The sequence below is a fragment of the Eulemur rufifrons genome, chromosome 17 (genome assembly GCF_041146395.1).
Source record: "Eulemur rufifrons isolate Redbay chromosome 17, OSU_ERuf_1, whole genome shotgun sequence".
Taxonomy (NCBI): domain Eukaryota; kingdom Metazoa; phylum Chordata; class Mammalia; order Primates; family Lemuridae; genus Eulemur; species Eulemur rufifrons.
Genome location: NC_090999.1, coordinates 67998884 through 68143062, shown reverse-complemented (window position 1 = coordinate 68143062; position 144179 = coordinate 67998884). Strand labels below are relative to the sequence as shown.

Sequence of the window (144179 nt, the reverse complement as noted above, 5' to 3'; positions counted from 1 at the left end):
ATAAAATGTTTAATATATCTTTACCTTTTTTTATGATTTACCAATTTTACTTGACTTTTTGATGTAAATCAAACAAAAATGAGTCATCTTTGGGTCCCAACTGCAAGGAGTAAGATGGCTTTTATTGAGTTTTTTTGATATTTGTAACCAAATGTATTTGTGAGTTGCTTTATGTAATTGTATTCTTTTATTTTCAAAGGAAAATAAATGGCATCATATTACTAGAGGATATTTTGTAGTACCTAGGAAATAACATATAGGTAATGAGAGTATAAGAAACATGTAAGCAGATGTGAGGGCGATCTGGCTGCGACATCTGTCACGCCATTGATCGCCAGGGTTGATTTGGCTGATCTGGCTGGTTAGGCGGGTGTTCCCTTCCTCCCTCACCGCTCCATGTGTGTCTGTTCCCAAACTCCACGCTGGGTCATAGAGGACGACCTTCCGCGATAGAGGACATTCTTCGTTCTTCTGTCAAGAGTATACGGTAGCTGCGCTCCCCTGCTAGAACCTCCAAACAAGCTCTCAAGAAATATGTAGGTGATGAAATAGCCTATTCAAGACACCAATAAACTATAACTTTCAAAATAGCCTTAAATAGCTCAATAAGATTTATTTCGAATGTTTTGCATTGTTACTTGAGTATTTTAATGTAATAAAATAATTTAATAATATTATACAACTATTTTACATTGAACCCAAACTTCAGTGATTCTCTGTAGGAATTAGTAAAAATAAAATTATTTTATATAAATTGAACTTACGATTTCTAGCACGACAAATTCATGCCATTATTAGAGTTCATCAAGGTTTTATCAGGGATGCAGTTCTCAGAGTTCCTTTCCATCTTTTTGCTGCAAATTATATTATTTAATTGTGAGTTTTTATAAAATACCTAATGAATGTATGATGCAGATGACTCAGCATACTCCAATTCTACTAGGAAAACTGTGGTTTTATAACAGTAGTTATTCATTCTCTCTTTAATGTCTCAACACATTTTAGAAACCAAAAGATGAAAAAGAGCAATGTTAAATTTAGTGTTCAAAATTAGGAGGTTTCACATTAATGCTATCAAATAACTTTTATTCATTTACTATTTATAAGCTTGATTTTTCATATATTGACTTTCTTATTAGGCATGACAAAACAACTTTTCAATCTCAATAACAAGTGACCAAGAGAAAAATTTTATGCCTAAGAAAAAATTGAATTCTATTTTTATTTAGTTAAATATCAACAGGAAAAAGAAGAAGTATAAGTAAAGTGCTGTCGTAACTTACCTATGTCCCATTAAAAAGCATCTTCTTTATCTCTTTTAATTTATATTGCCAGTAACAGAGATATATTTAACATTTCAGCAGAATGACTGATTAAAGTTTTAAATAAAATTCGATAACTCTTCTCATTAGAGCAGTTTTATGTGACAAATTGTGCCTCAAAAATTATGATAAAACTCCTCTTTACACTTAGAGAGATCCCAAAAGGATATAAAACATATTATGAGGCTGTGCAATGATAATTAATTATAACACTTAATCTGCTCTCTTAATGGCACATGTTTTTACATTGCCCTCTTTTTTTTTTTTAACAACCAAGGACATACACTTTTTAAATTATTACATATACCTCTTCATTTATAATGAATATGGGAATGAACTACTTTGCCTTAAGTGGTTAGAAATCTTTATTTCTTCATTTAAAAATATTTATTGAATGCTAATTATGCCTGACAATATTCTAGATACTAGAAATATAAGCAGTAAACAAAATAATCCTTATGAAGCCCATATTATAGCAAAGAAGGGCAAATAATAATAAAATTAATGTCATTGATAAGTAAACTTTTCAACTACTGATAAAAGCTATGAAAAATGAAGGAGGGAAGGTAGCTAGGGAGTTGGGAGGTTATGGGGAACACAGAAGACAATTTTAAATAGGATGGTGAAGACAGGCCTCCCTAAAAAGATAATTGGTAGAGTTTGTAGGCATTTGTAAAGACTTTGGCAAGCAAAAAGGGATGCCCTTAGACGTTTGGGGAGGAGAAATGACATGATCTGACTGACCCTTTAAAATGATCCCTAGCTTCTGTATTGAGCATAGACTAGAGGCAGAGAAAGGAAGAATGCAGGCGATGGTTTAAGAGGTTACTGTAATAACTGAGATAAGAGATTAAGATGGTTTAAAAATGGTGAAAAGTTTTTGGATTTGGGATATTTTTTGAAGGCGGCTTCTAAAAGAAATAGTAATGGAGTAAATGAGGGTATGAAAAAAGAAAAATCAACAATTACTCCAAATTATAAATTCCTTATTTTCTTCATTAGACTTTACAGCAGTCAAAGATGCTTCCACTGGTCTTTCATTCTTCCTGCCTGCCTGCCTATACCTTCTTCCCCTCTTCTGCTCTCTTCCTCATCCAGAATCAGACTTGCATTAAATTCTGGTTGCTTTTCCAGCCTTTCCCATCTCCCTTTCCATTTTTCTCTTGTAAGTGTTTACCCTAATACATTCCTGATTTTACAAATAGCATTCCAAAAAAAATGCAAGTCAGTCACATTTAAACGAGATCATCTTTGGAAGTAATAACAATAACAACAATAGAGCCGAGCATGGTGGCTCACACCTGTAATCCTAGCACTCAGGAAGGCCAAGGCAGGAGGATTGCTTGAGGCCAGGAGTTCAAGACCACCTTGAGCAAGAGTGAGACCACATATCTACCAAAAATAGAAAAATTAGCTGGGTGTGGTGGCCTTTACCTGTAGTCCCAGCTACTTGGAAGGCTGAGGCAGGAGGATTGTTTGATCCCAGGAGTTTGAGGTTGCAGTGAGCTATGATGACGCCACTGCCCACTGTGACATCACTACCCAGGGTGACAGAGTGAGACCCTATTTCAAAAAAAATAATAATAATGACAACAATAACAATAATAGCTGCTTTAGTCTCAACACTGAAAATTCATGGGAAAAGTCAATCTATAAAGTACCTAAGACAATGGCACTTAATTCCTTTTCTTGAGAGATCCTAGGAAAACTTACACTATGTTCAACTTTTGCATTCTTTCATCTAGCATTTAGGATTTTGTTCCATATGTTAAATCTTGGAAGCAGCTAGAAATTACCTATAACACAATAGACTCGTTATTTCTTTTTCTTTTTTCTTTCTTTCTTTTTTTTTTTTCTTTTTGACATAGTGTCACTGTGTCACCCCACACTCCAGCTAGAGTGCCCTGGTATCATCATAACTCACAGAAACTTCAAACTCCTGGGCTCAAGCGCTCCTCCTGCCTCAGCCTCCTGAGTAGCTGGGACTACAGGCACATACCACTCGCTAGCTAATTTATCTATTTTTAGTTAGAGGTGGTCTTGCTCTTGCTCATGTTAGTTTCAAACTCCTGACCTAAAGCGATCCTCCTACCTCAGCCTCCCATAGTGCTAGGATTACAAGCACAGGCCACCGTGCCCGGCCCTCATTATTTCTTGACTTTATTTTTGCTAGCTCCAGTTCCCTACTTGATTAGACTATTCTCTCTTCATTGCCTTCTGGGAAACCCCATGGCAGCATTGGTACCTCTTCACCCAGGCTGTAAAAGAAGGGATATTGCTGCAGGGAGTGAAACTTCATTCGTTCCTCTGACAGTCATCATCCCATTTCACCCCTTTCATCTGTCACTTTTTTCTCTTTGTTCATAAGATCACTTTCTTCCCCCAACCACCTCAAGTCTTCCAGTGACCTCTGTTGACTCAGTTTGAAGTCCAGTTCCAGTGCGTCCTTGAGTTATGGTCTCGCTACATTTAGAAATTGCTTTGGTGCTTCAGTGAAGTGGCTCAAGGGGCAAATGAATTCCTATCACAGGTAGAAACCAACATACTCCTTTAAAGTACACACCCCCTCTCCTGAGAAGAATTATAGCTCTTTTGCAGGAACCAGGAGAGTGATGACACTTAGCAGTCCATGAACAGAGGCCATTCGTAGGTTTTGATTACTGGTGTTGAAAGTGTCCTAGACCAGCAACACTCGCTGAGAAGGTTGGGAAAGAAAGAAACTACAGAATATGCAGCAGTGAGGGGCAAGATGGCGGATGAGAAAAACCGCCAGCCAGAGTGTCTCTGCAAGAAAGACAGATTTTAGAAGAAAGTGAAAAAAAATAAACAGGCAGACAAACATAGATCAGATGAGAGTCGGAAGGAAGGGTGCCTGAAACTACGGGAGTCTCCACACGAAGAAGCTGCGGAGGATAACTGGGAGGAGAAAGGCCCCCCAAGAGGCTTGGAGACCAGCGACAAGGGTAGGGGGAGCAGTTACATTCCCCCTCCCTTGCATTTTGGAGGGCGGGTGGGCTCCTGAGCGGAAAGACCTGTCCACTCCAGCACAGAGACGCCACCACCAGTGAGCCGTGACCCTCTTGCGGACAGGGCACCAGGCTCCCATCTCCCTCAGGGCACCTCCCGGTCTGCAGACCTGAGCTAATCGGCAGGTGCCATATTGCTTCATTCTTCCCTCCCCCTTCCCTACTGGTGGCTGCCGAGAGAGACAATTTAGCCACCACCCGGAGGCATCTGCAGGGAATGGGACCTTTCCTTTTGGGGACCTACAGCTGACTGAGGGGTACTCAGATTGTGAGCTCCCTACCCGCCAGTCCTCCCAGGTGCTGCTTGCCTGGTGACTCCAGGAGAGCGGGGCAAATCTAGAGGCGGAGAGACATCGATCCAGCTTGGGCACCCCATGGGTGACTTGAGACCAGCACTCCTCTCCCTGGAAGGGTCAGGGACTGATCTCTAGGGCTCAGGGGACAGGCCTGCAGACCAGATCCCGTACACCCAGGTCTTGATTGCATTGCCCTGGGGCACAGAAGGGATATTTGTGAATGACCCTACTGAATGTGTGTGCCTTCAGGGGCAGATCAGTGTGCTTGAGGGGCAACCCTCCTCTCACAGGAAGGCAGTGCGCACAGCCCAGGCTGCGATCCTGGGCAGGGAACCTCCTGGCCTGCATGACAGCCAGGGTAGATCCACTGGCTTGAGGTCCTGCCTGCTGGCAGAGGCCCTGGAGAAACTGTAGAATAGGGGAGGGTGGAAAGGAGCAAGGCCTGCTCTAGACTGTAGGTCTCAGACAGCCCCACCTCCACACGCAGACTTTCCTGCTGAGTGGGGCCATTCCAGCCCCTCCCTGGCAGCTTTACCCAGAGGCAAAGAACAGACCTTTGACCACTGCTAACAGCATTTATGGAGCTTGAGGGCAGGCTCACCCAACCCAGCTCTGCCCAGACTCACTCCCTGACCTGCCCCCACCAAGGTGGAGAATAAGGACACACCTGGAAGTCCCAGAGCCCCACCCACCCTGTGAGGCACTAGAGTGCCTCTCCAAAGGAACAAGAGCTGGTTTCAGGACCCAAAAACACTGCAGCGTGCTCCTCCCAGCAAGCGCCACCTACTGACAGGGAGGTCATTCTGTACACCCTTTTACTGCATCTACTGACTCATCATAAAGGTTGTGGTCGAATCTCACCCAGAAACACCATCTACTGGCTCAGAGACTAAACAGGGTGTGTCACTATCTAAACGAAAATCTAAAGGTAAGAAGCAACAGCTGATTCAGATGGGAAGGTGTCAGCGAAAGAACTCTGGAAGTATGAAGAATCAAATGGAAAGCACACCCCCAAAGAGGAACACCAGCTCTCCAGTAATGGACATTAACCAAATTCAGAACACTAAAATGACAAAAGAAGAATTTCAAACATGGATTGTAAGAAAACTCAATGATATGCAAGAAAAAATGGATAACCAACACACACACACAAAAAAAAAAAAAACACAAAAAAAATCCAGGACTTGGAAGAAAAATTCACTAAAGAAATTGAAATATTAAAGAAAAATCAAACCGAACTCCTGGAAATGAAGAATTTATTCAGGGAATTACAAAACACAGTGGAAACCCTCAAGAGCAGGGTAGATCCAACAGAAGAGAGAATCTCAGATATTGAAGATAACACCTTCCAATTTAATAAGTCAGTCACAGAGATAGAGCAAAGAAATAAGAGAAAAGATCAGAGTCTGCAGGAAATGTGGGATTATGTGAAGAAGCCTAACGTGAGAGTTATGGGCATTCCTGAGGGTGAAGAAGATAATATGCAAGGGTTGGATAAGCTATTTGAAGATATAATTGAGGAAAATTTCCCAGGCCTTGCTAAAAATCTGACTATACAGGTACAAGAAGCCCAAAGGACCCCTAGGAGATTCATTGCAAATAGGAAGACACCACGTCATACAGTCATCAGACTGACCAAAATATCCACTAAAGAGGCCCTTCTTCGAGCTGTAAGGTGACAGAAACAAGTAACATACAAAGGAAAGCCCATCGGAATAACACCAGATTTCTCAATTGAAACCCTACAAGCAAGAAGAGACTGGGGCCCCATTCTCACTCTTCTGAAACAGAAATGCCCAGCCTAGCATCTTGTATCCAGCAAAGCTAAGTTTTGTATACAAAGGAGAAATTAAGACATTCTCAGATAAACAAAGGCTGAGAGAATTCACCAAGACAAGACCAGCCCTCCAAGAAATACTCAAAACAGAGTTGCACATGGACCAGCACAAGAAACACTCACAAATGTAAAACTACTCAAAAGCTAAAGATCAAAGGCCAGATACCACAATGGCTCAAGAGAGAAAACAGCAATGAAGTTCTACCCAACAGGATGAACAGAAATCTGCCCCACCTATCAGTTCTCTCAATAAATGTGAATGGCTTGAACTCCCCACTCAAGAGACATAGGCTGGTCCAATGGTTAAAAAAATTCAAGCCAAGTATCTTCTGTCTCCAGGAAACTCATCTAATCTGCAAGGATGCATTTAGAGTGAAAATAAAGGGGGGAAATTGATATTTCAAGCAAATGGAAGCCAAAAGAAGGCTGGTGTGGCAGTTTTAATTTCAGATAACTTAGTTTTTAAATCAACAATAGTAATGAAAGAGAAAGATGGTCACTATTTAATGGTGAAGGGTACAGTTTAACAAGAAGACATAACTATACTTAATATGTATACACCCAACTAAGGTGCACCCAGATTCATAAAGCAAACCCTATGTAATCTAAACCAAATGATAAACGGCAACCATAATAGCCAGAGACTTCAACACTGTGCTGACAGCACAGGACAGATCCTCCAAACAGACAATAAACAAAGAAATAATGGACTTAAATAGAATGCTAGGACAAATGGGCCTGACTGACATTTACAGAACATTCTATCCCAAATCCACTGAATATATGTTCCTCTCATCATCTCATGGGACATTCTCTAAGATTGACTATATCCTAGGATACAAAGCATGTCTTAAAAAATTTTTAAAAATAGAAATTATACCATGCATCTTCTCAGATCACAGTGGAATAAAAGTAGAAATCAACCCTAACAGAAATTCTTATTTCTACTCATAGTCATGGAAGCTAAACAACCTTCTCCTGAATGATTATTTTATAAACAAGGAAATTGAGAGGGAAATCAAAAGATTCTTTGAACTAAATGACAAAGGAGACACAAGTTATCAAAATCTGTGGGACACAGCTAAAGCAGTCCAAAGAGGAAAGTTTATTTCCATAAATGCCTATATCCAAAAGACAGAAAATTTACAATAGACAACCTAATGAATAGACTCAAAGAGCTGGAGAAAGAAGAAAAGACTGACCCCAAACCCAGCAGAAGGAGTGAAATTAATAAGATCAAATCAGAACTAAATGAAATGGACAACAGGAAAACTATACGGGAGATTAATAAAACAAAAAGTTTGTTCTTTGAAAAGATAAAAAAAAAAATCGACATGTCTTTGGCTAGACTAACTAAGAGGAGAAAAGAAAAGTCTCTAATAAGCTCCATCAGAAACATGAAAGGAGAAATTACAACTGATGCCACAGATATACAAGATATCATCTATGAATTCTACAAAAACATTTATGCACACAAATTGGAAAATGTGGAGGAAATGGACAAATTCTTAGAAACACACAGCCTCCCTAGGCTCAAGCAGGAAGAAACAGAATTCCTGAACAGACCAATATCAAGAACTGAAATAGAAACAGCAATAAAAAACCTTCCCAAAAAGAAAAGCCCCGGACTAGATGGTTTCACACCCAAATTTTATCACACCTACAAAGAAGAACTGGTGCCTATCCTACAAAAGTTATTCCACAACATTGAGAAGGATGGAATTCTCCCCAACACATTTTATGAAGCCAACAGAACTCTGATACCAAAACCAGGAAAGGATGCAACAAAAAAAGAAAATTACAGACCAATATTCCTTATGAATATAGATGCAAAAATTTTCAATAAAATCCTAGCAAATCGAATCCAGGTGCTTATCAAGAAAATAATCCATCACGACCAAGTGGGTTTCATCCCAGAGATGCAGGGATGGTTCAAGATATGCAAATCTATAAATGTCATTCACCACATAAATAAAAGCAAAAACAAAGACCATATGATCCTCTCAATAGACACAGAAAAAGCACTTGACAAAATTCAACACCCTTTTAGGATAAGAACGCTTAACAACATAGGCATAGACGGGGCCTACCTAAAAATGATACAAGCCATATATAACAAACCCACAGCCAACATCATACTGAATGGGGAAAAATTGAAAGCACTCTCACTCAGAACTAGAACCAGCCACGGTTGTCCACTGTCCCCGCTGCTATTCAACATAGTGCTGGAAGTCCTTGCGAGAGCAATCAGGTAAGAGAGCAGAATCAAGGGTGTCCAAATGGGGACAGAAGAGATAAAACTCTCACTCTTTGCTGATGATATGATATTATATCTAGAAAACCCCAAAGATTCAACCAAGAGACTCCTGGAATTGATAGATGAATTCAGTAAAGTCTCAGGATACAATATCAAAACCCACAAATCAGAAGCATTCATATATGCCAATAACAGTCAAACTGAGAACCCAATCAAAGACTCAATACCCTTCACAATAGCAACAAAGAAAGTAAAGTATCTAGGAATATATTTAACTAAGGAGGTAAAAGACCTCTACAGGGAGAACTATGAAACACTGAAGAAGGAAATTGCAGAGCATGTAAACAGGTGGAAAACCATGCAATGCTCATGGATCAGAAGAATCAACATTGTTAAAATGTCTATACTACCCAAAGTGATCTACATATTCAGCGCAATCCCTATTAAATTACCAACATCATTTTTCACAGATATAGAAAAAATAATTTTACGCTTTGTATGGAACCAGAGAAGACCCTATTTAGCCGAAGCAATTTTAGGCAATAAGAACAAAATGGGAGGTATTAATTTACCAGACTTCAAACTATACTACAAGGCTGTGGTTATTAAATCAGCTTGGTATTGGCACAAGAACAGGGACACAGACCAGTGGAACAGAACTGAGAATCCAGATATAAAACCATCCTCATATAGCCATCTAATCTTTGACAAAGCAGACAAAAATATACACTGGGGAAAAGAATCCTTATTCAATAAATGGTGCTGGGAAAACTGGATAGCCACATGTAGAAGACCGAAACAGGACCTACATCTTTCACCTCTCACAAAAATCAAATCACGGTGGATAACAGACTTAAACCTGAGGTGTGAAACTATTAGAATTCTAGAAGAAAATGAGGGAAAAACTCTTTTAGACATTGGCCTAGGCAAAGAATTTATGAGGAAGACCCCAAAGGCAATCACAGCAATAACAAAAATAAATAAATGGGACCTGATTAAATCAAAAAGCTTCTGCACAGCCAAAGAAACTGTCATGAGAGCAAACAGACAACCTACAGAATGGGAAAAAATTTTCGCATGCTACATATTCAATAAAGGACTGACAGCTAGAATCTATTTAGAACTCGGGAAAACCAGCAAGAAAAAATCCAACAACCCTATCAAAAAGTGGGAAAAGGACATGAATAGAAATTTTTCAAAAGAAGACAGAAGAATAGCCAAGAAACATATGAAAAAAATGCTCAACATCTCTAATCATCAGGGAAATGCAAATCAAAACCACAATGAGATATCACTTAATTCCAGTGAGAATGGCCTTTATCAAAAGGTCCCAAAACAATGAATATTGGCGTGGATGCGGAGAGAGAGAAATACTCATACACTGCTGGTGGGACTGCAAACTAATGCAACCTCTGTGGAAAGCAATATGGAGATACCTTAAACAGATACAAGTAGACCTACCATTTTATCCAGCAATCCCATTATTGGGCATTTACCCAAAAGAACAAAAGACATTCTATAATACAGACATCTGCACTCAAATGTTTATAGCAGCACAATTCACAATTGCAAAGATGTGGAAACAACCCAAGTGCCCATCAATACATGAGTGGATTAATAAAATGTGATATATGTATACCATGGAGTACTACTTAGCTATAAGAAAGAATGGTGATATAGCACCTCTTGTATTTTCCTGGATAGAGCTGGAACCCATTCTACTAAGTGAAGTATCCCAAGAATGGAAAAATAAGCACCACATGTACTCACCATCAAATTGGTTTCACTGATCATCACCTAAGAGCACATTTAGGAATAACATTAATCGGGTGTCAGGCAGATGTGGCAGGGGGATGGGTGTAAACATACATAATAAGTGCGATGCACACTGTCTACGGGATGGACATGCTTGAAGCTCTGATTCGGTGGGGAGGGTGGGTAAGGACAATATATGTAACCTAAACTTTTGTACCCCCATAATGTGCTGAAATAAAAAAATTTATATATGTATAAAAAAAAGAAACTACAGAGCTGCCTGTGATCTATAAAACCTCTAGTGACATGTTCTCAACGGCTTCTACTGTGATTGGAGTGGCACTCAGCATGTCACAGTCTGGGCTTCTTATCCTATATCCTAAAACAGAGGTGACTTCTAATGCTTGGGGATCCACCATGACTTGGATCTATAAATGCTCTGGGGAGCCCAACTACTCCCAGATATGTACATGCAATAAGGGAATAGGTATTATGTCTGTCAGTTTCCACATCCTTTACTTGTGGATCAGAGCATACCCTAGGGTTGGAGGTAGGGTACTTAACTAAAGACATGCTCACATAAACAAGTCACAGCCCTCAGCAGAGTCCATGCTTAGGTATAAACATTTCATGAACTCTGTTCTTCCAACGTTTGTATATCAAGTTTCATGTCTTTGGAAGTTTCATGTCTGAAAAGATTAAGTAACAGGGTATCTAGGAAATAGCCTTACCCTAGGGTAAACTCCAACTGAAGGGCTAAGCAATTCTATAGCCTCCATCATGTTCATGAAAATTACTCACTGCCCATAAGCAGCTAACTTTTATACCTAGTAGAACTGAAAGAAATCCAGGGCACCTAATATGGCACCATGTGCAATGAGGACTCCTGTACCACATAGGATAGCAGTATATTCTAGAAGGCAACGACTGAATGTAGCTTTCCAAGTAGCAGTGGAAACTCATAAGGCAAATTATATGAGATTATAAATAACAGAAGTTCAAGGTGCTAATGTTCCAGATGAAGTTAAATTCCAAACATTTGTATAAGCATAAAAATAAGGTTCAATAGTCTCCTTCCAGATAAATAATACCTAGGAGTTTAACAGTTGGAACATTTGTTTCTATTAAATAGTTATTGTTATGTTCTATGATTTTGTCTTAGGGACTTTGTTTTTTGTTCTTTCTCCTGAGTATATCTTCCCCACTAATGCGTGCCTATCACCTTAAAACAAATACCCATATGTTCCATTGCTGAAACACTCTAGAATCAATTTTGATCATTGACAAGCCATGATTCTTCCAGAAGCATTTTTCCAACATTGGCTTTCTATATATCCACAATTTAAATATATAATTAATTTTGTATGTCACAAATATTTAGTCTGTATTTAGGTGTCTCAGTTTAGTGCTTAATAACATCAGTACCTTTACTTTGTGATTTGCTTGATGAAATATTGTTTTGGGGTAAATCTTCCCAGGCCACCTTAGGGTATTCTGCTATTAATTATATGTTCTATTATTTTTTTCTTTTTTTTTCCCAAGGAGTTCACATTTTACCTTAAAGGACTCATTGGTTCACTTCCACTGTGTAAAAATGTCTTTATACCTTATATTCTTATTGCTACAGTAAATGTTTATATTATAGCAGTTGATTTACAACAAAAAAATATATTAAGCAAATTGCACATTAGATGTTTTATTCAAATGTCAGAGTAAAACTGTCAGTTGAGCCGGGTGTGGTGGCCCATGCCTATAATCCTAGCATTTTGGGAGGTTGAGGTGGGAGGATTGTTTGAGCCCAGGCTGGTCTTGGACTCCTGGGAGACTCCGTCTCTACAAAATAGTTGAAGATCTCAATAGTGAGACCCCATCTCTACAAAAAATAAAAAATTAGCTGGGTGTGGTGGGGCACACCTGTAGTCCCAGATACTCCGGAGGCTAAGGTGGGAGGATTGCTTGAGCCCAGAAGTTGGAGGCTACAGTGAGCTATGATGATACCACTGCACTCTAGCCCATGCAACAAACCAAGACCCTGCCTCAAAAAGCAAACAAACAAACAAAAATAAAATATTGTCTTTTAAAGCAGCTCATAAAAATACCACTAATTTTCAAGTTGTCAAGTTGTTGTGTATTTTCAAGATTTATATCCCATTACGGAGCCAGTAATCTTTTAAACAGCCATGGAGCATCAAAATGGTTCTCTAATAATCGAAACATGTAGCCTTCTTGCTATGTGGCAACAGTTGGCACTTGATATTTTCCAGAATATATTTTCTTTTTTCCAAGATAGATCTTCTGACAAAAGTGTCAGATTCTCATCATCTTTTAAAAATTACAATCAAGATGTTTCATAAAACTTATGTTTAATGTTATTTAGAAATCCACTTGTTGAATTTATTTTATAATAGTGTGTTATATTTTGTTTGAATGTTTGAAATTGTTTTCAGCCAACTCCATTGGAAGCATATACAGTCATATTGATAAAAGATTGGTAGGTTTTTGTTTTCAGAATAAACAAATACAATTCCTGTGTGACTTCAAAATAGTGGCACATTTTATTGTTCTTTATACAATACAGAGAAATATATTCTAAAGCTTCTTCCTTCTTAATGTCTCATGTATTGTATCTCCCCCCCCCCCTTTTATTGACATATCCTACTGGGCCAGCTACTGATACTCTCTTTCTCTCTCTCTCTCTCTCTCTGAAATTAATGTATTTATTAGTTAAGGCATATATTGAGACAGTGTAGCATAATGGTACTGAACATAGGTTCTAGATCCAGAGTGCTTAGGTTCAAATCTCAGCTTTGCCATTAGCTGTAAAACTTTGGGCAAGACAATCATCTCTAGATTGTGGATGATAAATGTGGACCCTGCTTCTAAGGGTTATTGTGGAACTAAGTGATTGTGTGATTAATGAACACATAGTAATTGCTCAGTTGATATTATCTAGCCATATCTTAGTTCTACTTTCCTATGCATTATCTTCAGTCTCAAACAGGCTCTCCTCAGACAGGCTCTCCACATATGATAGCAAAATTGGATATGACAGAGAAATTACTCAAGATTTTTTAGGTTTAAATCTATCGTAAGGAGAGTTTTTCTGCTCCAACAATTCCAACACCTAGTTCAGAAATAAGTTTTGTGGCTTTGATTTGTCTGCTTTCTATTGTGCAGTTATCAGTCTGCAAATTCTATTCTAGTGAATTATGCTTTGGGCCTGTATAGTATGTGGAAGTGTAAATGATCCTCCAGGACACTGTTGGTGCAGTAATTGGTCTATGATGGTGGGTTGCTGACAAGTGCATACTGAGATGGAGAACTTTGAGCAGTGGCTGCTATAAGCTTGAGGAAAAAAGGGCTTAATAGTAAGGTATCAGTACTAGACTAGGCAGTTTTTCCTTTTTCTTTTTTTAAAAAATTATATTTTATTATGGTAAGAACACTTACCATGAGATCTGCTGCCTTAACAAATGTTTAAGTATACAGTACAGGATTGCTGACTAGAGATACAACGTTGTAGGGCAGATCTACAGAACTTACTCATCTTGCTTAAATGAAACTTTATGCCAATTGATTAGGAACACCCCATTTCTCCCTGTTATTCCTGAGAACCACCATACCCTCTTTGATTTTATGAATTTGACTATTTTAGATACCTCACATAATTGGAACCATGCAGTATTGGTTCTTCTGTGACTCGCTTGCTTCACTTAGCAGAATTTCCTCAATGTTCATTCATGTTGTTCCATTTTGCAGAATTTCTTTCTTTTTTAGGGCTGAATAATATTTTTTGTATGTATATTTCACATTTTTTAATTCATTCATCAGTCCGTGCACATTTAGGTTGTTTCCAAATCTTGGCTATTGTGAATAGTGCTGCAATGAATATAGGAGTGGTAATATCTCTTTCAGAGCTTGATTTCAATTATTTTGGATATATACCCAAAAGTGGGATTGCTGGATCATTTGGTAGTTCTATTTTTTTATTTTTTGAGGAAGTTCCATACTATTTTCCATGGAAGCTGCACAATTTTGTATTCTCACCAACAGTGTACAAGTGTTCCAATTTCTCCACATTTTTGCCAACATTTCTTGTCTTTTGTTTCCTTTGATAATAACCATCATGACAGGTGTGCCAAGACAGGGATATCTCATTGTGGTTTTAATTTGCAATTCTCAGATATTAGTGATGTTGAGCATTTTTCATATAGCTGTTGGCCATTTGTATGTCAAAAAAAACCTATTCAAGCCCCTAGACCATTTTTTAATACTGTTAATCTATTTTCTTACTATTGAGTTGTAGGAGTTCTTTACATATTTTGGAGATTAACCCCTTATCAGTATATGGTTTGAAAATATCTTCTCTCATGGTATAGGTTGCCTTTTCACTCTGTTGATTGCTTCCTTTGTTGTGCAGAAGCTTTATGTAGCTTGATGTAGTCTCACTTGTGTTTGTTTATTTGTTTGTTTTTATGCTTTTGGCATTATATCTATGAAATCATTGCCCAGACCAATGCCATGAAGCTTTTCCCCTATGATTTCTACTACAAACTACTACTATAAATGTTTCAAGCCTTACATTTCAGTCTTTAATCATTTTGAGTTGATTTTTGTGTATGGTGTAAAATAAAGGTTCAATTTCATTCTTCTGCATATGGATATCCAGTTTTCCCAACATCATTTGTTAACAAGATTATCCTTTCCCTATTGTATGTTCTTGGCATTCTTGTTGAAGATCAGTTGACAGAATATATGTGGATTTATTTCTGCGATCTCTGTTCTGTTCCATTGCTGTATGCATCTGTTTTTATGCTGGTATCATTCTGTTTTGATTACTGTAGCTTTGTAATATATTTTGAAGTCAGGAAGTGTGATGCCTCCAGCTTTATTCTTCTTTTTAAAGATTGATTTGGCTCTTCATGGTCTTTTGTGGTTCCCTACGAATTTTAGAATTGTTTTTTCTATTTCCATAAAAATTACCATTGGGGTTTTGATAGGGATTGCATTAAATCTATAGATTGCTTTGGGTGGTATAGATATTTTAACATTATTAAATCTTCTAATCTATGAACACAATGTCTTTCCATTTCTCTGTGTTTTCTTAATTTATTTCATTAATGTTTTGTAGTTTTTAGCATGTAAATTTTTTACCTCCTTAATTAAGTCTATTCCTAACTTTATTCTTTTTTGATGTTGGTGTAATGGGATTGTTTTCCTAATTTCATTTCCAGATACAAAAGAGTTAATCAGTGTAATACAACACATCAAAAGAATAAAGGATAAAAAATCACATGATCATCTCAATAGATGCCAAAAAAAAGCATTTTAACAAAATTCAATACCTTTCATTATAAAAACTATCAGCAAACTAGGAAGAGAAGGCAAGTACTTCAACATAATAAAGTCCAAATAGGAAAATACCACAGCTAACATCATACTCACCAGTGGAAAACTCTAAGATCAGGAACAAGGCAAGAATGCCTACACTCGCCACTTCAGTTCAACATAGCATACCGTATGTCTTTAACCAGAACAATTTGGCAAAAAGATGAAGATATAAAATTGTCCCAGATTGCAGACAACATGATCTTATATAGAGAAAACTTTAAAAGACTACATTTAAAAAAAACACCAAAACCTGTGAGTACTAATAAACAAATTCAGTGAAGTTTTAGAACACAAAACCAACATACAAATATCATTTGCATTTCTATACACTAAGATCAAACTCTTCTGCTGTTTAAGTCACTCAATCTATAGTATTCTGTTATAATAGCCCAAACCGACTAAGATAATGCCTAACTAGCAAGAGACTGAGAAATGTCACTTTTTGGATTCCATATTCACTCACTCAAAAAAATATTTATTGAGCACTTATTTTGTGCCAGAAAACCTAAGTTTCTGGGAGTGTTTCTTTGAATACAGGAGATAAAAATCCCTGCCCTTATTGGGCTCGCATTGTAGTACGAAAAGATAGACATTAAACAAAATAAGTAAAACATACAACATAGAGGGAAATGCCATGTGTGAGATTTATTTTAAAATATTCCAAATAAACCCCCAAACCAAACTAAAACAAAATGATGGGGGTATAGATTAAATAAAATTGGTAAAGGATTAATAATTATTGGAGCTTCATGATGGGAATATAAGATGTTCATTATACTATTCATACACACACACTAGTGTTCATTTGTGACAAATGCTATGTAGAAAAATAAAGCAGAATAGGAGAGTAAGATTGCTTGGGGTAAATTACAGAGTAGCTACGGAAAGCTTGCTGAAAGGTGACATTTGAGCAAAGACCATACGGATGGGGTCACATAATTATTTACTATACTCAAATGTACCATGGCAATGAGATGTTTTCATTTTTGTAATTTATCTATCTTCCTTGTTATCCCTTACCCTTTTGAGAAGCAAGGAAGGAAAAATACAAACTTAATCCAGCCCAGGAAACCTCAGCCTAATCTACTCATTGCCTCAAAGGTGTGGGATGGGACAAACTGATGAGGCAATGTGGACACACAAACTTCTATTATCTGTAATGAACACAACACTTGTCAATTAATTATAACATGTCTAAGGCACCCAAGAATTTTCTGAGTATGCAAGTCTGTACATTTTTATGCATACCCCACATTTATCATTTTCATGCTCTCATCTTTCTTGCAAAACTTTTCCTCCCTACACTCCAGACAATTGCTCCGCAGTCTTTTCCTCAAGGTGACCCTAACTAGACAGGAGGTTGCTCTACCACTGATTACTAATTACTTCATTTTCTTTTTCTTTTTTTTCTTGTTACAATGTAATTATCATAAGGAGCGTTTTCCTTGCCCAAGCCATCAGGAGTGGGACCCATGCAATGCAATGTCAGTTACAGCCTGTCTATCCTGCCTTGGTCAAAAACCAACTGTGGTTTTAGCTTATCTTATGCTTATCATCAGAGAATGTAAACATTCTGCAGTTGCCCCATCCTTATCTATTTTTTACAATGTCTTGGTGACCTTATACTTCCCCATGACTTCAAAACTTTCTCCTTTTTATAACCAACATTAACACAATTCTATTCTTCACCTTAAGATATCTTCCCGCGGATCAGTTCTACTCAACATCAAGAATTTGAACACTCTGATCCTACTGATCCTCTCCCTAAACTGCCTCCACAACTGCCCATCCTCTTGGGCAGAACAGAATTAACCTCTTTCCTTTTTCTATCTCACTAAATGCTCTTTTTTGAAATACCCTAGCTAGTACTATTTTTAAAAACTCACATCACAGTTTAGTGTGTTGTGAATAGTGTTTTAAAAAGAAATAAAATTATAGTGGATAGAATATATCAAAATGCATAGCAATTAATAAGTAATTTTTTGTGTGAAACTTTTGTTTCAGCTATAACATACATATTAATATAACATTTAATATATATATATGAATATCATACATACATGCAAACTGGGTCATAATACAATGTTTCCTATTTTGGTTAGCGGTGGTTTGAAAGCCCAGTAGCTATCAGGGCTAGCTTTTGATATGTTAAATGCAAGTTAGAGAAGTCTGGGAAAACTTCTCACTCTCCAAGTTTTCAAGACAATTCTCCCTTAGAGAGGTCAGAAAAGTCAGTTTTGACTCTCAAAGACAATGAATGTCCTTTTTGATGTAGCTTCTTTTGCGTAACAATTCTCTAGCTTCTTTTGTGAAATTAGTCTAAAACCAAGGAGGAGGAAGGCTACAATGCTTATGTTTTATCAGTACTATTATAAAATATCACCCTACTAAACATGCCAATTATGAGTCTTAGACTTTCATATGGATTTGCAGTTGCTTAAGCAAGTAAGGTAGCTTTTCTTATTGACTCCAAGACATGTTTAAGGAGGATAAAGTAAGGATGGCTTGTAGATCCCCTGGACAACTATGCGAGGAAATGCTGGTACCTGCAGGACAAAGAGTATGTCTGCCTCTAACAAACTAGGTCACCCAGGTGAGTAAGTATAAATATTGTGGTCAGCATTCCCCTCCCTCATCTCTGGGCTTCAACATATGTACTTATCTCACTAGAATGTAAGCTCCATAAGGACAGGGATTTTTGTTGACTGTTATATCCTTAGTACCCAGAACAGCATCTAGCACATAACATGTGCTCAAAAAATATTTGTTGAAAACATTTGCTGATTTGTAATGTATTTATGCACTTATCTTTAAGAATACTATGCTCCTAGAATCAACAGTTAGCAGCAAAATGCCCATTGTTCCCACACAGGGGTTAGATGTTAGGCTGGCTGAGCTGCAGACCATTGGGTATGAGAATGACTATGATGATCTCATCTGCAATAGTCCAGAGTAGAGAAAGCCAAGCAAAAATCCTAGAGTCTAAACAAAATTCAAGAGCCCAAACTCACACATAAATGCCAATTCCAGAAAATAAAAGACATGGAATGATGACTCAGGATATGTATAAGAAGTGGACTAAAAATAGGAAAGTGGAGCCCAAAATGGTTTTTGCAAACACTGTTGGACATAGTTTCTTTTATAAGTAAGTGGAATGTGGTGAGTTAGACCAATTAAAAGGTACAGGTTGAAGAACAAAATGGGAGGATGGTTAAAGAAATAAAATTGGATCTGTAGGTAGAATTCCAGACCAAAAAGGAAAAAAGAGAGAACATGATTAAAGCAGAAAAAAGACTTTATATAAATTTCTGATTAGAATTTTCAAGACTTGATGATCAATCATTAGCATGATATGAGGGAAGAATAATAATGATTAAGGAAATTTACTTTGGAAAACTGGATAAGCAGTGATATGTATTTAAAAAGAGAGACTGTATAAGGGAGGGGTTTTGAGAGATGGTAATGAACTTAGTTTTGGACAAAATTAATTTGAAGTGTCTGCAAAAATTTCAAATTCAGAGGTCAAATAGGCTTTGCAAATTCTTATCTAGATCTTGAGTTGGAGCCAAAGATTTAGGAATCCATTTATTTACAGGTGCTAATTTCACAGGACTAACCAGAATGGAAAGGATTTCTTATGGACTCTTATAGAGAAAAGAAAGTGAAGAATGGAAGGATGAGGTAGCCTAAAATTTAGAGGTAAATGAAATAAGATAATCCAGTGAAAGGAATATGGATAAAATAGGGCCAGGAGTATTATCTAAGAACATGAAATTGATATCCAAGCCTTTTTTCCTTGTCCTTTCCCCCATAATTATGCCATATGTGACAGGCAAAATTAATCAACTCATTTAAATTTCTTCCTTTCTCTTCCTCCATTTCCACATATACATATTTGTAAGCTGTTGTAGGCTGGGATCCCAGGAAACAGACTCTGAGATTCTGAGATATGCATGTAGGAGGCTTGTTGTGGGGAGGAGGGTTCTCTCAGGAACAAGATCTGTGAGAAGTAAGAGAAGTAGGGCTGGACAGATGGAGAAGTTGAACTGATACAGTCGCAACGGAGGTCTCAGTTGATCCACAGGAGTGCTGAAGCCCCATCAGAGAAGTTCGGAACTAAGGCCAGGGAGCCAAGCCTTTGCATCCCCACATCAACTAAGGGGGTATAAACTTGGGTGAGGCAACTTCTTTAAGTTAAGGTCAATTTCCAGAGAAGAATGTAGCTCTGAGCAGTCAGCAGCCAACATTCTACACAAATGGGAACATGAGCGTCTAAATCCTTCAGGGTCTGGAACTGGGGTGTCACATCCACTACAGATCTTGATTTATATCTTTATAGGTATGCATGTATGTGTGTGTATGTGTGTGTGCATCTAGTGAATCTCTGGTTTGTCAGTAAGTATAGTATTATCATAAATGATTACTGGTGACAGAAGTATTCTGGTGAAATAAGAAATATGTTGGTAAACTGACTGCACCTGCTGCTGTTACGAAATCTACGGGTGAGAACAATTATTCAACTCATATCCCAGAGGCAGAGATAAATAAACCTGGGTGGGAAAACCAAGGTTGAGGTAACTCATCCCTTATGCAAGAGGAACAAGTCAATAAAAATGTCTGTCCCCATGCTTCTGATCGTTAGTTTCCTCATATCGCAGCATTAGAGTAGGAACTATGTTTTATTATTTAGAACAACTAAATAATAACAAATACAAGTTTTGCCAAAAATGTTCAAAGCCTGTAAAGTTTTTGCCAAGAGCAATTTTGAACAGTTATATAGATATCACTATAATGTGCTGTAAGGAATGATTCTTTTTTATTTTTATGTTTTACAGAAGGGCCTTGCTATGTTGGCCAGGCTGGTCTTGAACTCCTGGGTTCAAGTGATCCTCCCACTTCAGCCTTCCAAGTATCTGGGACTATAGGTGCATGCCATTGCACCTGGCTATTTAGAAATTATCCAAACTTATTAGTATAGTACAAAGCAAACCTTAGAGTTTTGTGCTTCTAAAAATATATGTTGCTGGGTTGTCTCAAAATTCTGTAAAGAATTAAGATGTATATAAATATTAACATATTGATAGGAGAAAAAGTTAATGAAAACTAGGCAATAGGATCAGGAAAAGGCATCAGGTTTGTCTGTGAACTTAGATAATGTAAACTAATTATTTTAGAATTATTTTTTCAATTATCAAGTAATTCTGAGGTATAAACCTGATCTTATTTAAGCCTAAATTTCTTCACATCTCTCCTGAGTCCACTATAAATTACATGGCTAGTTTCTATGTCACGCATTCATATTTAAGAAATGTTGGGGGGCAGGTTGCTAAGGACAAAACTAAACAAACTCTGCCATCAAGTGGCTAGGTAGTCTTGGACACATCATCTAAGCGCTTCAGACGTTAATTTTCTTACCCATAAAATGAGAGGGTTAGAAGGTTACTAAGGACCCTCCATGTTCTAAGGGTTTATATCAGTGGTTATAAATGGTGTGTTAGCAATAAGTTTAAATAGCATGTAGTATACATTACTGAAGGAAGTGTTTTTAAAGCAGAATTAAATTATTGTTGCCTCTAAAATATATGTAAGCTATAGAATTCTTAAAAGTAGTCTATGGTTGCCTTGTCCTGTTAATTATATAGTGAAGATAAGAAATTGACAAAATATAAAAAGTTTTTAATTTAAAATTATTTGTAAAATTTCCCCCTCAACAAATATTTATTTACTCAGAAACGAAGAAGTACAAAAACATACTACATTCATGTGAGTCTGATTAAACATTGTAAATTTTTACAGTTAAAGAAAAAGCCCATGGCCTTCATTGCATTAAGAAATTGACCCAAGGAAACAATATGCAATATATTAGGCAACATTAATTGATGGCATTAAATATAAGTGTAATACAAAGCATAACAACATTTAAAAATGTCATAAAGATTTATGAGCAGAGTTGATCTAGTCACTATTTTGCATCTGAAAAAGAAGCAAGGAAAATTCTATCACACAACATACTTGCCAAAATCTTAAAGTTTAAGAATGTATCCCAAAAATCCTTAACGTCTCCTGACAATGAGTGGTACTATTAGGTATTTGATTTAAATTTCCTTTTAAAAAATTTTATTTATTTGGCTTTTTCCATTGCTATTGCTGTTTTATTCTGAGCATCAAATCAGTATTTTAAAATCACAACAAATTCCCTTACTTCTACATCCAAAAATAAAACTATACAAATCATTCATTGCTTCACTCAATAACTTTTAAATATAGAGATATAATACACATACCATAAAATCTACTCTTTTAAAGTGTACAATTCAGTGTACACAAGGGACAACAACAATTTATTGAATGCCTACTATGTGCCAGGTTTCTGTTCAATTTGATATTTATGTACTAGAAGTCAGAGTTTTCAAATACATAACAACACGAACACTCCTTACCTGTGTCACATAAACTAGGCAATGTTGGAATAATTCTTGGTTCCTGACCAGTGATGAATGTAGCCAGGCCGAAAAATGAAATATGCTCCCAGGCTTAAAGAAAAGGCAGAATGCAGAGTCAAGAATTGTTTCCTCTTTGGCATAGCCTGGCTTGCTTGCGAACTTAGATTAAATCCCTGGCATTGGTTGGACAGATGTGGAATGATTTGTGGAGTGATTTGTCATCGGGCAGGACTTGAAATCGTAGAATTCGAGAGCTGTGAGATATCTTAGAGATCATCTACATCTTATACCTCTGCTTTACAGATAAGGGAATCAAAGACCAGAGAGAGTTAATGACCAGCTCAAAGTCACAAACTTGGAGCAAAGCTTTCAGATTTTTACCTTCCTTATACCAGTTCTCAAATTGCATTCCTCAGGGAATCAGGATCTTAAAGGGGCCTACAGGGTTTCTACGATGATGGATGGATGACTGAATGTAAGACACTCTGCATCCCAACCTCGCTTTGACTCTAGCAGCTCTATTTCAACCTCTTTCACTTCATAATTTTCTAAGTATAGCTTTTGTTTAAAAATAGTTTCACTGCTAAAAAATACATGAAAGTTTTTTGAAAATAGTAGTTTATGGAAAACTATTGATATCGTTTAAAGAATGTATGTGCCTATCACTGCACTATGGTTTAATTATTCTGCCTAGAAAACTGCTCAACACCACCTGCACACTTAACAGGTTTCTTAGTAAACGGTATGTGTTTTAAGAATTACTCCTTTCATGCATGCAGAATTTTTAAAAATATATCGTGCATGTTTGGAAAAAAAGAAAGCATTTTTCACTTACTGACCTCAAATTTGGGCACCAAAATTATACGGAAAAAAACTGATTTGGGAAGGTGATTGTACTTATTAATGAAACACAAATGTTTCTATTAATACATTCAAAAACATTTTTTTTCAAAAAAAAGTTTCTGTCATATCATTCTGAATGGAAAATAGAGAAGCATCATCCTTAAAATACTTATTTTTTTTTTTCAAATTGTTGATCCTGTTTTATTACCTGACTGGAAAACTAGACAATCCACCAGTCCAGGAGGGGATAGGTGGGCTTAATCCTCTTCCTTGTCTTCTCTACCTCCAGTCTCACCCTGTCCTTTCCTGGAGTTCTTCCTCGATACTGAGTTCCACCCCGATACTGAGTGGAGGGAGAAGTTGATGTGCTTCTGGGAGTCTAAACAGACAATGAAGGACAGATGGGACTTGTATTCTGGAGGCCATACTTGCCCATCTGCTTCAGCTCTTGGTCAAGGTGGGATTTCTTGAAGGGTCTCAGCGGGATCACACAGGTTTTGTGACAAACCCAGCTCTGGGCCACTGACATGTTGGCTTTGCTTGCCTGTCTGTGCCTCACCCAAGTGTAGGACCCAGGAACTGAGAAAATGGCTAGAATAATTCATTTTTTAAAAAATAAAGTACGTATAAGATTTTTAAAGTCAAATTATGCCAAAAAGGCAATAGAGATGCTTTGTTAATTGTTTTATTCAAATACATATTCTAATACTCACTATACAACATAGTCTATACTAGTATTAATAGTAAAAAGTTCACATCATTATATGATACATTGCTTACATTATACTTTATTAGATGTATAAATAATTTTTATTTTGGGGGTACTGAATTTGCTTTTTCTTCATGAAATGTCATTGATTGATGTTATAAAATGTATTGTGTTTGATTGCAAAATAGTTTCGAATATTATTGGTGTTCAATTTGTGAGATAAATGATTAATCTCATGGCATAACCATTTGGAAAGCCAAATGAATCATCTCAATTTGTATTATTTATAAATGTGGAACTTCATATGTGAGTAGTGATAAATGAAAGTATATACTTTTATGTATTTTACTTTAGTAAATATATTTGCTCCAGAAAAGTTACATGCAAGTTGAACTTTTATAAAAGACATAGAATTTCACATACCTATTTTCTTAATTTTTAATTTTTTTTGCATGGTGTTCTTCTGGTGAGAACCAGAAAACCTACTAGACAAATTCTAAAGAGCTGTAACACTGTTAATTTTGTTTTTAATTGAAAAATATTTTTTTCTTTTCTCTTTCTCTTTCTTCCTCCCTCCGTCTCTCCCTTCCTTCCTTCCTTCCTTGCTTCTTTCCTTCCTTCTTTTTTTTCTTGGAGAAAGGGTCTTGCTCTGTCACCCAGGCTGGAGTGCAGTGGTACAATCATAGCTCACCGCAACCTTCAAACTACTGGGTTCAAGACAGCCTCCTGCCTCAGCCTCCTCAGTAGCTAGGACTACAGGCCATGCCACCATGAAGGCTAGGTTTTTGTGGGGTTTTTTTTTTCCTGTAAAGCTGAGGTCTTGCTGTGTTACTCAGGCTAGTCTCAAATTGCTGGGCTGAAGCACTTTGGGAGGCCGAGACAGGAGGATTGCTTGAGCCCAGGGGTTTGAGGTTGCAGTGAACTATGATTGTGCCACTGTGCTCCACCACTTCAAGTCTATCAGGTAATTAATGATGTAAGAGTAATGTTTAAATACCTTAGAGCTCTCCTATTATAGCTTGTGTAATTTATATACATACATATTGGCATTCAATACATATTTATTGATTTTCAAAATAATAAAAGTAAGTTAATTTGTTTGTTAAACATGTACTGTAAACCTTGTTCCAAAAGTGGTAGTGGTAAATCTTGTTCCAAAAGTGGTAATGTCATATGTTTTAGTCTGTTTGTGGTCCTATAACAAAATACAACATACTGGGTAATTTATAAACAATAGAAATTTATTTCTCATAGTTCTGAAGGCTGGGAAGTTCAAGATCAAAGTGCCAGCATATGATGTCTGGTGAGGGCCTTCCCTCATGGTAGAAGACAGAAGGGCAAAAAGGGATGAATGCTGTCTGTTACATGGAGAAAGTGTGGAAAAGACTGAACCGACTCCCTCAACCCCTTTTATAATGGCCTTAATCACCTCTGAAGGCCCCACCTTTTAATACTATCACATACGCTAAGTTTCAACAAAAGAATTTTGGGAGACACATTTGCACAACAGCAGCATAAAAGTTCATTGGCTACATATTCTGTAGGATTATTTTATTCTCCTGAGGTCTTAGACTCTTTCTTTTCCCAATCAGTTAGGTCTTTTCCTTCTTCTTTTTTTTTTTTTGAGACAGAGTTTCACTCTGTTGCCCAGGCTAGAGTGCCATGGCATCAGCCTAGCTCACAGCAACCTCAAACTCCTTGGCTCAAGCGATCCTTCTGCCTCAGCCTCCTAAGTAGCTGGGACTACAGGCATGTGCCACCACGCCCGGCTAATTTCTCTCTCTCTCTCTCTCTAAAAATATATATGTATGTGTTTTTTTTTTTAGCTGTCCATATAATTACTTTCTGTTTTTAGTAGAGACAGGGTCTCGCTCTTGCTCAGGCTGGTCTCGAACTCCTGAGCTCAAACAATCCATCCGCCTCGGCCTCCCAGAATGCTAGGATTACAGGCGTGAGCCACTGCACCCAGCCGTTTTCCCCTCTTAAAAACACCCTAAGTCAAGCCACAGAGAACTTTTAACACCAAAGATTATGCTAACCAGGAAATGGTACATTCAGATTATTTGCCCTTTCTCTCAAGGGCTTCCTAAATAAAAAGTATATCCTAAAAAAAGGGAGATCAGAGCATCACTCTGTTGGCTTATTATATCCTTCCTAAAATATCCCTTTAGATTGCCATTAGCTGTATCTTCTGCTTGTCATCCAGCTATTACCTTGCCTTAGGAATGAGGCCAACGAAAGGCAGAGTACAGAAAGTAAGAGGGAGCAAACTGTATTGCCTTATATACCCCTGATTGTAGAGCTTTGCATATTATTTCCTAGGGGAACTGATCTTCAAGGAGTTCAAAAGTCTTGCTTGGCACCTAGAGTGCCCAACAGGTTTACTAAGTGTCACCAAAATGCATTTGAGGTAAAAAGAGTGAGGTGTAGGCACTCACTAAATCAAAGCTTTTTGAAAATCATTTCAATAAACTTACTTCTGCAGAAACTTTGACACTTTCTCAGGTCACTTACTCTATCAGTCTACTAGGACTCCCATAGCAAACTGCCACAGACTGAGTGACTTAGATGACAGAAAATTACTTTCTCACAGTTCTGGAGGCTTAACGCCTGAGATCAAGGTGTTGGTAGGGTTGGTTTCTTCTGAGGCCTCTGTCCTGGCCTTGTAGGTGGCTTTCTTGTGTCATCACATGGTCTTCCTTCTGTATCTGTCCAAATTTCCTCTTCTTATAAGGACACCAGTCATACTGGATTAGGGCCCACTCCAATGACCTCATTTTAACGTAAATGCCTCTTTAAAGACCAGCTCCAAATACATTCACATTCTTAGGTACTGGGGGTTAGGACTTCAATACAGGCATTTGGGAAAGGAAACAGTTCAGTCCCTGATACTTACCATGCAGTGAAAAATGCTGCTAGTAAATATTTAACAATCAGCTGTCCAAAATGAAAAAGGTCTGAATTGTAGCATTTGCTAATTTCTGTGGTAAAAATTCTCCTGTCATGGCCAATTTCAAGCTACCAGCATGTTCCTCTAAATGCAGACTTGGGAAGAGATAAGTAACAGCACACCATTGTATAGTTTTATACCATGGAGATACAGTAAATATAAATAAACTCAATACATAAATGCAAATAACCTCAAGAACATAGATCAGGAGTCAGCAACCTTTCCGAGGGGGGGGGGGCGGAAAACAGGTAGTAAGTATTTTTAAATTTGCTCAACTTGCATTGTAGTAAAAAAAGAGCCATAGACAATATGTAATGAATGGGTGTGACTGTGTACCAATAAAACCTGAGCTTTCAGCTGGCCTTTGCCTAGTGATATGATACGACATGGAGAGATGTAAAGTTCTACTTGCTCCTTGAACAGCTTTCAACCAACCTGCCTTGTTTCAGCCGTACACCTTGCAGGCACCCTGTGAACCTTCTCAGGCTAGATCAGTGGGGCAGCCATGGAGGTACAACACTTATATCTCCCTTCTTGGTAGAACTTACCATTCAGCTGCAATGAGTGTCAGTAAGCTAACTGCCTCCATCTGCAGCATTGTCAAGATCTACCACAGTGTTCCAGTAGAGGCAACCTATTCCCTGGTAGCCGCCAGCCAATGACTGAATGGTACGAGGGCTTAGTCATTTCTGCCCAATGTAAGAGTTCCCTAAAAGGCAATATTTTCTCCAGAGCTCCACATTGGGTTGGCTGAGATTTTGTCAGATCTGCACCACAATCTGATGCTTTTCCTTCCCAGTTATGCTTTATCTCCCTTTATCATTTTTCCAATAGATTTCTTATACTCCTAACTTAATGTCATCTTCTGCTTCCTGGAACATCCAAAGTGACACAGTTGGTATGAGGATGAGTAAGTCTGAGAAAGAAGATAGTAAGATGATGCTATGGTCTGAATGTTTGTGTCCCTCCAAAATTCGTATGTTGAAATATTAATACTAAACTCCAAGGAGGTGAGACCTTTGGGAAATGCTGAGTCCTCAGGATTGGGATTAGTGCCTTTATAAAATAAGAGACCCCAGAAAGCTAGCTTGTCCCTTAAACCACGTGAGGACACAATGAAATGACATCATCTATTAGGAAGTGGGCCCTCACCAAACACTGAAATTTGCCAGTGCCTCAATCTTGGACTTCCCAGCCTCCAGAACTATGAGAAATAAATTTCTGTTGTTCATAAACTACCCAGTATTTTTCTTATAACATCCCTGCAAAAAAGGGAAAAATAATCTTCCCTCTTCCACTTTCACACTACATATGGAACACTTCTGTGACCAGATGTATGGGGATTTTTCCCTACTCCAAGCAATTCTCCATCAGACAACAACTGAGTATTCTACAATTCAATTCTGACCTGGAGACAGTGTCAGATCCCACAGGTTAAGGGCTCAGTCCAACAAAACTGTTCCCACATCAAATGTCAGTTGCAAGTAGTAGGTTGTTACCTATCCTTCTGATTGACCTGCTGCAAACTGGGGTTCCCACACCCCCCTCCTAGGGTTCAACTATTTTGCTAGGGTGGCTTACAGAATTCTTTTTGTTTGTTGGTTTATTATACAGGATATTATATAAAGAATACAGATGAACAGCCAGATGAAGAGACAGATGGGGTCAGGTGTGAGGAAGAAGGGGGCACAGAGCTTCCATGCTCTTTCAGCACTTCCACATGGTCAGCAACCCAGAAGCTCTTTCAAATCTTGTTGTCCAAGAGTTTTGTTTTTGTCTTTGTTTTTGAGACAGGGTCTTACTCTGTTGCCCAGGCTTGAGTGATCATAGCTCATTATAACCTTTAATTCCTGGGCTTAGTGATACTCCTGCCTCAGAGGGGGTTAGATCAGAACTGTTCCACTGTCAATAAAGACCTCATCATATGTGGTATTTGGGGCATCTATAGTCCCTGGAAGAATGTGGTGGCCCAATTACTAAAACTTCACAGTAGTGACTTGAGACAATGTTCTGATGCTCAGAAGAATGCCCTGGCTGGGGAAAAAATTCGGGCAGTTCAAAAGTGTGTGTGTGCAATATATAAAAGGACAATGGAATTGGCTATTATAAAATTGCATTCAGGCCTACAAAAGATCAAAGAAAACCTGAGAGCTCTAACCAAACAAGTGAAAACGTATTGTGGGGCCACACAGCTTCTTTAGTAGCTTACAAATAGACCCTTATCTCCTGTTCTGGGAAAACAGAAAAAGCTTAAACACCAAACTCAGGACTTAATAGTCAAGAAAATTAAAAGTCAACTAAAGCCAACATTAAGTCCCTTGGTGGAAAACTTGGGATCCTAACAGAGGTGGATGCCCCCAAAGATTTTGGCTCCCAAGACTTCTCTGAACACTCAGGGCTAGTAGTCCCTCAGAGCAGAAAGACATCATGGAGAGCTTTCCTTAAGGCAACAGAAGGCCCTCTCAGAAACCTATCCCATCTCCTCTCATGGCTGCTAAACCAATAAGTAGAATTAAGTCACAGCATAACCCAGATGGGAAAGTGCTACGCCTAATCTATACTGCCAAGAAGCTGCAGGAATTAGCCAGGATATATTGCTAGGAAACAGAGGAGTATGTAACTGGATTTTAAAGGTGCTTGATCAAGAAGGCCAAAACATAAGACCAGAAAAGGGTGAACTTATTTACTTGGAGGCATTTTCAGTATATGAGATTTAACATCCTAGCAGGATCCCAAGGGATAATGTAAACTCCCTGTTAGTATGGTTTCTAGGAGCAATAGCCCATGCTGAGAGAAACTGAAATGTCCAAACTGCCAATGGCAGATAGTGGAGAATGGGATTAGAAGGTTTAGGGAAGGGAATAGGCTGGAGTGTATATATTACGTGAGGCCAGAAGCCCACACAGAGGATTATGTCCCATGGAAGGGCCAGGAGAACACACTATTCGCCAAGGCCCTCAGGAATGCACTGGTAAAAGAGGCACCAGCTTCACTAAGAAGTTGAGTGATAATTCACCTCTGATGGTGAGAACTAGCAGTAGAAGATATTAACCCAGAGCTTGGCTTATTGATATCAATGGCAATGATGGGGCCCAGAAGCACATTAAATGCCAGGAGGCAGGGTTTATTGCCAGAAGTCAGGGAGAGTCACAATTATAACAATGACTGGCAAATTCAGAGTGATATCCAAGGGGGCTCAAACTAAAATGAGTGGTGGTGATGGTTAATAGAACTTAGTGTTCCTAGGGATAAAATACATTGGCAGGCAACAAGGGTACTGCCTAATACATATAATCGAAGAAAGCAAGAGTGGATGAAGAGACTGAGAGTGATTACTGCAATAAAAAGCATGATGGTCTCTCACTCAGTTGCCAGATCTGAGCCAATTTTCAGATCCAGAACCTGTTGACTATACAGGTGGTCAGGTCCCTGGAGGGAAGGATCCCACGACACTATGGCAAGTATATATTGTAATAATTATTCTAGGCATACCCTAAAGGGACCTAGACCATTTTCTCAGGTGACTGCACATGGGAAAAGAGGAATTTTAGACACTTCAGGGAAAATTAGACACAGGGTCTCAGTTGACGTTGATACTTTGCAGACCCAAAGTATCATTTTGGCTTCCTCGTTAGGGTAGGAGCATATGGGAGACAGGTAATAATTTTAGTCCTGGCCAAATCCTGGCTCATAACGGATACTCTGGGTCCATGGAAACAGCTGGTAGTCATTTCCCTAGTCCCTGAATGTTATATTTGGAACTGACATGCTCGACAGTTGGAATAATTCCCACACTGGATTTTAGTTCCTGAAGTGAGATATTATATTAGGTAAGGCTAAGTATAAGTCTTGGATACTGATCCCTAGCCCACTTCAAACAAAAGAGTAAACCAAAAGCAGTATCTCACATTTTGGGTGGGGATGGAGGAGATCAGTGCCACTCTTAAGGACCTGGAGGATGCCTGGATAAAGGTCCCTATCATATCTCCATTTAATTCACCTGTCTGCCCCCTACAAAAACTGGATAAATCCTGGAGGGTAACCGTAGACTACTGCAAGTCTAACCAGGTAGCAACCCTGATTTCAGCTGACAGTCAACTTATATGTTTACTGGAGCACATTATTATGGACACAGGTACACAGTCTGTGGTAAAGCAAACTGAACCTTCTTGATATTTATGCTACCTACCCCTTTATTTATTTATTTTTACAGTTGTTTCATGCACATCTTATTTACTGAATATTTTTACAATTTGCTGCTATGGACTAAATATGTCCTCCCAAAATTCCTGTGGTGAAACCCTACCCCCCAGTGTAATTGTATTAGAAGGTGAGGCCTTTGGGAGGTAATTAGGATTAGGTGTGGTTATGAGGGCAGAGCCCTCATGGGATTAGTACCCTTCTAAGAATCCAAGAGACCTTGCTTCTTTCTGCTGTCTGCCAGGTGAGAATACAGTAAGAAATCAGCAGTCCCTTACCAGAACCCGACCATGTTGGTATCCTGAACTCAAATTTCTAGCCTCCATACTCATACTGTGAGAAATACATTTCTGGCTTAGACTTGCCCCTACACAAATTTATTAGAGTGGCAAGGGGAGTGAGATTACATTAATCAATTTGGGTTAATCAGGCTGAACTCTAAAGCTGGACCATGTGGCCACTATCCTACAAGACAAGACAGAATGGATGTTGGATCAACAATGCCAACTTCCACTATGGGCATTTAGCACTCACACATTACTTCCAGCCCTACCACTCCAATAGAATCACTGCATATCACCGTATCTATTAAAATCAGTAAGTGTTTACTTCATTATGACAATAGATGGTAAAAGAGTACTATGATTTTATTTCTTTTCTGTGTAATATTTATGCTTCATAGTAATTTTTAATTGCTTTTTAAAAATCCTGAAAAATTGACTTTTAACACATCCTTGACTTTTCCAAATGTCTCATCGATCAGTTTATCAGGGAGCTTAGCTATTATCAAGGGAGAAGACAACAGACAAGTAACATAAGTAAAATAAGGTAATTGTAAATCATGATCATTACTATGAAGGAACTACACAGGGCAACTAGAAAAAATAACAGAGGAAGCCCTCTTTAGATAATGTTGTGGAGAAGACCTCTCTAAGGAAGTGACATCTGGCCTGAGACCTAACATATGACAAGTAGCCCCACATAGGAAGAGCTGAGAGCAGCATTCCAGGCACAGAACCAACCAGAGCAAAAACCTACAAGTGAAAACGAATTTGGCAGGCTTCAGGACAGAAAAGAAGCCAATTGGCAGGGATATAATGATTAGGGGGCAAAATGATGGGGGATAGGACTTTGGAAAGTTAGACTGAAGTGAGATCATGCAAGCTCTTTTAAGACTGAATGGAAAGCAGGATGGATTTTTTTGAAAGGGTGTTAAGCAGTGAAGCAATATGATTGATTTTGTTTTTAAAGACTGCTCCCCCCAACCCCCGCCTCTGGTTTCTATGTTGAGAGTGGGTTGGGGAGAGGGCCCAGAGCAGAAATGGAAGTATGAAAAACAGGCAGAAATCCTGTTGCCATTCTCTTCCTCATAGCAGTTCTATTGGACTGTACATTTTGTCCTACAGTTGTTTTTTTTTTTTTTTAAAGAAGTTAGAACAGTTTTCAACATGTCTAATTAGCTTATTTTATTCATGTATTGTCATTTAAAATTAGATATTGATTTAACTATGAAGACCTATAGGATATCAAACTTGGAAAAGTAATTGCACTTATTTTCCCTTCTCATCAAATATGTCTATTTGTCTTGGCTAATTATTTGTGGTGAATTATGTAGGATTATTTACCATCTCCTCTGGAAGTTTTGTTAGTGATATATAGGAAACAATAATTTCACAAAATTTTTACTTACTTTTCTCTAATTAAACTGATATCTGCTAGTCATTGGAAAAAAACAGAAACACGTGGTCTAGAATAATGATATTAAGAAACCATAAAACCAAATTGAGTAAAATAAAAAAAAGAGCATAAGTGTTTCAAGAGTAGCTAAAAAATAAATAAATAAATAAAGCACACATGCCTCATCATAACTGTTATACCAAGTCTCCAACTACTTCAAATTTCAGGTGGTTGAAAAATAAAGATCTATGGAGAACTTAAAATACAAAAAGAAATAGCGAAAAAGATTCTAGCCAAATGAGTATTCTTACTTCCTCAAATTAGTGTTAATACAAAAATTAGTAAAAATAAATCAAAATCAAAATTAAAAAATAACAGTATGTGAGTGCTCACTCAACCTATTACCAACTCAACTTTTCACTTATACTTCAGCCGTATCTTCCTCCTTCAGCAATTTATGTATGACAAACCTTTTCCTAACTTAGGGTCCTCTCACTTGCTCGCCTTCCTGCACTTTCCATAGTTCTTTCTACAATGGCTACATCTCATCCTTCCAGATCCAGTTCAAAGAAGCCTTCTCTGACCACCCTACTGCTGTTCCCATTTAAATATATCTCTCTTTACTCTTTCTGATAGCACTCTGTCTTTCCTTTACGGAATCCAACCCAACTTGTAATCTTGTTATTTCCTTATTCATCTCTCTCCTTCAAACCAGAATGTCAACTCCAAGAGAGAAAACCCTTGTTCATCCTAACATTGTTTTCCTTGTTATCCGACCTAGCTTGAGGATAGAGAGCATTCAAGACATACTTGAATTAATACTGTATTCTGTGAACTCATTATTAATTTAACTAGCTCAAGTAGAGCATATACTGTATCCAGTAGGAGTGGGATAGTATGTAAATAGGCCCTTGAAATCTTATAGGGCATGAGTTAATTGATCCACTTCCTAGTCAGTTATTAGAAAATCTGGCTACACCCAATTTGGGTTTCCTTTTATAGAGTCATTTGGGGCCACTCCTGAGTAGGGGCACTGAGGGTATTCACTTCTGGCTGGTGCAAAGTCCTTTGTATTGCAGAATGGGAGGTGCATGAGGGGTTGAGATAATCTGTGGTCTGGGTCTACCGCAGACTTTGGGGTTTTACGGCAAGCAACTGCTCTACTGTGGAGGATAGCCTGCCGATTTTCTTTTAGGGAGATTCCTTTTGTACTTAGTTAATGCTAAAGACTTTAGTGGGTCAGGTTTCTCCTTAAGTTGTCAATTCTTCTGGACCTCTGTTTCTTAGCAACAGCTGGGACTCTATCCACTCACATTGTTCTCTGTTATAGCCTCAAAGCAAACAAGAGAATAAGCAGGCATGGCAGCTTGCCCTTTAGTAATATCCCTATACACATAGTGCATTCCAATCCTAGTGGCTGTTGATAGACAGTGTGAAGTATCATCGTATTTCTGTAAGGCATGAAATGGGATAGGCAGTGTAAAATGTTTGAGGGGGCTGAAGAATTAGAGATGCTTAATATCATTTGCTCCCCCTTGAGAGTATCATTCTTAATGCTAAGATTTCACTTTCTGGTATTCAGTGTAAAAACTTTAGCATTAGAAACAACGTAGGAAAAAATTATGTTGCAATTAAATATGTCCATTGAATAACTTCTGGATCTGGTCTTACATTCTAAGACCATAGGCTACAGGCAGAAATGGCTATAATTGTCAACAAATTTGTTAACAAATTTGCTTCAATCTACTTTCATCTGGGAATCTTGCTTAGAATTCCTCTCTTTGCCAATGTACTTTTCAAAACTCCATATATAGTAACCAATACACTTGACATTTTTTTAATATTTAATTTTTTTTTAATTTTTTTTATTTCAGCATATTACGGGGGTACAAATGTTTAGGTTACATATATTGCCTTTGCCCCACCCAAGTCAGAGCTTCAAGCATATTCATCCTCCAGATGGTGCACACGGCACCCATTAGGTGTGAATATATCCATCCCCTCCTCCCCACACCCACCTGCCCGATACCCGATGAATGTTACTCTACTCTATGTGCACATATGTGTTGATCAGTTAATACCAATTGATGGTGAGTACATGTGGTGCTTGTTTTTCCATTCTTGTGATACTTCACTTAGTAGAATGGGTTCCAGCTTTATCCAGGATAATACAAGAGCTGCTAGATCACCATTGTTTTTTGTGGCTGAGTAGAACTCGATGGTATACATACACCACATTTTATTATACTAGACATTTTTTATATTTGGCTACCAAGTTCTATAATGCACTATTCAGTAACTATATAGACTGAGTTCTAAAACATTATTGGAGAAAGCCTGGGTCCAAGATACATTATTGCACAATACAAACCAAGTTCCCGTCATACAGTGGGAAGTCCATAGTACCCCCTATTTCACCTTGATTTAGCCAGTTTTAGTTTCTCTGAGGTTTGTTATTTGCAATCCCACTCATAGTTAAACTGATACAGAGCTCTTTTAGTTGTAATGGGCCAAAATCTACCTGAGCTAGTTTAGTACACAAAATTTTATTATAAGGATAAATTATGATAAGTAATTCATAAATAGGGAGCAGACTCAGACTCAATCTTCTTAAGGGAATGAGATCAGCAACCAGACAGCTATTATATCTGTGTCTGATATGTCAGCAACACTTCATGCAAAAGACTTTGGAGTCAAATTGCCTGGGTTTTATTCAGCTTCAGCACTTACTTCAAGCAAGCTTCTTAGTTTCCTTACCTGTACAGTAGGGATAATAGTACAGGTTGAGTGACTCCAATCCAAAAATTTAAAGTCTGAAATGCTCCAAAATCTGACACTTTTTGAGCACTGATATGAAATCACAACTGGAAAATTCCACATCTGATTTCATTGTGATGGGTCATGTGTTTCATGCACACAGTTATTAAAAAATATAAAGTAAAATTACCTTCAGGCTATGTGTATGAGGTATATATGAAACATAAATAAGTTTCTTATTTAGACTTGGCTACCATCCCAAGATATTTCCTTATGTATATGCAAATATTTCAAAATCTAAAAGGAGTCCAAAATCTGAAACACTTCTGGCCCTAAGCAATTTAGATAAGGAATACTCAACCTGTACCAACTTCATAGAGTTACAGCACTTGGAACACTGAGTAACACAGTAAGTAACCTGAGATTATTCTTGTTCTGCATCACAGCTCTCAGAGTCTCTACATGCTGCTTGCTACCAAACAAGGTAGTCCTGGCCTAAATTAATATTTTCTCAGTTCAAGTGATCAGCTCTCTGACAAGCTTCTCTCAATCCTAATTTTAAATTCTCAGGACAATCTGATTAATCCAGATAGGGTTTAGTTGTTCACCTAGCTAAAGCCAGAGGTGTTAAGTCTTCTAATACATAGCTGCTGAAACCCACTCCTGAATGTGTGTGGACATTTCTCAGTGGTGGCGGATCATAAATCAAGGATAAAATCCAAAAAAGTAGTTTTCTCTACTTCTCTCAATTTGTTTATCTTTTGTTCTTCCATAGTCACAAAAGTCCCCAAGTAGTGACTTATTCAATGTTATATAGCTAATGATAGATGAAACTGTGGTTCAAAACTACATCTGATTCCAAATACACTATTCTTTTTCAATAAACAATACATGAGAGTTATTTATGTTTATCACAAATATATTAGGTAGATAATCCTAATGTTATTTAACCAAGCACTTGTGATACAAGACTTAAAGTACTTGAAAACTGGCTTTGCTATTTTTATTTTTAATTTTTAAAAATTGAAGTATAATATTAATATATACACAGTAAAGTTCATAAAATTTAAATGTCCAGCTTGATGAACTTTTTCATACAGATTTACCAAAGTAACAATCAACCAGATATATAGGACATTTCCATCACTTCAGAAGGCTCACTGAGCTCCTTCCAAGTCAATACCAACCCCAGAGAGGTCATTACTACCCTAAATTCTATCATCGTAAATTAGTTTTGCTTATTCTTGAATTTCATAAAAGTGGAATTATACAATATGAATTCTTCTGTGTCTATTTCACTCAACACAATGCCTGTGAGATTCATCCATGTTATTGTGTGTTGCATTTTGTTTTATTATTTGGTGGTATTCCATTGTATGAATATACTACTCTTTGTTCCAATTTGGGGGTACAAAGAATCGAACTGCTATGAACATTCTTGTGTAAAACTTCTAGTAGGCATATGCATTCATTTCTCTTGGGTATACACTCAGGAGTGAAATTCTTGAATTATAGGGTAGGCGTAAGTTCAACTATTATGGATACTGCCCATCAATTTTCCAAAGTGGTTGGAACCAGTTTACATTCCCATCAGCAGTAAGAGTTTCAGTTGCACTATAAATTTTTTTAACAAGGTAAATAACATTGTAATCAGTTTATTATGCTAGTCACATTTCTTAGTCCTACAAAATGTATTTTATTTCATGCTCTTATTACTGGTTATAAGGAAGGGTAAATTTAGGCTAAATTGTGTGATAGAGTAGATCCTCATTTTATCAGCACCTTTATCAAACCCCAACCCTGTTAAGATTTCACTGAAAAATGCTACCCTAGCTTGCTATCCCTCATAATAGCTATTCTCAACAGGAGCACTGTTGTCATTTTGAGCAAGATAATGCCTAAGAGGAAGAGGGGGCTATCCAGTGTATTATAAGATTTTTAGCAGTATCCCTGGCCTCTAACTATTAATACTTACTATATATCAGTAGCACCAACTCCTCAAAACCCACCCATTGTGACAACCACAAATGTTTCCAGATTTTGCCAAATGATCCCTGTGGGGCAAAATATACTCCCACGCCCACCAATGGTCATTAAGAACCACTGTTTTATAAGTAAATGTCCTAGCCTTTCCACACCTCATCTAAACAAAATGTAGTTAGTCAATACTGTGTTAATAGGATTATGTCAATGGTTTTCTCCACACCAATGGCACATTAGAATCACCTTTGGGAGCTTTTAAAGAATGCATATGCCAAGGCCCCAGCTCAGAACAATGGAACAGAATCTTCTGAAGTAGGGCTTGAACATTTTTACTGTGAAGCTCCTCAAGTAATTCTAAATTTTGGCATGGTTGAGAGCTATGTACCTTCTAAACATATTACTCTTCCCAGGAATATATGCTTTAAAACAGATTTTCACCAGTGACTTTTCAAGCATTAGCAGAGGATGAGGCATACATTTGTGGAAGAGGAGGCTCTCAGAAACTCTCAAATCACATTAAGTGACCACCCATTGCCAATAACTATAAACGGTGGTATCTATTGTTCAGTTCCTGTTTGGGGCGGGGGCAGAAGAGACGAGATATTTTTCCCAAATCAGAATTTTAAAATATTCATGTATTTTCTTTGTTGAATATGTGCTAATCCTTCCAGCTAATTCTTATACCTGTTCTCTCATATAGTCAACAGCTCTCTTAAAAGAATATTTCCCATTGTCTTTGAAACACCTTAAGTCTTTCACCTAAGCAAACAAATAAAAACCCACAATACCCCCCCAAAACAAACAAATGACATTCCCTGCCAAGTCAAAGTCAAATCCTCTGAAAGACAAATTTAGACTTACCGATTCCACTTCTTCATCACTTACTACATTCTACTTCAATATGGCATCTGGCCCTATTCCTACAACAAAATAGTTCTTGTTAAGGTAACTGATGACCATCACGGCACTGAATAAAATGGATATTTTTCAGGCCTTATTTCATGTGATTCCTTAACAGCACTGGCTACTATTCACCACTCCTTCCTTGTATTGGTCACCCTAGCTCTGTGGGAGTATAAGAAACATGGTACTGCTGGAACAGTCACTGAGCATAATGAGGCTACATAGAGACTAGGCCATTCAGGGCTGAAAGTCTAAAGTATATTCTTCAAGACAGTGGGAAACCACTGAGGGATTTTAAACCAGGTGGTACCTTAATGGGATTGGCAAATCGAAAAATTTATTGTAGCTGTAAGTCTCAAAAAAGGATTAGAGATGGGCCAACTGTAAATCCAAAAAAAGTTTTAGAGATGAGTCCAAGTAGATAGAACATTCCTAGCTGAGTTAGGAAGCTTTGGAAGATAAATGAAATAGCATGATGTACTAAGGTAGTATAATGGAAGTGTAGAGAAGTAGATTTGTGGGGGAGAAAGTAGACAAGGCTTCATGGCATGGGATTCAGGCTTAGGAGGAGGAGGGGAAGTTGAACATTTGTAGCTGAATGGTAGTGACATCCACCTGAATAGTAATGTATTTGGAGACATAGGTGGAGAGATCATATATATATTTGGTTTAGAACTTACTGAATTTCTGATGCCTTTGAGTCATCCAGGAGGCTTTTGGAAAGAAGTATAGAGCTAAGAAGTGAGATCTAGACTGAAAATTATTTATTTTACTTTATTTTATTTATTTATTTTTAGAGACAGAGTCTTGCTATGTTGCACAGGCTGGTCTTGAACTCTTGGACTCAAGGGATCCTCCTGCCTCAGCCTGAGTAACTGGGATTACAGGCTTGAACCACCATATCCATCCTAGACTGAAAATTAAAGCTGTTAAGTGTACAGGGAAAAATTAGTGTTGAGTACACATGAAATAGACTTGGAAGACAGCCTAACAGTGTGCAGTGAAGAACTTTAATTCATTTTGATTAGGTAGAGGAAGATGAGCTGGATAAGGTGTTGCAGACGCCATATGGGTGTTGTGCTATTGAAGACAATATACTTCAAGACAGTACTATCAAGCCTTGTCTACTTTCTCCCCCACAAATCTACTTCTCTACACTTCCATTATACTACCTTAGTACATCATGCCATTTCATTTATCTTCCAAAGCTTCCTAACTCAGCTAGGAATATTCTATCTACTTTGACTCATCTCTAAAACTTTTTTTGGATTTACAGTTGGCCCATCTCTAATCCGTTTTTGGGACTTACAGCTACAGTAAATTTTCAATTTGCCAATCCCATTAAGGTACCACCTGGTTTAAAATCCCTCAGTGGTTTCCCACTGTCTTGAATATACTTTAGACTTTCAGCCCTGAATGGCCTAGCCTCTATGTAGCCTCATTTTGCTCAGTGACTGTTTGTTCCAGCAGTACCATGTTTCTTATACTCCCATAGAGCTAGGGTGACCATGGACCTTACCATCCAAATCAGACACTCCTGAAAGTAAATAAGGCCTATTTTTGGTAAACTGGGAAGTGTGTTGACATGATCTCTCTGGCCCATGTCGTTTCTTTTATCTGGAAAGAATCTCTCCCTCTTTTGCCTATTTACCTCATACTAATTTTTCAGTTGTAGATAATGTCACTTTCTTAGGGGAGACTTTCCTCACTAGGGTTCTCTATTTTGGATTCTCACAGCATTATATGTCTCTTAATACTATTAATATTTTTCTCAGTTGTGATTTTACAGTGTGATTGTTTCCTGCACTAGACTTTAACTCTGAAAGTGTCTGTTTTTGCTCTATTATAATCCCCCTACCCTCCAGCAGAATGTCTGGTATGCAATAAATTCTTACATTTTTATTGAACAAATGTCAATATAATGCACTGGGGACAGAGGGAGTCTCTTTGCTCAAGGATCTCAGAATGTAGTATGGCAACAAATGCTGTATTACAAACCACTGACACGCCGTACTTACAGAATGCTCAATTCCATGTTCTAAAAGGGAGGTCAGAGAACTTCCTGACAAGTGTCACAGGGTGTCAGTACAATTGTCTCAGGGAATTCAACATTTCTTGACCATTTACTTAAACAAACCTGTAAGACATTGATCCATAATATAGATGGGCTATATCCATTTACAATGAGAGGTATCTTTCCAATGACCTGAAGAAATGTGTCTAGAGTGTCAAGTGTCTACTAGGAATGATGAGAGGCAGTGCTGAGATCAGCCTGTGAAAAAGCTAATTAAAATATTAGGAATATTTGATATCCACACTCATTTATATTTATGCATACAAATGTATGTGATACATTAATATAAGCAGGTGAGTGACTTCATAAATTTCAAGTTTGAAGAAAACCAAAAGAGTAAGCTGAAGGGAAAGATGTAGAGATAACAGAAGCCTAAACTAAACACAGTAGTAGGATTTAAAAAGAAAGAACAAATACAAAATTTCTGAGGTAAAATGGATGGTACAGTCATCCCTCAGTATTTGTAGAGAACTGGTTCCAGGAACCCTACTTACCAAAATCTGGGGATTAATTTTTTTGGATGAAGGATTAGATTTTAATTCCATAATTATGTTCTTGTTGCCTAAAGGATTTTCATATGAGAAGCCACTAAAACAATCAGGACAATATTAAAATATCCTAGAAACTCAACCTATGATATCATCTCCCAAGTCCTTGCCAAACTAGAGGAGATAGTCCCTTACAGGTAGCTCTTCACATTCTCGGGTTGAGGGACTATTGTATTTGGACAGCAGTGAATAAAGGACTGAGGGCGAGAGGAAGGAGTGATGTAGCATCAATGTACCTATTTGGCATTTTGAGGTTAGCTTCTTAACTGTTTTTCTTTGCGTGCACACAATTTTTTAAGTAGAGGAAGTGGAATCTTTGTGGAATCAATGCTATTAGATTTTATACATAATTTCCTCTAAGTATGACCTCTAAGAACTTTCCATTTGAAATTTAACTTATTGTGATTCAAGAATTTAACAGTCAAAATCCCCAGACACAGTGGCCATAAACAAGGTGGATGAGCTACAATGTGGATCAGCTGTTTGGATATCAGAACACTCTGGGAAATTTTTCCAAACACTACCTAGAACCTAGAAACTCTGCATATCAAGCACGTGTAGTTACAAAAGAACTTCCTACAACTGACTTCTGTCCCCTGCCCCTGCCCAGCACTGGGAACCGCAGATTCTTTAATTTTTTATGATTAGAAAAATATAAAATGTATAGTAAATCTTTACTACAAGACATCTTAGGATTTCATGGGTTCTATTCAGAGAACTTTCTAAATTTAAGAAGCATATTTGGAAAGATTTTCCTCTGGTTTGGCAAGGATTTGGGGGATGATGTCACAGGTTGAGATCCTAGGATATTTTAATATACTGTCCTGATTGTTTTAGTGGCTTCTCATGCGGAAATCCTCTAGGCAAAAGGAATTTTTCTTTCTTCCTTTTTTTTTGAGACAGAGACTAGCTCTGTCACCCTAGCTAAAGTGCAGTGGCATCATCATACCTCACTGCAACCTCAAACTCCTGGGCCCAATTGATCCTCCTGCCTCAGCCTCCTGGGTACCTGGGACTACAGGCGAGAGTCACCAGGCCCAGCTAAGTTTTCTTCTTTTTTTCTTTTGTAGAGATCGGGGTCTCACTCTTGCTCTGGCTGGTATCAAACTCCTGACCTCAAGCTATCCTCCCACCTCGGCCTCCCAGAGTGCTAGGATTACAGGCACACCAACAAGAATGTAATTAAGGAATTAAAATCTTATCCTGGCATCCAAAAGACTAACAGAAGACCAAGAGTTATTATCTTCTTTTTGTTATATACTTCACAATTCTGGATAAGTGGTTCTCAGTTTATTCCCACCTATGGGTATCAGTTGCTAACTACTCCTACTAGAGAGTATCAGAATTAAGGACCTACAAAGTGCTATATTAGATTCTGTAAAAGTAATATTCTTTCCAAGGAATATGAAATTTTCCAAATGGGAAATTAAATACTAATAAAAACCTCCTGGTTGATGTTAATTATCTGGGATTTTCACTAGTCATGTGTTGTGATTATCAACCATTTGGCTATTGTTTTAGTACCAGTAAGTAGAGACAAGGAGAGTTTATTCATGTTGGGATTATCAACCATTTGGCTATTGTTTTAGTACCAGTAAGTAGAGACAAGGAGAGTTTATTCAAACAAAGTAAAACTGCAAATTTAATTATGCACATAACAAGTTATTAAAAAAAATCCCCAAACTTTGATTATTTATCAACTTTTAAGAAACTGAATTGGCAAGATTGTTGCAGTTTTCCACTTAACTAGGTAATTCTGTAAAGCCATAAAGATTTTACTCAAAATATAAATCTTCAAGTTTCAATATTTTACTACAAATTTAACAAAATTATTTTTCTGCAGAAAAAGTTGCTAGGGTTTTTATGTAGAATAGCACATTTGATGGCACAATTAGTTAAAAAAGGTTTGACATGTGCTTTCAGAAAGCATGTAAAATAGACTGTCTTTAGAGTAATTCTTTTTGTAAGACAATGACAAAACGGTAGTGTTGTAATTGAGAACTTTATTATCTGAGTTACACGTTTGATTACAAAATTCTTTATCTGCTAATGGTTAGTTTCTCTGGAGCTTTTACTACAGTAATCTAAGAAAATAAAAAATAAACAAAAAAAATTTCCCAGAAAATTTCCCACACGAGAAAATAATTATTTGGGGAATGTATGTTACTGTAATCAAGCTCACTTGACTTGGAAGGTTGGCCTTTATACTAAATCAAATTACTAAAGAATGGGATTAGATGCTTTAAAAATTATCATTAACCTCGAGTGATTCAAGACCGATCTGCAGACTGGAAAAATAAATGAAGTGCAAAAGAATTTGGATTAAAAAAACAATCCTTTCACAAATAAAGAGGGACACCATCATGTTTAAAAAGACAGTGTTTCCAACACATTGAAAGGGTTGTAACTAAGGCCCACAGTTGCAGTTATGAAAGAAACCGTCAACTAAATTGCAGTACGTTAAACTGAGACAGTTACCAACATCCCTCGAGCAGCTTTTTTGTTGTTGTTGCTGTTGCGATTCAGCGCCACACCCTTCAGGGAGGGACCTAGAAAGGAAAGGTTGTAAAAGTTCTTTTCCGAGCCAGGCCACCCATAAATGAATCAAACAGTAACACAAGAGTGTCAACAACCCGATCTCAATGTTCTTTCCTTTTCCTCACGTGCCCTGCCCGTGCGGGACATCAGCCCCCGAGGGAGCCTCAGTCACAGCTCGCCCAAGCGTAGGAGGCAGCGAGAAGCGACCACAGTTGCCCAACAGTTGGGTTCCCAGGCTGCCCGGTGTGACGCAGCAGTCCCCGCCCGGCCCCTGCAGACCCGCGATCAGAGCGGCAGGGGGCCCGAGGGAGTGCGGGCCGAGGCCTGCGCGACCCCCGACCCTACGTCCAACTCGGCCCCTTCGGCTTCTGCAGCGTGGCCCTTCCGTGGCTTCCCGAGTCTCATAGCAGCCTCCAGTCTCTCACCACCCCAGTTCCACCCCGGTTCCTTCTGTCTCTGCCGCGACGTTCTTACGCAACCGTCCCGAACGACAGTAGCGCCCATACCCGCACGGAGCGAGCCTACAGCTCCCACTTCCCGGAATTCAACGCCGGGCCGCGAAGGGCGGGCACCCAAACGAAGACCAGCGGGCCGCGGCTACGGGCAGAGTCCAGCGGCCTCCGCGCAGCCGGCGTGCGCGCTTCCGTCCGTGCGGGTGCGCGCACTCGTTCTCCGCCCCGCCCCGGCACCAATCGCTTTTTTCTACGCCCACAACTCCCCCAATGTAGTCCCTCCCACTGCTCGAGCGCCTGCAGAAAGGGTTTGGCGTGCGCGCGCCTGCTGGCCCGCCCGCCTCACGTCCTGTAGGGAAGGGGAGTGAGCTAGAGGCGCTTACGTCGCGCGGGAGGAGGAGGGGACGGCGACCTCGGTGGCGGCGGCGGCTACGACGGAGACGGTTGCGCTAGCTCGCTCTCTTGGCGTCATGGCGGCTGCCGGGGGCCGATAAGCGGCGGGAGCGGGAGCGCGCGCGCGCGACGGCGGCGGCGACGACGACTGGTTACTTCTAGCTTTTGCTGCCCTCGCGTTTGGTGCTTCAATAATGAATTGATTGTTGGATCCACTCCGCAGGGGATCGCGCGTTGGTGTCGCGGGCCGGGGCTTCCCCTTCCCCTCCGCGTCTTTCCCATTTCCCCCTCCCCCTCACGGACTCTTGCTTACCCCTGAGACGCCAGGAGCCCGAGGACTCGGCGGCTGAGATCGCGGGCCCGGGCGTGGGGGAGGCCGCCGACCCAAGCCGGCTCCCTCCGCCCAGCTAACCCGCACGTCCGCCGGTAAGAAAGGGGGCGGCGGGCGGGTCAGGATGTGGAGGGGAGGACAGGAGCCGGCCAGGAGGGGGGGCGGGCGCGACGCGGTACCCAGGCGTCGGCCCAGTGGCCGGGCGAAGGCCAGGGCGGTTCTGTGAGGGCCGGTGGCGGCGGACGGGCCCGGCGCGCAGGGGGCGTGTGAGCGGCGGGCACAGGCCGACGGCCGAACAGCGCATCCTTACGCCAACCGGGCTGCCCGGCCTGGGCCTCTTCGGCTTGGGGCCGGCCGGCCCGCAAGGGAAGAGCCGCGAGTGGCGAGTACTTAGCCGGCGCGTGGGTCCTGCAGGGACCCGGGCTCTCAGCACGTGGGGAGCGGCTGGGAGGGGGAGGGGGCGGCGGCTCGGGCGAGCCTGGGAGGGCGCGGGGCGGGTCTGCGGGAAGTTTGAGGCGGGAAGAGAGACTCTGGGACCGGGATGGAGGCCCTGGAAGAAGGGGGGGAGTTCCAGGAGGGAGGCTGATTGGAGCGAAGCTGCATTGAGTGGATGAGCGAGGAGGATGGTTCCCAAACCCTTTTCGAGTACAGCTTCAGAAACTTAGCAGGAGCAAAGCAACTGCTGAAAGAGGATAGAAGAAGAGGATTGAAGGGGTTTAACAACTTAAGGAACAGTCATTGTTGAGACGCTTGAGAGACAGGAGAGAGCTGCGTGCGCTCGGAACTTCAGAACTTGGGGTTGTAAAAAGGATCTCAGAGGACTTACTCGGATAAGGGAGATGAAGAGGGGAAAGGAAGTTAAAATGTACAGAGAAAGCCATTTTGAGGGGCGAAAGGAAGGTGAAAAGGAAAGAACGAAGAGTGAACTTCCTTAACGAAGGCTTTTGGTAAAGAGGCGGTTTGATAGAGCACTTAGATTTTTAAGACTTAATTGTTTAATAGCAAAGCTCTCTGACTAGAGTTTAAATATTTAACGTTAGGAATAAATGTTGAGTGGAATGGTTACTTTTAGACAACCTGTTCTTGCAAAGAGTCTATCAGACTGTAGTCTGGAGAATTAAAATCCTGATCCAGACACAGTTTGCTATGATTGAGTTGGTAACAGCCGATTTCCACCTCCCCCCGCTTTTTTTGTGGAATGGAAATAGTCGTAGGAGTGAATTCTCTTTGCTGAGGTCGGAGGACAGCTCTGCTCTCAGTTGGCTGTCTCGGTACTTTCTGGCTGGGGAAGGATCTGACGTCTCCTTCCCCCGCTTCTTCCTCTCCCTCCCCTGCCAGAGATCTCCTTTGTTTATTCGTGGATGGCTTGTAGGTGACTCTCCAGTGTTGTGCTGAAATCTTGAAAGGTGGAAATGCTGTGTCTTGGTTCATTATTTTTGCCCCAAACCCCTTACTCTTAAAAAATCAGATGTAGTGTATATGGTATTATCTTTTTTCTTTTTTCACGGAATCTTTGCAAGTGCAAACTGGATAAATAGTATTTAAATTTTATCACTCCATTTTCAGTTTACCTGTGAAAGAACACGTTTATTTTGACCTATGCTTTTTTGTTAAGATGATGTGATACCCTTTATTCTCCCGTTCCTCCCATGTGAGCATTTCACAACTTTCTCTCACTTGAGTATATGAAGAGTTCTTGGTGATAGGAATTAGGGCTTGATTAAAGGTAACCTTCTCCCCGGCCCCCCCCTCCCCCCCCACTTCATTCAATGGACCAAGTTATCTAATAAGACTCCATTTTGTGTTTTGGGGTTGTATGGATATATGTTACACAGGACTATTTTGTTTTATTAATGTATATTAATGTGGCTGCACGGTTGCAATGAGTCTCTAAAAGTGTTTGCACTCTATAAATATTTTAATTTCTTCTGTCAGAAATATATTAACAGGAGCATGCTAAATTCTAGTAAGTAATCAGGAATGTAGTTAATAGAATCATAGATATTTTAAGTAAAAGGCCCCACTCCTTCCTTATCACCTCTCATCTAGTTGGCCTATGTAAATTTATACAGATTCTAAACATGGCTTGTTTACGTTTTTTTCTACAGCAACTTTTCTTACTTTGTTAATATATTTTCTTTAGGTGAATCAAAAAGAGTACCAGGAAACCTGTGAATGTGGAAGAAAATTCATCAGTGAATTTTTTTTTATATTCAAGGAGGAGTCAGTATTTATATTCATCTTTTAAACTGGGAAGATTTATATTTTATTTTAAAACTTCTTGATATTTACAATGAATGGACACAGTGATGAAGAAAGTGTTAGAAATAGTAGCAGAGAATCAAGGTAAGTAACCACTTTATTATTAAGTGTTTACTATGTATGAAGAGAATTGAAAACATGTTTGACCTTTTTTTTTTTCCAGTTTTTCCCATAGGTGGCAGAGTTTTCAGATTCATCTTTGCTATCCAAATATTTAAAAGTTTCTAATTTATGAAGTTTTGTTCTAATACAGGTTTTAATTATTTTTTCCATTCAGATACACAGAGAAAATCTTAAATATGAAAAGTTTTGGTTTATTTAAATCTGTTTGGGGGTATACATTTTAGTTAATAATTGAAGCTGGAGCAAGTAAAAAAGACATTTAAATTGGTTTGACTGTTAGTGAAATCTTCAAATAAAGGCAATAAAGATTTCTTCGCTCGTCTTTTTCTGACACTGTCTTCTATATCTGTGCTGTCCATTATGGTAGCTGCTAGCCACATGTGGCTATTTAAGCTTAAATTTAAATTACAGATTATTTAAAATTCAGTTATTCACTCACGCTAGATACCTTTCAAGTGTTGAATAATCACATGTGGCTAGTGTCTACTATATTGGACAGTACAGATAGAAAACATTCCTATTACTGCAGAAAGTTTTAGAATGCTCATCTGGACATTCGTTGAAGTATTGCTGTAGTTCTTTTCCATTTGATTTTCAGATTGGAGTTTTAATTATCTTTAAAGGAGTTAAGAGTTCTTACTTGGGTCATGTCCATGCAAAGAAGATACTAAGCATTTTTCTGTTTTAGGAAACATCTTCAAATACAAAGTCTCTTTAAATTCTTAAGTAGCCCCCAAAGTTTGAGTTATCTTCACAGTAATAATGCAATCCATGCAGTTATATGCACTTGTTATATGTAGAAGTTAGGAACATAAACATTGGAGTAAGGCTGGTTACTTTTCCCAGTTCTACTTCTTATTGGTTGTGAATTAGGATAAATCAGTTAACCTCTGAGGCTCTGATTTTTGCCCCTATAAAGTGGGTATTAACACTATTTTTCTTATTTGAATATGAGGATCAAGTGAGATGCTACATGTAATGGACTTTAAATAGTTTCTAACACAATGAGCACTGAATATTTGCTGGTTATAATTAGCATTATGTTTTATGTAACATAGGATACTATATAACTAAAACAATTGTGATACAGAAATGGAATGAACAATAAATAGGAAAGTGTTGGCAGCTAGGAGGATTAACGGTAGCATCCTGTTAAAAAATGTTGGATAGAAAATTAAATAGTGTGTTTGTATTTGATCTGAGACTTGGAATTTTCTGGCCATGCTAGATATACTTCAGCTTATCATCTTTCACAGGCACTGTTTGGTTAAGCAAGAACATCATAGAAAATAAAATAAGGCGCAGTTATGGAGAGCAGCATTATTTAGTTGAAAAAATATCGGTCTGGGAGTTATAAAACTTTAGTTGACACCATGTCTGCGCTAACTAGTTTTCTTATGATTTTCTCAACTGTGAAATGAAGAAGGATTGAACTGATTTTGAAGTTTGATCCTGCCACTTAATTACAAAGTACATATAGTAATGTTTCAGATGATAGTGTTTGGAATCACCAGAGTTGAAGTTAAATTAGAAGACTTTTGAATCTTAACTTTGATTCAAAGCTCTGTAGTTATATTGTATGCACTTTCTTATTCATTAGTGTGCAATGAAGTGGTTAATAGGTAGAAATATCCAAAAGAAACACAGGAACCAAACTGCCCACAAACTAGGAAATAAGACTCTTGAGAGTGAATCCTCTAGTTGCATATGGAGAGAGATCACACGCTGGTATCTTTTGGTCATTCAACTGTTCCAATATGTTTTTCTGCCATATCTGAAACAAGGAGACATAAGTCCAATTTGGTAGCTAAAAGAAATTAAGCACTGTGAGATCAAATTTACTTAAAGGATTCTTTTACAGTGCATATTGATTTTAAATAATTGCAAAACATATTTTTTTAAGTTATTCTGAGTGATTAATTTTACTATACAGGTTTTGTGTGCTTCTGAGAAGTGTGGTTGTTGAGTTATCTGATTTTTGCAACTGTCTTGGAGTTTATCAGGTGGAGAGAGACCTGCTTCTATTTAGCCTTCATTTTCTGTGTTGCGCTCTTTCTTTTGCTCTACTGTCATTGTTAACACTCAGTTCCCACCCACTTCCCCAAAAGCTTTCATCATAAGGCAGTACAAAGAAGGGGGGATTGTGGCTAGTTAAAAGACTTTGAACTTTGGAGCTAGAGGGATTTTCTTGTCAAAAAACAAAAAACAAAAAACAAAAAAAACCCAAAAAGCAAAAATTACCATACCTATGGATATTAATATAGACTGAGATGAGAAATATGCTCTGCTTTTAAAGTTAGTGTGTTTTGCAAATAATTTAAGAAAAATTTGATTTTTATTGGCTAGAATTCTAAAATACATCTTTGCTTCAGAATTTCCTTTTTTCCTTTGTGAAAGTTTATGAAGTGAAATAGAATTAAGCAAGATGTCATTTGGCATTTTTGGATGGTACAATTGGCTTTCTACTAATAAAAATTCTGTGTGGAGAGCTGTCTATTGACTGAAAGGAAGAAGATGACACAGGAAAATAGGTCTCTTTGGCTATGCTGTAACTGACAATCTTGAAACAAACTTACTAAGAAATGTGGGCCAGGATGCACCTGTACAACAGTTATAGCTCCACACACAGTTTTATATAACTGAATTTAAGTTTTCTAAAGATAATGCTGGAAGATTTCAAAGCATCGATTTCCAGCTGTGTGGATTTGTCTTGTTATTTACAACTGAGTTTTTTCAAATCTTGGTTAGACTTTTTTATTTTGAAGTTTTCTTGAATGATGATTTACTCCAGGAATAGCTTGATGAGTAAGGAAAGATCAGGGATATACGATCACATTTTATACTTTGCTCATTTTCGGTTGATTGATAGATGCTTGCATGTAGATTAAATTTGCAATAATGTAAGTTTGTACATTTGATAATTTATTTGAATCACTTTAGTTCCTATATATATTATGCTTTTGAAAATTCCTATAAAGTAGGAGAAAATGCTGGTCTTATCCATTTAGAATTAATCTATAGGTGGCAGTAGAGCTTTGTTGACCTGATTTTTAGAGTTTTTTTTTTAATCTCACTGTAGCTTTTTGTAGGATTAACAATACTTGCTTTAATATATTAACATATGTCTTAAATATATGTGTGTACATTTTATATTTACTTAGAGGAACTCTGTGTTGCACTTAACTTTCCTTGGCTTATGGAAACCTTTTTAATGTTTTATGCTTCAAGACTTGAAGATTCTTCTTTGGAATTCAACTTTTGTTTGTTTTTTGTTTTTTTGTTTTTTTTGAGATAGGGTCTCTCTCTGTTGCCCTGGCTAGAGTGCAGTGGTGCCATCACAGCTCACTGCAGCCTCCAATTCCTGGGCTGAAGCAGTCCCCCTGCCTCAGCCTCACAAGTAGCGAGGACTTCAGGCATGTGCTGCCACACCCAGCTAATTTTTAAGTTTGTCCAGGCTGATCTTGAGCTCCTACCCTCAAGCATTCCTCCCACCTCAGCCTCTCAAAGTGCTGGGATTACAGGCATGAACCTGGCCAGATCTCAACTTTTAAAATGTTTTGGGGAGGCAGTGGAGGTAGGGAATGAGTAGGAAATATGATTAATGGATATGTTCTAAATGAAAATATCTTTTTCAGAAATTCACAAATGGGATTTACCAAATTAAATTTTCCTTTAGAAAAATTATTAAATGTTATTAAAGGCTTTGAGAAGCCCTATAGTCTAAATGACTTGTTAAATTTAAGGAACGCCAAGTGAAAGGTAATTTGAACACAGGTCACATTTTTCACTGTATGTCTGTAAGTGTCCCGTTGAACACTCTTATGGTACACCATTTTGGGAATCATTGCCATTTTTTTTTCTTGTTTTTTTGTTTGTTTTGAATTATTGCATTTATGCATACACATAGCAGAAGGATTTCTTGCCATCAAAATCAGTTATTTTCTTTCACTTAAGTAAAATTTTTAAAGGCAATGCCAGTTAAAGTGGTGTTTCCTAACTTGCTTTGTAGTTACTTCAGTTTTGATTTTCTTTTTTTTTTTTTTTTGAGACAGAGTCTCACTCTGTTGTCCAGGCTAGAGTGAGTGCCGTGGCATCAGCCTAGCTCACAGCAACCTCAAACTCCTGAGCTCGAGCGATCCTCCTGTCTCAGCCTCCCGAGTAGCTGGGACTACAGGCATGCACCACCATGCCCGGCTAATTTTTTCTATATATATTTTTAGCTGTCCATATAATTTCTTTCTATTTTTAGTAGAGATGGGGTCTCGCTCTTGCTCAGGCTGGTCTCGAACTCCTGAGCTCAAATGATCCGCCCACCTCGGCCTCCCAGAGTGCTAGGATTACAGGCGTGAGCCACCGCGCCCGGCCTTGATTTTCTTTAAGTCAATTCATTTCTAAGTTTCAAAAGTTTATGCTAAGAAACACTTTTAGGAAGACAAGAAAATGTGAAATCACAAAGCTAGAATGGCTAGAAATTATTGAATTAAAAAAACTGACTATAAAAATTTCCTGCGATGTCATTAATTGCAGGAAAGTATGATTAATTTACATCTCATTTTTTGTTAATCCCTATTTCTTACTTCAATATGTATTTTCTTTATTTTTCCCTGTTAGTTTTTTATTTTCCCAAATAGCCTGTGTTACAGAATCTACGATCATACCACTCAATATACTATTTAGCAAGAGCTTTAGTAATAGAGCTTTACTACTCTGTCTCCAGATAGAATTTACCATATTAAGATTTTCACACAATTTCCTGGGACTGTGTTTTGTTTTGTTTTGTTTTTTGAGGCAGGGTCTTGCTCTTTTGCCCCTCGTAGAGTGCAGTGGCGTCATCATGGCTCACTGCAACTTTAGACTCCTGGGCTCAAGTGATCCTCAGGCCTCAGTCTCTGGAATAGTTGAGACTACAGGCACATGCCATGACCCCCGCCTAATTTTTGTAGAGATGGAGTCTCACTCTTGCTCAGGTTGGTTTCGAACTCCTGAATTCAAGCAGTCCTCCTGCCTTGGCCTCACAGAGTGTTAGGGTTACAAGCATGAGCCACTGCGCCCAGCCTAGGACTATGGTTAATCTAGATTACTGTAATGTATTTAGACCAACTTTTAACTATTAAAGGTGAGAGAATTGAATATGACTTAACTATCAAAGACACGACTTTTCTGTATATAGGCATAAGATAATGTGTGGACAACGTGAAGCTGCCGCTTTTTTTATTCTGCTTAAGTAGGTGCTTACTTAAGATCTTGATGGCTTTTGGGTTCCATGTGGTACAGTTCTGTATTTAAAAATAAGAGTAGTTGTGATGAAGACATGGAGAAGACTTTAAAAAATGTTTTTTGTGGAAAAAATTAAAACTACAGAAATAGAAACGTTGCAGCTCTAGTTGTCATTCTTGGACCAGCAGCACTGGCATCACTTGGGAGCTTATTAGAAATGTAGAACCTTCTGGCCTACCCCAGAGCCACTGAGGTCATAACCTTCATTTTAACAAGATTCCCAAGTGATTCTTGTATGTATTAAATTCATATGCATATATATGAAGCTGTTCACCAGGAGTCATTCAGCATCTTGCCACATTTCTTGTTTTTGATGTTGTTACACATGGTTTTTATTTTCTGGGAATCCCCAAATGAAGGTGTCATGAGCCATGCCAGCAAGAGGCTAAGTAAATTTCATTTCTCTAGAAACAACAGTGGCAACCAGTGATTGTTGAGCTCTTACTCTGACTGAACCAAGCATGGTGCACGTGGGGCATTGTGTATTACTTGAATTATCACAGTTTATTCTCACAGAACACCTGTGATGTACACAGTGTTATGATTCCCACTCTCCAAATGGGGAAACTGGATTTATAACCATTTAAAAAAACTGTGCTTTTAAACTATTAACTAAACTCCAGACATTACCTGGATTGTATTGGTTTTTCCATTAATGCCCTTTTCTCTGTTCCAGGATTTAATCTAGAGTACCATACTACATTTAGTAGTGAAATCTCCCCAGTCTTCTTTGGTTTGTGAGAGTTTTTAAGTCTTTTCTTATTTTTCATGACCTTAACAGTCTTGAGAAATACTGGCCAGATGTCCTGTAGAATGTCCTGAAATGAGAATTTGTCTGATGTTTATCTTAGGATAAAGTAGGGTTATTGGTTTTTTAGAAAGAATACCACAGAGATAAAGTGCTCTAGTCACATAATATGGGGAACACGATATCCACATGACATTACTGGTGATGTTAACGTCCATCACTTGGTCAAGGTAATATTTTCCAGGTTTCTGCAGTATAAAGGTACTGTTATTCCCCTTTTCATACTGTACTCTTTGGAAACAAGTCACTGTGTCTAGCCTACTGTCCAGGGGTGTAGTGAGAATTAAGCTCCATCTCTTGGCGAGGAGGATATCTAAATATATCAAGTGAAATTTCTGTAAAGAATTCTTTTCTCCGGCCGGGCGCGGTGGCTCACGCCTGTAATCCTAGCACTCTGGGAGGCCGAGGCGGGTGGATTGCTCAAGGTCAGGAGTTCGAGACCAGCCTGAGCGAGACCCCGTCTCTACTAAAAATAGAAAGACATTATATGGACAACTAAAAATCTATATAGAAAAAATTAGCCGGGCATAGTGGCGCATGCCTGTAGTCCCAGCTACTCGGGAGGCTGAGGCAGTAGGATCGCTTAAGCCGAGGAGTCTGAGGTTGCTGTGAGCTAAGCTGACGCCATGGCACTCACTCTAGCCTGGGCAACAAAGTGAGACTCTGTCTCAACAAAAAAAAAAAAAAAAAAAAAGAATTCTTTTCTCCATTTATTCAGTGATTTATAGATGCATGGATTTATGTATATATATATTTTATACTTTTCAGTTCTAATTCAGTAAGTTATTTTGTTGCTCTAGCCTTGTCCTTTAGGAGCTTTTCCAGGTTGACTTCTGTGTTTCTTTTATACACTCTCTCATCCTTTTGTCCTAGAATCAGCTACTCTCCAAAGAGCCCTGATTCCTTTTATTGGAGAGTGGTATTAGAAACCAAGATCTGGGTAATGGATGTGCTTTTTGCTATTAGAGTGTCACTGCTTCTGGGCCCTCGCAGCAAACAAAGTGGATAACCTCTGTATCCAACAGTGAGAAACCTGGCTCGCATCATCCATCATTTATTCATTTAAACCTCAGTATACATGGAAAGCAATTTCAGAATTTTTAGGCAACACTCTCAGGAGAAACTAATTTACCAGCTAGGATACAGTGTTTGAGTATAGTACACTTGTGTATTTAGCCTTGGAGTTTCTGGTCAAAACACTGTTTTCCAAAGTTAGTCAAGTTAACTCATCCCCAGCCCCTTCAGTGTGATTATATTATAAATTTGTATTAAAGTTAGATTTATTTGTCACTGTTTGCATTCCATTCTGGAATCCTCATCATAAGGGTTAATTTTCAAAATATGTATATATTACATTTATTCTGTGACATACAGTTCTGTCGGTTTTGACAAATGCCTAGCATCATTTATTCTCCACCCAGTACTATACAGAACAATTCCTTTACCTTAAAAGTTCCCCTGTGTCCCAGATATACTGAATCAGAATTTCTATTTTAACAAGATTCCCAGGAGAATTGTATTCATGTTAAATTCTTATGTATATGAAACTGTTCACTTCAAGTGATGCTTTTGCCTCAGCCTCCCAAATTGCTAGGATTACAGGTGTGAGTCACTGCCAGTGCACCCTGACAGTAGCATATATTTTATACCAAAAGGTTGACTTAGTGTCTAGCAGCCTAGTGTCTCAGTCATGTACTACATTGGTTATTTCACTTTTTTTACTAAGTGACTCACAGTAGGGGGAGTTTGTTCTTATGTGCAGCACATTTCCATAGGTATATGCAAACTGTGATGAAATACCAAATTATAAATTTTATTTAAAATTTCATAGTGCTGGTAACTTATTTTTTTGTGGCAGAGTTCATTTAAGTAATTTAAAAGCATATAGTATTTTAAGTAGCAAATTAATAATATCTTTAAAATTGAACTTTCAAGGGTAGACATTATTTGTGCTAAGTTATTATTATGAGGCTGGGCTCAGTGGCAAATGCCTGTAATCTAGCACTTTGGAAGTTTGAGGTGGAAGGATCACTTGAGGCTAGGAGTTCTTGACCAGCCCGGGCAACGCAGTGAGACCCTGTCTCTACAAAAAATTTTTAAAAATTACCACTGGTATGGTGGTGCATACCCGTAGCCCTAGCTACTCTAGAGGCTGATGCAAGAGGCTGGCTCGTTAAGGCTGTAGTGGGATATGATCATGCCACTGAACTCCAGCCTGGGTGACAGAACTGTCTCAAAAAATTATGGATAATTAGCTGTATATACAAAAGCAATGACAGTAGTAAAATGAACCCCATGTATATCATATAGCTTCAATGTATTTCATCTCATGGCCAATCTAGTTTAACTTAACTCCTACCTACTATACTACCTTCCCCCTCTCCAACGCCCCGCTCAATTATTTTGAAACATAATTTCTATGTGTTAGACTTCTGCCTGATAGGTAATACTAAGTACTAATGGGGGAAGAAGTCATTAAGCTTTGCCTAGTTGTTGTAACTACAAATTATAGAATTAGAGATTTTTATCATGTCATTAATATTGTAATAAATTTCATATGTGGTTTATAAAACTATTATTTAGTGACTCTTAAATGTATATATACATAGCCCTTTATTCTCATCTAATTATTCCCTGAATGCTTACTAGAGAATATTTACTTTTGAATTTACTTTAGATTCAACATGACTCAATAATCATCTTTAAAATTACATTAGGAGCTATCCTTCCTAACATCTATGTCTAGCAGTTTTATTCTCATTTCTTCAGTTGGAGACTTTAAGGGGATAGAATCATATTGTATTTTAAGAAGAGTTTGCTTTATAATATGGTTTTGTATTGGATTGAAAGTTTAGAATGCTGAAAGGAACTCCTTGCTGGTCAATGCCTGACAAAACAATGGAACTACCTGCTTTTCAGAGTCATACAGAAGGAAAGATTTTCTGAAACCTTTTGTAGCTATTTTATTATTTCATCAAACTCATGTTTTACTTGTTTGTGTGTACTGCATGATATAAAATGTGTTACATAGGTCATGGTCCAAAAAGTTTGAAAGCCATTGCTTGCCTTTGGCTAGTAATTCATTTTTTTTGTTAATGAGTAGCATTTACTCATTATTTACTACTTTCCAGATTGTTTCTCCAGTCACTGCTGAAGTGGCTAGTGGTCTATAAAATAAAGAAAGGTTCTGACTCTATGACTTTCAAGATTCAGTTTGGAGAGAGATACATGTATAAAAATATTTGTAATATTGTAAAGGAATTATTAATAACATGTAAGCAAAATATTGTGGGAACATGAGCTGGAACAGTGACCTGTGCCTGGGGAAACCAGGGAATGCCTAAATAAAGTACATGATATTTTTTGCACGTAGCACCAAATATTAAACATATTTTCCTTTTTTTATGCAACAGTTTGTTTTGAAAATGTTAGTATATGTATAGATTTTATTCATAGACATTCCTGTATTTATACTTATAACAGTCCAAAGAATACCTACAGCCAATTTTGAGGTGAAGATTCTGTTCTTGAATTCAGGAGAAAGATCTATGTTTTTTATCTCTAATAACTATCAATATTGAACTCCTATGTGTCAGGCAGTTATGCTTTACATCTCTTTTCCTCTTCACAGTAATCTTTTAAACTTTTTTTTAATTTCCTGTTTTTAATCATTCTCCACTTTTGAAGACTTCATAGTATCTTCAAGTATTTTTATTCTGTGTGGCAGAAATCCGAGACGCATCTAACCAGTGTCAATACACACTGTATTTATATTTACATGTGTAAATACAATTGCAATGAAAAGAAAGAACCAGAGAGTTGGGAGAAAATAATTCATGGTTGAACTTCAAAAACACCAAGTTAGCCCTCAATTTGCTACACAAGTATCTGCCAAGAAATTCTTTCAAAAATTCCCCAAAAACTCTTTTGAATGGCATTGCCCCTTAAGCAGTAGTTATGGGGGAAGGAAACAGGAGCTATGGAAGGAGAATTTAGTGCAATATGCTCTATTGTTTTGATTAATAAATACAATTCTTAGATTTGTGTATGTATAGCTTTTTGTCAGACACACAATCTTCTATTAGAATATTTCTGTGGAAAATTGATTTACCTTCTATCAGTGTATCCTATAGCATGCTCCCCGCCATACTCCCACCTCGAATCTATCCATATAAATACTACTGGCACTTTAAAAGAAAAAAAGGAAAGGAAAAGTAGGGAAGTGGGATACATTAAAAGAAAATCTTTCTGTGCTAGGGTCAAAAGAAGTAAATAAATGAATACATTAATTATTTAATAGAATTAAAATAAAAAAAATCATAGATCTAAGGCTTTGGTACAGTCTAATTTATATATAATGTTTAAATGCACATTAACAGTTTTCTCTAGCGTTACTGTTTTGAGTTGTTCATTTCCCTTCACTACTCCCACACCCACCACAATATTACTTTCTTGACATTTTAAATCTACTCCAAGATTTATCAGTGCTGGTTTCTTCTGCTAGTGATCTGGTGGTAAGGAAAGCAGCTGCTTATTCATTGCTACCATTTTCTTAGAATATCATTCATTGTTTTATTCAGTCTTCCTTTATATACTATTTCAGACTAGTTCAAGACTTTTTTTTCCTCTATAATATAGAAGAATCTTTATTTTCTTGAGAATACATTGTTCTCATGTACCTAGGATAGGAATTTTCTTTAGTTCAAAAGACTGATTTGAGTGGAGAATAGGGTGGAGAAAGGAGGTGTTAGCATTCTGTCATACGTTGGGCTGAGCTAACATGGACTCTCACTCCCAAAACACTCCCTTCCCTCAAACACATGATAATGCTAGATAAAAAAGAGAAAAAAGGAAAAAAGTAGTTTCTTGGCTGAACTTGAAAGAAAATTTACACATGCCAAAACCAAAAGGGAACCCAAAGCCTGAGCAAGGTCTGCATGGCAGCAAAGGAGGGGATATTTGGAGGTGCACAAGGTCTTTAGGGTAAGATCTTGGCTGGGATTGGAACTAAGAATTTGGCTATAGCTGGAATTTAATAATTCTCTCCTTAAAAAAACCGGGACCTTGGAAGGGTTGCCTTCTCTGAAAAGGATTTAGGAAAACTCCTTATGTGTGCCTTCAAGAACATTTGTAAAGATAAAATGGAAAATATTTTGTAAGGTATAGAATTAAATGATTTAAAATGTTGCCTTAGTTGGCATATAAATGAAAGGGCCATAAGAGCCCAGCAGATAACATAAATGAATGAAGCTATCTAGGTATAAGGTATTTGTTTGTGGAAGGTGATTGGTGAATTGGAAAGTACCTGTAAATGCATTGTCCAAAGGAAAGTGTTACTTAGTTTTAGGCAATTGTGATGGTGTAGAAAGTAGACCCAGTGTTTCCAGATTTTCTGATTCATCAGAAGCAGCTTCTGCTTAAAATTATTTTCCCTGAAACAGTTTTAAATTAGAAGACTTTGAGGAAGAAGAAGAAGAAAAAAGGAAGAAATCTAGAAGCAGAAATGCCAGGAGGAAAGAATGATAAAATTTTGTGTGGAAGGTTTAGGCTTATGGTGCTTTCAAATAGAAAGCAAAGAGGAGATAATACTAAACATTTATTAATTCACAAATATATCTTCAGAGACAGGTAGAGTGCTATAAAGTAGGGCTAGACATGTTAAGTAAAACACCCTGTGGGCATGTTTTATGTGCCAGGTGCCTTACATAGTCTGACGGAGGTGTTCAGGGAAAACTTTGAGAAGTGAAGTATGAGTAGAGTAGGGGTACTAGGGAAGAGGGTGGGGATTAAGTTTTCTAGGTAGGGAGTATTGCTTATATACCAAGGCTATGAAGCGGGAAAGAGCATGGCAAATTCAGGGGCTGAAGAAAGTCTGGTTCAAGTGCAGAATAAAGTTGGATATGGGGCAGAGTTCAGGTGGTAGTCATTTTATCCCACAAATAGAGGAAAGCCATTAAAACCCTCAAATCAGTCATAGTATTGGCTTTGTAACGGGGTTAAGTAGGTGTGGGATGGTGTCCAGGTATATGCAATTAAAAAATTGGGGATGGTTCTGGCTGAGTCCTAGCACTTTGGGAGGCCGAGGCCAGAAAAGTGCTTGAGGCCAGGAGTTCAAGACCAGCTTGAGCAACAGACCCTATCTCTAAAAAACAAAAAAACAAACAGAAAAAAATTGGGGAGTGGCGGTAATGTTGATATGGGCCAGAGTTTGAGAAGCATTTCTCTCAAGTTAATCCATAGACAGAGTTGTAATAGTTACATGGAATTCATGAGGGGAGAACCATTGAGGATAGTGCTTTAAAATTCTTAAAAATTTAACTTCAAAAAAATTTAAATTTGATTTCCTGTCATTTTTGCACAGAATATTAATTTTTTTCTGGTCATTCAAGTTATTAAGAATATTGACTTAGAATGACTTTGGGGATATGGGAAAAGAATATTGGCCTTCATACTAAAAGAACCTGTGCAGATATGAATTTTGAGCACTTTTCGCTCAATTCTTGTGAACTGCAAACTTTGAGGGGCCAAAAAAGGGAGCACCTTCTAGCTGAGTCAGCTTCCATTGAATAATCTCTAGAAGTACAACCCAACAATTCTACTTATTTCTCGTTTGTCAGAACTTAAGCTCATGACCATACTTAGCTGCAGAGAGTTTGTGCTATGCATTCTTTTATATATGTTGACCATGACATCGGGATTTCTGTTACCAAGGAAAAGATGACAACATGCTGAATTAGTCAAATAGGAGTTTCTGAGGCAGCTATTATATGCAATTGGCATTTAGTCTCTTTTCCTTAACATTCATTTTTACCTTTTTGGGTTTCTGTTCTTTTTTTTCCCTCCATCCATCTATACACACTGGCTTTTTAGATTCTTAAAAGTTTTATGCAGTTCTTACATTTCTACCTGCCCAGTAGAAATGGCCAATTTATTGACCGATTATATATTAGATAATTTTATTTTTGTTTTTCATGCCATTGAATGTTACTTGCCTATTATATTCATTTGACTTCTGTGGCTTTTAAATTTCCTCATCTTTGTACATTTTACTACCTGCAAATAAGATTTCACAATTTTGGATGATAATGAAAACTTGTGATATTGGAAAAATATTTTGTTTGTTAATATTTTTAAAATTTTGAATTAATTTCAAATTACAGAAACTTTGAAGAGTTATATTAGGAACTTCATTGCATATCCTTGCTGATAGGCACTAATTTTTAACTTTTTGCTACATTTCCTTATTGTCTTTTTACTTAGGTGTAATTTATATACATGATATATGTGTAATACATACTTATTTTTTCTGAATCATTTGAGAGTGGGTTGCAAAAAGCATACTTCTTACACTGTCCAGACCTGGCTGGAGTACTGCACACCAGGTACCCTCGTACCTTCCAAGAGCATCACATTTGAAGGTTTATATTGTGTGCCTGCCCCTTTTGGTGATGCTACGTTTGATCACCAGGACAGGGTGTCTGGTTTCTCCATTGTATTTTCTAATTTATCCCCTATAGCTAATAAGCACCTTATAAGAAGACACTTTGAGGCTATTAAATATCTTACTCAGCAAACTCTCACCCTAGATTTAACATTCATGGATGATTCTTGCCTGAACCAACATTTTCTATGATGATTGTGAAATGGTATTTTTCTAGCACTACCAGCCTGTCCACTTTTACCACTTGGCATTCAGAGCTCTATCAGAGCCCTCCTCTGTCAGTTTTTCTCTCTCATCAGCACAGACTCAGTGGTTCCTGTTTTATTTGCTGGGTAATCTTTAACTTTTTATTTTGATGCTTGAATCCAATTTGGCCAGTGGAAGCCCCTTCAAGTTGGCTTCCATATCTTTTTGTTTCTCTTATGTTCTTTTTGATATACCCCTCATCTTTTATTTTTTTAAGTATTTACTTTTTAGTACAGCAAGATTGTTCAGGCTCTTCTTATACCTTCCCTGTCCCAGCCCTAGAATCTACCATTTCTCAATGGAACTGTAGTTTTTTAAAGTGTGGGATAGTATTTAGAAATCAGGATCTGAGTGCTGAATGATTGTAAATTTAAATCTTCAAAGAGGATGTGTTTACAGTGGTTGATAAATAGCAAATCAAGACACACTGTCATAGATACAAAATGATATATACAAGGTGCCATTTTTTTTGTATCATTATTTGTAGCATCGAAGAATTGGAAGCCAAACACGTTCATTCTTGAGCATCAAGAAACTATAGTGCATCTAGAAAATAGAGTGTATGCAGTTGCACAAAGGGAGGGGTGGATAATATATTTGCTGCTATGGAGTGATCTCCAGGGTATAATGTGTGTATAATATGCTACAGTTTATTTAAAAGTATAAAATATATTAATGATTACTTATGAAAGGGGGAATATAAACATTCTTGTTCATAATTTGCTTATATTAAAAGGGGGGGAAATAAATTAAACCCTTGAAAGTGGTTATTATTTGGGAAAAGAGGACTTAGTATAGGGGATACAGGGATGAACATTGAACTTCTGCTTGTAACTTGTTTTGTAGCTCTGAAGTTGGATCTAAATAAATAAAGCAACATTAAATCAAAATCAATAAAAAAGTAGTCCCTAAAAAATAAGTAAAAAGCAAATGATCTTAATTATACCAAATTGGTAGTCACATGGAAATAAATTATTTCAGCTGACTTTAAAGCAGTAGTTTGACTATGGGAGTGAGTGTTCCTGAGGACAAAAAGAATTACAAAGAGGCCAAGCTTGATGGCTCATGCCTGTAATCCTAGCACTTTGGGAGGCCCGGGTAGAAGGATTGCTTGAGGCCAGGAGTTTGAGACCAGTCTGAGCAACATAGCAAGACCCTGTCTCTACAAAAAATAAAAAAATTAGCAAGGCATGGTGGCGTGCACCTATAGTTCCAGCTATTCAAGAAACTAGCTCGAGCCCTGAGTTTGAGGTTGTAGTGAGCTCTGATGACACCACTGCAATAGAATAAGACCCTGTCTTCAAAAAAAAAAAAGAAATCTTAGCTTTTAGTAACCATATTATTACCAATAATGGTATTATTTTTGAAACTAGTATATTCTAAGATAAAGCAGATGATTTTATTAGTGTCATTTTGGAACCAAGAAACTCAACCTAAGTGACACTACAAAAATAAAATCAAAGAAGTAAAAAAACTAGCAATTTTGAATTTGAATTTCAAATACTAGTATAAGTTGTTAATATATTTTCTCTAAAAATACACATATCCTAGCTCATTCCATTAAAAACTTGTAAAAACAGTGACCAGTCCACTAGTGATAGGTTTACTTAGTACACAGATTGAAATTTAATTTCCAACTTAAATAGAAGTAGGGCTTTTTGATGAAATGGCTGAGTTATAGCCTGAGGCAAGAAATATACAAGATGAGCCTGATGCATCTTTTTTTTTTTTTTTGAGACAAAGTCTCCCTTTGTTGCCCAGCTTACAGTGAGTGCCATAGTGTCAGCCTAGCTCACAGCAACCTCAAACTTCTGGACTCAAGCGATCCTCCTGCCTCAGCCTCCCAAGTAGCTGGGACTACAGGTGCATGCCACCACGTCTGGCTAATTTTTTCTACTTTTAGTAGAGAGGGAGTCTTGCTCTTGTTCAGGCTGGTCTTGAACTCCTGAGCTCAAGCTATCCTCTCGCCTCGGGCCTCCCAGAGTGCTAGGATTATAGGCCTGAGCCATTGCTTAGTGCATCTTGTCATACCAGAAAAACAAGTAGTTATCAAAGTACTTGAGATCTTGTCAAAGGGACTTAGGAACTGATAAAGGGTTTCCTGTTGGCTACAATTTGGAAATTGACAAGGATGCTGACAATAGATTAAAATTCATCAAATAAATTCAAATCCATGAATTTATCATGAGACTTAAAAAAATTATTGGTCTCCTTTGGTGGAGGGTAGTGATTGAACTCATTTTGAAAACCGGTAAATAAGAAAAAGAAATGAAAATGCCTTTTCTTTATGAACTGTACCTCCAAGTTAAATATGATGAGGGAAAGTTTCTCTTTATAGAAGTATTCCACCTAATCACCTAATAATGAAGAAATGATATATTGGGTAAATGAAGAATGATAAAATATCACCATTTTAGTGCCTGTAGTTAGATAATGGATAAAGCCATATGCTCATCAATGGCTACTAAAAATATTAAGTATGAGCTGTTGGGGAACTTTATAGTGGATAGATAAGGCTTGACAGTACCTTAATCCACAGAGCATACTTAACCTCACACAAAAAGAGACAACCAAACATCAAGTGCCTTCTGGTAGAAGTCCACGATACCACTTACAAAGTTTTCTTGCCAAGAATAACTGAACTTGAATCCAATTGAGCCTTTATATATATAGCAGCCAGTTTATAAGAATTACAAGGGACAGAAAAGTATGTTAAAAGATACCACAGGGGTGCAGTTAGCAAAATCTAGAAGACAAGAAAGACTACAGGAAAAACTACCTAATGTCTTCCACAGAACAGGTTGCAAGGAAAAAAGGAAGGGGAACTTTCAGGTTAATAAAATATATAAAAAAAAAAAAATACATGAAATCAAATATAACGTGTGACTCTTGTTTGGATTTCTATTCAATCATTGGAAAAAAAACAGAATCGTGAGACTAAAGGCGTAGCCTGGAGTGGATATTTAATATTATTTAATATACTTAATTTAATGTTTAATATTATAATAATATTTTAATGTTAAAGAAATAAGTGATCTTTTAAGGTATACTTATATTGTGGATGTGTACAAATAATGTGTTTTATTTGAAATAGCATTGGTATGAGTTGATAATAGTGGAACTAGATAATAGATACATGGTAATTCATTATATTGCTCTATAGTTTGTATTTGAAATTGTATATAAATATAAGCTTGCAAAGAAACTTTAGTTTGAATTGCTGTTTTACATTTTAAATGTGGTATTTCTACTTAATTTACCCTAAGAAAACAATATAATTTTGTCATAGTACTGATAAACATCATGGTGGTTTTTCTTTTGTAAACTAAATGAGGAAAAGAATTTAGTGTTTTTAATAATCTACCTACCACTTTATTAGTATTTTGCTAGTGAGGTGTGTTAGGTCATTAAATATGAAATGTCCGATTTTGAATCAGTTTATTATATCTCAAACAAGAAGCAGTACAATTAATCAAAATATGTGCCTAAACTGTTGACACAGTTTTGCCATCTTAATGTAGTGTGTTTTGATGACAGCGAAGAAGCCTGGAGAGAAAGTGGCAAGAAAATTGTGAAAGGCATTTTCTGCGGCTCGTTGATAATTGAATATTTTTCCTTGCAAGAAGTGGTCCAAAGCCTGGACAAAATGGTAGTCAGCTGGTGCAAGGTCTGGTGAATGTGGTGGCTGACAGAGTTTCCAAGTCCGACCTCTGTGGTTTGAGCAACATTGTTTGTTCAACACGTGGTCGAGCGTTCTTTAGGAAGAGGATTGGCCTGTCTCTATTGACCAGTCTCGACTGCTTAATCGCAAACATCCTCATCATTTTGTCCAATTGCTTGCAGTAGGCTTTCACTGTAATCGATTGATCAAGTTTCATGAAGCTGTAGTGGGTAATACCAGCGCTGGACCACCAGACAGACACCATTAGCTTTTGTGGATGAATATTTGGTTTTGGACTGTGTTTTGGCACTTCATCTTTATCCAGCCATTGTGCTGAATGCTTGTGCTTGTCAAAAAGAATCCATTTTTCATCACACGTAACAATATGGTGTAGAAATGGTTCGCCTTCATGTCGTGACAGCAAAGAAAGGCAAGCTTTGAGACGATTTCTCTTCTGACGCTTATTTAATTCTTGTGGTACCGATCTATCCAGCTTCTTTACCTTGCCCGTATGTTTCAAATAGTCCAATATTGTTGGAATACTAGCGTCCAGCCTTGCTGCTAATTCACGCATAGGTTGAGATGGATTCACTTCCATTATAGCTTCCACCTTGGTCTCAGGTCGCCGTTGTGGCTCATTTTCAAGATTAAAATCACAAGAACAGAACTTCTCAAACCATTGACGTACTGTGCGTTCATTAGCCACATCCTTCACAAGCACTTCACTGATATTTCGAGCTGTCTGCGCAGCATTGGTTCCACAAGGGAGCTCGTATTCAAAAATTACAAGAATGTTTGACTTATCCGTGGTTTCACAAAAATTGCTCTAAAAGTAATTCAAAAGGTAATCGCAAGCCAAAAATCATGCATTCAAAAGACTGAGGATGTGCTGTCACAATAAAAATAAAACAAAAAATGTCAGAGTGAAAATGTCAAGATATCAAGTGTCAAACTTAGTGCTTAAGGAAATCAGACATTTCATACTTAATGACCTAATAATATACTTAATAAGGATAACTTTTAAGTGCTGTACAGACATGTTATATAAAATATAAGTAGTTTGGGTTATTACCTAAAATGTTAGTTGGGGCTCAGAAATTTTTTTTATAACCAAATGGTAATTTTTGAGTTTTATGTAAGAATATATGCCTGTATGTCTTTTTGATTTATTTAGTTATCCATCTACCCATGAAACATACTGAGTTCTTCATTTAGTTTCATTTAGTGCTCGGCATACAAAAGAGCAATAGGTCAAAATCCCAGCACTCAAGGAATATGTGGTCTTAGGATACCAAAAACCAAAACAAAATCCTACAGTGATCATTACATCATATGCTCAGAGCCAAGATAGTGGTGTGTACAGGAAGTTTTGGGAGTGTTGAGGAAGGATACTTAATTTAATGTTGGGTTGAGATGGAGCCAGAAGAGATTTGGAGGAGTAGCCATGAAGTGATAGTCAAGAATTACAGGCCGGGCGCGGTGGCTCACGCCTGTAATCCTAGCTCTCTGGGAGGCCGAGGTGGGCGGATTGTTTGAGCTCAGGAGTTCGAGACCAGCCTGAGCAAGAGCGAGACCCCCATCTCTACTAAAAATAGAAAGAAATTATATGGACAGCTAAAAACATATATAGAAAAAATTAGCCGGGCATGGTGGTGCATGCCTGTAGTCCCAGCTACTCGGGAGGCTGAGACAGGAGGATCGCTTGAGCCCAGGAGTTTGAGGTTGCTGTGAGCTAGGCTGACGCCACGGCACTCACTCTAGCCTGGGCAACAGAGTGAGACTCTGTCTCAAAAAAAAAAAAAAAAAAAAAAAAAAAAAAGAATTACAGTGGAAAGAGAAGAGAAGGAATGGTATAAAAGCAGGAAGTGAAGAGAACTGCCTTTCAGAGAATTACATGTAGTTTGCCATAGCTTGAACTAGATGTTTAAGTGGGAAAGTGGCTGCCAGTAGGCTAGAGAATTAGGCAGAGACAAATTTCTGAAAGCCTCATAGGTGTTTGAACTTTGTTTTAGAAAAACTGAAGACTTACAAAATAAAGTTAGGCCATGATCAGCTTTTTATTTTAGAAAGGACATTTGCGGCAGTTGGCTGAAGTAAAATTACTTTATTAGGGAGAGACATTTTACCTACTTCAGCTCAGAGTTTTATGTCTAAATATGGTTTTTTTTTCTGGCTCTATATTTATTTTTCTTTCAATTTTTTGAATTTTCTTTGTAAGAAAATTTTGCAAAACATTTGTATAATTCCAAACTGAAGACTCTATTCCAGTCCCTGTTGCATGTACTCTCTTGCCTCCATCGGTAGATAACCATTTTTAAATTAGTTGTTAGTTTATGCTGCCTTTGTTGCTTTTTTTTCCTTTCCTTTTTCTGGGGTTTTTTTTTTTTTTTTTTTTGCTAAGTTTGTTATACAGCAGTAGCCATTGTTGCTTTTTAAAAAGTATAAGCGAGTATGTATAAATATTTCTCTTTCTTATCCAAAGGAAACATACTGTAAACATTGTTTTATATCTTGTTTTTTTTTCCACTTAACTATATTCTGGAGATCATTCTATAGCAGCTTATGATATTCCTTACTCTTTGCATATTCTTCTAAAGAGCAACTCAATAAAATAAATGCTTCTAATACCCAAGGTAATGGCATTCTAATTATAAACCTACACCATTAGAGTAACCTGGCCTCAGGCTGTTGCTTTTATTTCCAGCTAGAACTACTTCTGCCTAAAGAACATAAGAAAAGATTTCTGTATTCACTTAAGAATTTTGTTGGCCTGCGCAGTGACTCACGCCTGTAATCTTAGCCTCTGGGAGGCTGGGGCCTGTAATCTTAGCCTCTGGGAGGCTGAGGCAGGTGGATCGTTTGAGCTCAGGAGTTGGAGACCACCCTGAGCAAGAGCGAGACCCCGTCTCTACTAAAAATAGAAAGAAATTAGCTGGACAATTAAAAATATATAGAAAAAGTTAGCCTGGCATGGTGGCCTATGCCTGTAGTCCCAGCTACTCGGGAGTCTGAGGCAGGAGGATTGCTTGAGCCCAGGAGTTTGAGGTTGCTGTGAGCTGGGCTGATGCCACAGCACTCTATCTAGTCTGGGCAACAGAGTGAGACTCTGTCTCAAAAAAAAAAAAAAAAAAGAATTTTGTTTTGTTGAAAAGCAATTCTTACTAGCTACGCATCTGAAATGACTAATGAAAATATAATTAAGAATATAGGCCCATGACGGCTCCCAAATTTAATTATTCATCCATCTACTTTTCAAGTATTTATTGAGCACGCATTTATGTAAGGTATTATGCTGGAAAAAAATAAACAGTACCCTTAAGAAGCTTATAAGCAGTTGAAGAGATGCTCCTTCTGCTTACCTCTTCTTTTCTACAGAATTAATTTCACAGCACTTTCTTCTAAATGTTCCCTGACTACTGTATCAAATTTAAGTGTATCTTCATTGCTCCTCACACACCTTGATCCATTGTCTTAAATATAGTACAGAATGATAGTTATCAGTCTACATTGACTGTCTCAAGGTTATAAGTTCTTTTAATGGTGAGGACCTTATCTCATCTCAGTCTCCCCAGTGCCTAACACATGATAGTTTTCAGTAAAGTTTATTGAAATGGAAGATTTATTTTACGCTAGTGAGTTAAAGAAAAAATAAAATTGTGTGTCAGGAAAAACATCTTCTCTAATAATCCTTGCTAAAATTTCTCTCAAAGGATTCAAGTAAAAAAAAAAAAAGTACACTGCTGTTTTTGGATCCCAGAACCATGTGATGAGAGGGTAGAAATAGTGGCAGAAGTGATCTTGATACTATAACCCTTTAAGAAGCAAATTTTTGCTTACTGTATCTATGAAGAAAAACATTTCAGGAGACTTTTTTGTTTTACTTTGTATTTTTTTTTTTTTTTAGCTATGAACACATAATAGTTATATTTTTAGGGTACATGTGACGTTTTCATACAGGTATACAGTGTGAATTAATGAAATCAGGGAATTGAGATATCCACCACTTCAGGCATTTAACATTGTTTGTATTAGGGACATTCCAATTCCATTCTTTTATTTTCAAGTATACCCTAAGTTATTGATTATAGTCACTTTGTTGTGCTGTCAAATATTGTTCATTCTATCTAACTATATTTTTGCACCTATTAGCCATCCCCATTGTATCTCCCCCAACCTCCTCACTACACTTCCCAGCCTCTGGTAGCCGTCATTCTACTGTCTGCTTCCATGAGCTCAGTTGTTTTTAATATTTAGCTCCCACATATAAGAGAGAACATGTGAGATTTGACTTTCTGTGGTTGGTTTATTTCACTTAACATAATGTTCTCCAGTTTCTTGCACGTTTCCATTAGATTTTAAAAACATGGGTATGCTTGTTCATACTATATTATCATAATGTTTTTTAGGACAGAGTCTCACTCAGTTGCCCCGGCTAGAGTGCATCTGGCATCATCATAGCTCACTGCAATCTCAGACTCCTGGGTTCAAGCAATTCTCTTGCCTCAGCCTTCTGAGTAGCTGGGACTACAGGCGCTCACCACCATGCCTGGCTAATATTTCTGTTTTTTGTAGGGATGGGATCATCTCTCTTGCTCAGGCTGGTCTCCAACTCCCAACCTCAAGCAGTCCTCCTGCCTTCACCTCCCAGATTGCTAGTATTATGGGCGTGACCCACCGTACCTGGCCTTTGTTCATGCTTTAAGCATCTATGTATCTAACTTGTGGAATCAAAAGTCTTTCTGCAAACTTATTTCTCTGTTTCCATGCAGAAACTTTTAAGTCCTTGCTTTGGAGAAAGAATTACTGTAAATTTGCAGTCTATTTTCTTAGAGTAATACCTCCATCTGGTGGCATTTTTGAAAATTACAGAGAGGACAGGAACCTTGTGTTTTCTTGTACATGCATAAACTGTATTACCTGTGGTTTCTCAAAAAGCCAGATGAAATTACATCAAAAGCTGACCCTACCATATGTATCAGAAATTTAATGCCCTGGTTTTCAACAATTCAAATGTAAGCACCATGTAAACAAATGACCTTGGTGAATAATAATTTACAAAATCAACTGTTTAGTCCTATACCATTTCTAGGCTACTTTGGACTAAGAATTAGAAATGGAAAAAAAGCATAGTTCCTCAATGAGCTGTTAATTGCGTTCACATGTAAATATATATAGCTGTTAGGAAATATGAGAATTTGTTGCTATTTTAAGATTATTACAGAACCTTAAGGAATTTAAGTGATTTTTCTCACAGAAGCAGTATTGCTGACTTTTTAAAAGTAAATTACATTTTATCATAGCCCAATTATAATAAATTATATTCTCCTAGTATGAGAGAACAGAGATATAATCTTGAAAACAAGCAGAAGCTACAAGTAAATTTCTAACTGTTACTGTAAGAATTTTTAACACATTTAATCTTGACACAGTTCCTGCTTTATAATTACTAGAGCTAAATAGCTTTTAAAGGTAGGTACCATGGCTTAAACTTCTTGTTTTCCCAAATTTCTAGCCCAGGATGCTCTACATGGGTAGATTTTGCTTATTAGTGCTTATATTTTAGCTAGAAATGTACTAAATCTATCAAATATGTCTTATTAGTATAGATTAACTAAATTAATTTACTTTTTCTATTTGGCCACGGAGAGTTGAAATATAAAATAAAATTTAATGATTTGGGGCTTTTTGATGACATTTATGAAAGATTAAATTCCTAATGAATTTTGTTTGAAATCTGTTTATTTTCACATTGTAGCCAGTCGGATGACGATTCTGGGTCACCCTCAGGCTCTGGATCTGGTTCAAGTTCTGGGAGCAGTAGTGATGGAAGCAGTAGCCAGTCAGGTAGCAGTGACTCTGACTCTGGATCTGAATCAGGCAGTCAGTCAGAGTCTGAGTCAGACACTTCCCGAGAAAACAAAGTTCAAGCAAAACCACCGAAAGTTGATGGAGCTGAGGTAATAAATAGCCAATGAAAAGTAGATTTTTTTTGCATTACTTTGGGAAAATTTAAAGGATTGATTTTATACCATTCTTAATCTAGCTTTTAGAAAAAAACAAAAAACATTTTAGACATTAAAATTTACTTTTGGTCATTCTCAAACCTGTGGCTGTATGTTTGTGGACTAATAGACTTGGAAGAGATGTAGTCTGTAAGTATAAAACTGCAAGTGTAAAATACACAAGTAAAACTTTTTTGGTGTCTTAGGCAGAAATTGAGTTTGATAAATATTCATTGTCTCAGATAAAAATTAAAGTCTTCATGAGGTCTACTTGTGAACCTTATATAGTACATGATTTCTGCATTGAAAATCTTCAAAGGACATACTTTATTGCCAAAAGTAAGAGGATTTAGTAGAACTCAGATTCCTCAAAGATGAATTGGTAGAATAGGTTAAGGGTTATTCTGTTTGAAACGAGCTACTACAATATATACTAAAACGTCTGTATTATGTTTCATGGTAGTATACAGTGTTATTCAGACTACCAGTCCATAATGAGATAAGATACTAGTTGAAGACCAGAATATAAATCAATACATATTCTTTCATGGAGAAAATCTTGCCATAAAAAAAGTCAGCTGAGCTAAAACAATGTGCCAGTGACATAGTTGACTTATATTCTGACTCTGCCTTTTCACCTCACACTAATAGGTAACCACACTATGAATAGCATTAGTTTAGCATATTATCATTTTGTTTTTGAAAATAATGCACTGAACACCAAGAGGGTATTGATTGATACCATCTGTCTGTGAAACTTAACACATGACACATTTTTTATATATAACTAAAGCTCAGCATTTTATTTTAATTATATTGCAATGATATTGTCTTACATAATGTGAGTAGGGAAAATAATTTATTATTTTGAGGTAGTGAAAATGCTAGTCCAATTTTTCAATAAATTAATCTTTTTCCTCCAGTTTTTTCAGCACTTCATCATTCACTGGTTCATATTTCTATTATAGTTTTGGAAATCTAGTCCTAGTATTCTGGCCGTTCAAAGATCTGCAATGCTCAAGAAGCAGCAACAGCAGCAACAACAGCAACATCAAGCTTCATCTAATAGTGGATCGGAAGAGGTGAGCTTCCATTATGTGCTATTATTTTAAAAGTAAACATGATGACTAATCATTTAACTAGTTTTTATGAAATTATTCAAAGTGTGAAAACAAGTGTTTTGAAAGAATAAATAGGAAATACTTATGTTTAAATATCCGTATCAAGAATCTTGAAATCTAGGTATTTCATTATCTAATTCCACTTCTAGGGATTAATCCAAAATAAGTAGTGGGAAATTTAGGCACATTTGCTCATCATGGCAAAACTGGAAATAAAATAAATATGAGATCCAAGGAAATAGTTAAATATGACATATACTGAGTATATATATGTACACACACATATTTGAATGAAGGAATATTATACCATTAAATCATATTTATAATTGTATAGAATATTAAAACAGAATTTTCAACATAATATTTTAAAAAGGATAGACTAGGACTGTGACTAATAATTTATTAATGGTTCCTCTCTGTGTGTAAGCACACGTATGTGTTTGCAGAAAAACATTCAGGAAAAATTGTTATCAAAAACTAATGGTGAAGAAAAAAAACCAATTCAAAATTTGGCATACTACCAACTAGGATTTCTTGTTGTGGCCATATTAGGCAATAATAATAGTCTCCAGAGATGGCAGATTTTGAGTTTTTATACAAAGTGCTGACATTGTGATACTTACCTATTTTCACTATCTTAATTTGCAATAAAAATATTAATTACTTTAAGCTAATTAAAGATATAAATAAAACTACATAAAAGACTCTATAGGGACTGTTACAAGGCGAATGTTAAATTGTATAGCAAGTAAAAGTTTGATAATATGGTTAAATTCTAACCTTTTATGGATGATACTGACTTTATATTTTCCTACAGGATTCCTCTAGCAGTGAAGATTCTGATGATACATCAAGTGAGGTCAAAAGGAAAAAGCATAAAGAGTACGTCATTTTGTTCAGTTGACTTCTTATCAGGATAATCCTAATGATTTTGGATTTCTTGCTTTATGAAAATTGTTCCCAAAAGTAGCCCTGTAAATTCTTGGTTCATGGCATTTTATAAATTTATATAAACCTTTAATTTTTTTTCTTTTTTTCTTTGTTTCTTCCTTTTTTTTTTTTTATAAGGCCAGGATCTCTCTCTGTCACCCAGGCTGGAGTGCAGTGGTGTAATCATAGCTCACTGTAACCTTGAACTCCTGGACTCGAGTGATTTCCTCCCCGGCCTGCCTCAGCCTCCTGAGTAGCTAGACCTACAGGCACACACCACCATGGCTAGCTAATTTTTAAAAGATTTTTTGTGGAGGCAGGGTCTTGCTCTGTTGCCTAGGCTGGTCCTGAACTCCTGGGCTCAAACAATCCTCCTGCCTCAGCCTCCCAAAGTGCTGGGATTATAGGCATGAGCCACTGTGCCAGGCTAATAAGCCTTTAATCTTTAACATTTATTTTTCTGGGACCACCCGAGGTTATTATGCCACTGCTTTATTTCCCATAACCCCTCTCTCCTTTATATTTTTAAACTTTAAGGGTATACTTAGTCATAATATCAGAAGATCTTAGTAACTTGGGAAACAGGAGTATAAGGGACTGATTTTGGGGTGATTCTGCTTGTTTGTGTTAATAGCTATTCCTACTATACATCTGCATATGAAATTTACTTCATCTATAGCATTCAATTAGAAACCACTATAATTTCCTAAAGATTTTAACTCAGTATTAAGATTATTTCAAATTCTCAATTCATATACATTTAAATGGTTTATATTTTTTCTCTTTCATTCTTTAGAAACATCATTTCATTGTCTTATCTCTTATTTTTCTATTTGTCATTGGTATTTTGCACATTCATTTTGTGCCTAGGTTTGGATTTGTTACGTATGTTTCCCACAAGATTAATTCAGCTTTAATGTGAAGGTTCATATCTTTATTAGTCTTTTGTTCTGAAAATTTAGTCATTTTATCTTCAGATTTTCTTCCTCTCTTCTCCTCTCCTCCCCTCCCCTCCCCTCCCCTCCCCTCTCCCCCCTACCCTCTCCCCTCTCCCCTCTCCCTTCTTTTTTGAGACAGAATCTCATTCTATTGCCTAGACTAGAGTTCAGTGACATCATCATATAGCTCACTGCAACCTCAAACTCCCGGTCTCCAGCGATCCTCCTGCTTCAACCTCCTGAGTAGCTGGGACTACAGGCATGCACCACCATGCTGGGCTAATTTTTTCTGTTTTTGGCTTATCTTTGCTCTTGCTTAGGCTGGTCTCAAACTCCTGACCCTCAAGCCATCCTCCTGCCTCGGCCTCCGAGAGCTCTAGGATTAAAGGCGTGAGCCACTGCTCCTGGCCATTTTCTCTTTTTTATTCTGTAAATCTCTCTGGTATTCCTATTAATAGACTAGTTTATCCTCCATGAATCTTACTGTACCATGTTTTTAATCTTCTATTGTTATGATGCATTCTAATTAATTTCCATAGATCTGTTCTCTAATTTTTAAATGCAAAGTCATTATGTTATAAACTACTGTGTCCCCATAGCTGTTTAACTGTTCCACTGAGTTGATAATTTCTAAACTTAGTATGGGTGCAAGCAAATAATATTTTTTAAAACGATAAGCATTATTTAGAATGACATAGACTTGCTTCAATATAAAAATTTTGTAAAGTCCTTTACATGGCCAAAAAAAAAAGAATGTAAAAATTTTAACTTACCCTATAAAAATATAAAATGGAGACCTTTTTCATACGTCCTGCCTATTGCTACTTCCAATGCGCAAGCCCTAAAAAGATCTCAAAATATAGAGAAATTTGTTTCTATTTAATACTGTTTTTATCATGAACAGATATTATCATATGTGTTTGCTTATATAACCTTCAACATAGTCATAATTGATGTAAGCGATTCAGAGCAATGGAGCAGAAGCAGTAGCTGAAACAGGATGTAACATATATAAGAATTCAGTGTGTATCTTTCATTTGAACTTTATATGATAGCAAAATATTAACATGTATATCCAGTATTTTTTCTTTATGTATTGATTGGAGTGAAATAGACTAACTAAAGTAATCATTGAATGTTGGTTGTGATGGTACTATTGATACTTTTTTTTTTTTACATTTTCTATACTGTATTTTAATGAACATGTACTATTTTAAAAATCAGTTTTAAAAGACGTTTTTTAAAAAAGCCCCTAGAAAATGAAAATGGAAGTGATTAGAATCTTTTTCTTTGAGAGGGCAAGTATAATAATTATATATAATTTTCAAAATTAAACCCTGTGTCTCATTAAATTTGCATAGTACATTTTCATCCATAATGATAATAAAATATTTATTTATTTGCTGTTCACTGAGGTATAACTAAACTCTGAGTTATGAGAAAAATCTATGAATAATATTTTCCAGTGTTTCTCTTACTCTACAGGTACTAAATGTTTTTTAGCATGAGGGAAAGCAACAGTATATAGATTTGATCATCTTTGTATTTTATTAGGGGTAAAATTTGCTGTGTAAGTATAAATAAAAATACTTTATAAATTTTATCTACAGTGAAGATTGGCAAATGTCTGGGTCAGGATCACCATCTCAGTCTGGTTCAGATTCAGAATCTGAAGAACGAGATAAAAGCAGTTGTGATGAAACGGAATCTGATTATGAGCCAAAAAACAAAGTCAAAAGCAGAAAACCTCCAAATAGGTGAGTATAGTATGGTATCAGTTTGATGGTGAAAATTGTTGATTATGGAAGGTATTAATTCTTTTGTATATAGTTTGTGAAATCTTGTTTTATGCTAGTGTTTCTGTAAAACGCTTGTTTTTTTCTCCCTGTCCTTCCCTAGATCTAAGTCAAAAAATGGAAAGAAGATTCTTGGACAAAAAAAGAGACAGATTGATTCATCGGAGGATGATGATGATGAAGAGGATTATGATAATGATAAAAGAAGTTCTCGTCGCCAAGCAACTGTCAATATTAGCTATAAGGAAGATGAAGAAATGAAAACAGATTCTGATGACCTACTGGAAGTCTGTGGAGAGGACGTTCCTCAACCTGAGGAAGAGGAATTTGAAACAATAGAAAGGTTTATGGATTGTAGGATTGGGAGAAAAGGAGGTATTTAAAAAAAAAAAAAACATTGTTTGGTTATTTAAATAATATTTACAAGAGTAAATAAAGTATTTCTTGAAGATTTTTCAGTTTTGAAAACTAAGAAAGTGGATTTTATTCTATTTTACTTATGTCTTATAAAAATACACTTTGCTTAGCTTGAGTATGTTCTTTTCAGAAGATATCCACCTGACTCCAAGTCATATGTTGTGGATAGTTAGAAAATTTCTAACTTGTATATTGGGTTTTACTGTTATACCTAAATATTAAGTTATTAACACATTGACTTCCATGCTAGAAACAAATTTTTTTTCCTTGGGACCACAGTGTTTTATTATGAAATAGAATAAAAACTTGAAAAACAAAATGATCCTTTCTAATTTAATGTAAAATTTATTTTTTATTGTTTTCTGTGCATGAGTTATATGCAATTTGAAAAATAGTTCACTCAGCTCAAGGTAAAGAGATGTGTGAGTTGCATATGCTTTATGAGACCCGGGGCTCAAAACTAGCCTGAATTAAATACAGTTTAATGACAGTTAATGTGTTAAGTATGAAATGTTTGATTTCCTTAAGTACTAAGTTTGACAATTGATATCTCTGACATTTCACTTTGCAACTTTGTGTTTTATTTTTATTGTGAAAGTACATCCTCTGTCTTTCAAACGCACATTTTGGCTTGTGATTATCTTTCAAAAATTTTTTTAGAGCAGTTTTTGTGAAACTGTAGATAAATCAGAAATTCATGTTATTTTCCAATATGAGTTCCCTTGTGGAACCAGTGCAGCAGAGATAGCTCGATATATCAACAAAGTGTTTGGGGAGGATGTGGCTAATGAATGCATAGTACCTCCATGATTTGAGAAGTTCTGTTCTGGTGATCTTAATCTCGAAAATGAACCACGTGGCCAACCCGAAACCAAAGTGGATAATGATGAGCTCAAAGCTGTAAGGGAAGTGAACTTATCTCAACCTACATGTGAATTAGCAGCAAGGTTTTGACGTTACTATTCTAACAATATTGGACTATTTAAAACAAAGAGGCAAAGTAAAGAAGCTGGATAGATGGGTTCCGCATGAATTAAACAAGCATCAGAAGAGAAATCATCTTGAAGCTTTCCTTTCTTTGCTGTCACGACATGAAGGCAAACCATTTCTACACCATATTGTTGCATGTGATGAAAAATGAATTCTTTTTGACAATCGCGAGCATTCAGCACAATGGTTGGATAAAGATGAAGTGCTGAAACACAGCACAAAACTGAAAAATAGCTAATGATGTGTGTTTGGTGGTCCAGTGCTGGTATTATCCACTTCAGCTTCAGGAAAGCTGGTCAGTTGATTACAGAATGTACTGCAACCAATTGGATGAAATGATGAGGATGCTTGCTAAGATTAGGCAGCTGAGATTGGTCAATAGAGACAGGCCAATTTTCTTGCAAGACAATGCTTGACTACATCGCACAAACAATGCTGCTCAAACTACAGAGGCTGGACTTGGAAACTCTTTGTCATCTACCTTATTCACCAGACCTTGTACTAACTGACTACCACTTCTTCCGGGCTTTGGGTCACTTCTTGCAAGGAAAAATACTCAATTCTCAACAAGCTACAGAAAACGGCCTTTTGTGATTTCATCACTGCTCACTCTCCAGGCTTCTTTGCTGCTGGCATAAACAAGCTTCCATTAAGATGGCAAAACCATTGATAGTTTAGGCACATACTTTGCTTAATTGTACTGCTTCTTGTTTGAGATATAATAAACTACACTTTTGATCCGAAATCGGACATTTCATATTTAATGACCTAATACTTGCTATTTAGGTACTTTCAATTTCACAAACTGGGTTTTTGAATTTTTTTTCCTTTCATCTTCAATATGTACATTATTTTTAGTTATCTTGGCATATAGTTTTTCAAGGTAATTTTTAATTATTTTAATTTCCAGTTATCAGTCTCCCAGTTACAGGTTTTCACCTTTAACTGCGATCTCAGGTGTACCTGTCTTTTCACCTTTTTTTCGTTTCTAAAACTGAGGGGATTAAATGAGAGAATTCTTTAGTTTTAAAATTCTGAGTTTCTTTTATCTGTGTGTAATATAATTTCCCATAAGTCTCTGTAACCCCAGGTACTTTACTTATTTAAGAGAGTATATGTTTTTGTATTTTTATTCTTAAAATTTTGGGTTAAAAGAAAATAATCCTCCAACAGAATTACATGGAAGGTCTTATGCTTTTGTTTTCAGCTACTGGTGCTACTACAACCATCTATGCAGTTGAAGCAGATGGTGACCCAAATGCAGGATTTGAAAAAAACAAGGAACCAGGAGAGGTCCAGTATTTAATTAAATGGAAAGGATGGTCGCATATTCACAACACTTGGGAAACTGAAGAAACGCTTAAGCAGCAGAATGTTAGAGGAATGAAAAAATTGGATAATTATAAGAAAAAAGATCAGGAAACAAAAAGATGGTAAATATGCTCTATACTATACTTTATAGTTCAAAGATTACTAAACTTTTTTTGTTAATAAGGAATACATAATCAAGAATTAAATGATAGCCTAAAATAACCATTTGTAGACTTTATAGTATAGTTGGTCTTCTGTATCCACTGGTTCTACATCCTTGGATTCAGCTAACTAATTAAAAATAATTGGGGGAAAAAAATAATACAAATTAAAAAGCAATATGATATATCAACTACTTAATAGCATTCATATCATATTAGATATTATAAGTATGTCTGGAGATGATTTAAAGCATATCCGAGGATAGGTTAAATGCAAATACTATGCCATTTTATATAATGGACTTGAGCCTCCATGGGTTTTGGCATCTGCAAGGGATCCTGGAACCAATCCCCAGCAGATGCTGAAGGATGAATGTTTTCCATCTCAAGGTAAAACTCTTAGGGGTAGTTATATCTAAACCTCTTCTTGGTAACAGTCACATTCAATGTGTCTCATACATTATGTTACACATTTTAAAGTTAAAAATTATTGATGCTTTATTTCTATTTCAATTTCTCCATTGTTCAAACTTGGCCCACATGAAAGGGGCAAAATGAGAAATTTTGTGCTATAGACAGTGTTTGGAGGGGGGATGGGTTATTTATGGGAGAATTTGAAGTCTATTCCTGGATTAATAATTTTTCAGGTTGAAAAATGCTTCTCCAGAAGATGTGGAGTATTATAATTGCCAGCAAGAACTTACAGATGATCTACATAAACAATATCAAATAGTGGAACGTATAATTGGTTAGTAATAATTGATTCTTATTAAATTTTTATCTTTTTATGCTTGAAATAATCTGAAAAAAGTCATAAATTTACTGCTTACACATCAAATTCCATTGCTTCCTCTTACTAAAATAGAGTATGGTAAGCTAGATGATAATTTTTACTTGTGTAGTTTTTACTAAGAATTATGTTTCTGAGATTAAATGTAAAAATAAATAAATGCCTGGTTTATCTCACAGCTCATTCCAATCAAAAGTCAGCAGCTGGTTATCCTGATTATTATTGCAAATGGCAGGGCCTTCCATACTCAGAATGTAGCTGGGAAGATGGAGCTCTCATTTCCAAAAAGTTTCAAGCGTGCATTGATGAGTATTTTAGCAGGAACCAATCAAAAACCACTCCTTTTAAAGATTGCAAAGTGAGTATTGTTTGACATTTTTAATTAAAAGTGTATCTATGCATAATAAATATTATAAGCCTTAATAAGATAATTAGATCCTGATTTTAAATAGACCAAGAGAGAATACTTGGTTGATAAGTCTTTGCAGGAAGTGAGGTTCCTGTAATTGCTATTTGATCTTAAAGGTGGCATTATCTTTTATCTTTGGTGAGTGGAACTATGTCAGAAAGGTGATGAAAGATGTCAGAAAGTGGTGGTGATGGTGGTAGTTGTAAGGAGTGGGTTGGGGAAACCAAGTAGGGAAAATTCCTTAGAACCAGAGATTTGCTTGGTTTAAAAGGTAGCAGATACTTTTCTTTGAAGGCAGGGAAGGAGAAAGAGGGACATACCTATAAGAAAGTATCCATGACTACTGTGCACAATACTTTCAAAATCTTCATAATTTATCTAAAATTATTATGATAGTTTTAGGATCTATGTACTACTAGGATTTCTTTCCTTATTACAAGATTGAATTAAATTCTTCATAATGGTAATTTAGAAATCTGAAATTGAATGGGAAGCTAAGCCAGTTTTATGGTTTATTTCTAGCTTGGGGATGGAGCAATGGTTATGAACAAATTTAACATATCCTTTGCTTGTGGAAATTAGTGAGAGCCATGTACTTTGGTAGGAACTTAATTTTCACTGTCATTTTTTGTTTAAAAAAATAAAGCACAATATTTCACTGTGCATTCTTATTAGAGTAGTAGAAAACAATATTCTTTGAATCCTCAGAAGTATTTTAAGTCATGGAATCTCTGAGCTTGATGATTTTAGGTGAAATTTCAAAATTTATAGTGAACACCGAGATTTTCATCTTTTAGTATAATTTCTTATATTTAATAATTCTACGTATTAACATTTATTTCTACTAAAGGTATTAAAACAAAGGCCAAGGTTTGTAGCTTTGAAGAAGCAGCCATCCTATATTGGAGGACATGAGGCTTTAGAATTAAGAGATTATCAACTAAATGGTTTAAATTGGCTTGCTCATTCTTGGTGCAAGTAAGTATATTTTGAATCATCTGTTTAATTTGAGACAGTAAGAATTTTACAAATACAGGATTCAGAAAAGATTTTCATTAACATAAAGGATTCCTTTGACATTTTATATGTTGATCTTCGTGTTTCCTAGTTTATATAAACAGTACTTACTACATACTAGGAAGAAAATTCAGCGGAGTTTGAGTTTAACTTGTTTGATTGTTGCAGTTCTTAAATATGTTTCTATTCAACTTAAAAATCAGAATGTGTATACATTCCCATCCCCACTGTTCCTGAAATATTTCTTACATTTCCTAGTTATTTCTAATATCCATTTAGTCCTCTACTTTTTTTTTCTTCTCTCCTGTGGCCCCACTCTACTCTTGAGAGTATTTGTGACTCTCTAGGTTGCATTTTAGCTATGGTTTTTACCCACGTTCTTCCTATATACCTTTTACTTATTTAATATATGTAGATGAACTGCATTCTCAGCTTCATAATTGATTGAATATAGTAACTGTTAATATTCAAGCCTCTTTTGGCCTAAAATGGTCAACTCCTTTTACTTTTCTTACACTATTAGTGATTAAGTCTTTAGCCAGATGCCTTTACATTTATTATTTGCAGCTAATAAAAATGATATTCTCTATAATACCTATCAGATTAATTTTAACTTCATTTAAACATGTGTAATATAAAAAAAGTTTCTTTGTATATTTGAATCTTTTATTGCATGCATTTTTTTTTTAACTTTGTAGGGGAAATAGTTGCATACTTGCTGATGAAATGGGCCTTGGAAAAACAATACAGACGATCTCGTTTCTGAACTATTTGTTTCATGAACATCAATTATATGGACCTTTTCTATTAGTAGTACCACTCTCTACTCTCACTTCCTGGCAAAGGGAGATTCAAACATGGGCTTCTCAGATGAATGCTGTGGTTTATTTAGGTGACATTAACAGCAGAAACATGGTAAGTTGTTTGTCAACAAATTTAGAAATCAAGACATACTTGTCTTTGAGGATAAGTATTTTTCTTCTGTCTTTATAGTCTTAGTTTCTGGCATAGAACTTGCCACAAATAAATACTAAATACATGTTTAATTGGCTATAATAAAAATCAATTTTTGTTTAGTATTACTTCATATATTTTTTTTCTAACTTTTTAATGGGAAATTTCAAATACATGTGAGAGCAGATAGAAGAGGAGTATAATAAACCAGCATGTTCCCATCTCCAGTTTTACAATTTTAACTTATTGCTAGTTTCATTTTTTTCTCCTATACACACTACTGTATCCTCCTAGTCATTGTGAGGTAAACCCAAGACATCATATTTCATCCATAAATATTATATTATTAAATGAATTAATCACTTGTGTTTTGTTAAATGAGAACTTTTAGTGAAAGATGCGTGTTAAAATTATATTTACTTCATTTTTTATAGAAGATTTTGATGTGCTTGGTATTTACATTCTATTTATAAGATTAACATAGTGTGTTGGACTATATAATGAATAATTAACTATTTTATTACATAAATATATGCATAGTAATTGTATATTTTGAATGGATTTTAATTTTAGATATTTAAGAAAAAGTATACTTTGCCTAATATTTGTCTTAAAATTGTCCTTCAAATTTCTTAATAGATAAGAACTCATGAATGGATGCATCCCCAGACCAAACGATTAAAATTTAATATATTGTTAACAACTTATGAAATATTATTGAAGGATAAGGTATGTATTAACCTATGTCTTTTTGTTCATTTATCAGTTTTTCCTTTATCATATGTTGTGAACAGGATGAGAGGGCAACTTAAATTATGGGTCAAAAAACTACAGCCTTATTTTTTTTAAGGCCCTTGAGCTAAGGGTGGCTTTTACATTTTGAAAGGGTTTAAAGGGTTACATTTAAAGGTGGGTTACAAAGTGTATGTGACAGAGACCATATTGTATATTTTGAATGGATTTTAATTTTATTTAAAATTAAATAAAATTGTTCAAAATTGTGTTGGTTTGCAAAGTCTGAAATATTTGCCACCTGGCCTTTTACAGCAGTGGTCCCCAACCTTTTGGACACCAGGGACCAGTTAGTTTCATGGAAGACAATTTTTCCATGGACCAGGGAATGGTTTCGTGATGATTCAAGCACATTACATTTATTGTGCAGTCAAACCTTTGTGCTAATGATAATCTGTATTTGCAGCCACTCCCCAGAACTAGCATCACCACCTTACCTCCACCTCAGATCATCAGGCATTAGATTCTCATAAGGAGCACACAACCTGGATCCTTCAGCATGCGCAGTTTACAGTAGGGTTGGCACTCTTACGAGAGACACCACTGATCTGACAGAAGGTGGAGCTTATGTGGTGATGTGAGCGATGAGGAGCAGCTGTAAATACAGATGAAGCCATCTCACCTGCTGCTGCTCACCTCCTGCTTTGCAGCCTGGTTCCTAACAGGCCACTGGTTTGAGGTGGGGGTGTTGGGGTTGGGGACCACAGCTTTACAGAAAAAGCTTGCCAACTCTTGACTTAAATGAACCAATTTGTATTGTATCTATTGATTTGTAAAGAGGCGGAAGATACCAAAAAGCATTAAGCTACCACTTAGTGAAGCAGTGAAGTACTGTTTTAAATGTTTTATAGCTACTGCCTCATTTAATTCTCCCATCTATTTTATAAGATGTTTACTTTTTGTACTTTATTGGAAAGAAAGTCAGTCTGTCTCAAGAAGGTCTCAAAGAGTTTAATGAACTTGCCTAAGGTCACACAACTATTAAGTAGCAGAATGAGGCCTATATTAAGAAAGAGACCTAAGTTTATGTATTAGAGAGCTACAGTTCATAAAAGTCATGCAGTGAATTATACCTACTCTTGGAGTAACACACTGTTCCAAATTTCTATCATAGTTTCTCTACGTTGACGTTAATAGAGACCTCTACTGGACTTAGGCTAAAAACCTCTTGTAAAATTTTTAAATGGTTCTGTTGGTTTTTCTCCTTTATTATTAATTTATAAGCTAGTAAAAACTTTGGCTTGATATTACACCCTAATGGTTAAATTAATCATAGAAGGAATGCATAGTTACTTGATTTAAAGATTCCAAAAAATCTTTAAATAATTTATTTGCAAATTAGATAAAAGTTTATTTTTAATTTTAATTTGCCTCATTTTAATAATTAGAGTTTAAATTAAATGGGAAGGCTAAATTTGAATTTCATTTTCGTCTCAAAATATTAATTTCTTTTCTGTTCATTTTAAGGCATTCCTTGGAGGTCTAAATTGGGCATTTATAGGTGTTGATGAAGCACACCGATTAAAGAATGATGACTCTCTTCTGTATAAGACCCTAATAGATTTTAAATCCAATCACCGTCTCCTTATCACTGGAACTCCTCTACAAAACTCCCTCAAAGAACTCTGGTCTTTGCTGCATTTCATTATGCCAGAAAAGTAAGCATTTTAATCATAGTTTTGTATGATAATAGTGAAAAAGTAATCAATGCAGGTAATAAGGTCAGTAATAAGCTTTATTGCCCTAAACCTTAGATCATAAATTATTAAGAAGGAAAAAGGAAATGGGGTCAGGTAGTGTTTGTAATAGTATTTGAATTTTTTAATTTTGTGAACTTTTTTTGTTTTTTTCAATATAGAGATGAGGTCTTATTCTGTTGTCCAACTGGAGTGCAGTGGTGCAGTCATAGCTCACTGTCACCTCAAACTCCTGGGCTTAAGCGATCCTCCTGCCTCACTTTGTCGAGTAGCTGGGATTACAGGCACTACCCACCATGCCCGGCATCAATTTTGTACATAAACTTAAGTCATGTGTAATAAATTACAGCAGTTGGTTTTGCACGTGTTCAAAATATACCTGTTTGAAAAACTAAAACCATACCAGTTCTTTTTTTTTTTTTTTTTTGTTTTTTTTGTTTTTTTTTTTTTTTTTGAGACAGAGTCTCACTCTGTTGCCCAGGCTAGAGTGAGTGCCGTGGCATCAGCCTAGCTCACAGCAACCTCAAACTCCTGAGCTCAAGCAATCCTCCTGTCTCAGCCTCCCAAGTAGCTGGGACTACAGGCATGCGCCACCATGCCCAGCTAATTTTTTCTATATATGTTTTTAGCTGTCCATATAATTTCTTTCTATTTTTAGTAGAGATGGGGTCTCGCTCTTGCTCAGGCTGGTCTCGAACTCCTGAGCTCAAACGATCCGCCCACCTCGGCCTCCCAGAGTGCTAGGATTACAGGCGTGAGCCACCGCGCCCGGCCCATACCAGTTCTTTATACTAGCAATAACAGTAGGTTACTGGTAATCTAATTTTCTAAATAAGGAAAGCTAGCCCAGGCAAGGTTAAATAACTTGCCCAAAGCCACATATGTGTTATTTTTCAATAGATCCAGAACTTTAAAAGTACATTTTTTGAGAAATATGTTAGTGATAATTACTGTCATGCCTGAAAATACTTCATATACATTTAACTCAAGGAGAATCAAAACTTATAAAACAACTACTTATATTTAACTCTATCTCTGCACGCATGCACGCACGTGTGCACACACACACACACACACACACAGTGGACTTCTTGGGAGGAACATTTTTAGAAGTGATTAATTTAAGCTAATTTTCTCTCACTAAAAATCTATAGTATTTTTTTAAATAGTATTTTGTTTACATATGGCTACCTTGAAGAATCTCATATGCAGTTTGACTTTTTCAGTGATTGTTCCACTTTCTTAAATTTTAAAGGTTTTCTTCCTGGGAAGATTTTGAAGAAGAACATGGCAAAGGGAGAGAATACGGTTATGCGAGCCTCCACAAGGAGCTTGAGCCGTTTTTGTTACGCCGAGTTAAGAAAGATGTGGAAAAATCTCTTCCTGCCAAGGTTGAGCAGATTTTAAGAATGGAAATGAGTGCTTTACAGAAACAATATTACAAGTAAGCTGCATACAGAGCACATGTTCTGAACATTTAATTCTGAATACCCTCCCTGTCTTTGTCCTCATCGTGGCACCTCTACTTTCTCCACAAATAGTGTCTTAGAGCAGTAGCAACTCTTGAATTTTAGAATAGTTTTATTCTGTGGCATAATGGGGCAAAGGGAGATTCAGTGGCATATCCAAAATCATAATTCATCTTCTAACATCATTAATTGCTGTTTTAGATATTATACTGTTACCTTATAGAGAGTTTCTTTAAGTGTTAGGATTTCCATCATACTAAGGTATTATGTAACTATGATAATTGACAGATGGAGGGTAGAGGCCAGAGAAGGAAACTTAGAACAAAGTTTTGGGTCCTCTGCTTTTGGAAAAATACTAATAAATCATAGCTTGTGTAAATTTTCTATGTCAAGATCTATACAGTAATGTTTTTCAAAAAGGAAAATCTGTTCTAACATCTGTTTAAATATTTAATTGCATAAAATGAGATATATTGCTACATGGACTTGGAGTCTCAGGAACATTTATATTTTATGGCAAAATCTTTAAGCACCATACATTTAAAAATATATCTATTGCATAACTTTTAGGTTTTTAATTATGGAAAATTTCTGACATGCACAAAAATAGGATAATATAATGAATTCCCATGTATCCATCACTCATCTTCATTTTTAAGTCATAGCCAGTCTTGTTTCATCTCTAGCCATCCCCATTTCTCCCACTCCCTATCCTTTTGAGACAAATCAGAGATAATTGTTCCACCCATACATATTTTTCTGTGTTATCTCTAATAACTGATTTTATACTATGACCCATTTTAAAATTTTGTATTTTTTTCACATTCCAAACCTAGGAATACCACTTTAAAAGTTTAACAGTGCTTTCTTGATACCAGTGTTCAGTATAAGCGTTGAAATTTTCTCTGTTGTCTCAAGACTTTTATTTAAAGTTTTCTTGAATTGAACTAAGGTTCAATTGAACCTTGGATTGAACTAAGGTTCATGTGGCAATTGATTTGCCTCTTTAAGTCTTTTATCTATAGGTTCCTCTTTTTGTCATTTTTCTTACAGTTTATTTGATGAGGAAAATTATTCTGTAGAACTTTTCTACAATCTATTTTTTTGCATAGTACATCTTTCTGGAATAGTTTAACAATATCCCCTGTATTTCCTACGTATTGGTATGTAGATCTAGATGTTTGTTTAGAATCAGGTTTTAATTTATGGCAAGAATATACTTTGTAGTGCAAAATGATATTCTAATTCTAGTATGGGATTCCTTTGAAAAATAGTAATACTCTTTATTTGTTGAAATTTGGAAAAGTTGAAAGACATAGTGACCTGTAATTCTCTTAATGCTAGTCATGTATCATGGATGTTGAACTTAGTCTTCAAGGTACTTTTTGGTAAGTAAGGTAATAAAATACTGCCGTAAATTTATATAAAAGGTGTTAGAATATCACCTCCAGAGTAATTCAAAAGAAATTTCTTTCTGGATAAGGAAAAATAAATTACCTCTCATGACATTGAGCATTATCTATGGGTTCCATTTTGCTTTTTATTCCAATGAGACATTGAATAATACGTGGTAATGCATGTGGAAATGAAAGCAAGTGTATACTAGATTATCAGAACTGGCCAGGCCCGGTGGCTGAAACCTGTAATTCTAGCACTCTGGGAGGCCGAGGCGGGCGGATCGTTTGAGCTCAGGAGTTCAAGACCAGCCTGAGCAAGAGCGAGACCCCGTCTCTACTAAAAAAATAAAAAGAAATTAGCTGGACAACTAGATTATCAGAACTTTCAAGTGCTTTTGAAGACTAACCTTATAAAAAGGAAGAAAACGAAAATAAAAGGTGGTAGGAGAGAAAGTAGGTCATGGTGAGAGGATATGTTATAAGTAGTTAGGAGTAGTAAAATAGCACCAAAATTTTTTGTGTAAGTTATATATGTCTTGTGTAATTGCAATTAAGAGAAGGAAATGTAGCTCTAACCAGGTATCCTCGTGAGATTTCTTTGAGATCTGTGCAAAAGATCTAATTTCATTAGCTGTCTAATGCAGTGAAATTTGTAAGGTTAAGGTAGATAATACAACTGACCATCTTTTTAGCAAATTTGGGGAGAAAAGTATTAGTACACTATACTCACTATGTTACATTAAGCCTTTACTGTGTATTGTTAATGGTTCAGGTAACAAGTTATGTGTTTTCATAAGTCTTATGAAAGAGGTTGAGTCCATTGTATCTCCAATTGTGAATTTCATAGTGGTACAGTTTTGCTTTGGTACTAGGGCTTTTAAAAATGGTTTTAGAATTCATCCTGGTAATTGTTCTACTAAACATCATTTTTATGATTTCTTTTTTTAAAGATGGATTTTAACTAGGAATTACAAAGCCCTCAGCAAAGGTTCCAAGGGCAGTACCTCAGGCTTTTTGAACATTATGATGGAGCTAAAGAAATGTTGTAACCATTGCTACCTCATTAAACCACCAGATAATAATGAATTCTATAATAAACAGGAGGCCTTACAAGTAAGAAATTTTAAATTGTTATTACTTTGTGGTAAAGTGAAATTCTAGAAAAGTTTATTTCAGTTATAAGTGAAAATGGTACAGTGCTTTTATATATTGGTTAGAAGTTCTCTTAGTTAATGAGGCTTTTAAATAATGGTCCTGGTTATTTTTTAGTGTTTGTAAAAAGTTTCTAAAATTCTAATTTATCTAATTATTTTGATCAATTTTCTAAAACTAGATCTCGCAAACCATGGGCCATAGTAATTTATCCATAAAAATCCCATATGTTCATAATTAGAATTCATTGATTATGATTATGTTAAATTTGTGATTTGGCAGATGGTAGTCTAAAGAAGGACGTCTTGGCCTCAGATCTTCCCCTTCCCAGTAATTCTGAAGGACAGTTCAGAAGTATGAATTTACAGCTGCAATCCAGCTATAGTAGTGCATTGAGGGGCTAGAATCAGTAACTGATATGTAAAACATTAGAATATATTTACTTATTACTCATTTTAAACCTCTTGATTGCTTAGTTGTTGCTTCTTCCAGTGTATTTGTTTTTTGGCTAAGATTTACAGAGAAATACTATACTGTAGTAACTATAATTAGCAAAGTGAAACAGTACATTTTTCCCCTTCAAAATAGGATAAAAACGTAGGTATTAAATGGCAAGGAAGGTTTTATCTAAAATCATAGAGCAAAATGGTAAAGATCCTAGAAAATTTTGAAAACTGAAATAATTTTCTAACATTAGGAAAGTTTAAAATCTCAATTTAAAATAATTAAAACAACTGAAGAGTTAAGAAAAATTTGTATCATTTGCTTCTTTTGACATAACAGTTTTAATTTATTTTCGTAGCACTTAATCCGTAGTAGCGGAAAATTGATTCTTCTTGACAAGCTGTTAATTCGCCTAAGAGAACGAGGCAATCGAGTGCTTATTTTTTCTCAAATGGTGCGGATGTTAGATATACTTGCAGAATATTTGAAATATCGTCAGTTTCCCTTTCAAGTAAGCATTTCATTGTATTTGTTGTTGTTTTAAATTTCATCTAATTCCTGAGCACATTTTACAGAATTACCTTTGAAATTATTTTGTAAATGAAGTATAAATTTTTATAGTACTTTTCCTTTAAAGAGATATATCTGCTTTAAAAAATTATATTTGTCATTCCCTTTGTTCTTCTTGACTTTACATTTAACAACAAAGCAATTTTTCTTTCTTTTCTCTAATTGCTTTATTTTAATTTTTTCTCTTTATATTTTAAAAACTGGACTAAGGCAGAGTTTCATGATTGGACACATGTAAAAAGGGAGCCTTATGTATTAAGAATTAGTCTGAGGAAGGAAAACATTAAGCAGTCCTTGTAAATACTGCCAGGGTTCTGATGATTGGTGTGCTCATAGTTTATCTGATGCATAGTTTGCTGAATAAAGCTAGATAATTTAGGGAAGAAAGCAAAGACCAAAATAGGTTTATATTCCTTTCATCTGTTCAGAAATTATATTGAAGTGCGTTCAATATAACTGAAGCTAACATTGACTGTTTAGAGTCAGGTGCTATCTTCAGTATTTTACATCTATTACTTTATTTAATCCTTACAGCAGTTTTATGAACAGTGCCAGGAACATAGCAGACATTCAGTATATACAGCTAGTAGATGGTGTATATTTAATGCAGGTAGTAAAATAGGAGTAACAATGGGACTCAACACACATAATCACTGCTTTATTGGAGCTTACAATCTGCTGTGAGAGGTAGACATTAAGCAGATAATTATAAATAAATACAACATCACTATTCTGGTAAGTGATATGAGGGACTGGTGTTTGATGATATATGAACATGGTTGAGAAATATGTAGTCATTTAGGGGGGAAAATAGAAGATTGCCATTAGTTGAGGATTTTATAAATACCTTTATTGAGTTATAATTCCCATACCACACAATTCACCCCCTTTAAAGTGTACAATTCATTGGTTTTTATTATGTTCACAGATATGTGTAGTCATTGCACAGTAAATTTTCATAACCTCTGAAAGAAACTTATGCCCTTTAGCTATCCCCTGCATCCTTCTGTTCTTCATCCTTCCCCCAGCCTTGTGCTGTTTTTTTAAAAAATGAATTATTTGGTGTATATGGTCAAACAAGAGAATAGTGGAGAAGTGTTTATAATCACCAGTTCTCTGCCCCTTAATCCCTTCTTGTTCCTAGATCACTTCCCGGACAGCATCATTTAAAATTTTATTTTGGTTTGGGGCATGCCACAATAAATGATATACCACTAATCTTAAAATTTTTACTAATTACAATTTTTATTTTAGTGGAAAAGAAACAACACTATTTTAATTTTTTTCAACTTTAGACATCTTTGTCTCTACTTTGTATAATTTAGACCATTTCACTTAAGATAAAATCACTTAGAATTTTAAGTATTTAAAATGTTTTCTGGCCGGGCGCGGTGGCTCACGCCTGTAATCCTAGCACTCTGGGAGGCCGAGGCGGGTGGATCGCTCAAGGTCAGGAGTTCGAGACCAGCCTGAGCAAGAGTGAGACCCCGTCTCTACTAAAAATAGAAAGAAATTATCTGGCCAACTAAAATATATATATAGAAAAAATTAGCCAGGCATGGTGGCACAGCCTCCTAGCTACTCGGGAGGCTGAGGCAGTAGGATTGCTTAAGCCCAGGAGTTTGAGGTTGCTGTGAGCTAGGCTGACGCCACGGCACTCACTCTAGCCAGGGCAACAAAGCGACACTCTGTCTCAAAAAAAAAAAAAAAAAAAAAATGTTTTCTCACATTTTCATTTTTAGAGTTAAACTTTATATAGTAACAAAGCAAAGGTTGACAGCTTCCCAAAATATTAGTTTAATCCATCAGTTATATGCATGGATCATAGTAGGCATGTTATTTCTAGTCTATAACCTGTTAATTATGAAATAATTGCTATTTATAATTAAAATGAAAATAGCTAATGTTTAATAAGCACTTAATATATGTCAGGTACTGTGCTAAGTGTTCTCCTATGTTCTCTCACTGACTCTTCTGCAGTATATGAAGGAGGAACTACTATTATGTTCATTTTACTGAGAGGTAAACTGACATGGAAAAAAAGTTCATGGAGAAGAATCAAATCAATGAATAAGACATTCGTATGCAGGCTATTTTGACTAGAGCCCATGGTGCTTCACATCAGTAATTTTCAAACTTTAGCATACATTGGAATTAACTGGAGGGCTTTTGCTGAACCCCTCCGCCAATGTTTCTTATTCAGTAGGTCTGAGGAGGGGCTCAGTAATTTACATATCTACATTTTTAGATGACAGTAATGCTGTTCCAGTAACCACATTGTACTTACTCTTTTTTTTTTTTTAACTATGGGTTATAACCTCTTAATGGATCTGAGAATCAGTTTAATCGGTTGCACCAACATTATAAAATTGAAATAGATTATAAAATATGGGAGTATAACACAGTACATCATGTCATGAAACTTGTTTCAGATGTTTGTAAACAGATGTGTACTTGTTAAACATATCTCTTACATTGGGTCTCAGGCAGAATAGTATGACAGCCTATGCTGTGCTTATTCTTCTAGAAAGCAGTCTTAATGATTAGGAGCACAGACTGGAGACAGAATGCCTGGGCATTGTTTTCTTGCCTAATAAGGACCTTCCCACTCATACAGTCTTAGCTAAGGACATGCCATGGTTTCATACTTAGTTTTGTAATTGATTTAAATTGCTTTTTTAACATTTTGATTCTTTCATATGCAGTATTTTAATGTGTTCTATTCTAGAGATTAGATGGATCAATAAAAGGGGAACTGAGGAAACAAGCTCTAGATCATTTTAATGCTGAGGGATCAGAGGTATGAATGCTTTTAAGATTCTAAATAATTTTACTTTACTCCTTATATTACATTATTATATTATTTGAACATTATATTTTTAGTAATCATATCTGTGGTTTAATTTTTAAAAAGAGTCTTATTTATGCTAGCCAATTTTGATCAGCAAATGAGGTTTTTAAGTCAGTATTTTATGTTAAAATTGAAGAATTTTACTCTTACCAATACTGTTTCAGCATGAAACAGTTAATTTCCTTCAAAATAAATTAGTCCACTTTCATTTAGAATTCTTTTTATGTGTGCCTTTTATTTCTGAAAGAAATAAAATTTACAGATACACTCATTTCTTTCCTATTTCATTCCTTTTCTGTTTCACTAGAAGTAAATAAACACTAGATTAAATTTGGTGTTTGTTATTACCATGTATATTTATGTTTTGGAGTCTCATTGAGTGGTCTTGCTTAGAGGTTTATATGATAGGCTTAAAAATTGCCTTTCAATTTAACTACTAAAATACTCTTTAAATTCAGAAAATCAATTGTAAAATTATTTTTATTTGATTATTCACAGTTAAAAGAATTAAAATTTTGCATATTGACAATTCCTTACAGGATTTCTGCTTTTTGCTTTCCACAAGAGCTGGAGGTCTAGGGATTAATTTAGCCTCTGCCGACACTGTTGTTATATTTGATTCTGATTGGAATCCACAGAATGATCTTCAGGCACAGGCTAGAGCTCATAGAATTGGGCAAAAAAAGCAGGTATTTTTAATTTCTGTTACTTTGCTGTTTTGGAATCTTTTTATTTTTTCATGATTAGTGTTCAGAAGTGATTTAAAAATCCTTCAGAATATAAACCAATATCATTAGAAGATTGCTGGAATATAGTCATTGCTGTTTAACCCTTAGGGTGCTAAGGAACTCAGTTCACCAAAATCACCTAGAGAGTCTGACAGAATTGTATTGAGATACCTATGCCTAATTAGGGCCATGTACTCTGTTTTGATCGTATATTCTCTTTGTAAGTATAGAATGCAATGTTTTTCATTCAGTGTAAACTTTAAAATGTCTTTTTTGCTTATTTCAACTTCTGAAAGAGAGTTTCAATAACACAGTGCTACCTTTATGTTAGCCTACATTTTATCCACATGTGCTTACAAGATTCTCTCTATACCTAAAAAAAAAAAGCCAGTCCCATTTTATAGTTTCTGTACAACTGTCTGGTACAGTTGTAACAGAATACCCCTACATGGTGGTACTGTTCCATATAGAACCTCTAACCTAGAGAAATAGGGAAGATATACTGCACATCAATTCTTTTTAATTTTGGAAAGCTTTGTATTATGGCAGGGCTTCTTCCTTAACTTGGGCAGTGGTTCATGGAGTTTTGCATTGTATGGAGTGATGAAACAGTATCATAATTGAGGGATCTGGCAAAAACAAAAATAAGCAAATAAAATCTCCTAACCAGAATGTAAGAAGGAAGGACATAGTCTCAGAATAGATTCTTAAATTGAAAAACTTTAGCTTTAAATATATTGTTATATATATTTTTATTTTCATTTTGTTTTTGACTAGTGAAAACTTCATGTAGGATGAGCTTCAGTCTATGTACCAATGTTTGGGCACATCAGGTTAGCAAAACAAATCCTTTTTACTGCAATTTGTTTCCTCATGCATATTTTTACAGGTGAATATTTATCGTCTAGTTACAAAGGGTTCAGTTGAAGAAGATATTCTTGAAAGGGCCAAAAAGAAGATGGTTTTAGATCATCTTGTGATTCAAAGAATGGATACTACTGGGAAGACAGTGCTACACACAGGTTCTGCCCCATCAAGGTGGTTACTTTATTATGAAAAATTTTTAGAGTCATCCTAAACTCATTTTTCTGAAATGTTACATCACTATAAGTAGATCATTGAAATAGTATATTTAGAGTTGTAATTTTCATATTTTTGAAGACATTGATCTGATTTCTAGTCAGAAGACATACAGTCAGTACCTGGTTTCACCACTATAGATTTGTAATTTTAAGGGAATTCTCTTTAACTTCTTATGCTACAAGTTCCTTAGTTTTAAAATAAGTAAATTAATATTTCACTCATCTAACTTTTTCACATAACTGTTGTAAAGGTGACTATGTCAATAATTAATAAAATTGCTATGTAAATGTTTTTAATTGTTAATGTTAAGTATTTTTATTTGTTTTTCCTATTTTTAGTTCTACTCCTTTCAATAAAGAAGAGTTATCAGCCATTTTAAAGTTTGGTGCTGAGGAACTGTTTAAGGAACCTGAAGGAGAAGAACAAGAGCCCCAGGTAAAAATAAAAACCTTGCCTCATAATGTGTGTCATCTGTTTGATAAGATGGAAGGATTCAAGTATATTTAATTTTTTCTAATTATAGGAAATGGATATAGATGAAATCTTGAAGAGGGCTGAAACTCATGAAAATGAACCAGGTCCTTTAACTGTAGGAGATGAATTGCTTTCCCAGTTCAAGGTAGATTTCTTTTTCTTTTTAATTTTTCCTTACAATTACAAAAATTGAGAGTTTGAGTTATCATTTAGGGTTTTGTTAATCTTTAAGTATAATCAGCAAGATAATTTTTTGTCTTAAAATTTGCTATGTTGTATAAAGTCTTTTCTCCCTTGTTCAGACAAACCAGTAGCAGCCTGATATAAAAGGGACCAAATCATTTATGAAGTTATATTTAGTTAGGTGGGAAGGGTCATTATTTATTTCCTAATTAGCACCTAGAGTAGTACTTGGCAAACAGCATGTTTTCGAATACTTGGGTAATAAGTGTGATCTCTTATTTAGATTTCTGTGACTAAAGGCTTTTAGCTGATTTTTACTGCAATAGTTTTAACATTAGATTAACTTAAGAATTATCACAAACTCTGATTAGTCAGACAAAATCAGCAATAAGCTACTATTTATTAATATTTATAAATAATCCCTGGTTTGGTGAGGGCTGAAGGTTGCAGGGAGTCATAAGACAGCATAAGTCAACTGACCTCCTTGTGTAAGTTGAGTGCCAGTTATTTAGGTTAAAGAAATGGCTTCGTCTATGTAGATGAAAATAGCTCATTTTCTATGACTGAGATTTTTAAGGATTAATTCAATTCATGCCATTTTTCATTCAGCAAATATTTATGGAGCATCTGCAGTGTACCACACACAGGGACACAGAGATGAATAAAACTTTTATAATGTTAATGAATCGCTCTGGCTACTTTGTGGAAGATAGACTGTAGCAGGGTGATAGGTTAGAAGACTTCAGTAATCCTTGTGAGAGGTGAAGGTTTCTGAAACTGGTACTCATTCTGGGCATGGTGTGATTAACTCTTTCTTTCCTATAAAGTTATACTATTTGTTTTTAATTTGACTAACTGGTAATTTGAAAAAACTGATAACTTGAGTCCATGTAGGTTATTTTTACACCGTTGAATCTCTACTCATACACAGGTGGCTTTAAGGCTGTCATCATTTACACAACAAACAGGAGAGACTAAACACTGTATTTTTAACTTCATTCCTTATGTAGGATAAGCATAGTTTTCTTGTCTTCATTTAGTTATCTTCAAGTTTTAATGCATTAATGTTGGTAGTTCTAATGAGTGCTTTCTGCATACCACACTGTGCACAGTACCTTAAATGAGTTAAATGTTATTTAATCCTCACAAAAGTTAGTATGCTGTTACTATCCTTTTCTTTAGAGTTGAGGAAACCAGGGATTAGGGAGCTTAAATCATTTATCAGAGGTTTCAGCGAGCTCCATATCTCTGTCACAGCTCTTTAGGTACTGTTTTTATGATCGTAAAAATACTAAGTTCTATATCACTTGGGCTGGTCTGGGAATTCCTGCAGAAGGTTATTTAACATATTAATAGTATAAATTACTCTTTGTTGTTGTTCGGTTAACTGTGCCTCTATTTCTGTTGTGGTAGTAATTTTGTTGAGCAGTAGGGAAAAAGAAAATCATTTCTGGAGGAGGATTCTTAGAAATCATGTGGTTTGATCTACCTTGCCCTAATGAGGAAATGAATCTATATTGTTTAGCAGTCATATTTGGTTTTCATCCATAGTCCTGTTCATTATCCTAAGGATATTCAGGTTTTATTGTCATTGTAGCATGCTACATCCTTCCCCCTAGAAAAGGAAAAAAAAAAAATAAGGATAAACTTTTCTTATAATAGTAATTCCATCAAAATTCTGGAATTTATCAGGTTGCTAACTTTTCAAATATGGATGAAGATGACATTGAGTTAGAACCTGAAAGAAATTCAAAGAATTGGGAGGAAATCATTCCAGAAGATCAAAGAAGACGATTAGAAGAAGAAGAGAGACAAAAAGAACTTGAAGAAATATATATGCTCCCAAGAATGAGAAAGTGTGCAAAGCAGGTAACTGTGATTTAAAAACTATTTCTATAATGTAAGAGCATTCACCCTGGACTTATTTTTTTTTTGTTTGTTTGTGTGAAGCATTGGTCCATAGTTCGTTTTTCTTGTAATGTCTTTGATCTAATAGTGTTTGTCTTACGAAATGAGTTGAAAAATGTGTCTTCCTGTCTTCTATTTTTAAAAATAGTTTGTGTAGAGTTCGGATTATTTGTTCATTAAATGGGAGTATTTGTTAGGGAAACCATCTGGGCCTGGAGTTTTCTTTGTTGGAAGATTTTTAACTTCAATTTGTTTTACAGATATAGAACTATTCAGGATATCTATGTCTTCTTGAGTGAGTTTGATAGTTCTTTTGAGGAATTTGTCCATTTTATCTAAATTGTTGAATTTATTCATAATATCCCTTATTAAGCCTTTTAGTGTCTACAGGATATTTAATGATGCCCCTCTTTCATTCCTAATATTGAAAATTGTTTTGGATCATACTAGATAGAGGTAATCAATTTTATTTATCTTTTCAGAGAACCAGCCTCCTACCCAAAGAATCAGCTTTTGGTTTCATTAGTTTTTCATTTTTAATTTCATGGGATTCTGCTCTTTATTTTTTCTTCTTTTTTGCTTTTGGTTTAATATGCTCCTCTTTTTTTGCTTAGATATGGAATTGAGATCTTTTCTAATATTGTCATTTAATGCTACAAATTTTTCTTTAAACACTGGTTTTTCTGCATCTTCCAAATCTATTGTGTTTTTATTTTCCTTCATTTCAAAATATTTCATAATTCCCTTGTGAATTCCTCTTTGACCCACAGATTTTTTTAGAAGTGTTTAAAAATTTCTAAATATTTGAGAGATTTTCCAAGTATCTTTGTTAATGATTGCTAGTTTAATTCTTTCAGAGAGCATACTTTGTATAATTTGAATTTTTTAAAAAAATCACTTGAGATTTATTTTGTGGCCCAAATAAACAAATACCAAATTTTAAAATAACATAATAGTAAAAGTGCCATGCCATGTTATATTTTATTCTTTGACGAAAGTAAAAAAAAAACCCTTAATATTAGATTTTTTTCCATTAACTTTTATTTTTCAGAATGTTGCATTACAAGATTATCTGTCTTGATTACTGAGTTTTTTGGCACCCCCTTATATTTTGACCCTTAGGCAAGTGGGGGATTTGCCTCACTCTAGTCCCTGTCTTGCTGCTGTTCCCCCAAGGTTTGAGTTTTTTGTTTTTTCTTTTCCTACAACCACACTAGGTCTTCTCCTGTGCCCTCAGTTCAGCAGGTGAGAAGGGTCTGGCAAGGCTTCCTGCCTATCCCCACAAAGTTGACTGTTCCCTTTCTCCAGGTTTGCACCATGGAGGAAAATTTTCTCCAGTTTCCTGCCATGGTTTTAGTCTTTTTCATGAACTCTTGGTGGAGGTTTATGGAGAAGCACCTGGGAAGGCATGCACATTCTCCCCATGTCTTTAGCTCCCAGGGTCCTGTGGTCTCTCCTTAGCCTACATTGTGCTTTAAGTAAATTTTAGCTGACTTCCTCTTACCTACTTGTATGGTACTTCATTTCTGCCACCTGTGCTCTTCCAGGTGAACCACTGTTCTTCAGGTACCATCTTTTCCTATAAGCTTCTGTCTTTGCTTATAGATGGCTAAGTTGCACTGTGATTTTAGCTCTCTGATGTTAGAAAAATTATTATTTTGTAGATTAGATTTGTTGCTAGGCTAGGGGCAGCAACCAGCTTTCTACATAACAGACAGAAGTGGGGCCACGTAATGTTTTTTGCCTGAAAGTGACTATATATGCTATTTCTTGTTTGCGTTTATTTCTGCAAACTCCAAAATGATTTCCTTTTATAGTGCGAGAGAGCACAGAGACATTACATCTTGTGAAAGGCTAAGAAGAGATTAGAAAGAATAAGCTGTAAATACCATCCTTGACTTCAGTTAGCTTTCAGCATATCAGGGTTTCAGAATATGTACCAAAGCTTTGGAAAACCTCCAAAGACTTACAGAATATATGTTTTGATGTATTCTGTTAAAACTAATGGATGTTACAAATAGGCTTTGGCATTTTTTATTTCAAACATCTCATCAGCTAAGTTAGGTTAGCAATAAGTGGATATTAAGAAGGAGAACAGAAAAAAAGGACAAGTAATCAATCTGTCTACCCAGAAATAAGACTAGTAATAATATTATTACAATATATGTCATTCCACATTTTCAAATGCATATCATTTACCAAATTAAATTGGAGTCATATTAATTTGGAACTTATTTTCTTCCCTTTGCAGTGTATCATGAATGTTAATTATTGTATAACACAATTTTTAATGGCTTCTTACTATTCCATTATGTACATTATTTGACTAGTCTCTTTTTGATGAGTATTCAGATTATTTACATTTTTCTTTTATGATGTAAATGATTTTACCAGTCTTCCTTCACATTTCTAATCTTTGGAAAAATGCCTAGAAGTGACATTGCTGAGTCAATAGAATGATAATTTTTAAGGCTTTTGATGTAATATTGCCAAATTACCCGTAAGTCAAAATACCAACCACAGGTGTATGAATGTCCATTTTTGTGTACCATTACTAGTATTGGCTGTTACTTACTTTGTGTTGGGCAAGTTGGTAGATTTTTAAACATTGTATGTCACTGTTAGTTTAGTTTGCATTTTAAAAAATTACCAATGAGGTAGTACAATTTTGTATTTGTTATTTGATGAATTGCTTGTTAATAACTTTTCATATTTTTGCAAAAGGATACTGGTTATTTTCTTCTTGCTTTATAGGAGTGCTTTAATTATTAAGGCTAATAATAAACCTTTTTCATTAACATGCTGTATTTTTCTGTTTGCTTTTTGTTTATGGATTATTTTTGATATGTAAAATAACATTTTGAAAATTCTGACAGTCTTTTATACTGTTTCTCCTTGCTCTTAAGAGAAAAGCCTTTTTTTTACACTAAGCTTGGGTAAATTTTTGTTTTCAAATTCTAGATTAGTTTCAACGGAAGTGAAGGGAGGCGCAGTAGAAGTAGGAGATATTCTGGATCCGATAGTGATTCGATCTCAGAAAGGAAAAGGCCAAAGAAACGGGGAAGACCACGGACCATCCCTCGGGAGAATATTAAAGGATTTAGTGATGCAGAAATTAGGCGGTAAGACAATATAAGACCATTTTGCTTCAACATGGTTTTATCAGAGGGTGAAACTAAAGTGTAAAAATCCCATAATTTTCAAAAGTTAAGATGGAGTTTTAGAGAAGGTAAATATATGATTTGAGTAGGAATTGGGTGGTTCTGGTTTTGTGTATTCATTATAACTCTGAGAAAAAACAAGTTTGGCATCTAATATTAGGTTTTTTAATTAAAAATTCTCACTACATTTATGACTCCCATAACATTATCAGTTTTTTTGTGGTAATAATTTAGTTCTGTGTTTTTCTAGTTTCTTAACACTGAGGTGATTTCTTTTTTGAAAGTAACCATATTAAAGGCATTTCTGGTATGTCCAAGTAGGAATTGAGGTGAGATAATGTTGACCATGTAGGATAAATTATAGCTTCTGTTCAAAATATGTTTATATATAACTATTTCTTCCAGGGGGATGGGAATAGCAGCTTACTTTTGTTTGTGTAATAGTTTTGCATGTGAAATTTATAAAAACATTGTTCATTTTTGGATTTCATGTTTGTTGTTTCTTTCAATCCATTGTAACTCTTTTCTTTTAAATCATAGACCTGAGTGATAAAGTTCTTCCTCATTCTTTCTACCAGAAAACTAAATACATTATTAGCTTTTATAAGGGTACTTTTATGACCACTGGACTTTCTGTCTTTAGTTGAAGAAGCATTTCAACTTCTACTTTTCCTGGATACTTTTCCTCATCCATCAGCCACTTAAGTAGCCTTCTTCTAAAGTAAAATTATCATTTTTCATTGTTGGTATAATTAATACCATACATCTGAATTACAGCCATTCAGTAAACTTTTATCAGCACTTAGAATGTGAGGAGGTGTCATATAATTGATCATTGTTCTGGAGACACTTCTTGAGGTAGCTTTGAACCTCGTTTTGCCTTGTGAAAATAATAAAGTAATTTCTAAAATAAAATTTAGCTTCTATTGTTTTATTTATACTGATACCTAAACATCATCCTGGGTGTTCAATTATATCTTGTCTTGGTATATCTTAATGTTTTAATATTTTTATTTATAGTGTAGTTTGTTCATTCTTGTTAGTAACAATGCCTTTAATTAATTTTTGCACTAACAAGTATTTTCTTATTTCTATATATATTGTATATTTATTTTTTAATGGGTAGTGAAGCACACATTTAAACCAAACAATTATTTTCTGGTAGGTTTATCAAGAGCTATAAGAAATTTGGTGGCCCTCTAGAAAGGTAAATACATTTGGCATTCTCATTGTATTATGGAATGTGTAATATGGTGTCAGCTTTATTTATTTGTACTAACATTCAGCTTTAGCTACTTTGTTAAATTTGCTTTTAACAGGCATTTACAAAATGAATCTGTAGCAAGCAAATATCAGATTGATTTTTTAAAAATGTTTTTATACCATCCTTAATTCTTTCCAGTCTCTAAAATTTTCTTACCTATAATTGAAGTTTCCTATAAATGTTTAAATTGCATTTTATGACCATAAGGCACTTTTCACCATCTTTATTTAATTTTTCATCAACGGCTTATAAAGTAGCTGGAGCAGATTTATCCATAGGGCTGAGTTGCTAACCTAGCTTTCTGACCAGTTCTATGTTCCCTAACTAGGGAAATTTTCTAAATTTTTCCTAATTATATCCTCTTATTATATAAACTGTATTAAACTTCAAATTGCAAAGACAATTTTTTTGAAATTATTGGTTAATCTTAATTGGTGGTGATTTGAATAATAATAATGGTCCATCCACTGTCTAAATACGGAGTAGCAAAGACTCATTAGTTCTATGTTTTCTCTAAAAATATAGATATATTTTCTGTTTTATTTGGAGGTGACTTAAAATATGAAATCCTTGCATAATTATTTTAGATTAAAAATTTCTTGAACATTAATCATTATTCATGGTATCTATTTGGTATTTTGTAATAAATTATAGAACTTTACTCTTATCCTTTTTGTTTACAATTATCATAAAGCCTTATAACTGCCTTTTGAACTTCTTAAAGTTTGATCCATTATGAAAAGTTTTTACAGAATTGATACATAAACTTCATTTGCTCTATAATGAATTAAATTTATTATTATACTTGAATATATAAATGAATTGCTTCCCTGCCAAATTGTCCTAGTATTTACAAGTTCTGTGCCACTTACCTGAACTAGAATTTATAGGGCATACAGTAGAGTGACATTTAGATCTTGAAATAGAGTGAAACTTAGTTTATCTTAAATGGCACCACTTTATTTAACATATTTACCTGAAAAATGTATTATTTTGTTACAGATTAGATGCAATTGCTCGAGATGCTGAATTAGTTGATAAGTCTGAAACAGACCTTAGACGACTAGGAGAATTGGTACATAATGGTTGTATTAAAGCTTTAAAGGATAGTTCTTCAGGAACAGAACGAACAGGTAATGTTAAAATGAGAGTATTTTAAAGAGAAGTAAATGAAAGTTTCAAAACATGCTTTTATTTGAGTTAGGTTTTGTATCTTAAATTACCTATTCATCAAAAGATGCTTTACAAAACAAAGGAAGGCCATTCTGGGTAATGGGAATGGAGAACAAAATTACGGTTTTGAAGGCAGTAGAATCTATCCTTTAGAGCCCCTAGTATATTCTGGCTGGGATGTAACATCAGGCATTATTGATTGCACTATTTTTTTAGTATAGATGACTGGGGAAAGAAACTGTAAATATATATGTTTAAAATTGGTTTGGAACATAATTATTTCATAGTTTATTTTCTTATTCATCTATCTGAATAAAAATAATCAGATGCACTAAAAAAATCATGCTAGCACTCTTAGAAACTGACAGTATTAATAGATTGATCCATCTTATGTAATTGATAAAGAAGTTCTATGAAATACTTTTTGTAAATTCACATATGCTAGATTATAATCTCTAGTATATATGTAGTGACATTTAAGATTTGCCAACAGTTCCCTCTTTAATAACATAAATAAGGGATACTGATTAATGTAAGTGGTAGCACATGTTGCTTTGTATTTTGTAGAATTACATTTTATACTTTATTTGTACTGTTTTTTTAAAAAATTAAGGTGGTAGACTGGGAAAAGTAAAGGGTCCAACATTCCGAATATCAGGAGTACAAGTGAATGCCAAGCTAGTCATCGCCCATGAAGAAGAATTAATACCTTTGCACAAATCCATTCCTTCAGATCCAGAAGAAAGAAAGCAGTGAGTTATTTGCTTTTTCCATTGTAAAATTTTTGTTATTCATTAATTGTGATATGAATGTAAAATTTTTATTGTGTTGGCTGGTTTTGAACAAAAATTTAAAAAGCATGATATTTTGAAGTTCTGATGACTCGTTTTTCAAAATTAATTTTTTAATGTAAGACATCTTATAACTTGACAGCAATTATTAACTTTAATCCTAGGTATACTATCCCATGTCATACAAAGGCAGCTCATTTTGATATAGACTGGGGCAAAGAAGATGATTCCAATTTGTTAATTGGTATCTATGAATATGGATATGGAAGCTGGGAAATGATTAAAATGGATCCTGACCTCAGTCTAACACACAAGGTACTTATCTATTTTTTGATTCTGTTGACCATTAATGTTAAATTTAATTTATTCTAATTTTTACTTTTAAATTATGTTGGAAATTAACTGGTAATCAGGAAACCAAGGCACTAGCTAGTTGTGTGACTTTGGCTTCTTTCAAGCTACTTTTCATGAAAGGATTGAATTTAAATTATACATGAGATTTTGCTTTACCTCTGAAATCATGTTATTAATTTTAAGGCATTAGGTGTATTTTTCTTCAGATTATTAGGTTACGAGTAAATCTTTCATTCCATCATTAACTTTTTAAAAATATTTTTTGATACATAATAGATGTACATATTTTTAGGTACATGTGATAATTTGGTACATTCATATACTGTGAAAAGATCAAATTAGGGTAATTGAGATATCCTTCACCTTAAATATGTATCTTTTCTTCACACTAGGAATATTTGAATTATTCTCTTCCAGCTATTTTGAAATGTATGATAGATTATTGTTAACTATAGTCACCTTCCTTGATCTATCAAACATTAGATCTTATTTCTTCTATCTAACTATATATTTGTTCCTATTCACCATTAATTTTATTCAAGTAAGAATAAAAAAGGATTCTTAAAATCTTTTATGATTTTTAAAAAAATATCAGTGTTTAGTATTTTTGATTATCTGCTTTGCCTAAAATGGAAAACACTAGAATTTCCTTATTGTTTGTATTTTTGTATTTGTACGTTTTCACTGACAAATGAGAACCTCTAGATATTGGTGCTTTGTCATTTGTTACTGTGAGGAAAAAAAGTTGAAATAGTTTAGATTCCCACTGTAAGTTTCTTCACAGTGCATGCTTTGAGTTCTCTTCTAGAAAGATGATACTTTGTATTCTAGAAATTTTTGTATGTATTATATCTATTGAGAGAGGAAAGGAATTTAAGGATAATGTCATGATTAGTAACACTGGATGCAGTTTTGTATATTTCAGAGAAATTTGTAACCTCATATTTTCTGTTTTTGTTTTGAAAGGAAATAACATGAGGGATTTTTGAGGTCTATTTATTTAGAATTCATTTCCAGCATAATTAAATCTTTAACTCTGGCTTATTTATTTTGCATTAAGTTGTTTATATCTTCAAATATTAAAAATTATAACTTGTTAGTGAATTATATTTTGAAAAATGATTAAGCATTTTTTGTCCAATACAGTTCTCATGTTATTTATTAAAGACAACCTGAAAAAATAAATTGCCTTTTCAGATTCTTCCAGACGATCCTGATAAAAAGCCACAAGCAAAACAGTTGCAGACGCGTGCAGACTACCTCATCAAATTACTTAGTAAAGATCTTGCAAGAAAAGAAGCTCAGAGACTTTCTGGTGCGGTAAGTTAAAATTTAAATGCTTAAGAGCAGTTTATTTTTTAATAAGATATATGTTTTACTTGACCATGCTAAGCATCTGTAGTCAATATGAACTTATATAAGTGTATTTTTCTATAATTTATTAGTTTTATTTGAATGTTACCATATTCAAATTTTACCTCAAATTATTTCAGCATAAATGTCTAAAACTGGTGCATCATATCTTTTAGAAGTGGGACCCTGTTTTTTCTGGTATTTGGAGAAGGAGAGTAAAAACTCCTTTAGAATACTTGTTGACAGGTCAAACCTGCATTACTGTTTTATTTAGAGGCATTTATTTGGAGCTTCAGGAACTGTCTCAAAAGTCATGAGCTTATTTATGAGGGGACTTCAAAAAAGTAGGAAAAAAACAAAAAGGGAGGTGATTGGAAACTTAAAGCAACTTGTCATTGTTGTTGTTGTGTTTTTGGCCTCCATTTCCTGGTGATGAGTTTAAAGCATCTTAAAAGTTTACCTATGGGTTGAGGTTGGGCAAGGTGGCTCATGCCTGTAATCCCAACACTTTGGGAGGCTGAGGCTGGAGGATTATTTGAGATCAGGAGTTTGAGACCAGCCTGAGCAAGAGTGAGACCTGTCTCTTCAGAAAAAAAAAAAAAAAAAAATAGAAAAAATTAGCCGGGTGTGGTGGCATGTGCTTATAGTGCCAGCTATTTGGGAGGCTGAGGCAGGAGGATCACTTGAGCCCCAAACTTTGAGGCTGTAATGAGCTATGATGATGCCACTGCACTCCAGCCTTGGTGACAAAGTAAGACCCTGTCTCAAAACAAAAAAAAAAAAGTTTACGTATGACCACAATGTCAATAACCACCTATGTACCATTAAAAATAATTTCTAATATTATTTCTGGTACCACTGAATTTAGTTGAAGGTGATACTAATCTAAGAGGGTGAAAATCCATTTCTAGTTTGTCATGTCACCTTTATTGGCTTTTTAAGATTGGTGCAGCTTATTATCAACAGAATAAGGATTGGGTAAGAAAATGTGTTTTGTTAAATTTAATATTTATAAAGTTTTAAAAAGTGAAATCCATGGACTTGATTAAAATAAAAATAATTATTTTAAGGGAGGTTCAAAGAGGAGAAAAGCAAGAGCTAAGAAGAATAAAGCAATGAAGTCTATAAAAATAAAAGAGGAAATAAAGAGTGATTCTTCTCTACCTTCAGATAAGTCCGATGAAGATGATGATAAGGTAAAAATGTATTTTAGACCAACAACTTTTTCTATGGAAAGGGAACATGGCATGTTTTTAAGTACATTATGTTTAAACTAAGACCTGAAATTTTACTTTCAGGTACTGTTTTTTTATTTTTACTTTTTTATGGTTGATAACATAGACTGATTTATAGAACAGAATTCTGCCTATCCACTAGATGCTATATATCACTAGAGGCATAGATCAAAGGTCCTTCCTTTTCAAACATTTGCCAGTTAAATGAGCCTCTGTCTCCTTGAATTTTATTATGAATTTGAAAGGGACTGCCTTAGCTTAGTTTATAGGAAGGTAAATATTGCATGTATCATTAATTAGGGAGATTCTGGGTTATCACTTTCAGAATCCACATACATGCAATCCATAGACATGTGAAGAAAAATTAGTCTATGTCAAAATTTGGTTAGTAATACATTGGCCATACTTGCACTTTCCAGGATGAAATCACTTCTGTGAAACATCCAAATAAAAAAATTAAAACAGAAAGAGACAGTGAAGAAAAACCTGAGCCAGATGTTTGTATAAAGAAGGAACCAGAAGAAAAGAGGGAAGCAAAAGAAAAGGAGAATAAAAAAGAACTTAAAAGGGAGATAAAAGAAAAAGAGGATAAGAAAGATATAAAGGAAAAAGATTTTAAAGAAAAAAGAGAAAACAAAGTAAAAGAAGCTATGCAGAAAGAAAAAGACATAAAGGAAGAAAAGGTATGCAAATCATAATGTAAAATTTAGAAACTAAAACAGCATATATACATTTTAGGAGACTAAATTGCACGTCAGCCCTTATTAGTCTCAGTAACTGAGTTCTTTAAAAAGTTTGTGCGTGTATGTAGCAGAGGAGAAAAAATAGGTTTGAACACTTCTTTAAGTGCCTTAACTACAGGGTAATATTACAGAGTAGCTTTATTTTTGTATTTTTGGTTTTCCCAAATAAAATCGGGGGAAAAAAGCAAATTCAGATAGATAAGAATATTCAATGACAACAAGCACTTATAGAATAAAATGAGATAGTAATTGTTTTCTGAAGTGTTAATCATTTTGCCTTTGTTGTTGTTGGGTTTTTGTTTTATTTTCTTTTTCTTCAGTTGAGCGAATCTAAGTCTGATAGTAAAGAAAGATCTAAGAAGTCTTTAATGTCAGATGCTCCAGTTCATATCACTGCAAGTAGTGAACCAGTTCCCATATCTGAAGAATCTGAAGAGTTGGATCAGAAGACATTCAGTATTGTAAGCTATAGACTTTCTGATCATTAGTATTAATTAAAATAATGTTTAAATTATAATTTTATCATTTAGAGCTTTTAATTTAGAAAGGTATTTGAATTTGATATTACTGTGATTTAGATTGATAAAAGCAATAGATTTAAATTTTGAAAGATGTCTTATTAAATTTACAATCAACTTGGAAAAACTTTTTAATAAAGACTTTCAGGAGAGGGACTTAAGTAATACTTAGAGTGAACTTTTTTCCTCTATCTTTAAGATTTTAAACTTTTCAATTCCTAAACCTATTTTATTTATATGTTTATTATATATAAATTAATATAAATGCATGAATGTCCTCTCCGTCAATCTTCATAAGTGATCCTTTTTGTATCATAGAGATGAAGAATGAAATAGTTTTAAAGATGGAATCTGGAGCCAGGCTTTTGGGGCTTCATTGATTCTCCTATGATAAGGAGTCCCATTTTATTTCGGAATAGCTCTGAATATTAAGAAATTCAATGACCTTTTCTTAGCTTTCATTGTTCTTGACATCTTTACCTCATTTATTACCTCTTAATATTCTTCTCTTTCACTGATTGTCTTCCTAAATGACAGTGTCACTTAGTAGTCAAGAAAGAACACAGTGGCTACAATGAACACTATTTGTGTGATGAGCATACTTACAGCCATGACTTAAGCATTACAAAGTGATCCACATAACTAAAAACAATTGTACCCCGCTAATCCTTTGAAATTTAAAAAAAAAAAAAAAAAGCGCATGGGGTTTGAGGTTAAAACTGGGTTTGACAGATGTCATTTTGTTCTAAGTGTCAGTTTCTTCTTCTATGAAATAGAGTAAAACACTATTGCAAAAGACCATTGTCAGGATCAAGGTGAGGTACATTTAAAGTAAAGCATAGCCTCTGGCACCTAATAAATGCTTTGTAAGTATTAATCCAATTACGATCTTCAGGCCTTAACATAGATTTTAGTCATCAGTTCCTTCTTTGTTCCCCACTCCCATCTAGTCAATAAGCAAATCCTATTTGCCCTACCACACTGATCTAAGCCACAGCCATCTCTTTTCTGAGTTACTTCAGTAGCCTCAATGGCTGTTCTTACTGCTTCCACCCTTCCTATCCCACCCAATACCCTGCCTATCTCTCGGTTTGTGCTTCACACAGCAATCACAGTGATCATGATTGCTGTAGGAGGGATAAAGTCACTGCATCTTACTACTTGCCTTAAAACTCTAAAACGTCTGTCTGTCTTACTTAGGAGAAAAAATTCTTAACAGCCTAAAAGGTACAGCATCTGATTAACTCCCATAATCTCTTGCCACTTCCCTTAACTCACTTAGTTCCAGCCACACTGGCATTCATATTGTTCCTTAAACACGTTAAGCAAGTTTTAGGACATTCATGCTTTCTCTTCCCTCCAATTAGAATGACTGTACTCCATCATTTTCTTTAGGTATCTGCTCAAACATTGCCTTTCCCTGAAGTCTTACATAAGATAGGAAGCTCCCTGCGCTTTCTTGCGTTATTTTTCTTTATCACAGTTGTCACCATCTAACACACTATGTCTTGTTTATTTATTGGCTTTCTTATACTACAGTGCAGGTTCCATAAAGGCAAGATCTGTTTTATATACTGCTTTATTGCCTGGGTCCAGAACAGTGCCGAGAATATAATATGTGCTCAACTTACATATGTTGAATAAATTATTTTCTAGCAGAATGTAAACTAGAGTTGAACAAAAAATAATAAACATAAAAAACAGCTATGAATAACACAAAACATTAGAAAGGAAATTAAATATTTTCCTTCTATTAAAAAATGCGTCAGATCTGGCTTAATGCTAATTTTAACTGCAAAGAGTACACAATTCCAAAGTTATTTAAATTACTCATGATGAAAACTGGAAAACTTCTCATCCGATTTGGACAAATAGGTCAATAAAACAGAATAAAGTACTCAGAAATTAATTTACACAAATATAACCACTTAATAAGAGTGGCCCTTCAGAGCAGTGGTGTAAGGATTTTTTTTTTTTTTTTTTAAATAAGTGATGTGGGATTGTTTTATGTTGTCCCCATCTTTACATTTCTGGAACTAAACCAACTTGCTCCTCATGAATGTGATGTTAAGTCTTAATTTAGTTTTACATTTATATTGACAAATTTTATCTAAAGCTTGCCTTTTTAGTAATACTGCTATCCTGATTTTGGTATAAGATTGTAGTTCTTATCAGTACAATAAATCATGCAATTTTTGATATGTCATCCATTTATTAGCGTGCGAGGGATGGAAAGGCCAAGGAAAAGGTTTATCTCAATCAGCTACCCCCCTACTGCCCAACCCCCCAAAATACACAAGTAGCAAAAGTTGTTACTAGCCATTTTGTTTTGATCCAATGGTTTGGAAGAATAAACAATTTATACATCTAATTATATTGATTTTAATAACTTTGCTAGTATATTTTATTATATAAAGATTTTTTTTTTTACATTTTGCTCTATTATAGTAGATAATAGGAGATTAAATCATACTCTGAAATATTTTATTCTTTTAATATTCTGTATTTAAGACTGCTTGGAATGATGTGCTACAGTATAAAAAGTAACCATTTACGTAGATGCTACCTAAAATTCAAAGCTTTTACTTACACACATACTAATTTTAAATGATAATGAAAAGCCTTGCTTTCCTGAAAAAATGTAAAGGGGGAAGAATGCAGTGAGTGAGATTTAATTGCTTATTTTGCTATCAGGCAATGCTGTACTCATGTAAATATCATTGAAAGAGGTAGGTAGATCTTGTTGAATTCAGTGTTTTAATAAATATGTTATTTTCCCTTTTTTTTAAGTGTAAAGAAAGAATGAGGCCTGTCAAAGCAGCTTTGAAACAACTTGATAGGCCTGAGAAAGGTCTTTCAGAAAGAGAACAACTAGAACATACTAGACAATGTTTAATAAAAATTGGAGACCATATCACAGAATGTCTGAAAGAGTATACAAATCCTGAACAAATTAAGCAGTGGAGAAAGTAAGTGATAATGCTTTTCGGGAAGTGTTAAATCTATAAAAATTTATGTAATTATCTGTCTTTTGTGTTTCAGTTTATTTTTCTACTTCTGAAGTTTGGGTAACAAAATAATGTTTCAAAAGGTAACCTGAGGATGATTGTTTTTATTTTTTTCCTTTAAAGTTTTTCACTCATGAGTGATTTATTTAATTATGTATACTGATGTGCTACAGGTGAAATAAGAAATAGTGAAAGCTATTTCATTAAAATTCAGTTTGCATTTTATTTTAAAAAGTCTGCAGTTCACCAAATTACTCTCAGTAATATCTTTAGAAATTGATGGGCTCCCAAAATTTACTGTTATATAAATTTAGCAGTTTATCTTCTGGGTATGTGTATAAAGTTATAAAAATTAGCATTCTCAAGCAGTGTAAAATGAAAGCTTCTATTTTCCCCTGTACTTTAGAAGTAGCAGCAACATGGTTGATCTAAAATGGTAAATTTGAGCTGCTATATTACTTTACAAATCGCTTCACTTAAATGAGTACCAGATCCAAATAACTGTTAAGCCAGACTACTAGGTAAGTTAGGAAAAAAATTAAGTGAGCACACATCAGTCACTTGTATCAGTGTATTAGCCTCTTGACTTCTTTGCTCAATGCAGTGAATCTACACTTCAAAACAAAAAGTATAATATATTTCTGGAGGAGTGATAATGATTACAGTGAAGTTAAAAAAAAAAAATCTCTTCCTATTCTCTTTCTCTTTAAACTCAGCTAGGACCCATTTAGAGAAAGGAGCTAAAGATAGAGACCTGACCTATAATTATAGAACAGCTAACAAGCATGTTTTTACAATAATCATAGTTTTCTGCTTATAGATGTTTCTTTATATATATCTGTATATCTTTTGGACCAAATTTCTTGAAAACAAATGAAATGCAACACTAGTTTTTGTTTAAATATCACTGTAATAAAGTGATCAAAATACTAGAATGTATGTATTGCATTTGTATATCAAATATGTCTCACTTTAACTGATCCTTTTAACAGTACTACTTTTGGGAAATTTGAATAGTTATTACTTTTTCATTTCACAGAAGAAAAAAATGGATTCAGTTGAAAAGCTCTGTAGAGCTAGGACTCTGGAATATGACAAAGGAAGCACCTAGAACCTGAACTTTTTGAAAGAGACACTCAACACTTACGTTTTTGTAAGTGCTGACACTAGTCCCAGCTCTGGTGCTTTGCTCAAGACCGGCCAGTTGTGCAAGTTATGTAATTAAGACCAGAATCTAATTCCTGACTAGATTTTTGTAAGGGAAACTGTATTTTTAAAAATAATTTAACTATGAACAAAAAGGCCATTTATTAACTTCCTGCCTTATGCTCTTGTGAGTTAATTGTAGAATGTAGATATGTTAGAGATAGTTTGTAAATTCATATGAAGGCTAGATGAATTTTCTCAATTCTGTGGATTTCAGTTAGGTATCATTCAATTTTTTTTCTTGCTAAGTTTACTTTTAAAATTTATTTCAAGGTAAATATCATACCTGTAGTCAGTATATTTGTGTCTTCTGGGGACTACTACCCTTACATAGTATTCTTTTTGTTTGTTTGAGTTATATTTGACAATTAAAAATTGAGGCTGGGCGCGGTGGCTCACGCCTGTAATCCTAGCACTCTGGGAGGCCAAGGTGGGCGGATCGTTTGAGCTCAGGAGTTCGAGACCAGCCTGAGCAAGAGCGAGACCCCATCTCTACTAAAAAAAATAGAAAGAAATTATATGGACAGCTAAAAATATCTATAGAAAAAATTAGCCGGGCATGGTGGTGCATGCCTGTAGTCCCAACTATTCGGGAGGCTGAGACAGGAGGATCCCTTGAGCTCAGGAGTTTGAGGTTGCTGTGAGCTAGGCTGATGCCACGGCACTCACTCTAGCCTGGGCAACAAAGTGAGACTCTGTCTCAAAAAAAAAAAAAGAATATATTTAAGGTGTACAATTTGATGATTTGATATACATTGTGAAATAATCAATACAATCTATTAATATGAATAATTACTAATTCATATCTTGGGATGGGAATAAAGGTACCATGCTGTACCTGGTTTATAGTATCTGGTCATGTAGACTCTTAGGACCATTATATTACCATTATAAAATGATAATTACTTTTTAATGTATTATTTAGGACAATTCTTTACAAGCTTAATCCATATTATCTGATGCTATTTCTACTCAGACTAACATACTTGTTCCTCATGTACATGATCTGTATCACAATATGAATCTCTGAGTTCCTTCCTGATATGTTACTTCACATCTCCTTGGTGCATTTCAAGTTAGGATTGATTACTACTTTTCACTACAAAGATTATAAAATGAAGGCATTTGGAAGAGAATTAAAATTTAAGGTTTTTTCATTAGCGTCTTAGTCACGTGTGAAGTTTTAACAAAAACATATAGAATGAATCTTCTTACACTTTGTTCCAGAGAGAGCTGTGTTTGTGTGTTTCTGTCTGGAGGGGAGGGAGGGGTTTCATGAGAAAGCGAAATGTTCTCCAGACTAATATGCTATTTTTTCTTCTAGAAACCTGTGGATTTTTGTATCTAAGTTTACTGAGTTTGATGCAAGAAAATTACATAAATTATATAAGCATGCTATTAAAAAACGGCAGGAATCTCAGGTAAATTAGTGCATCATATTTTTCCCCCTTAATCATGAGACGGTCTTTCTTACAAAAGAATTCAGTTAATAAATGAAGGAATGAGGGAAATAGAAATCTACCGTTAGACTACCACAGTAATAATTGTTGCAGAAAAGATCCACAGAAAGAAGCTAAAATTAATGGGCAAGAAAACAGGGTATTGGTGGAGTCTAAAAAAATCTCCTCTGAGATGTTTAACATCTTTGTTAAGATATTTATTAACAAAGGGTAAACAATAACTTTATAGAGGAGAAACTTGCCTGACACCACCTTAAGTAATTGATAAGGTTAACGTCACTGGTAGTAAGACATACCAACATCATGAACCCTCTGATACAGTGTACTGAGAAAGGCACATCACTTCAGTGGAATTGTTGCTAAAAATGCATAACCTCAATCTAATATGAGAAAAATATTAAAACCCAGTTGAGGGATATTCTATAAAATAACTGTCTGGTACTCTTCAAAGGTACCAAAATTACAAAATGTAAGACTAAGGGGCTACCACAGAAACAGACATGACAACGAAGTGTAATGTGGAGTTCCAAATTGGATCCTGGAGCAGAAAAAGAACATTAGTGGAAAAATGTGAAATCTGAATATATATGTACATTCTTATGTGAAGACTATTCCAGATCAGAATTTTAAGGATTCCTCTACCCTCTTGTTTTCTAAGAGTATTTGAAGTCACGTTAAAAGATTCTTACATGTGTGCATTTATTCTAGCAAAACAGTGATCAGAACAGCAACTTGAATGCCCATGTGATTAGAAATGCAGGTAAGTAATCTTACTAATTGTTTTAGAAAATAAATTTAAAAATGGTTTTCCATTTTTTGGTTTTGTTGTAGATAATCCAAATTACAAAAAGGATTCTTGAGTTGTTTTTATTTAAAAGTACGTTTATGTTGAGAAAATACTGTAATTCTAAAACATAACCTACATTATTTTATAAAATCTATTCTCTCAAGCAATAATCCATTTTAGCTTATTATTATTCCTTTTCATTAATCAACCTTTGGCCAGTTTCTAGAAATTATAGAATAATTGTTAGAATGGACGTATGTTCTTCTTATGTCGTTTGGAATGAATAATCATTCTTTCTGTATAAGTGTCACAAAAGTATAGTCTTTTGAGAAAGGAATGGGCTCCATATTTTTCAGTTCTGATTTTTCACATTTCAGAATCAAGTGACCCTTTTTAAACCTTAGCACTGATTTTATAGACCATTTCTAAATGCTTTAACTGCCTGTATTTGGGAGCTGATTTTTGTTTTAGCAGTTGAAACAGGAGTTTTTGTTATCTAGCAGCAAAGTTAGTTTTGCCACACATTTTTTTGAAAGTCATTAACAAAAGTTGGACTTCTTTTTAATTTAACAGATGTGGAAAGATTAAAAGAGAATACAAATCATGATGATAGCAGCAGGGATAGTTATTCCTCTGATAGACACTTATCTCAGTACCATGATCATCATAAAGACCGACATCAGGGAGATTCTTACAAAAAGAATGATTCCAGGAAACGACCCTATTCTTCTTTTAGTAATGGTAAAGATCATCGTGATTGGGATCACCACAAGCAAGACAGCAGGTAAATGTGATAGTCACTTTAAAAATTTTGTTTATACGTATGTTTCTCCTCTTGATTATGTTTGTTCTATTAGACCTATCAGCCAATTCAATCTTTACTCAAAACAAGGCTTATGAAAGAAAGGTGTTGGTGTATAATCAAGAAAATTTGATATTAATATGTAGTATTCTTTGTTAAGGTTAAGTACTGAATTTCTCTATAAAATGGTTTTTGACTTAATGAAATTAAGATCAAAATATGCAATAAGAGATAGAAATTTGGTGGAAGGAATTCTATAATTATAAGTTGTAGAATTGATTTTTGTTGATTTTAGAGACTGTTTAGTTCAAATATTCTTCAAAGTATTATAATGAAGTAAAATAAAAGCTCGATAGAATAATGGTTCAAATTTAGTTGGTGAAATTTTGCATTCCATATTTTAAAGAATGAGGGGGAAAGGTAATTTATGTGAGCACACCTCACTGAGGTTTACATGTAATCCCAGCAGTCTGGGATAGTCTTGAAACCAGAAAGTTTTCTTGTTTATTGTTATTTTTTGAAGCCTTTAAACAGTAGGCAGCCTGAGTGTAGTAACAACAGCAGAATACTTTTTATTCATTTATTGATAAGGAGTATTTTTTATAATTTCACAGACTTAGAGTATAATTTATGTTGTTTGTAGTAAGGACCTTTAGTCAACAAAAAACAAATTATGTTCAGTGTATCGTATTAGAAATGGCAAACATTTTAGAGATTACTTCTGATTAAATTGCCACATTTATTTATGTGTCAAGCCTTATTATATATAACTAATGCAACTTGAGGAAGCTTTTAATAGGCATCACCCACCAATGAAAATTTCCCTTTACAGATTATTTCATAGTCTGTGTTCTAGCATTTTTTATTTTTTCCTGTTCAGAAGTTTGTAAAAGGCTCTGACTACAGGGGTATTTTGGGTTGTTATAATTGTCTTGATTTCAACTTCCAGACAATTAGGATGCATTAATACAAATGATGCATAAAATAAAAACCTATTCTCTAAAACAGACATTTGAAATTAGATTTTATCTGAGATGCACTGTGTATGTTCATTTTAATGAATCAAATAGTTTTTCCAAAGAGGTATTTCCTGTGATTTTTAAGTTAATTTAGGAAGTTTTGTAATGAAACACTGGACTTGTATACAATTAAAAGTATGTTTTAAAGTACGTTTTTTGTTTTACTTTTTAATAAGATTTTATTTGATAATTTAATTTGCATTATTAATTTAACTAACATTCCCAATTTCTCTTTTATTAGATACTACAGTGACAGAGAAAAACACAGAAAACTGGATGATCACAGGAGTAGAGACCACAGGTCAAATTTGGAAGGAAGTTTAAAAGATAGATCTCATTCTGATCATCGTTCTCATTCAGATCATCGGTTACATTCAGACCACCGGTCAAGTTCTGAATATACACACCATAAATCTTCCAGGGATTATAGGTATCACTCAGATTGGCAAATGGACCACAGAGCTTCCAGTAGTGGCCCTAGGTCACCACTAGATCAGAGGTCTCCTTACGGCTCCAGATCTCCATTTGAACATTCAGTTGAACACAAAAGTACACCTGAGCATACCTGGAGTAGTCGGAAAACATAACAAAAACTGATACTTTGTCTTTCTGGACTTTTCTTTTAGCCATATATCATAAACCAACACAGTAATTGCCTTACATGACTTGAAAGATATAAACAGATCTTCTATCAGTAGCAGTATTGTTACTTCTTTCCAGGATGCAAGGTCTATTATCCCAACAGAAGAGAAAATATTTTTATATTTAAGGTTTATGCTGCACTGTACTACAAATATTGTAGTACTTTTTTTTTTTTTCTTTTTTAAAGAAATGGAAAATGTTTACTATTACAGGGACCTCAACACTGCCCTCCCATATAGGCTGGATAAAACTGTTTTTTAAGTCAGTAATTTTAGACTGACCTCCATTTAAATTATGTTTATATATGAACTTTACTCTGACCTGTGATCATGTTTCAGGAAGGAATGAAAGAGAGTTCTTTCTTAATAAAGAAAAACACTCAAGGACTTTGTTCACTTTCCAAAGCTACTTGTTTACATTGTACACTGCGACCACCTTGCCGCTTTTCATCACAAGCTTGAATATTTAAATTCTGTACTTATATCTGTAAAATAGCCAGGAATTTCCTGATTGTGATCTATTATTATGCCTTTTTACAAAAGAAAAAAAATGGCTGTAAATTATTGTAAATGGATTAAATGAACTTTCCTTACTTCCTTCCCCTTCTCAGGCTTTTTTTGACTGTTCCTTTCCCTACCAACTCAGGCATTCTTATTAAAAAAAAAATCAGTGTAATAACACTTTTTAATGATTTGTCTTGATGGAATCATTGTTTAGAATGTAAAAACGGGGAAAGGGGCCACTTAATTCCATTAGTCCTCTTTTTATATTGACTATTTTATTAGATACATGTTACTTCTTCCTCTTTTTTTCTTTTTTTAGTCAATATTGTGTTTGTAGTTTTTTTAAATGATGAGATAATATGTAAAATCTAAACTGCATGCTCTGGAAACATTTTTCAGATGCATTTGGTTTAAAAGGGTAGGTGTATGAACACTTTCAGAATCCAAAACGGCCAAAAGTTATTGTAAATCCATTTGTTTTCCCTTTTCATATGGGCAATAATGTCAAATGTGCTATGCAGCCAGGTTAACATTTTAGATAAACTTGATTGACTTTTAATATAAACTGTTACAATGCACACTGATTGTATATAAAAACCTTATATATGACAAATTAAATTTAAGAAAAAGGACGTGGGCTCCTGTAATTTTCTGCTGCATTCTTACTCCCTCAAGCATTTAACTTTTTTTTTAAGTAACATATCACTCCCAGAAAAAGGGTATTTTGGTAAGCAGTTGAATATTGGTAATTTGTAGCACTGCAACTAAATCTATTTTGAAGACTATATGAATCTTTCTATAAAATAAAATTTAGGTCATAGAAATTTTTGTTGGACTCTTGCCTTCCTGCAGATATTCTTTTAGGATGCCTTATATTTATTCACAGATTTTTATTTTGTTATATGTGGTGGGAATTTTTAAATCATGTGGCATACATACTTGGAAGTATGTGATATAACAAATTTAAATCTTAACTTTGACAAATATAAGTATATAGATATATTGCTATAATATTCCTATACATGTCCCTGTTGATTAGCAGTGGGAGCAATCTATAGAATTCTATGATTTGTAGATGTATTTTTTTAATATTTTCCTTTTATCCAGTTAGGTCTAAAATATGTACTATGTGTGCAAAATAAAGCTTTTTTTTCTTTCTTTTTTTCTTTAAAGCAGTAATTTCTCCTTTAGATACAGTTACCCTGAAGAATTATGATGATCTCTTTCTTTCCTGGTGTATGAGATAAAATCATATTATTAACACAGTAAATGGATCGGAACTGACATTTTTAAATTCATCACTTTGTAGCTGGGACATTTGCATTATGTCCTATTGTGTAAATTTCATAGAACAATACTGCATTTTTTGACACATGGGAATGGGCTCTAACATTTTTAACATTTAGTTGAACATTTCAGTCAACTAGCTGAGTTGAATGAAAAAATCTAAAACTATGTAACATTTATTAATTGATGGAAAGTATGTTCATTATTTGTAAGAAGTCAGCAGTTATGTAGAAAAGGAACAAGCCACAAATTTTTTAAGACACAATGGTGAAGGACATTAAGTACATAGATACAACAGGGAAGATTCTTTATAAAATATGCTTATTTTTTGTCTTTTACATGCTCATTCTACTTTGCTATTTTTATCCAGTTATGTTTAGTTTTTCAAGGATGAGAGATTATGCATAGTACTGTACCAACTACCCCTCCACTTTAATAATATCCAATAAATGATTCTTACTAAAAGCAATGGCCTGTTTGCTTATAAAAGAAATAGTCTTTGTTTAGGATATGTTATCAATTAGTTTTCAGACTGGAAAACTGGAGTTTTTTTCATTAATTTGAGAATGAGTGGCTTAATAAAGTGAGAGCCTTTACAATTTTATATAATGTAGATTACATATATGATAATTTCTTTTTGAAATCACAGTTATGAAAGAATTGATTAGGTTATGTGTAGATTTACACAGATTATTGTTCATTTTCATGAGAGATATCAAGAATATGCATTGGGGTAAATGACATGATTTTTATCTCTGTATCACATCACTGTTTCTGCCTAGAAAATGATTTTTGGACCATAAATAACTCGTGGCTTTATAAATACAACAACTTTAAAAAGGAATGGGGGTTTGGAAAAGCAACTAATCTTTAAATAAGGGATTTTGTTTTCCAGCTTCATCTGAAACGTAACTGGTAAGTGGGTTGTTAAAATTTTGAGTAGTTCATTACTTAGCAAATAATGTAAAAATATTTTTAAATGTTTTTGAATTGATATATAAAAGCATTAATATAAATGCTGCTATCAGACATTTAAATTCAAGACTCAAAAAAATACAAATAAAACTATTACATATATTGCAGCACTGTATACAAGATTTGTGACGGGTGGAGGGTGTTCCAGGGTAGGTAACTAGTCAGTAGTGCAACAACTAAAATATCTGAGATACTGTCAAAATCTCTGTTAATATTCCTAAACCATCTAATTATAATTTGGAAGAAAACATTCAATTGAAATTATATTTTCTGCTAGCAATGACTAGTAATTGGATTTGTAGAACATGTTAATTTTTAATTAAAAAAATTAGGATCTAATAGGTTGATTTCATTATGGGAAATTTTTGAAGCCTTTGTAAAGAAAGATCCAGAGATAGGAAATCTTAGCTATGTAAAAGAATGGAAGGTGAGGTTGGGTGCGGTGGCTCACGCCTGTAATCCTAGCACTCTGGGAAGCCAAGGCAGGTAGATTGTTTTAGCTCAGGAGTTCAAGAACAGCCTGAGCAAGAGCTGAGACCTTGTCCCTACTAAAAAAATAAAAAGAAATTACCTGGACAACTAAAAAAATATATAGAAAAAATTAGCCGGGCAAGGTGGCGTGTGCCTGTAGTCCCAGCTACTCGAGGGGCTGAGGCAGTAGGATTGTTTGGGCCCAGGAGTTTGAGGTTGCTGTGAGCTAGGCTGACGCCATAGCACTCTAGCCTGGGCAACAGAGTGAGACTCTGTCTCAAAAAAAAAAAAACCAGAAAAAAAAAAAGAGAATGAAAGGTTAGATTACTTGGGAAAGTAGGATTTAAAATGTTTTTTTTTTTTTTAGGTTTTTCTAAGTATCTACACAGATTCTCCAGTGGGACTTCATGTGAGGATTTTCTACCCTGAAAGGCCACTAACCACCTTGCTGTTTAGCTTCTATATATGTATATATGTATGTATATATATAATCTCTACAACCTTAATGAGGAACAAATTGGTAGCTCAAACTCCCAAATGAATGAGATACTTCTAATTCTATATTCTACTCTACAACTGAGTCTTGATCAAAATATTACACTTAAAGAGGTATGAACAGTCTCAATGATTCTATGAGGTAAGGATATTGATAACATACATAGTTTGAAAATGTGGGTTATATTGTAATTTCATTATTATAGACAACCATTAATTAGGTTTCCAATCTGTAGAATGAGCTGTGGAACTGAACGGCCATGAGTTGTTTTTTCCTCTGTTTACTTTTCAAATCTTTGCTTTATTTTCTTTGCTCAGGTGTTGCCTCTTGCTCAATTCTTTCTGGAATTTCTATGGTATTGCTATCATACGACTTTTGATTTCTGTCCTATCAACAGCTTTACTCTTTCCTCTTTCTGTGGTGAATATCTCCAGCTTCAACCACTACCCTGAACTTATCTATACTTAGATAGCTAATAGATATCTAATCTTAATATGTGTAAAATCAAACTTAGCCCTTCTATACCAATAACATTAAAAATTTTAAAAACCATTTATCTTTGATAAATAAATTCACAGCTTTCTGCCTAGGGCACTTTTAGCTATTTCTGGGTTTGTCTTGTTTCATTCATGCTATTAATGCTTCCACTAATGGTCTTAGAATACACAAAAGTATATACTTGTTTTCAAGTCAGAACTTGGTAAGAGAAAAAAATGAGAAAGAATACTTCTTGGTTTTTGTGTTGTTTCCTCTCTTAAGAATGTTTGTGTCTGATTTTCACAAAGCTCATTTCCTCATTTAATTCAAGTCTCAGCTCAAATGTCATCTTAAGTCTCCAAATTAGTACCCTACCCTCATCATTTTTAAATCCCTTATCTTGCTTTTTCTTCTGGCAATTACCACTACTCGATCTTACATATTTTGTTCATTTTCCATTGACTGCCACCCCACTAGGATGTAAGTTCCATTAGCACAGGTACTTTTATTTTGTTCACTGCTGTATCTCCAGTACCTAAAGCAATGCCTCATATCAGCTATATTTTCTTGTTTTTTTGGTGTCCATCCCAGAAGTGGTTTGTGTTTTTTAGCACCAAGTCATCAAGGTATCACCAAGATACCATTTTCACATACCATATTTTTTCTAATTTAAGTGGACAACTGTTAAAAGCTCCTGAAGAGTTAGTTAAGGTAAGAACCCATAAAGTTTCAGTGGATGTAGTATCAGAGAATTAATTTAGGACCTTGGCAAGAGAAGTCTTAGCCACGTGGAGGGAAATTATTCCAAATGGATTCAATTGAAGGAAGAATGTGAAGTGAGGAAATAGAAAGTGTGACTATAGACAACTTTTTCAAGACATTTAATATAGACAACTTTTTAAATAAGTTTAATGGTGAAGAGGAATGGAGAAGTAGTCATTAGCTGCAAGAGTAAGTGGAGTTCAGGGAGGATTTTTTGGAGTGGGGTGGGGACAGGCATTGTTTTAAAGAGGAGCAGACACTTGAGGATATTTTTTCCTGATGGAAATAATCCAGTAGAGAGAAAAAAAATGATGAGGCAGAGGAGAAAGGGGATAATTGCAAGGATGAAGCCTTTGATAACAGTTCAAGGGACCAACTTTCAGAACACTCAGGGAGGATTTGGTCTTTGTTACTCTCCATTGTAAAAGAAGTGAAGATAGGACATGGGTACGATTGCCCAAAGGCTGGTTGTATTGGAGGCTGCATCTCTTTTATCAATATAAACCCAGCTCATCACCTGAGAAAGGGAGAAGGGACAGGAAGTTTGATGAAGATTAAAAAGTGTGAAATATTTACTTCAGAGAATGGGAAAGAAAACACTTGGGAAGATGGCACTGCTGTGACCAAATAAATAAAAATGACCAAGATACTCTAAACAAATGATTCCCTATGACTACATTCTAGGTTCTCCAAATAGACAGATATGCTTATTTTTTAAGTGTATAAAGTAGCAATGACTACAATTAGTTGCTATTATTGAGCACCCTATCTATGTGCTTTTATAGTTTTACGTAGCATCTGTGAGGCAAGAATTGTAACCATTTTATTGTGGTAACTGACCAAAAGAAGTGAATCCTCCCAAGATCACATCTAGTTATGGGTGGGGATAAGATTCAGACATAAGTTTTTTCAAATTTCATCATACCACTAAGCAACACTTTCTCCATAATGTACATTCTAGTTACTAACAGCATCAGGCCATGGGGTCCCTAGGGACAGAGATGAGCAAGGAGTGAGGATGCTACAGGGAGACTTCTGCAAAGGTAAATCTCCACAATTAAAATGAGAACACAATGAACCTATGGAACCAATTTTGTATTCAGCTAATTGAACGTCTACATCATGTCCCTGAACTCTTGAGTACTACCTAAATGTCTCTGGAAAACAAAAATCTTGCTTGGTTCACACCAAATCACAATGACAAAAGCAGAAAAGTTGTTCTTATGGTCCATTGAGTTATCACATCCTAATTTGCCAAATCCTTTTCCTACATTCAGATTTCATAAAACTTGCTATTTGTTTAATACAATAAAAGGAAATGAAGTTCCTGAATTTCCAAAATGTCACATGTTCAAATTTATAACTCATGTGTTCCTGATCATTTTAACCACCAGAGGGAAGTATGAGTCCACCTATTAAGTTGAACCACAGAAAAATCTACTTTTGACAGGTGTTTGGTAGGCATGAAATGTTGGTCTCAGACGTCCTAAAATAATTTCAAAAATTATTAATCCCCTCAAATAGTTTAAGTTGATATCTAAAATTGTTCAAGATAAGGACATATTTTTTACATGTTATAACAATATCATTTCTGATATATTTTAAATATTGGCACTTTAAAATAAAATCAATAGCATATTTTTCACACATCCAAAGGAATCTGAATACCATAGCAATTTTATACTCATCACTATCCATTTCAAAATTATATGGTGGGGTGTGAGAGAGGGAGGGCCTCAAAGTGTTTTCTGTGGGTAGTGGCCCGGCCTGGCCTCATCCTTATATTTAATTAAACTCCTCTATAGAACCATAAGATATATATATGATATATATGCATTTATACACACACACACACACACACACACACACAGAAGCTTTCTTTAGCAATTAGGAAATTTGCATTTTTCTATTTTGTTAACTTATACATAAATTCCATTTTTATCACAAAATATGTACCTGTAGGGTTGTTTTGATCACCTCATACTTCTCTGCAACAAAAATGTATATAAATGGAAATACAGTTTAAAAAATTTCAAGTAACTATAAGGCTCTAATTATTACAGTTATTACTAATACATAATCAAAATAGCATAAATGTGTTATGAATATTAACTTTTTGGTTATTAAACCCAAAAGGTAAAATTGTATTTTAAATACAGATATTAATGAGATGCATGAGTATGTGTTTTTTCTAGAATGAGATATGATTCAGCACCAATATTATTTCTATTACTGTGACTTGACCACATAAATAAGTAGATGGAAATGGAAGGAGTTTTATACAGACAATATTATAAAATTCCTTTAACGCCTCCCCCATGTTATATGCCAAAAGTCATATTGTGACTGATCAACAGAAATGTTTTAATGATTTCTTAGCTCCTACTATTTTGTGGTAAGAAAGAATTGAAGACTACTTGATTTATAAGATTATTGTTACCCATTAATTGGAGTCATGAACTTGCTTAAGCAATATTTTGAATTGTCTCATGGCTTGATGCTCCAGAGGTTTTTCCAACTCAATGCATTGTTTCCATAGTAAGATTAACGATGAGTGAAGGATATGCCTTTCACTTGTAAATTGGGAGAAGAAAAAGAAGTGGACAAGGAAAACCAGCACAATTCTCAATGCTAGAGATGGCGTCACACAGATCAATTTTAAGAAATACTACATATGAAACATGAGGATCTGAAAATCATGTGCACATGGCCCTTGGAAAGTTTTCATGTAAGCCAGGTGGAAGGTCATTGTCCTAACTAATTAAAAAGAAAACAAAAAACCAGGCTCTGGACCTTAGAAATCAATTGAGCTGAGAATATGTGATGAAGATTGAGTAAAAGCATGTAAGACCCAAATTTGAATTTTATCTAATAAGCATATAATTTTAAGGATCAAGGAAGAAATTTCTTTCTTCAAATTAATGTGTTTATTAGTCCATATTTTCTAATTCTTGTTCATATCATCATAGATAGGATTTGGTATTCTATTTTAGCTATTTAATGCATACTCTTTTGTTTTTATTGGAATTAATCACACACAAAATATAAAGACAGAAATACCTCCACAAAGCTTTTATGAAAAAGAGCAGTCCCTTGCCTCCCTATCTCACTCCCAGCATTGTCTCCCTCCCTTTTTAACTCTCTTGCTTGATCCTTACAGCTATGACTGACTTATTTCTATATAGAAGGTGTCTATTGCTACTTCTCAATGTTCTAGTTTAGGCATTAACTATAATATTAACTTTTCCATTATGAAAGATGAGGATTTAGTTCAATTTTATCTCCATGTGCCCTCTCAACAGAGTTCCCATGCCACATCTTTCAAATAAGAAAGATTTAATAAGAACAATGCTTAGTTTTTACATTATGGTGACTATGCAGACATTATTTGCTGCTGAGCCATGTAGTATACCGTGATTACTATTTTTTGCCAGAACAATATTTTTTCTTCCTTGTAATTTGTAAATGTCTTGTTTTTCACATATTTAGTTTTCTATGTACTTAATTTAGTCCCAAATTCTCCTCTATCTGTGTCAATTTCCAATTAATATGTTCAAACACATTAGGTACTATACCAATTTCATCTTCTTTAAGAAGTCTCTTCCAAAGTCTTCTGACCTCTCTTCATTGGGATGGGTGTGCCTTTAGCCTTCCATACACCTATGAACTTTGGACATTTCTTCATTTCGTAATAGATTCTCTTGACCTCTCTCCTGTGTTGTAGTCACTGGTTCCTGGATCTCATATTTTCGTCCTTGGTTTATTCTGTTATTTTGGTAGAGTATATTCTCCAGTAGCATTTTTAAAAATGATGAATAGAAATTAAGTTTTGGTTTTAAATCTATTTCTAAAAATATCTCTTTTCTAACCTCCAACTTATTGATAAATGGGCAGGATTTCTAGGTTGGAAATAATTTTCCTTTCTTTCTAATCAATGTGTAGTTTTCATGAAGGTAGCACAGTGACATTCCACATCTCGGCAGTTTTTAATCCTGATCTAATTCAATTTTTAATCTAACCTAATTTCAATTGAATTAGAAAATCACATTTGTGCATCACTGAGCATGGGAGCAACTGTCTGATAACAATCAGTTTTCCATGTTTGTATTGAACATGAACCTGGACATTAAAGAGAGATTGTTCACTGAAAATGACTTTCATCATTTTGTTGGACATGGTATAAATGAGTTATCGCACTAAAACAACAATAGCAACAATAAAAGCCTATAAGATTGATTGTTTCAACATACAAGGTTGCACTTGTAAGTTTCATTTAGCTCTGTAACATTTCTTCATGTTTTGTTTCAACATTTAGGAGAGAACTTAAAGTTTGCACAATAATATGTCACTGATTTAATTCTCTGAAAAATAAAAAAATACCAAGTGCTTAAAAAGAGTAACACTCAGCAATGCAATAATTTGAGCTGCAATTTGTCTTCTTAGGAAAATTTATATCTTAGTATCAACAAATGAACTTGTGAGATTTAGGTCTTGAAGTGTTAGATTCTGGTTATGCACTAGAATAACACATGAAACTAAAAATACGATCTTTCCTGGACTTTTCAACATCATGATGAAGTGTTTTAATTTCATCTCTCCTTTCTAAAACTAATGTGAGCAACTTTCCCTTCAAGAGCTAGGTATGAAAAAGCACAGTCATTTATTTATTCCTTATTTCTTTGCGTGACATGAAGAAAGGAGTACAGTCATTACCACAATTTAATAACAATAATTTTCACAATTTCATTTAGTGCTGAATCATTCCTGTTCAGATGTCATATTTTCTACACAACTGTTTTCTGTGAATAAGGTAGTGTGTAAATTGGCATTAATGTATAAACTATTTTATTTGCAATTTACCTGTTTTTATTCTTGTATGTCCAGCTGGAGCATTCAAGTCACCCATTTGTTGTCTATGTCAGGGGTCAGTAAACTTTTTATGTGAATAACCAGAGAGTTAATGATATCTGTTGCAACTATTTGGCTATTATAGCATGAAAGCATCTATACATACATAAATAAACCATACATAAATAAACAAATGTGCCTGTGTTTAAAAAAACTGTATTTATGAACACTGAAATGTTAATTTCACATGATTTTCTCATATCAGGGAATATTACTGTTTATTTTATTTTTTCAATCATTTAAAAATATAGATCTATTCTTAGCTAATGGGCTAATAAGTGATGGGCCAGATTTGATCTGTGGGTCATAGTTTGTCAACCCTTGGCCTATATTATGGCTCAAAAAGAAAACCAATTAATCAAATGAAAAGTATGGTTTTCAGTGGTAAACAAAACAAAATAAATAAAAGTATCAAATGTTTCTATTATACTTTTCTGTGTGTAATTGTAATTATTTCTGTATTTATTATTATTATTATTTTTATTTTTTTTTTTTGAGACAGAGTCTCACTCTGTTGCCCGGGCTAGAGTGAGTGCCGTGGCGTCAGTCTAGCTCACAGCAACCTCAAACTCCTGGGCTTAAGCGATCCTACTGCCTCAGCCTCCCGAGTAGCTGGGACTACAGGCATGCGCCACCATGCCCGGCTAATTTTTTATATATATATATATTTTAGTTGTCCATATAATTTCTTTCTAATTTTAGTAGAGACGGGGTCTCACTCTTGCTCAGGCTGGTCTCGAACTCCTGACCTCGAGCGATCCACTCGCCTCGGCCTCCCAGAGTGCTAGGATTACAGGCGTGAGCCACCGCGCCCGGCCTAAGTATTTATTATTTATTAATTTCTTTTATACTATAACCTACTTAAGGATACATATCATGCCTATTTCATCCTTATACTCTCTATAACCTAAGACCTTCTATGTATTGCATATATGCCCAAATCTAAATCATACCTTGACCGTCAGTGATTAACAGTGAAATGAATTATCTGCTAGCACACGGAAGAAAGTCATTGCTCTTCCATATTGTACACCACTTACATAACTTCTAACAGTGTCACTTGAAAAAGGAATTTTGCCAATGGCTTAAGTTTTATTTGTTAATTGGCAGACAGATAAGAATATTTAATTGTTGATATTCAAGTTTTATAATAAATTTGATCCATACCAGTTCAGATATTTTTACACTTTTGGCAAAAATTGTAGACAAGAAGATCCCAGATCAAGCTCAGTTGATCTTTAAAAAAGATATGCACTTATGATAGGGTGTGTATGTGTCAGGGGGTGTGTTTTTTTAAACTTGATTATGTCATTTATCAATTTTGGAAAATATTCTATCTCTAAGAATATACCTTGCTTCCATTTATGCTAATATTTCCTTCTGGAACTCCTATTGTTATATGATGAACCTGAAATTCTATCTTCCATGTCTCCTAAATATTCTTAAAACTTCTTTACTATAAACTATTTCAAGAATAAAATAAATAAATTATAGATATAACCCACACCAGTAAACCATCTTTGACAAACCATAGCATTTTGCCATATATGCTTGTTATACATATTTTTCAGAAATACAGATATAGTTAGAGATATGCATATATGGACATATAGATATTTTTGAGAAATTATACATGTAATTGAAATCTGGATACCTTCTGTGAATCTATTCCCCTTCCTTCCTCTACTAAATTAACAATGATTCATATTTTCAGATTTTGAAACTTTATATCAAAATTAAACATTTTGACATAATCAAATGTATCAACCCTTTCTTCATGTAGTTTGCTTTTTGTGTTTTTGGTATATTATTTAAGATATTCTTACTCTAGTCATAAATAAATATAACTATATTTTATTTTAACATTTAAAAAATTTTTTCTTTTCACATTTACATCTTTAAACCATATGCAGTCTATTTTTATGTATGGCGAAGTAAAGATGCAATGTTAATTTTTTGCATATGAATAAGCAATAGTTCAAGCACAATTTATTGACTATATTATATTTTTATCACTGGTTTGAATTGTCAATTCCATCATATGTCAAGTTTCTTCTGGCTTCTGTTTCACTAGCTTATAATTCTAGTTCTGAAGCAGTATAACATTGTTTTCATTGTCATGTAAGTTTTTTTTAACAATCTTCTGCTTTTCCTCAGATGTTATATAAATTATTGATACCTGGTAAGACATGTTTGGATATATTTTCTTTAAAATTATTTTGCTTCCTCTCCAATATAACATATGACTTAGACAATTTTTAGTTTTAAAATCATCACAGGAATAAAATGTAACAGGTGTATAAATTTGAATAAATATCGGTTTGCAGTTTGGTCATTTACCTACCTTCAGAAAAAAATTAAACAATAGTGTATTGAATAGCATAATTTTGCATAGTTTTGTAAAACAGCTTGATTTTACAAGAACAGTCACTATGCATAAAATCCTCTAGGGCAATATGTCACTACAGACAAGTGTTTTGAATCAACTTAGGTTGATTTCACATCTTTGCAATTGTAAATTGTGCTGTGATAAATATTCAAGTGCAAGTGTCTTTTTGATAAAATGGCTTCATTTCCTTTGGGTAGATATCCAGCAGTGGAATTACTGGATTGAATGGTAGGTTTGTATTTATTTCTCTGAGGAATCTCTGTGCTGTTTTCCATAGAGGTTGTGCTAATTTGCAGTGTATAAGCATTCCTTTCTATCTGCATCCATGCCAGCATTTATTTTTTTTTTAATTTTTAATAATGGCTATTCTGGGGTAAGGTGGTATCTCATTGTAGTTTGAATTTGCAGTTCCCTGATCATTTGTGATGTTGAGCATTTTTTCATATGTTTGTTGGCCATTTGTCTGTCATTTTTGGAAAACTTCTGTTCATGTCTTTTGCCCACTTTTTGATGGGGTTGTTTTTTTCTTGATGATTTGTTTGAGTTCTTTGTAGATTCTGAATATGAGTCCTGGTTGGATATATAGTTTGTGAATATTTTCTCCCATTCTGTACATTGTCTATTCACTCTGTTGATTATGTCCTTGGCTGTGCAGAAGCTTTTTAATTTGATCAGGTCCCATTTATTTATTTTGTTGTTGCTATATTTGCCTTGGGGTCTTAGTCATAAATTCTTTGCCTAGGGCAATGTCTAAAAGAGTTTTTTCTTACATTTTCTTCTAGAATCTTTATGATTTCATACCTCACATTAAGTCTTTAACTGTTTATTGAATAGGGCATCCTTTCCCCAGTGTGTGTTACTGTCTGTTTTGTCAAAGATCAGTTGGTTGTAGGTAGATGGTTTTATTTCTGGGTTCTCTATTGTGTTCTATTGGTCTAAAACTCTACTTTTAAACCAGTACCATGATGTTTTGGTTACTGTAGCCTTGTAGTATAATTTGAAGTCAGGCAATGTGATGCCTCCAGATTTTTCTTTTTATTTAAGATTGCTTTGGCTATTCATGCTCTTTTTTGGTACTAAATGAAGCTTCAGATAATTTTTACTAGATCTGTGAAATACAATGCTGGTATTTTGATGAGGATTGCATTGAATCCGTAAATCACTTTGGGCGTAATGGGCATCTTAAAGATGTTGATTCTACCAAATATTTTTAATTAAATTTTTGTAATAGCAAATAATTTTTGCCCTCTTACATCCTTCTTCCGCCTCTTTTTCCCAGTGTGGTACTATTGCAATTTTTAGTTGTGTTCATACAGTGTTGCCATTAGTATATTCAAATATTTCTCTCCAATGGACTAAGTAGTGCACTACGCCTTTTCTTGTAGAACTCCTCTCTCCACCCCCAGGAATTAATTGTCTCTTGTTTTCATTTGCTTGGAATTCTTCAAATCTCTTCCTCCAGATGTATTTTCAGTTCAGTTTTTCTGGAATTCCTAAGAGTTGTTATTCACATTCAAGCTTGATACTTCAAATAAAAAACAAAAAAACAAAAAAACACACACACATCTTTTCTCTTTATTGTTCATCATATTGTTTTTCTTTTCTGTCTTCTTGAAGATTTCCTAGACTTATTTTCAAATTCTTTTAGTGAGATGTTTATTTCTGCTATCATATATTTTTAATTTCCAGGAGATCTTTATTTGTTCTCAGGATTTAAAAAATAGAATCCAATTCCTAAGTCATGGATGTGATATCTTCTATCTCTGAGGAGGTCTTCCCTGCATTTTCTCCATTTGCATTCTCTCTCTTTCTCTCAAAGGGGGGTTTATCTCATTCATGTGGGAGTGTCCCTTGATTTGTTGGTGATTCTAGGCCTCCCACGCATGTTTAGAGCATTCAGGGGCTCACTGAAAGCTCCATGTGCAGAGTGGGTCTTATTGACTCAGTGGGTGATCTTCACTATAAAGCTGTAGAGAATTTAGCTGTCATTTTTTATTGGTCTTTTCCAACTGCAGTATCTATAGGTTGTTTCTCTGGGCCAGTTTTTGAATGGACACCTAGGTTTTATTCCTTTACACCCAATTTTCAGACTGCATGGGCAAGATGGCATGGGCTTGCAGCAGACTGCTTGCCTAGGTCCGTAGGCAGCAGTTCCACTGGCTTTCACCCTGCTTGTAGCCTCCCTGGAGGTGGTGGTGGTTCAACTGCCCAGACAGTGCACTGTGGGTGCTGAGGGCTATGGGCATGTGCTCTGTCTGAGTCTTGTGAGAAGTGTGGCTCAGTAAGTCACCCAGGCCACAGCAGTGGGCACTGGGTCTTTTGTCTTCTGGTCCACCCAGGACACCTCGTAGTAGTAAGGGAGGCAGACGGCCTCTCCCAGGGAGCAATGTGAGCCCTGGGACTCCCTGCTCCTTTCTTTCTCACTTGGCAGGGGTGAGGGGGAGATAGCAGTTACAAATCTGACCCCTAGGTAGATGCAGCATTCTGGGGCTGGGATGTCACAATGGCACCAGTTGCATTGCTCAGGGCTCTAGCTGTGCAAACTAGCTGTGCCTTTTCTCCAGAGCAGTGCAGCTGTACAGCCTCCAGTCATTTCTCTGCATCAGTCTGGAGGCCTACTGCAGTAGAGGGCCCCTCTCACCACTCCAGTGCAATGTTCTTTGGGGAAGCTTGGAGCCCTGGGTTCTTTCCTCTGTGCCTTCCCCAGGCACCTTTCTCATGTACCTCCAATCCAGCTGAGCAGTTTGTCTCACTTCTCTCTCCTTCACTTCACTCCTGCCCTGTTGATTCCCAGTGCTCTCTCTTAGATGATCAATCTGAAGGTGAATATCTATTTGCCACTTTCAATCCTTTCCACAAGAGTGGCATTGTGCAGGCCACTTCTAGTCCGCCATCTTGGCCCCTCCTGTGAGACTTTTTATTTCTGATTCAATCATGTTATATGTTGTTGATCTGTTCAGATTTTCTATTTCCTCTTGGTTCAGTCTTGGTAGGTTGTATGTGTCCAGGAACTTTTTGTCCATTTCCTAGGGTTTTTTAATTTTATTGGCATATAGTTATTCACAGTAGTCTCTTATTATCCTTTGTATTTCTGTGGTATCAATTGGGGCTTTCCTTTTTTGTTTCTGAGTTTATTTATTTGGGTCCTCTCTTTTTCTTAGTCTAGCTAATGATTTTTTGATTTTGTTTCTTTTTGAAAAACCAACTTTTGTTTCATTGATCTTTTATATTGTTTAGTCTCCATTTTGTTTATTTCTGCTTTGATCTTTATTATTTCTTTTCTATTAATTTTGAGTTTGGTTTGTTCTTGGTTTTCCAGTTACTTGAGATGCATCATTGGGTTGTTTATTTGAAATCATTCTAGTTTTTTGATGTAGGTATTAATTTCTATAAACTTGCCTCCTAATATTGTTTTTACTATGTCTCAGAGGTTTTGGTATGTTGTGTTTCTATTTTCATTTGTTTCAAGGAAATCTTTAATTTCCTTCTTAATTTCTTTCTTCACCCATTGGTTTGTTCAGGAGTATGTTGTTTAATTTCTTTGCATAATTTTACTTATATAATTTTAAATGTTCCTCTTGTTATTGATTTCTAATTTTATTCCATTGTGGTCAGATAAGATATTTGATATAATTTCAGTTTTCAAAAATTTTGAGACTTGTTCTGTGTTCTAAAATATGGTTAATCCTGAAGAATGTTCCATTTGCTGATGAAAATATTGTGTATTCTGTAGCTTTGGGTGAAATGTTCTGTAAATGTCTGTTAGGTACATTTGGTCCATAGTGCAGTTTAAATCTGATGTTTCTCTGTTGATTTTCTGTCTAGATAACCTGCCCAATGCTGAAAGTAGGGTGTTGAAGTCCCCAACTATTGCATTGAGATCTTTCTCTCCCTTTAGATCTAATATTTGCTTCATATATCACAGTGCTATTGTTGCCATCTAGAATTTTCTAAGTTCATACTTAAGTAAGTCGTCTTTTTAAGAAGACTGAAACACATGAAGAGCTAGATATTTTTAAGCATTGGGAAAATTTTGGGAGTTTTTCCAAGACTACCTGTTAAAATATGAATAGTTGATAACGGTTTCTCAAAGTTAATTTCTGTTAGTTATTGTGAAAATGACCTATAGCTATCTTTTATATGGAGCTCTAGGGAAAAACGTTGAGACTTTTAAAGAAATCACGTCTCTATTGATGGGCAAACAAGATGCTTGAACTCATTTTCTAAGTGAATGCAGATTACAAGGCAGCCAAATGGAAGTTAATTCTGTATTTTGTGCAGCTTATTCTGGTAACAATTGGGTGGGGCAAACACTCAATACTAAGGGAAGCATCAACTGTCACTGAGACCAATCCTGAGGAAGAGGTAATATTTTTCTGCCCTTTGGCATAGGTTGTAAATTCCAGGAAGACATAATTTCTGGCTTATATGTTTTTATACAGCCAAAAGTGCTTAAAAATATTACATATGCGGTTTCAATAGATTAGTTTTTCTTGAATTGATAAAGAACTGAAAGATCTAACACTCTGAGATAAACATTAGAGTTATTATCACTGAAGACTATGTTGGGATTTGTTATCTTGCCCCAGATTTAAAGACTTGTCTGTATTATGCGGGGTGTGAGTGTGTGTTGTGTACATTTTAGAACTAAACTAGTACTTGTCTTACCATTTGAGGGCATTCCTTCCCTAACTGAGACATTTCCTTTTTTCATATAGGAAAGTGCAGATAGAATCACCTTGTTTGCTTAAGTAATGATAATTTACTGCATTTAAAAGTTTTAGTACTACATTAAAATAATTTGAAATGAAACATTGTTCAAAACAATGACTTTTCTATTTGTGGCAGATGGTGTTTTCCAAAGATATCTAAAGATATCTCTAATCTCACATTATCTTCTGCAACATGGCCTTGATATTCCGCCATCAAGAGGTAGAATTTATTCCTCCATGTCTTTAAATTTGGATAATCCCTGTGAGTGCTTTGACCAACAGAATACAGTAGAAGTGACACTATGCTAGTTCTTGGTGTAGCCCTTAACCACATTTGGTTTATTATCCTCCCTGGATATTAAGAAACTGCTTCTGCTCTGTGCTCACTCTTGATATGCTCCCTTTCAGAATGCCATGCTATGAGAAGCCCAAGTCAAAGTCACACATAAAATCCATACTCTAGTTCACAGCCTCAGCTGACATCCCAGAGGACAATCATGAACCACCAGCCATTTGAGGGGGCTGTCTTGGATGTCCAGCCCAATTGAGCCTTTAGATCACTGCTGCCCCAGGTGATCTCTAATTACCAGTTCATGAGAGATTCCAAGGCAGAACCACCCAGCTGAGCCCAGCCAATGCACATACCATGAGAGAAAGTACTATACTTTATTGAAATTATATATAGACAGAAAAATTAATTACATGTAATATAATAAAATCATATTAGCCCATTTTAAAACATTTTGTTTCAAAGTTGAACACTTAAGGTTGAGCATAATATTCCTTTTAGCTAGACTATAACTTACTCTAGGTAAGAAAATATGGCTATTGAGCATTGAATCTCCAATTTTCAACAGAGTAGTTTACAATTAGTAGGTACTCAGTAAACATTTGTTAAATGAATGACTCTTCCCTTTCATGCTACGCTCAGTCCAATTTTTCTATTCATTGAAATCCCTATTCAATTGTAGAGAATTATTTTACAAAATGAATTACTAATACTATCCTGTGATTGCCAACGAATGTGGTCCTGACGAGTGGACAAGTTTCAGCATATTTTAATGAAGTGATTAGTAATGCTGAACATTATGTAAGATTTTTATTGGCATTATACATATACATATGTGTTTATAAAGATGTTTATACACAAAATAGGCTAAACATTCTTTACCCTTTTTGGCCCCACAGATTCAAACAAAGATGATGAAATTCATTTTGATAATAACTAAACAAGCATTTGATAAGTAGGATTATGGGAGAAATATTTACATTTTTATAACAATATTCCCAAATATTTTAGATGCCATTATTAAACAATTAAAATGGTCACTTGTAGTATTTACTTATTCATAAAGAGGGTCAGTTTAATAGGGCTATTTGTCCAGACTTTGTTAGCATTTTCTTTCAAGTAGGTACTATGACTCAATGTAGACCTTATAGCAACTGTAAGACATTACTGGCCTGGATCATGGCTTCACATGGGGAACATAGGTTGTAGAGTCCCGAGGAGTCTGGATTCTAATGTAAGCTCCATCCCTCACTGATTGGTGATCACGGTCTAACTACTCAGCCTCTCTGCTCAGTCTCCTCAAATCTCATAGAGTTTGCAAGGTGCCTGCATTGTCTCTAGACGTAAGAGGTGATCAACAAACAGATACCCTTGCTTCCCCTCCCCTGGATGCAGAATCAGTCCAGTTCTAGACCCAACCCCTTCCCTTCCATGCAGTCTCCATCACCGGTATCTCTAACAGGCAAGTGTCAGGAAAAGTGTCCTCTCTTCCTCCCTCTCTCCGTCTCTCCCTCCTAAATAGTCTATTTATATATGGTGGGCACCGTTGTTTTCTCTGGGGACAAAACAATAAGTAGGAAAAAAAATCTCTCCTTTTATGGAGTTTACATCCTAGTAGGGGAGACAAACAATAAACACATAAACAAGGAAAGGAGTAAGATGATGAAGAAAAACATAAAACAGGGTTTGGGGTAGAGAGTGAAGGAGTGGGTATCATTTTAGATAGGGTGGTCATGATGGGCCTCTCAGAGCCTGAGCAAAGTGAAAGGCTTTATGCCTGCAAATTTCTGAGGGAGAGAGATACAGGAGAGGGGATGAGAAGTCCTGAGGCAGAGGCATGCCTAGGGTGGGCAGAAGGGCTGCCAGGCCTGTGCCATGTTAGCCAGCGTTAGGGCTAAGGATTACTCTTAATTTATTGTTAACCTTTTTTGAAAAAAAAAATCTGGACTTGAAAATGGTGCAATGGACTTTTGTGTATGTTTTACCTAAATTAATTATTAAATTTCTGCCACATTCAGGCCATCTATCTATATATATACACACACATACACATAACTATTATTATTTTTTGCTGAACTATTTGAGAATAATTTGCATACATGATGACGTTTTACTCCAAAATATCTCAGTGTGTTTCTCCTAAGAACAAGGATAGTCTCTTTTATAACTCATACAGATTTAATATTGCATAAGGCTATTATCTAATACAGAGTCCATATTCAAATTTTATCAGTTGTCCCAGTAATGCCCGTTAAGAAACATGTTTTTTTCCTTCATCAGAGTCCAATCCGGGGTCCTCCACTGTGTCTAACTGCCCTGTCTCTTTAGTCTCCTTTAGTCTGAAACAGATTCTTAGCTTTTCTTTGTCTTTTATGGTACTGATCGTTTTGACGAGTACAAGTCAGTGGTTTTGTGGAATGTCCATCAATTTGAGTTTGTCTGAGGGCTGTGAATTTTATTCTAAATGTGATGGAAACCAGTGGGGAGGTTTGAGCAGAGAGTGATTTTACTTATTTCTCAGGCTCCATCTGGCTGCCACATGGGAGTCGGAGAAGCTCCTGGAAGAGCAAGCGTGGAGGCAGAGAAGCTGGTAAAGAATGTCGCCATTGTCCAGGTCAGAGCGCACACAGGCGCGGGCAGGAGACAGGGTCAGTATTGAGACGCTGACAAGTGGTCAGATTTGGAATATCTAACAGGGTTTTCTGATGAATTTAATGTAGGACATGGGATGAAAGGAAAAGAAGACTCCAGGCTGACTCTTGAAGGCCACTGTTTGAGCCTGAGCCCCGTGAGAAGGGTGGTGCCGTCTCCTGACACAGGGGACCATGGGATGAGCGGAGGGTGTGTGTGTGGGTGGAAGGAGTCCAGTGCTGGCCTTTAGATTTGTTACCTTTGACACGGCTATCAGATGTCAGCCTTTAGGTGATAAATAGGCAGATGGAAATACTAAGAGATTGAAGCTGGAACACCAAAATATTTAAATGTTACTACTCATACCAGGGGTAGCTGCCTTTATTTAAGCACCTGTGATGTGCTAGGTATTTTGGCAGGTGCTGTATGTGTATGATATCCTCAGACCTCAACAAATACCGCCAGATCAGCACTAATTGCACACCTTTCAAAGACTCTTGCCCCATCTGTCTCCTATAGATTCAACTCAAATACCTGAGACTGCTGCGAGTCTGTCCTACATGGGCTTGTGGGTAAGTCTTGCTAACCGGATGCGGCCTCTGCCCTGCCCCACTGAGTGGGCCTGTGTCCCCCTGCTCTGCCCAGCAGGGCTGCTGCTCCCCTGGGGGCTGAGACTCTGCTTGTCCGGGATGCTGCTGCCACGAAGGCCTGTGGTGAAACGAGGCAGATGCCTGCTGCCCTCTTTGTGTCACGCTGTCTTGGCTGGCCTCAGCTGAGCCAGGGAGAGTCTCCTGAGAATGCAAACTCTCTGCGGGTGGATGGAATCATAACTCTGTGAGGTGGACGTGTTCCACCAACAGCACCTGCAAGGTGGAGAGTGAGAGGGAAGAAAGTATTGGTACATCAGAAGCAGAGATGAGGCCCTAACAGCTGCCCAGGCTCCAGAGCTTGTGGGCTCTGGCTCTATTCCTGCCCTTGGGTTCCACAAGGTACTTCTGTTACCTCACAATAAATCTCCCCCTTCTCCCTTACGCTGGAGATAGTTCACATTGGATTTTCTTGAGGAAACCAGAGAGCATTGGCCAGTTATTATGCTCTTCACTTCCTTAAGGATATGTAGTAAATTTCAGAAGTGAACATATGAAAGGAGGCTACCTGATTGCTCCGCGTCACTGCTCTTCTCCATGAATAGCTCAAGCATTGCCTGCATTTTTGTATCTCTGGTCAGTGTTTTCATTAATGGTGTACAACTTCTGTCAATCATCCTCTCTCACCCTTCTCTGTCACTTGCTTCGCTTCTCTTTCCCATTTCTGATATTTTTAGCCTTTTTCAACATCTTTTCATTAACTTCTTCCCACACTGACTTTTTTTGAGCATCTGTGTTCAGTTTCTCACAACTCCTCGTCTCCTCCTCTCACCCTTCACATTTGAAAACAATCTTAAGCTCAGAGAGGGGCAGGCTTTGCTCAATCAGGCCAATCTAAATCAGTCAGCCTCCACTGGAGGTGACCTTTTCTCTTTCCTGTCTCCATTTTCTACTTGTATTCTAATTCTAAGAGGATAAGGATGCTGTCCTTGGCCTAGTCTGAAGGATGAGAAGGGATCTGTGGATAAGAGTTAAGGTGATGATGTGAGCACAGGAAGCCCTGTTTCCACACCTTTTACATGTAACCCAGTCTCTGAAAACACTTCAGAGTGTCCTTTCCCAAAGTTAGATACTCTCTACTGGAACTTCGTTTTGCCAAGGTGTGCAAAATACATGGCCAGCAATCTCTAGCAATAATTTCTCTAGTAGCAGCTTTTCCTCAGAATTCTTTCTGTCCCCAGCCTACCCCTAATCCCTGAAGTTCTGTCCAGGACAAACGGTTGCATACAAGTCAGGGTTATTCTCTTAGTATAAGGGGCTTTAATGGGTTTATCCTGAGATTTGGGGGGTGGCTGCAGTGAGGAGGTGAGCAGTAGGCAACTGATAGGCACAGCTTTTGTATTTGGTCTCATGCGCTCTTCTAGGAGCCATGCTGCATTCATCTGCCTCCTGGATGTATCTAAATTCTCTGCAGAACTTTGACCCAGCCCTAAATTCTTGAATGTTCACAGGGGCATAAATGTAAATTTAGTTCCAGGAATAGCTCAGGGTTTTGCCAGTTCCCAAAATTGTACATACAACTATCAACTATCCATCTCAGGTTCATTTTTGATTAATGTATGTTGAGCACTAAGTCTGTACCAAGCACTAGGCTAAAAACTTTAGATACGGTAACAAATTTAAACCTCACAACTAATGTTTGAGGATGTGAAGTTCTATTAGGATTCTCATTGTAAAGATAAGGAAACCAAATCTTCTGTACAGCTTGGCATGTCTAAGCTTGCACAACTAGTGAACAGGTGGACTTAAATTCAAAACTGTGCTATTCTACAGTCTATAATCTTGACCACTCCAGTATGCTGCCTCCCCTAAGGTAGAATACATAAAATAATTATCTACATACAAACGAACCCTTCATAACGGCCCTGTGGCTCAAAATGTAACCAGAATGCCCTTCAGATTTGTCATACACCTTCCTCAGATACATTTTCACCTCTTTCCTAACCTGAAAATGTCACTCAAATTGCCTATTTGACAGGATGCTGAGGATCTTATGTTTTGTGCCATCCCAAATTGTTTCATGACTGTTTTCTTTCCTTCCCAAGAAGAAAGATGACCATTTGTAAGGTGACTTGGGCCAACTTTCCTTTGCACTCAAGAGTGAGCCAATCAATAGCTTTCCCGTAGTCCTTACTGCACTGATGACCAACAGTGCATTAATGGCACTGCTATTTAGTAGCTCAAAAGGTCTTGCTAGAAAATAAATTGTGTCCCTCATCCTCCCCCTCCAGTGAATCCTACCTCACTGCTTCCTGTTGGAAGGCTTTGGAAGCCCTTTGAGTTGTCAAATAGCACCATTTTCCCTTGGCAGTGTTACCTTATTGATTGAGATAATCCTATTTTTCTGAAAATGTCCTTTCATGGCAGGTGCAATTCCTACTTGGTTAATTCATCTGTGGTTTGTCTTGTATATTCAATCTGGTAGCAGAATGCTTGTTTTCTGCATTTGAAGTTTTCATTATTGAAGTAAAAAAAATGGGCCATAGAGATATCACACATGAAGAAATCTCAATTAGAAAACATTGCCCTGTTGCTTTCTTCCTGCTGGAGTTTGATGGGCCTACTTTATTCTATTGTTGACAGGACTGGTTTGTTCAATTGGCCTGAATGTCATTTTAACGAGGTTGAGGGCACACATTCCAGCTCTGCAGAATATTAGTGTAACCTCCTGGGCCCTGGATGCTCCAGTCTTCTTGTAGTGTGCACTCTGCTCTTGAGAGGTGAGATGCAAACACATCAATGCTCCAAGCCCACACCTCACTGGCAGGCAGCCATGACATCATATTTGAGGTGAAAAGAACAGTATGTATTCTATTATTGACAGTGTCAAACATCGTGATAATTAGAGGTATTTAGGGGAAGAGGAGCAGCAAATCCAAAGGGAAATATAACCTAAATGATAACAATGGTGTGAATGTGACTGTGGGGAGTTAGCTACACTCCCAGCAAAAAATCGAGTCCCTTAGGCAGGAGTCATTGCAAAGGATAAGGAAATAACAGAAAATAGAAAATAATAGAATATAGAAATAAAGGAATACACAGAGACGAAAGTACAGTTTTATAAAGAATAGATTTATGAAAAGGGGGGATCTCGGGAGACCCCACAGCATTCCTGTGAGCTGTGAGGCCACGAGTGAAGTTTCACATCAGTATTTATGGGTACAGTGATTGGTTGCCAGGGTAACAGATTTACATAATAACAGGTAGTTTGTTTTAGGTTAAAAGCCTCCCCAAAAGCTTCTACAGATCCCTTAATTAACTCTATCTATGTGAGCAAATTGGTACAAAATCTTTCAAAGACAAACTTCTAAGTTCTAAGATAAAGCTATCATTTAACAGAGGGGTTAAACAGAGATATAGTGGCTCCATATATCTTTATCTAATTATTGTGGATGGAGACAGGTAGTCAGGAGTCAAGCAGGAACTGTCCCTTGGGCTAATTGCTTTTAGCTGCAGGTGTCTGTCTGCAGGGAGGGCACTCTTTGATCAGCTCTCATCCCCTAGCTCCATGCAAACCTGCTTTGTCATACAAAGCAGGTGAAAGCCACAGGTTTGAGACCGAAGCCTCACCCTGGAAAGCAGCTGCCACTGACCTTTGAGATGCCCTCCTAAGGCGAGGCAGCTTTTGATATGCGAACACATTCACATATTCCTTCAGGGCAAAGCCCTGCAAAACTCCTGAAATCATTTCTGTCTCTATATAGCAATATCTCTATGGAGCAATATTTCTATGGGGCAACATCTATATAGCAATAAATACTAATCTATGGAGCAACACATCTATGGGGCAACATGTGACCTGTCCATTTGGAAGACACACAGAAAATGGATGGAAGCACAAACAATACGGTGAGTTGGGTAGTGAAATAATAAAGAACTTCAAATTGCTCCCTCTTGAATGTCTTGATTATATTCTCTGTGGGGAGGGGAGATGTTCCTTCATTCATATATAAATAGGAGGAAAATCTGCAGCAAGGTATCTTTTCTCAGAAAGGACAGAAGCAAGCCAAGACTGCGTTATCCCAGCCAATTCCAGACAATAGAATGCTGCCTTTGCTGTGGCTACAAAATTAAGACAAAATAAATCAGATAACAGAATTCTTAGGGTTTATGTCACCACTTGCTATTTAAGAATATGAAGGTCTCCCCTTTAGGTCTTTGGAGTTCAAGTTTCAGTCTCTGAAAAGCTAGAGGTCTGGGCATGAATAGAGTTATGATGAATTATTTACTTTTAAGCATAAACCTCATTGTGATATTTGTGTTCACTCGGCACAAACATATGCACTAGGTATTCAGTGACTATATTACTGTCATCCTATTTTGTGTGCTTCAGCTGATATACATGATTTTCTTTTTTTTTTTTCACTCTGAACTGCTACACGTAAACACTAAGTGCAATGGTTAAGCTATTTCAGAAAAATTTACGTGTCTGTTTTCCCCAATCAGAACTTGATCCATTTGGTATTCTACCTAGTAACAGTGCTTTCCTTATTTTCCTATGCTTTTGGTTTAATTCTTTTCCAAACTTTTCTATCCCTTGGCACGAATCTTGAACAAAGACCAACATGTGATCTCTTGATGCGTCTATTTAGAACACCCAAGAAGTGAGGATTTACAAGTTTAAAAGCCAGAAAATCCTACTCCCAAGATCCTTCCCAACAGGAGTTAAGTGGTTGCAGTCCACACTGCCTTAAAAAGAACCAGAGTGCAGGCTGAGTAGTCTTCAAGGGACCAAAACTATTACCAAAGTCAGAATTGTGGGACAATACCAGCAGACCAGCGTCACAGATACTAGCTTACTTATAACTGCTTAAAATTTAAAAAGGAAAAACTACGGAGGTGGTATAGTTTACAAAATAAGCGTGTGTGGGCAGGTGGGACAACCTTTAGGGATTTTGTACATGCACCCCGCCCCCCTTCCTCCGCAGCTGTTTCTCAGTTCTTCCAGCAGGTGTCCCTATAATCACAGAACAAACATTCCACAGCATGGTATGTAACTTTATTTTTCTAGCATAATAATTTAAAGTATGTACACACTGCACACTCACTGTTTTACACAGATACGTATTCATATACCTATGAACCACATCTAAAGAGTTCTTTGCAAAAACTTAACACACTGTGGGGTTTCCAAGCACAACAAAGAGGACAAAAAAAGTTTTGAGTTTTTTAAAGACAGCCATGTGGAGCATCTGTGAAAACCAGTGTTTTCCCCCAAGTTTTAAGCTCTCCCAGGAGACCTTTGAACAGCTACAGCTATCCACGTGTTGGTATGACCCGAAACTCTTCTGGCAAAGGATTTCAAGAACCAACATGTGCAAGCAGCATTTTCTCCTGAAATCCTAGAAAAGAACAGAAGAAAATAAACCTGGCCCTTATCTAGAGAAATACTTGTATTTCTGAAAGTTATCTGTGGGGACTGTTTTACAAGGAAACTGATTAAAGGGAGAACAGCTAAAAATACACTGCAACTAATAGTGATGCAGGATAAGCATCCCTTTCAACTAAATGCTATGGCAAAATAACTTTTTGCCATAAAAATAACAATTTTATTTTCCCAACTATTAGTAGAGGTGGTTGTTTTATTTTCCCTGAAAAGAACAAGTATGTTAATCATACATACTCTAAACCCAGATACTACAGAAATTTGTACTATTGCTTTTACTTCACTTTTATACTATTTGCACAAAAATAGTGGTTAAAAGTATCCTCAATATTTTTCTTCCCTCATTCTACTCAATTTGGTACACGTCTCCATAGCGAAGAAAAGCAGCCACAGTTCAGAGCTGCTGATTGGTAAGTCCCTCGTCCAGCTTCTATAAAAGAATGACAGGTTTTAAGAGTAAGAAGCAGAATGTGCCTTCATTATTTTCCCAGACTGCTTAAGATTATTGTCTCACACACCAGAAGGTAGAGAGGTTTGCCCTCTAGATGAACTCACAAATCCATCCTGTGACTGGATGGCACTTCAGCTAAAAAATAGAACTTCAGAAACCGACATCCTTTTTCTGCCAGTCTGGGCCTCTGGCAGTACCAATGATCAATAGGACACGGCAAAAGAAATTACCTGGCCAAGTAAAACTCTGCATAAGTTTGGCCCAAATCACTGTAGTATTTAAAATTCATATCTTTTGTTTGCATTTATATAAACTTGAATTACATATGTGTAGCACTTCTTCCTGGAACCAAACATTTACATTGAGATGTAACGATATAAACCTACCTATCCTGGAGTTAACTTTTTCAGTTACTGTTTCTGCCTTTTGTTCTTCTCTTCCTTTACAAGGAGGTATGAACAATGGAATGGAAGAGGTAAGATTATTATTTTACTTTATAGGGATTTCACCAAGTTACATGAGCAACCGACTAAATAATATTCAACTACAGGTGTTAAGATAGAGAGTACCTGATTAAAAAAAGAGACCATCTGGAGAGCACAATGCCTTAGTTAATGAGAATGTCCAGATTAACCAGCACCCAGAGTTGACCACACACTGAGTCAGGCCAAGGAAGCTGTTGTGTCATTGTCACCCTGCTCTGTTCCATTATGCATACACACACGTCAAAGACTATGACAAAGACCATAGTGTGGAGGACAAGAAGAATGGAAAACATTGTGATGGGATCTGGGCTTCTACATTAGAAAAAGAATCTAACAAACCCCAGGCCTTGGATTCATAAGGTGAGGTCGAGGAGGGATTGCTGGGGGTGGAGACAGGGAGTGCTGTGTTTCTGGGCCCAAGCAGCTAAGGAAGAGAAGGTAAAGAACACGGGTTTGCACAAGTCATACAGAGAGAAAAAGAGTAAGGCATGATAATTACTAAATTTGTAGTTTCATGTTTTGCTTACACAGGTTAAAAAAGGAAAAAACTACAATGTAAAAAGGGGCATGAGATGAGAAAAAGTCTGGGAGCTACTGGGGTCTAGCAAGATGCTAAACCTCCATCACTAGACCCTATAAAACAGCAATTTCATAGGGTTCAACCTAATACACTATATGTGTTCAAATATATAATTAGCATTGAGTGTTAACAAGAATTGTAGTAATACCCTCCCCTTCTGAAAAAGTAACAGCTGTTAGAGAGGAAGAGGGCTTATTAAGGTCAGTGTTTAACAGAGTCAAAAGCACCTGTAAAGCTGGGAGTTAACTCTCCTTTCAAACCAAGTGAGGGCAGAAGGGTGAGGACACAGTTCAAAGGAAGAGGCAGCTCCACCAGGGCGTGGGGAGTGACATCTGCACACCAAGTCACATCAGTAGCAATGGGAAAGGGCAGGAGGGAACAGCCAAGAATAGCCTCGAACAACTGGTCACCTTCAAAGGGAACGCTGCTGTGTATGGTGTCTGTATATACGTACTATACATATTAACCAGGTACACACATAAATATTTAATATATAAAAAATAAAGTGCTTTCTAACAGGTCCCCATGCAGGGACATTATAAAACATTTCACAAAACTGCAAAACAAAAATTGATACAATCAAAGAACACTACATCCAACATATGTGAAAACAGCCAAACACAGTATGTACAATCTGGTGGGTGTCCCAGGACAAACATCCTGTCATATACATGGTATATACATATATACTCTTTTACTCAATATATTATGACAATATATATTTTAAAATTTTGTAATAGACAAAAAATAAAAAAAAAACAAAAAAACAAAGACAACCCCTACAAAAACACAATAAGGATCAAGCATGTGAGTCCGAGACCCACAGACACAGTGCTGCCTGCACAGGGGGTCCCGCTGCCACTGCTGGGGAAAATGTGCCAGCGCTCCTTCCTCGGGTGCAGCGCCTCCACATCCTCCAAGGCACTGTGGGCTGCGGCGGTAAAGTTGGCATCACCAGTGGTGAGCAGGTCGAAGACACAGGACTGGAAGTAGATGTCCTTCACTGGCATCTTCTCATGGCACTGAGTGCTGGCAGTCTCCAGTGTGTAGCCAGGCCAGGCCTGCACCAAGGCGGTGTGAGGCAGGCTGTGCCCCAGGATGGCGGACACCTGGCCCTGCCCATCATC

At 35.8% G+C, this 144179-nt stretch overlaps 2 protein-coding genes and 1 non-coding gene across 6 annotated transcripts in view; 1 reads left to right on the top strand and 2 right to left on the bottom strand.

Moving 5' to 3' along the window:
• Positions 1-24332: 24332 nt before the first annotated feature.
• LOC138398520 (U7 small nuclear RNA) lies at positions 24333-24394 on the bottom strand. Its single transcript, XR_011236001.1, has one exon. It is a non-coding gene; the product is annotated as a U7 small nuclear RNA (small nuclear RNA).
• A 19906-nt stretch (positions 24395-44300) lies between these two features.
• On the top strand, positions 44301-117356 carry CHD1 (chromodomain helicase DNA binding protein 1). Of its 4 annotated transcripts, XM_069492002.1 has the most exons (37): positions 44301-44780; positions 46829-47031; positions 70259-70460; positions 71474-71587; positions 72444-72508; positions 75105-75251; positions 75394-75665; positions 77905-78130; positions 78817-78917; positions 79139-79317; positions 80219-80346; positions 81084-81300; positions 81979-82068; positions 83599-83789; positions 85084-85272; positions 87645-87807; positions 88649-88801; positions 91589-91660; positions 92251-92400; positions 93329-93477; positions 93861-93957; positions 94046-94141; positions 95872-96048; positions 99049-99209; positions 100414-100455; positions 101515-101645; positions 102299-102437; positions 102641-102791; positions 104028-104150; positions 105254-105379; positions 105838-106101; positions 106482-106622; positions 109470-109648; positions 112218-112314; positions 113062-113113; positions 113714-113924; positions 115203-117356. In XM_069492002.1, exons 2-37 carry the CDS (start codon positions 46979-46981, stop codon positions 115546-115548), a joined length of 5394 nt encoding a protein of 1797 aa, XP_069348103.1. In that variant the 5' UTR covers positions 44301-44780; positions 46829-46978; the 3' UTR covers positions 115549-117356. The 4 variants fall into 4 exon arrangements, 3 of the variants coding, with proteins under 3 accessions (XP_069348103.1, XP_069348105.1, XP_069348104.1); XM_069492004.1 differs by lacking the exon at positions 105838-106101 and having other exon boundaries at positions 44301-44537; XM_069492003.1 differs by lacking the exon at positions 105838-106101.
• Positions 117357-143831: 26475 nt separating this feature from the next.
• RGMB (repulsive guidance molecule BMP co-receptor b) overlaps positions 143832-144179 on the bottom strand; it is a 19535-nt gene continuing 19187 nt past the window's right edge. The window contains exon 3 of the mRNA XM_069492511.1: positions 143832-144179. This exon is cut by the window's right edge and continues 321 nt beyond it. Coding sequence (XP_069348612.1) covers positions 143832-144179 — 348 coding nt within the window.

Coding starts and splice junctions, on each gene's coding strand:
- CHD1 (XM_069492002.1), top strand. CDS start 46,979: ATGAATGGACACAGTGATGAAGAAAGTGTTAGAAATAGTAGCAGAGAA. Junction 79,318..80,218: donor CTCCTTTTAAAGATTGCAAA/GTGAGTATTGTT, acceptor TTTCTACTAAAG/GTATTAAAACAAAGGCCAAG. Junction 85,273..87,644: donor TTACAGAAACAATATTACAA/GTAAGCTGCATA, acceptor CTTTTTTTAAAG/ATGGATTTTAACTAGGAATT.